This window comes from Silene latifolia, chromosome X (assembly GCF_048544455.1).
Source record: "Silene latifolia isolate original U9 population chromosome X, ASM4854445v1, whole genome shotgun sequence".
Classification (NCBI taxonomy): Eukaryota; Viridiplantae; Streptophyta; class Magnoliopsida; order Caryophyllales; family Caryophyllaceae; genus Silene; species Silene latifolia.
In genome coordinates, this window is record NC_133537.1 from 216,524,345 (window position 1) to 216,668,523 (window position 144,179).

At 39.5% G+C, this 144,179-nt stretch overlaps 3 protein-coding genes across 8 annotated transcripts; 2 read left to right on the forward strand and 1 right to left on the reverse strand.

Moving 5' to 3' along the window:
• The first annotated feature begins 35,983 nt into the window (after positions 1-35,983).
• On the forward strand, positions 35,984-36,916 carry LOC141619316 (uncharacterized). The gene has a single exon (XM_074436342.1). The coding sequence runs from the start codon at positions 35,984-35,986 to the stop codon at positions 36,914-36,916; it is 933 nt and encodes a 310-aa protein (XP_074292443.1).
• Positions 36,917-37,978: 1,062 nt separating this feature from the next.
• Positions 37,979-76,691, reverse strand: LOC141623798 (uncharacterized). 5 transcript variants are annotated; one of them, XM_074439944.1, is made up of 4 exons: positions 76,508-76,691; positions 75,828-75,943; positions 74,073-74,526; positions 37,979-38,285 (listed from the first exon to the last, which is right to left on the reverse strand). In XM_074439944.1, the coding sequence occupies exons 1-3, from the start codon at positions 76,613-76,615 to the stop codon at positions 74,097-74,099; spliced, it is 654 nt and encodes a 217-aa protein (XP_074296045.1). In that variant the 5' UTR covers positions 76,616-76,691; the 3' UTR covers positions 37,979-38,285; positions 74,073-74,096. The 5 variants fall into 5 exon arrangements, with proteins under 5 accessions (XP_074296045.1, XP_074296047.1, XP_074296044.1 ...); XM_074439946.1 differs by having other exon boundaries at positions 37,979-38,288; XM_074439943.1 differs by lacking the exon at positions 37,979-38,285 and adding an exon at positions 58,383-59,025.
• Positions 41,158-47,793, forward strand: LOC141623797 (uncharacterized). 2 transcript variants are annotated; one of them, XM_074439940.1, is made up of 4 exons: positions 41,158-41,291; positions 41,369-42,458; positions 44,462-44,839; positions 47,310-47,793. In XM_074439940.1, coding segments are annotated over exons 2-4 (1,395 nt in total). In that variant the 5' UTR covers positions 41,158-41,291; positions 41,369-41,443; the 3' UTR covers positions 47,312-47,793. The 2 variants fall into 2 exon arrangements, with proteins under 2 accessions (XP_074296041.1, XP_074296042.1); XM_074439941.1 differs by lacking the exon at positions 41,158-41,291 and having other exon boundaries at positions 41,353-42,458.
• Positions 76,692-144,179: the final 67,488 nt, after the last annotated feature.

Consider the following 144,179-nt stretch of genomic DNA (forward strand, 5'->3'; position numbering starts at 1 on the left):
CGCATATACCATAAGATCTAATGGTTTCAAGAGTACTCGATAACTCTTTGCATTCATCATTCCAGAATCTAAGGTTCAATCTTGGGTTACCAATTTGAGTCTTGCATCATCTACATGATATATCATTCTAGTTTGGTTTAGAATATAATCATCTTGATAATGGGTAGCCATACATCAAATCATGGTGTATAGGGTCACAAAAGTGAAACCTCTTTTGTGTCTTAACAAGTTTATATTCTTATTTAGAGTTTATGCACTTAATAGTCACAATTAAGTACAACTCTAAACCCAAAAACTAGATTGAGTACACAATGACTCTTATCTCTCAACATCATTGTTGCTAGTCGTCATATTCTAATCATCCTATGTATCAAATACAATGATGAAAACCACCACCGGTTTCTAATATTTACGAAGTAGTACTAGCAAAATTTATGTCAATCAAATAAACATTTAAAGAAGAAGGTCACATTAGATGTCCCACAACTAACTTGTTGATTCTTCAAAAATTTGGGGTAGTTTCCTTTCTAGCGTCCAACAATTAAGTCAATGGAAACTTTTATCGGTCGGGATTGATAGGTTTAGTATCGTTATTCTCAATAACTTTACTTTTAACATTACCTTGTATCAATTCCATTCTAATTTTACCTTTTTAAAACCTTATCCTTTTCTTAACGGTTTAAGAGAATGCTCCCACTTATTTCAATGAGTCTTTGCTAAGAGAAGCAAAATTGAAATTCATGAAGACTACTCTTCATTCGTTTGTTTAGTCTTAAAACTTTCATTGAAGTGGTTGCGGTATTTTGGTCAATTTTGATTTCAAACAAATCTAGTTACCAAAATGATGTAACGTTTCAAAGTACTTAACTCAATTAAGCATATGAGAAACAATTCATTGTAAGTAGATATGTTAGTCAAGAATCAAAAACCCTTTTGATCACGAATAACTTTTATCTATACTCTTCACAAGAGATCCTAAGCAATGGTTCATATGAGGTTTTAGAAGCAAATTCATATTTGTCTTTAGTTACGATGTTTTAATGGAGATTTGAATCAAAAATCGAAATGATATCGTATATGAATTATGGTAAAGAAATAGAACAATATGATAACGGAATAATGGAAAACTTAACATTTATCGTTTTATTAATACTTGTAAATAACAAGTAAAGCATTTACATAGTGACCTCTACCCAACTATGATAAATAATTCCAAGATCCAAATTCATATTAACTTAGGCATCGGTAAAGCCGAATACAACCCTCATCAATATAACTCGGTCGATTAAATCTTTAATCGATTCTACTTTTAGAACTCTTGGTCGATAAAATTACATTAATATTTATCTTTAGCCCGAAACACATCCGGCAACTGTCGAGAATACTTTCGTTGAGTTCAACCCAAATTTCGAATAAATGTGTCCATGATCCAAATTTACATCAACTTGGGCATCGGTAAAGCCGAATACAACCCTCATTTTTATAAATTCGGTGGGTAGACATTTATCACCCACTTCCCCTACGTAACAAGGTTTGTACCCCGGTAGGGCCGAGTGCACTCCCTCACGAAATAGGTTTTCATGGTTTCTACTTTTTGGTAAGGCTAAGTCTCAATTGTTTATTTAAGCGAGAGGTCATGTCAATTTATTATCTATCACGTTTTAAGTGAACTAAAGCGGTGAACTACGATAATTGTAATTGACACGGTCGATAAACTCGATTTAAAATTAGAGCTGGCCAATAATGACACGACACGAACCCGACACGAAATTAATGGGTTTGGGTTGAGGTTCAATGACCCATTTATATAAGTGGGTCGACACGAACACGACACGATATTTAATTGGGTCGGGTTTGGGTTGAGCTCTCTAAACACGAACCCGACACGAATGACCTGTTTAATAAATTAATCCTAATTTTTTTTATCTTTCATCACATAAATATACTTAAACTTTCCAAATATTGACATGACACGAAAACACGACCCAAACCCGACACGATATTAGTGGGTTAGGGTTGAGGCTTGATGAGCCATTTATGTAAGTGAGTCGACACGAACACGACACGAGATTTAAACGGGTCGGGTTTGGGTTGAAGGGTTAGTGACCCGTTTACATGTGACACGAACACGAACTCGACACGACCCGATCTGTTTGCCAGGTCTATTTAAAATGCATGTTTAGTTATGGCGATTTAGCGATGCATGCAACATATAAATAAAATGCAAAGCATGAAAATAAAATCCTAGTATGGCCTTCCTAAAATAGTAAATCTAATAAACTATTACAAATTCGGAAACCAACTCCTTTGGTCCCTTCAACTTCGGTCTTGGCACGCATTTTAAGGCAACACTTTCTTTGATAGATCGCCTTCTCGAGTGGCACCGTCTTCAAGGTACTCCGGAATAAATAAATTACAAAATGAATTACATAATTTCCTATTATACATTTGTAATTAAAATAAAAATAAATCTATTAAATTACAAAACGGTGATACGAGATCACAATAATTACAACCGAATCGATATTCCCATACATTTCGGGTAATATCAATTAAAACTAAGGCCATACTAAGTAAAATTACATAATTCAAAAATTACATAAAATTAAAATATGACAATCATAATTAAAATGCAGCATTATAATATGTATGAACATACTTAATTTTATGCTAAATCGCCTTTAAAGAGCCAATATCGTATATTAATCGGTTTTTACGGTTTGCGTGATTTAACCTTTTAAAATCACAATAATTACATGAATTCATATTTATGTACAAGTTAATTACCCTAACCATCTTAGGACTCAAAATTAGTCTCCACTAACATTTGACAATAATTAAACTTGATTTCTTAATATTGTTCATAAATGGACCCAAAAATACAAAATTTATGCTATAAACCTCAAATCAAATCATAAAAATTTCAAATAATTTCAAATTTTGAAATTTAAACTCATGAACATTCTGTAAAAATACCATGACACTCATAATGTTCAAAACTTAGGTTAAAAATTTCGAAAATTTATTGAGAAAAACAATGTTGCGGTTTATCGATATTAACAATTATGACCATAAAAATATGAGAAAAATTATATTCATCAAATTTTCACTTTTATATCTGAAATATATGACAAAATTCAACATGTGACGTTTTTCCTTAGTCATGAAGTATGTTTTAGCATTATTACTAATTATAGTCACTATTTATGTGATTTTTCATCAAAAATTCATAAATCATGCATAAAGACTTCATTATAGCCAAATATTTTACACACATCTTGTAAAATTTCATGTGACAACATACTAAATTTACATGACCCGATTCGAAATATAACTCATATTAACCTATTTACCCATTTAAATACGATTTTAACTTGAAAAATCCATATTTCGAGCAAAACAACTCATTTTATCATGAAAAGTTACAGGCCATTAGTAGATAATATATGTGAAAATATATCCAAAAACCACTAAAAAGTTCGAAGTTTAGCTATTTTTCGTCCAAAAATGACATTTTTATCATAAAAATCACATTTTAATGCCAATAATATATAAAATGAACAATAAAAATTCATAAATAAACCAAAATGTCCTAAAAATCACTTAGGACCAGAAACGTTTAACATGCAATATTATTTCATGATTTATCTTCATAAATCCTAAATAACAAGTTTTATATGTTAATTAAATTAACTCGGAAAAACTAACCCGATCTTGCATGCAACAACCATAAAGCTCTGATACCACTTGTTGGAAATCATATTTTAAATATCACATATTTTAGTTTAAAGTTTTAGTCATAAAAACTTAAAGATCTTATGCATGCAAAACTAGAATAAGAGTAGGGAAAATGGTTTCATACCATATGAATATTTCGGCCAAATATGGGCACAAAAGTGGTCTCCTTCCACTACTTGTTCTTGAGGTAATAACACAATGGATGATCCTCCAAGTATTCAAAGTAGAATACCTCCAATAAGTAGCACCAAAGACTATCCCATAATACCCATATAATTATTAACTAGATAATTATATAAGTTACCTTAAAATAATCTAATATGTAAGATTATTACTACACTAGTAATATATATTTTTTATCAGATTTTAAGAACAAATTTTATATATAAACATCTTTATATTTTAGAGAGAAGATGGAACTTATTCTTACTTGAAGAAATAAGTGAGTTATGGAATGAGAATGATAGAGAAAATCTCCTCTATTTTTTTTTTTTTACCTCCCAAAACCGGTGGGAATTGAGGGAGTGTAATATTATTTTTTTTTTGCTTTTTGTCTTCACAAGACAATTTTCCTTTTTGCTTTTTGTCTTCACAAGACAAATTGTGTAAGCCTTTGTCCATAGTCATGTCACTATCAAGCATTTTAGACAAATAAATAATACAAAGACTTATCACACTACCCTCAATATTTCGGTCAAAATGTATAACATGGAGTCCATTTTAACTTTGTCATTTTGTCAATTGTATAACATGTGACATGTGACATGTGACATCTCATATGTCATATGTAATTTAAATGCACATTTAACTAATTAAATGTCATTTTTATAATAGCTAAATCACATTTAACAAATTGACTAGTAATTCTAAATTACTTTTAAAATGGTCATTTTAATATAATTCACAACATCTTGTAATTATAACTAACTTATCATTCTCATCTCGCGTGTTTCGCAAAAACCTATTTATTTTAGTAATATAACTTCTTAAATTACTAAATAAAATCTTATTTAATCATATTTAAATAAGATGTCATTTTCTCACTTGTTCAATTTTAAGGAATTAATTAATCTGTATCGACATACAATTAATTAACCTTTTCAATTAAGGGAATCGTCCTTTAGGTGTGACCTCAAGAGATCAACTGACCACCACCGTCAAACGACAGTAATGTCAAACCCTAGTTAGCCAATCATTACCGATTAATGTTGGTCAGTTGACTATATAATTGAATCATCCCTTACGTATTCTTAAAATGAGATTTAAACATGTGATCATCATGATCGACAATTGTGATCGCATTATTGTTGGGGACACTCCAACAGGATTAACAATGGAGGGTGTTGTAAGGATAACCGTGGTGGCAGGACATATACTGCTTGCTTGGTAAGTGGCATAATTTGTGCATACAACAGTAAACATTCTACAATGTTTTGTGTTGAGATTTGTTTCTGTACAATACATTAATCATGCAAATGAAAATCGTACTGTATTTTTTAGGATGAACACACAAAAGGCTGTAAATGCCCACCTGGATTCAGGGGTGATGGGAATCATTGTGAAGGTATGACTTATCTTGGTTTACTCATTGTTATTAAATGATAGATCAAATCTAGTTTTTATGTTTATTTGAAACTTTCTGACATCAATGTGATATATTGGAATATGCTGTTTATGCAGATGTTGACGAGTGCAACAAAGAAGTAGCCTGTCAATGCCGAGAATGTAATTTTAAAAATTATGCGTCGTCATAAAAGCCTATTAGCTCAATCGGTAGTGCATCGTGCAATGCGCAAAGAATGTGGCTTCAAGTCCCACATAGGCTACTGTTAATCTGCTATTTCAAAGTACAATTTCATTTGCATTTTTGTGCTATTTCAAAGGGTTCCTTCCGCTATTTCTTCATCTTACATGTGTTATTTCTATTATAGTAAACAAGTATGATATTATATTACATAAATTGTGATATTGTAACTAAAACCCAACAGTAGGTGAGCAAGGCTAATGACGAAATTTATAAAAATAATTGTGATATTGTATTGGATATGTTGTGATATTGTGTTGTTAGACATGTGATATTGTAATACTAGAAAAGCAATCAGACTAACGGAGATTATTTGGAAAAAAGTTTGATATTGTATTGAACATTTTCTGATATTGTAATGGAAAACAGTTGATATTGTAACACTAAGAGAATAATCAATGTTCTACCTTGACTGACAAAGACTATTTGAAAAAGTGTGATATTGCATTGTATATCTTGTGATATTGTATTGTAAAACAGTTGATATTGTAATACTGAGATAACATTCATTGTTCTCCCTTGACTGACAAAGACTATTTGAAAAAGTGTGATATTGTATTATATATTTTGTGACATTGTATTGCAAAACGTCTGATATTGTAATACTAAAACAGCAATGATTATTTCCCAAAAAGTGAGATATTGTATTGAATGCTTTGTGGTATTATATTGAATACATTGTGATATTGTAAAGAATACAATGTGTTACTATAATAAATTTTAATTTAAAAATAATACAATAATTTTATACCATTACATGATACTTATAACACTTTACAATTATTAAGTAAGTTGTATAATTTTATTAAAACGCGTATTGACCTTAAAACGAAAACCAGTAACTAAGACAAAAATATACATAATAAATAACTGATGATTTCTTACAAAAGAGGCAATATATAAATATAAATAAATTTAAATTTATACGAAATCAAATGTGATATTGTAATGGATATGTTGTATATTGTATTGATAAAGAATACATATCCAATACAATATCAAATCAATACATATCCAATGCAATATCACACGAGAATTTTTATTCTCTTAGTAGTAGGGGGATTAGTGTGATACTTTTTTAAAAACTTGATAATACAATATCACAAAATATGCAATACAATATCACAATGCTAACAATAGTATTTAAATTATATAATTACATTAGCTCATCTTTGTGGGGTTCGAACCCACGTCTTGTGCAATAGCACATGCTCTCCCTTTTGAGCTAAAAGATGACAAATTAACATTGATACTAAGTGAGAAAATGAAATAGAAAATCCCATGAGAGACAAGAACCCCTTGCACCAAGACTTCCGAGAACCCATGAGAGACAAGTTTGCATATAGATAATTGATAAGGAATTTTTGCTCCAATTCAGTAACTATTTTGTAGATTCGTTTAAAAAACCTTAATTGGATCAAACAAGATATTGTATTATTTTAAAGCCAGTAGGTGGCTTGTTCAACCTTGTATTTATGGTGTTAACGGCGAAAACATCTAATTAGAACGGATTATGTATTTCAAAGAGCAGCAAACATCTAGTTCATGTAAAGCAGTATTACCCAGGATTAGAACCTTCGGCTTGGAGCTCCAGCGCAAATACGGTCCCCAGGCAAATAAATCATATGAGATCCTCACAAATTGAACCTAATTTAGGGAAAAGAGATACAAAGCATGGAAATCAGGATGAGTAGCTGCATTATCTTTTCACGTACAGGCTAAAAAGAACATCTTACGGTATTTACTGAAACCGACAATTCAACAGCACCAAGTATAAGCTCTGATAAGAGATAAGATAGTTTCTGTAAATGCATCTCCTACTCAGGGAAACTACCGACTGTTAATGGGCCAAAATCAGATGGCTCGACTTCAAAACAGGCAACTATAAAGAGAGGAAAGTAACATAAATACTCTCAACACAAATAGGAGAAAACAATAAAGCAAAGACAGCATACCAGACAATAAGGCCAACTGTAAGGCAACCTTATATAAATATGATAAGGTGGATGATCTTCGTCATAGTCAAGAACAGTTATCATCAAATTCCTGATTCCAAAAGGAAGTGTTGTACACAACTAAAGAACCAAGGTTCAGATAAAATTGCGCAAACAAACTACTAAACGATGAAGACTATCGAATAAAGCCAAGTTGGATCAAATATGTGATACTTTAGCAACAATAGCAGTAAATATGTGATATTTTAGCAGCAAATATGCGATATTTATAAGATGTCAAACAATTTAGAACCTGAATCGGATAAATGTATACTACTACTAGCTAACATTAAAGAGTAACAAATGTAAAACAGATGTAAATCACAAGATCTCAAATTGAGTCATTCAAATAACCACTAGTAAAAGGAGGAGTAATTAATCTCTTGGCTTTATACAGAGATAGAGTTTTATAAGCCAACATCTTAATTAATTGAGTGTATTAAGCCTTAAAAGTTAATTAGGGACAAATTCTACAATTGTCCACTAATTTGACATCGAATCATGTCAGGCGTCATAATCGTTTGCAATCAAAACCTTATTAACACACAAACCCTAAAAATCGAAATTGAAAAGGCGAAAAAAGATTGAAGAGAAGAAAACGCACTTGACATGTCGGACTATGAAGAGGATATTGCAACTGCGGCAGACGAGGATCGGATCTTTATAAGTTCGGCTCCGAAGATTAATTATACTACGCAAATCAAATCGGAATAGATCAAATAAAAGCTGAAATAACAAAAAAAAACTAGATGAAAGTGAAAATCTAGACAGAAAATTAAAACAAACACAGTAAGATGAGTACGAATTGGAAATATTTGTACGAAAAAAAAAAAAAAACATGAAAATAAAGCAGAAACTACAAATTAAAAAGAAAATAAGTGTACCTGACATCACGATTATGAACGAAAGAATATGATAATTGATCGGAAATAGAACAATGACAAAGGTAAAGTTGAGATTGAGGTGGAAACCTAGAAATCACGAAGAAAGCGATTGAAATTTGGGGATTGAATAGAAGAAAGACGACGAGAAGAGAGAAGGTAGAGAGAGAAGTGATTTCAGCGAGAATGAATCAAATTTAGTGAGAAATGGAATATATATACTCGGGGTGGAAATGACCATCTTGCCCTAATGAGGCGCGCACAATATTGGCCATTAGATCTCTTAGATCTGACGGCTAGTATTAATCCTAAATCCTCAAATATATGAGCCATACTTACATGATCTCATTCCTATATATATATAGTAATAGGATCAAATGAGTCCTCCTCCTAAGTGTGAGTCCATAAGTCCTCTTGAGGATCATTGGATGAGGGAGATGAAGGGCAAGGATTGAAAGCAAAAAAAAGGAGATTAATCCTAATTAAACACTCTCCCTCTCAACTTTTACTAACCCACATTAATCAAACACTAATCTACTATACATAATTTATTTTTCCACTCAATTCTCTCTCATTCACACAATTCATTTTTCTACTCTCTCAAAAACCCAAATTAATTCAAAACCCAAATTAATTCATCACCAACCCAACCCCACCAACCACCGCCACCTACCCCCACGGCCACCACCACCCACCCCCACATGCCTCCTCTTCCCCCTGCCGCGCTTCCCTCATCGTGCTTCCACCCACACCACAACCGGCCTCCCGAACCACCCACACAAAAACCCTCCCCCACCGGTCACCACCCACGGCAACAACACCCCACAACCGCCCATCACCACAACCCACCACCACAGCCGCACCTCCTCTCCCACCACAACAACCCACCATGACCTCCAACCGCCACCAATACCACTGCCAACCGCGACCAACCTAGACGACCACCACTGACGGTCCTACTCCTCTCTTCCGTCCTTTTTTTTTCTTTCTTCCTTACTTTTGGAGCTTGTGTCCTCCACAAATTAGTGTGATAACATTTGTAAATCTCTTACAGGTTCACAAGGGTATACTTTGTATTTTATCAGTTGATTAACGATTACCTAATAACGGTTGGCTTGCTAGAAACTTTGACGTTATTATCATACTGATGGCGGTGATCAACTGGTCCCTAAAAGTCACACCTAAAGGATGTGTTTGAGAGATGTGATTATGGAAATGTAATCACATTGATGCCTTATATGACTAAAAGGTTAGTCCATGTATTTAACTAAACAGTTAGTCAATGTGTTGATGGGACGATTATTTAATCTAATTAAATAATATTAGCTGAGACGAATTAACTGTCAATTCGTAAATTGAATATAATAAGTTATATTTAATTATTGTATATAATGTTAGCTTAAACGAATTAAGATGTTAATTCGTAATTAAACATAAACGGTTATATTTAATAAGCAAATTATAAATATGCGATATTTATAGTTAATGTATATATTATACGATATTGTCATTATAAATTATTACGAACCGACATTAGTATATCGATTTCAAAGTTGTTGTGTGTAGACTTATTAATACGGAATAAAATAAATGACAATTTATAATAATACACATTATTATACATTTTAGATGACAACTTAAAATAAGGAGATTTTTCTCCTTATTTGTTGTTGGTACCACTCGGTCAAACCGAGTAAAAGGGAAAGAAATATCCCCCTTTTTCTTCTCTTATTTTTCGGTTATTATAAGGGGAGAGGGGATTCATTTCAAAACCTAATTCTCTTTTGACCTAGCATTTTCTCTCATAAAAAAAAACACAAAACCCTAAAAATTAATTAGTGAATTTTGGGGATCTATTCTAGCAAGAACAAAGGCATATCTCATATCATCTTGGGTGCAACGATTAGGCGAATATCATTGCGATATTGTTCTTTGGCCGATTTTGCTAGGACCAAAGGTTGAATCTTAATCCTTTACTATTTTGTTTATGCAATTTCTTTTATGACTAGTTTTCAAATATATAATTTCGTTATAATCCTTATAACGTTAATGGAAGTATACCGATATTTCCTACAAGTGGTATCAGAGCCAAGGCCACGAAATTATTTTATATGAATTTCATAATTGAATTTAAACAAAGAATTTCGAAAAAGAAAAAAAAAATCGGCTTTAAAAATTTTTTTGCCGTGTAAAAATTTTTTTATGCCGTTTGTTTTCTGTTTTTTTCTTTGGTTTTTGATGATTTGTTTCCATTTTGATTTGTTCATATTATTGTTTTAATAGGTTAAGATGATAATATGATAAATTTGTAGATGTTTTGATTTAATTAGGATTAAATTGAAATGTAAATGGGAATTGTCTTTGTTTTATGATGATAATTTGTTTTTGCTATATATAGTTTTTGGCATATATGGTTTCAATTTCTTGATTAGAATCATATTTCATTAATTCATATGTTTATGATTATGCCAATCTTGTTCTAATAGCAAATATAAACGAATTTGTTCATCTAAACTTTTTCTTGTTGTTTTAGGGCATAATGTCGAAATGAAAAAAAAGGGGGGGGGGGGCTGTTTTCAAAATTTTTTCCAGCCGAGTGCATAAGAAAAAAAAAAGTTTCTGTTTTTTGTGTTCCGGTTTTTACAGAAATGCCGAAAAGGAGAAAAAAAAAGGTTTCTGCTTTTATTTTTGCCTTTGCCGTAAGCTGAAGAAAAAAAAGGCTGTTTTTTTCGTTTTTTCTTCCTGCCGAGACCAAAAAGAAAAAAAAAAAAGAGATTTTTTTTGTTTTGTTTTTGGCCTATATTGATTATACATTAAATTAATAATGTATGATTAATTGTTGTGAAGAAGTTCACAATTTTAGATACCTAATTATTTTAAAGAAGTTTAAAATAATGGTGGATTAAATTCATATTACAAGCTTAATGTGAATTAAGATTAAAATTATTGTGAGTAATTGAGGAATTGTCACTTAATTTGATCATTTAAATAGGTGGTTTGGGAAATTAATCTACATAATTAAGGAATTATGTCTTGCATGTTTAATTTTTTCTAGTTGATGCATTTCTTTTGTTGAATGAATCGTTGAATGAATTTATTTACGTATTTTTGTAATCGGTTGTAATTTGTAATACCTAGTGTGGCCTTAGTTAAATTATGTTTTCGTAATGATGGAAACAGAATTTTTAATGTAATTTGAGATCTCGTATCTCCGTTTGGTTTTCTTTATTTATTACGGTTTTGAAATTAGAATGTAAATAGGTTTATTATGTAATTTTAAATTGTAATATTTGAGAAGACTAAAGATGGAGATTGGATTGCTCACTCCCGCTACATGGATCAAGATGGAACATCAAGACAAGCTTCTCGGGTCCAAGGATGGATTCCAAAGTTGTATTTATGTTCATTTTGGTAGATAGGCCACACTAGGACTTTATTTTCTTGTAGGAAATATTGGTATACTTCTATTAACATTATAAGGATTATAACGAAATTATATATATGAAAAATAGTCATAAAAGAAATTGCATAAACAAAATAGCAAAGGATTAAGATTCAACCTTTGGTCCTAGCAAAATCGGCCTAAGAACAATATCGCAATGATATTCGCCTAATCGTTGCACCCAAGATGATATGAGATATGTCTTTGTTCTTGCTAGAATAGATCCCCAAAATTCACTAATTAATTTTTAGGGTTTTGTATTTTTTTTATGAGAGAAAATGCTAGGTCAAAAGAGAATTAGGTTTTGAAATGAATCCCCTCTCCCCTTATAATAACCGAAAAATAAGAGAAGAAAAAGGGGGATATTTCTTTCCCTTTTACTCGGTTTGACCAAGTGGTACCAACAACAAATAAGGAGAAAAATCTCCTTATTTTAAGTTGTCATCTAAAATGTATAATAATGTGTATTATTATAAAGGATTATTTCATAGTAATAATCCAACTTATGCCTCTCCTTCTCATATTAATCCATATTACTCCCTCCTATTCACTATTTTCTTCCCCTTTTCTTTTTGCACAAAAAATAAGAAATTGAATTTGGACCACACAAAACACACTATCCCACATGCTATTAAATTTGGACCACACAAATCCACCCAAAAAAGGAAATAGGGAAGAAAACGTGAATAATCCGTTTAAGGAAATAGGGAAGAAAATGATGAATAGGAGGGAGTATGTTTTAACTCGGAATAATCTGATTTATGAGCACATTGTTCTCATAATACACCGGGTAACCGGCTACCCAATGATCATGTCAAAAAAAAAAATTTAAAAAAAATTAAAAATAAACTCATTGAAATCACTACCTTAAAACATAGCGAACACATCAAAAATCAATAAATACTCTGTACGATTTCTCCTCCAGCAAAATCAACATCTCCAAAACAACCTCCTCTCCCAAGAAATTCAACCAGAAAGATACCATCTTTTCACAACAAAATAGCATTAACCATAACTATTTATGAAGGCATGACAATAACAAAGTACTCCACTACTCACTCCCTTTGTCCCACACAAATGTTCACCTTTTACGTTTTTGGGTTCTGATTTTTCAAACCAAACCCAATTTTTAGGTTTTGGGGTTTTGGTTTTATGAGTTTATTTTATTGGACTTTGCTGGGATCGGTGTAGGGTAATAGGTCGTCAGCGATCAGTGACTCTGCTTAGGGCTGTTCACTCAGTGGTCCGGACCAAAGACCAGACCGGACCGGACCAGACCATTTTGTCCGGACCAGATCGGGCCGAATTTTGTTTGGTCCGGTCCACGGTCCACCTATTTACTCTACTTTGGTCTTCGGTCCGGTCCTGGACCAACCCGAATGGACCGCGGACCGGACCATGGACCGAAGTTATGTAATAAAAGAATTTTTAAATTTGTAATATTATTGATTTTATTTTCTACTTTGTTTACACGTATTATAAGATGTGTAATTATGTAGTTAAATTTCGTAAGAAAATAATGTTGTTTATTTTGATCATTACGAACTTCTCGAGTTCTAGTTTTATATGGTAAAACATGTCAATGACAATAATATTTGGTCCACTTTAGTCCATTTGGTCCGGTCCGGTCCACGTGTTTTTGTGGTCCAGACCGGACCGGACCAATATTAATATGGTCCGATCCTCGGTCCACCTCTTAATCCTTATTTGGTCTTCAGTCCAGAGAGTTTGGTCCAGTCCGGTCCGGTCCCGGACCAATGAACACCGCTGGCATATCCCATAAGTGTTATGGTGGTGGTCTGTGAGGAGACGGTGGTGGCAGTAAAGGTGAATGATGGAGGAAGAAGAAAACTGAAAGAAGGTTATAGATTTAGGAAGAAAATAAAAGAAAGAAGAAGAAGAAGAAATAAAAGAGAGAATAAACAGAAAAGTTGAAGAAATGAAGAAGAAGAAATGAAAATTGAAGAAATGAACAAGAAGAAGAGATGAAAATTGAAGAAAAAAAAAAAAAACAAATTAATAGTGGGACCCACATGGTCACTTGTTTAGAAACCGAGAATAACAGGTAAAAAATGGAGCTGGTCTACTACAAGTTAAATGACGTCATAGACGGGATTATTCTCAGTAAAACATTAAGATAGATTAATATGAGAAGGTGAGGCATAGGATGGATTTTTCCCATGAAATAACCCTATTATAAATTGTCATTTATTTTATTCCGTATTAATAAGTTTACACACAACAGCTTGCAGTCGATATACTAATGCCGGTCAGTAATAATTTATAATGACAATATCGTATAATATATAAATTAACTATAAATATCGCATATTTATAATTTGCTTATTAAATATAACCGTTTATGTTTAATTACGAATTAACATCTTAATTCGTTTAAGCTAACATTATATACAATAATTAAATGTAACTTATTATATTCAATTTACGAATTGACAGTTAATTCGTCTCAGCTAATATTATTTAATTAGATTAAATAATCGTCTCATCAACACATTGACTAACTGTTTAGTCAAATACATGGACTAACCTTTTAGTCCTATAAGGCATCAATGTGATTCCATTTCCATAATCACATCTCTCAAACACATCCTTTAGGTGTGACTTTTAGGGACCAGTTGATCACCGTCATCAATATGATAATAACGTCAAACTTTCTAGCAAGCCAACCGTTATTAGGTAATCGTTAATCAACTGATAAAATACAAAGTATACCCTTGTGAACCTGTAAAAGATTTACAAATGTTATCACACTAATTTGTGGAGGACAAAAGCTCCAACAAACTCCCACTTGTCCTCACAAGTGTATGTGCGATAACCGATTCTCATATCCTAAAATTTACATGATAGTTAGTGCATCATATTTTGTTTTACGTTTTACCGTTCTTATTGCTTTTCATTCACATGATAGTTAGTGCATCATATTCCGCCTAAACCAAACCACCTACTAAAATGCATGAAAATTGACTCATATAGATTGTATGTTAGTTGTCATAGACATACAGATGTCATACAGTTTAAGCCATCACCTTAGTTTATTCATTCACGCATGCTAGATATTAGTTCACTTAAAATGAATTAAAATAAAGTTGATGGGATCTTCCTCTAAAACGGAAATTGAGACTAGTTTTTATAAGGGCAAACAACTATGAATCCCTTCTTCGTCGGTAGGCATAATATGACCCCTTCTACGTTGGGTAAGTAGTTTGTGTTGACTTAGTTTATCTCAACATTATAGTCCGAAGAGTTTCTCGTGATTATGATGGACTAAAGATAGAATTTACAGAAATTTATCGACCAAGAATTCTAACAGTAGAATTAGCCAAAAGGTTGGCTTACCAATTTACAGATAATTGAGTCTTGGGATCATTTATATAATTCTTGAGGGAGGTCAATTGTATAAATGCTTGAGTCTTCGCTTATAACAGTTTTGCATTAAGACTTAAAATCATAACGATGCACATGCTTATTATTTTTATTCTTCTTTTCGCAGTGTAGAATACGATTATTTTGATAATACTGTTACAACAAATGGCTGGAAATAACGAAATCCCAATGCCGAGTGCCACACTTGGAGGCGAGTCCTGGCTTAAAGTTTTTATGGACAACATGAATCAGTTCACACGACTGAAAAATGATGGGTCCAACTTTGCGGATCGGGGCAGCGACACTACGGAATGCTGCCATTGCTGACGGTAAGCTCAAGTATTTAACTGAGCCAATACCGGTAAACCCAGGCCCCAATGCAGGAGTTAACGAGTCACTTGCTTATAGTGACTTCGTCATGGAAGCGGGTGCGATAAAGAACGTACTCATCTTTGCAATGGAAACCAATTTGCAGAGACGCTTCATAGCCCAAGGTGCAAACAAGATTTTCACCACGCTCACTAACGAGTTCTCAAAAGCACCGAGAATCGTTACTTATGAGCATACCTGTCGCTTCTTTGATGCGAAACTCCAAAAGGGCCAACCAGTTAGCCCACACATTCTTAACATGATTGAGAATGTCGAGAAATTGGAGGCACTTGATTGTAAAATCAGTGAGAGCATAGTCATTGACCGTATGCTTCATTCACTTCATGATGGTTTTGCCCTTTTTAGGGCGAACTACTACATGAATGACTTGAAGAAAAGTCCTCATGAGCTACACTCACTTCTCGTACAGACCGAGAAGGATATGAAATTGAGTGGGATCATGAAGCAGGATGTTCTCATGATTTCCAACAAGAATAAAGGTATAGGCAAAGCTCCAGGCGACCTAACTGTAGGTAAGCCAAATTTTAAGAAGCCAGGAAACAGTAAGAGTGGGCCTGGTGAGACTAGTGGCTCACAAGGCAAGGCAAAGAGCAAGGGCGGTGACATTGAGTGCCACCATTGTCATAAGACTGGACATTGGAGGAGGAACTGTCCCATGTACCGTGAGGACATAAAAGCAGGCCGCGTCGTTCCTGTTGGTATGTCATCTTATATTCATATGATTGAGATTAACCATGCAAGTTTCGGAACTTGGGTACTTGATACTGGTTGTGGTTCTCATCTGTGTAATCATTTGCAGGGCCTAAAAAACATCACACCTCTCGGAAAGGGTGATGTAGACATGCGAGTCGGGAATGAGGCTAGAGTTGCTGCAGTCTCGAAGGGAACATACGTAATCCAACTCCCTAGTGGTTTTGAGTTATTTTTATATAACTGTTACTATGTACCCAGTTTGTCTAAGAACATTATTTCTGTTTCCGTACTCGATAAAGATGGTTTTGCATTTTTAATAAAGGATAATAGCTGTATTTTCTCTGTTAATGAAATGATTTATGGCGAAGTAGTTTCCATGAATGGAATTTACATCTTAGATCAAACCACGGAAATATTACACGTGAATAATAAGAAATTAAAGGTTGGTGACAAAGATCAAACCTATCTATGGCATTGTCGAATGGGACACATAAATGAGAAACGTGTAAAGAAACTCGTCGATAATGGGACTATTCCCGCATTCGATTTTTCTACATATGGCACGTGTGAATCATGTCTCATTGGCAAAATGACTCGAATTTCCTTCAAAGGTGTTAGAATGCGCACTAGTGACCTATTAGGACTCATACATACTGATGTTTGTGGACCTATGTCAATTACCGCTAGAGATGGCTATAGATATTTTATCACTTTTACGGACGATTTGAGTAGATACGGATATGTCTACTTAATGAAGCATAAAAGTGAGTCCTTTGAGAAATTCAAGGAATACCAGAACAAGGTTGAGAACCAATTGGGTAGAAAGGTTAAAGCACTCCGTTTAGATCGGGGTGGCGAATATCTTTCAAATGAGTTTGATCAACACCTTAAAGACTGTGGAATCGTTTTACAGTTAACTCCACCTGGAACACCTCAATTAAATGGTGTGTCCGAACGGAGAAATCGAACTTTACTTGATATGGTTCGATCCATGATGAGTCACACGGTAGTACCAAATTCATTATGGGGTTTTGCTCTTTTGTCAGCTGCTCTTATACTTAACCGAAGTCCGACTAAAGCTGTCGACAAGACTCCATATGAAATGTGGAAGGGAACGGTCCCTAACTTGTCCTTTATTCGGGTTTGGGGCTGCAAGGCTTATGTCAAGTGGAGACACGAGGATAAGCTCGGCCCGCGATCGGTCAAGACATACTTTATTGGTTATCCAAAAGGAACGTTTGGTCATTACTTCTATTCGCCTACCGAACATCGAGTTTTTGTTGCGGCTAGTGCGACGTTCTTAGAGAATGAATTGCTCGAGAACAAGACAAGTAATAGAACCTTCGAGCTGTCAGAGATTCAAGAACCAACAACCGAGGAACAGATGGAGGAAGTTGTTCCTCCAACTGATGATACGGTTAATATTCCTGAGGAACCTAGGAGGTCGGGTAGAGTCTCTAATCCTCCGGACAGATACATAGGTATGGTCGAGGAGAGTGACGTTTTGCTCCTAGAGAGTAATGAACCCGCTACCTATAAAGGTGCCATGACCTGTTCCGACTCAAAACTATGGCTCGAAGCCATGCAATCCGAGATGGACTCCATGTATGAGAATGACGTATGGGATCTTGTTGATTTACCTAATAAGGTAAAACCTCTACAGTGCAAATGGCTTTACAAAATAAAGCGTTCTGTAGACGGGCAACCAGATACCTATAAGGCACGACTAGTGGCAAAAGGTTTAACTCAAGTGCACGGATTGCATTATGATGAGATTTTTGCACCTGTAGTTATGTTGTGTTACATTCGGATTATCTTAGCGATTGCCGCTTTTCATGACTATGAAATTTGGCAAATGGATGTGAAAACCGCCTTCTTAAACGGTTATTTGGAGGAGGAGTTCTACATGGTGCAACCCGAAGGTTTCATAGATCCTGAGAATCCTAAGAAAGTGTGCAAGCTTAAGCGTTCCATTTATGGACTTAAGCAAGCTTCTCGGAGTTGGAATCATCGTTTCGACCAGGTGATAAAAGAGTATGGTTTCACTCGATCGGCCGAGGAACCATGCTTATATATCAAGTCGAGTGGGAGCAAGATTGTTTTCTTGATATTGTATGTCGATGACATACTCTTGATTGGGAATGACATTCCTCTCCTATCTTCGGTTAAAGGATGGTCGAAAAACCATTTCCAGATAAAAGATCTGGGTGAGGCACAACGCATATTAGGAATCCGTATCTACCGAGATAGATCACGACGGACGTTATCACTGAGTCAGGAGTCTTATTTGGATAAGATTCTTGAAAGGTTCAGCATGACCAACTCCAAGAAGAGGAACCTTCCAATGACGTCTGGGATGCAGTTGAGCAAGTCTCAGTCACCCACGACGCCTGAAGGGATTGAGCGCATGAGTCGTGTTCCTTATGCATCTGCAATAGGATCAATCATGTATGCCATGATATGCACACGTCCAGACGTGGCATATGCATTGAGTATGACGAGTCGGTACCAAAAGAATCCAGGTGAAACACACTGGATAGCTGTTAAAAACATCCTTAACTACCTACGGAGGACTAAGGATAGGGTATTGACTTATGGAGGCGATACTAAGCTATGCGCAATAGGTTACGCAGATGCTAGCTTCCAAACGGATCGGGATGATTCAAAATCTCAGTCCGGGTTCGTCTTCACTCTTAATGGTGCTGCGGTCAGCTGGAAGAGTTCCAAACAGGATGTTGTAGCAGATTCTACCACTGAATCCGAGTACTATGCCGCTTCGGAAGCAGCAAAGGAAGCTATATGGATGCGTCAATTCTTATAAGGACTTACGGTAGTTCCTAGTTCGAATGACCCGATCACCATCTATTGTGACAATAGAGGTGCCATCTTCCAGGCTAAGGAGCCTAAGTCTAGCAACAAATCTAGACATGTACATCGGAAAGCTCATCTGATCCGTGATTACGTGGACCAAGAAGAGATATTGATTGACAAGATAGCTTCGGATGACAACATTGCGGATCCTCTCAATAAACCGTTGAATTATGATAAGCATGAAGGGCAGTTATTTCCATGGGAATTAAACGTGTTCCTGAGTGTAGTAGTTGATTATGGATTTGATACATTATCTTTTTCATATACTATTTATAACTTCATCGTTTTTATAATATTTTGTTTTTCATGTGGATTGTACTGACAACATTGAACGCCACAAAGTGAACTGAATTACATTATATTTGTTTTGGTCCGTAATCGCCTACATGAGCTGATAACTCTAGCTATTATATTGTGCAGTCGATTAATGGTGGGTTCAACGAGCCATAAGTCAAACGGTTGACTGATCGATCACAGATGCGAGATTATAATGATACCTCGTAGGACAAATTTTTGTGACAACGTAATGGAGTCCTAAATGTTTAAAAACATTCGGTGCCAGGTCGTGGATTGGACGTCCATTGTGTTCCTAGAGTCGATTCTTTTGACTATCGACTTTCTCTTGAGATTAAGACAGTTTTTGGGAACTTTGGTTTCTTTCTCATGGTCTGCCGTAACTGGAGACTAAGTAGATTTTTTCTGGGTCATTTCATACTGTGCTTACATCTGCAGGATTCGAGTTGAAGAAAATATCCAACCTTTATCAGGTTTAGTTATTTCTCAGGGCCACTCGAGGAGTTGTAACTGAAATGCATGGCCATGCTCGAATGATGATTCGTTTATCAGTTAAGTTACTCTCTAGTCGGGGAAACCACTCTTGATATTGATCACTTGTAAAATACGACCTTTGTGAATACGGATTTTGCAAATTGTTTTACATTGAGTGGGAGAAATTTTAGGATATGAGAATCGGTTATCGCACATACACTTGTGAGGACAAGTGCGAGTTTGTTGGAGCTTGTGTCCTCCACAAATTAGTGTGATAACATTTGTAAATCTCTTACAGGTTCACAAGGGTATACTTTGTATTTTATCAGTTGATTAACGATTACCTAATAACGGTTGGCTTGCTAGAAAGTTTATTGTTATTATCATACTGATGGCGGTGATCAACTGGTCCCTAAAAGTCACACCTAAAGGATGTGTTTGAGAGATGTGATTATGGAAATGTAATCACATTGATGCCTTATATGACTAAAAGGTTAGTCCATGTATTTGACTAAACAGTTAGTCAATGTTTTGATGAGACGATTATTTAATCTAATTAAATAATATTAGCTGAGACGAATTAACTGTCAATTCGTAAATTGAATATAATAAGTTATATTTAATTGTTGTATATAATGTTAGCATAAACGAATTAAGATGTTAATTCGTAATTAAACATAAACGGTTATATTTAATAAGCAAATTATAAATATGCGATATTTATAGTTAATGTATATATTATACGATATTGTCATTATAAATTATTACGAGACCGGCATTAGTATATCGATTTGCAAGCTGTTGTGTGTAGACTTATTAATACGGAATAAAATAAATGACAATTTATAATAATACACATTATTATACATTTTAGATGACAACTTAAAATAAGGAGATTTTTCTCCTTATTTGTTGTTGGTACCACTCGGTCAAACCGAGTAAAAGGGAAAGAAATATCCCTTTTTTCTTCTCTTATTTTTCGGTTATTATAAGGGGAGAGGGGATTCATTTCAAAACCTAATTCTCTTTTGACCTAGCATTTTCTCTCATAAAAAAAAAACACAAAACCCTAAAAATTAATTAGTGAATTTTGGGGATCTATTCTAGCAAGAACAAAGGCATATCTCATATCATCTTGGGTGCAACGATTAGGCGAATGTCATTGCGATATTGTTCTTAGGCCGATTTTGCTAGGACCAAAGGTTGAATCTTAATCCTTTACTATTTTGTTTATGCAGTTTCTTTTATGACTAGTTTTCATATATATAATTTCGTTATAATCCTTATAATGTTAATAGAAGTATACCGATATTTCCTACACTTACCAGATCTGGTTCCTCGTTTGTTGTTTTTTTTTTCTTTTTTTCTTCCGTCTGGTCATTGTGTGTGTTTGTTTTATTTATTTTTTTCTTTTTTTTATTTTCTCCTTCTTCCTAGATTTGGGGTGTTTTTACTCTCTTTTTTTATTATTTTTCAGATGGTTTTTTTTTTCAAATTTTCGTTTTTTGTTTTGTGTATTTTTTAATTTCGGTTTTTTGTTGTGTCGGTTTCATATTTTGATTCGGTTTTTTGATATTTCTTTTTTTTAAGTTTCATTTTTTTTAGGGTATTTTATTTTTTCAGATCTACGATCATCTTGTTATAGTTTTTTTTAGATTTTGTATTCAAATCTCGTCTTGTAAAAAATTGTTTTGTTACACTTTTGTGGTCAAATCGTATGGTAAAAAAAAACTTCATGCGTGTCACTTTACTGCCTCCCTCCTTCACGCACCATTTCCCTCCACCAACGCAACCATCCTACCATTTTCGTCTCCACCTTCATTCGCGTTTTTCAGATCTGATTTTTTTTTCCGGATATTATTGGGTCTGTTGGTGTTTCGTTTTTTTTTGTCTTTTTTTGTTAAAATTTCGTGTTTGTTTTTTTGTTTTTCATTTAAAATTTCGTGTTTGTGTTTTTGTTTTTTATTTAAAATTTTAGATCTAGTATTATTTTAGGTATGTTGGTTTTATTTCGGTTTTTTATTATTTTAGGTCTAGTATTGTTGGTTTTTTTTTTGGGTTTTTTTTTATTTTTAATGTTGGTTTTATTATTTTAGGTCTAGTATTGTTGGATCTTGTTTTTTCTAAAAAATTGTACAACCTTCAAATATTAAAGTTTTAGATCTTTAATGTTGTGGGTGTTATATTTTTTTTTCGGATTTGGTATTTAAAATATCGTCTTATTATTATATTCTCTAGTTTTATATTTTACAAATCTCGCCTTGTTAATATCCGTCTTGTTTATATTTGCCAATTTTCGTATTTAAAATTTTGTCTTGGTATTGTGTGAGTTAGGATCTATTAAAATTACACTTTTTCCTGTTAAAATTACACTTTTTCTGTTCAAATTACACATTTTTTCTGTTAAAATTACACTTTTTTCTTTTAAAATTACACTTTTTTCTGTTAAAATTACACTTTAGTTAACTAAAATTACACTTTTGTTGCATAAAATTACACTTTTGTCTGTTACAATTGCACTTTTGTTAGCTAAAATTACACTTTTGTTGCTTAAAATTACACTTTTGTCTGTTACGATTACACTTTTGTTAGCTAAAATTAGACTTATCTCTACTAAGTTTACCCTCTCAATTACTAAAGTTTAACTCTCAATGGACTAAAAATTACATTCTCAATAGACTAAAGTTCCACAATTTGGACAATTTGGACTACCTAATGGATTTATTAGTAATTTACACAATTTGGACTAAAGTTATACAAATTTGGATTAAAATTACACAATTTGGACTAAAATTAAACAATTTTGGACTAAAAATACAAATTTTGGACTAAAAATACACTACTACGACAAAATTTGGACTAAAAATACACTATTTACGACTAAATTTAGACTTAAAAATACAATTTTGGACTGAAAATACACTATTTACGACAAAATTTGGACTAAATATATACTATTTACGACTAAATTCGGAGTAAAAATACATAGTTTGGACTAAATTGACACAATTCATTTATTTTGAGTCATTGAGATTGAGCAATTTCAATCATTGTCCACTAAAGTGTAACTTTAGTAAATTGATAGTGTGTATCTTTTATCATTTTATGAGTGTAATTTTAGTCAAAAAAAGTGTAATTCTAGTCCACAAATATGTAACTTTAGTACATTGATAGTGTGCATCTTTTATCATTTTATGAGTGTAATTTTAGTCCACAAAAGAGTAATTTTACTCCACCAAAGTGTAATTTTAGTCAACAAAAGTGTAATTTTAGTCCACAAATGTGTAACTTTAATACATTGATAGTCTGCATTTTTTTTATCATTTTATGACTTATGAGTGTAATTTTAGTCCACAAAAGAGTAATTTTAATCCAGAAAAGTGTAATTTTAGTCCACGGAAGTGTAATTTTAGTTCATAAAAGTATAATGTTAGACCACAAACGTGTAATTTTAGTCCATAAAAGTGTAATTTTAGTCCACGGAAGTGTAATTTTAGTCCATAAAAGTGTAATTTTAGTCCACAAATACGTAACTTTAATCCTCAAATATGTAATTTCAGTCCATAAAAGTGTAATTTTAGTACACAAAAGTGTAATTTCAGTCCATAAAAGTGTAACTTTAGTTTATTGAGGTTGTAATTTTAGCCCATGACGATGTAACTATAATCATTTTAAGTCATTTTTATATGAAAATTTGAAAAATAACAAATATCAAAAAAAGATCAAAAACATCAAAATTGAAAAAAAAAAACCGCAAATGAAAAACAAAACGGGTCAATGAAAATAATATTTGATCTATTTTAGTAGATCTAAGATCAAAATAAAAGAAACTCACAAATTTGAAACAAGATTGTATAGCAAGATGATATTTGCGGAAAAAAACAACAAAAAAAACATCTAAACATTAATTTTTTTTTTTTAAAAAAAAAAACAAAAAAAAAGAAAGAAAAGAAACGCCGTGGTGGCGGCGGTGGCATTTAGCGGTGGTGGGGATGGCGACGGTGGTGGTGGGGGGTGGGTTGTGGTAGGTGAGTGGTGAATGAGAAATAGATGAGTAAATGATTTATTTGTATTTTTTGGTTTTTTGGGTTTTTTTTCTTGGATTTTTTTATTTTATTTTTTTTGGGTTTTGTATTTTTTGGGGTTTTGAGAGAGAAGAATAGTGAAATGTGTGAGATGAGAGAGAAGTGGGTGAGTGGAAAATATATGTAGTGCATTAGTGTTTAATTATGTTGTTAGTGATTAATTAAAATGGGTAGGAGAGAGAGTGATAAATTAGTGTTAATGGTGTTTTTTGGTTTCAATCTCCACCATCCATATCTATAAATATAATTAAAAGTCTCCTCTAAAATGGTTAATAAACGCCACGCGGACAAATCCACGTAGGACTGAAAAAAGCCACCTGGATTTTGATTGCCCCACGTGTTGTACGCGTCAACTAAATTTGTATTGTTTAATACTTCGTACTATTAAGAAGCTGATGCATTACTACATTTATGTCCCAAATCTCTGTACGGCTTTTCGTCTCCTTGCTAAATGGCTGGCTCTTTGGCTCCCTCTTAAACTTTTCATTTTCCTCCGTAAAATTTAATGTGCTCTTCATATAACGGCTGTGGAAATATCAATTGATCGCTTCCCATGGTTTTCAACATCAGTATAATTTAAACTAACAATCTTGATAACAAATGTAATGTATAGAGTGCCAGCAAGCGACACATTAAGAGCAATGAAACATGTGTGATTGTTTAAAGTCATCCAAATCAATCTTAAACACTAAACGAGCATGGGGACTTCTTAACTTTTTCATTTGTTGACACTTCTACGATGATGGTTGCAATTTCCAAAACTGATTTGAATGTTGATGGTATATTTTTTGTTTTGTACTGTATCTTTTAAATATAGATTCCAATTGTTATCTTTTATTATAAGGTTGTTGTCAGTAGGATGATTTACAGGTTTATATGGTCATGGGATCATCTTTAATTGTCTCGAAGAAATCATTTTCCCTCCTTTGTTCATAAGCAGGTTAATTTTCTACCCTCCCAAAATTTGTTTATTACTGGTGCTTTATATAAGAGGAATTTATTAATTATTCAAGTGAACTAATGTATTTACTAATTTTTTTTTATTTTCCCGAAAAGGTGTAAATCTGAGGTTGAGTTATGTGGAATTACTACAAAGTAAGAAGAACAAGAAAAGAATAATTAGTTATATTCTTCGACGATGGAAATGCGCTAGCGATATGCTCCGTTTATATCCACTGCCATGTATGAGTTCACGACCTCATGATTTCATTGGTTCATGAACTGGTTTGGTTTTAAATTTCCTCAATTTTACAACTTTTATAACTTTTTTTTACAACACATTAATCCCAACTTTATATGCGGGTTTTGAAATTTGATCGATTCAGCTTTTGCAAGAGACATGGTAAAGAGAGCGATTAATACGAACAAACGGTCCTTTGACTCAGGTTCATCATTTCATCTAATGATCTAACCCATGTCCTCATGGTATATACGTGATAGTTTTTTTTTTTTTTTTTTTTTTTTTTTTTTTTTTTTGCAAGAAAAGTTCTCATTTTATTCATCCAGAAGGAAAGCAAAATGAGACGAGTCTTACAAAAGCAGGAAAATAAAGATAACCCAAAAAGAGGATAACTAAGAGATCAGGGATTCTGATTAAGGTGCGTTTAGACATCCAACACAAACTCTCCTTAAGATCCATACTTAAACGTCGTAAATTTTATGCTCCTATTAAATCATTAAACTTTATGCTCCTATTAAATCGTCTTTGCTTCCTTACTTTATGCTCCTATTAAATCGTTACACATTTTTGGATTGAGTTGTCCTTCAAAACAAGGAGATGTTACATTATTAATTTTTGTTACCACTATATCTGCAAACTTCTCTTCCATTACAAATTGAAACCAATAATTTTCTATCTACTAGAAGCGCCTAAGTTTTATGTCTATACTGATCAAAATGTTAGCCTCAGTTGAAGAAATTACAAGTAGGAAATTAGGCTCATTATTACTCAATTAGAAGCACATATAGTTAATTAATCATTTTTCCCATTTATCTTTGTTAAAGTAGTAGAGTTCATTTTTTGATTATTTTGTTAATTTGTAAACAATTGAATAATACATTAACAATTCAAAACTAATCTATATCTTAAATGAAAATTTGTGAACCTATAATTGGATTATGACACATCAATCCAATTTGTTTTTTTCCTTCAAAGGAACGCAGAAAATTCTTTGTTTAATAAATAGAGTGAAAGGGAGTTGGAGGGAGCAAAAATCTCCCTCCAACTACTTATCGCTCATTTCGTTTCTTTCTTCCTCTTTTGTTTGTTAACAACTTACCCACCTTTTGTGCGAAGTCATGTTGTGGAGATGACATGAGGCGGTTTGGAGACGGAAAATTTAAGTAATACTCCCTCCATTTTAACATATTTTTTAAATTTATTTTTTGTGCGTTTCTTAAGAAAAGCATATAAAATAGAGTCGTAGCATGGTCTTATGTGAGGTAGGTATTCTTATATTTATAAAGCACTAAAATAGGGTAGAGTAGTAATTGACTAATTTCAACAAAAAAAGTTGTTTGAAAAGATAAATGTAAAGAATAAGTTGCAACAATCGGAGAAAAGAAAACGTAAAAAACCTATTGACTCGGGGGTGAATATTAACATTTTTGTGTCAGGTGAATATTGACATTTTTGTGTCAGGTTGTGTTTTGGTCTAATGTTTCGAAATAATAGGCCTCTTCTCCGCTTCCAACGATTTTGGCATAGTTGTGTCGTAGACTTTTTAACAACACGATGTCATTGGGCTCTAGACATAGTAGATAATTTAGCCTTTATAGAGCATTAAACGTATAATATTTTCCTTCTTTATTTGTTTCTTAAATTTTTGGATTTGAAGAGGGAGTAGCGTATACTCTCTCTGCCATTGCGAATTGACTATACGCAATAGAAAAAGACAACATCATAGTATTTCAGCATTGCAACAAATGAAAAAGATTAGACAATCCTTTTAGAAACCCGTGAAATTCACGGGTCACAAAACTAGTTGGATGATCCAAAGGCTATGGTGAAGACTTAAGGACTCAAAACATATAAGGGACTTATAAGAACTTTACTCTACATATATATATATATATATATATATATATATATATATATATATATATATATATATATATAAAATTGGGATCCGGTGAGAACTCCTAAATATTTGAGGATTGAGGATTGCAATACAATATCACGGGTTCTTAAATACAATATCACGAAAAATAATTTTTTTTTTTCAGCTTTTTTTTCGTGTGATATTGTTTCAATAACCCGTGATGATATTGTATTGAACAACCTGTGATATTGTAATGAAATCCTCAATCCTCAAAAAGATAGTGTATCCTCACATGATATATATATATATATATATATATATATATATATATATATATATATATATATATATATATATATATATATATATATATATATATATATATATATATATATATATATTAATAGGATCTCGTGCGAACCTATAGTTCGGTGCGAACTTACGAACTCAATAATTTAGCCTTCGATTAAATTTTATCGGCCCCCATTTAACAACATTTTATTACTCCTTCTCCTTCTCCTTATCGCACACTGTCACGCACTACTCCTCCCTCCTCTCACCCATTTTCACTCTCCCCCAAGCAATTGACGCCGCAAGCGGGTATCGGAGCCCGACAACTACCGTCATCCGACGCCGGGCTCTTCTACCTGCGTTTTGTCGGAGTTCGAATGTCTCTCACCCTTCCCCTTTATTACTCCTTTGAAGCTTCCATACTCCAACACCTAGATTATTTAGCCGGAGATAGGTCGCGCATTTCGCCGTCAGTCTAGCCTCACCGACGCAACAATTATCTGGTTTATTTTCCAGATCTCATTTATTTGGCAGATTTAATTCACATTTTCGACTCGTCTCCTTCCTTGTCTCAATTTCCACGCCTGGTGGACGATGTCGGTCTCCATACCGGATGTTGGCACACGAATGACCAGCAAAACTCCCCCGAATCTCTGGCGACAATCTTTAAATCAAAGCATCATTTTATTTGTAGATCCGGCGAAGATTTTAAATTCCCTGAGAAATGCGTTGTTTTGGTGGTCGGTGTGGTGGTTATCTTGGACGTTAATGTGGTTGGGATTTATATTGGTGATTTGGTGGTGATTCATTGCTTGGATAGTGGATTTGGATAGGTGATCGCGGCGCCGAAGCGGATGTTGATGTTGATCACCGCGTGATTCCAGCCGCATTTCCTCGTCATATACCCAGATATGGGTTATAGGTGGGGTGAGTGATGGTGATGTCGCTGGTGTGGGTGTCTGATAGCGGGGTTGGTGATGTCGCTAGTGGGTGTGGTGTTTGTCGATGGTTGTGGTGATAGTATAGCGGTGGTAGGCTGGCGGTGGTGGGCTGGCAGCAGCGGTGGTGTTGGCGGCATTGGAGTTTCTTTGTAGTGGTAGTTGCTGTTGTGGAGGTGGCGGTGGATTGGAGTTGTCCAGGGAGGCTAGTGGTGTGGCGGTGGTAGGGCAGTGGTGGCGGCGGTGGCGGTGGATACGCAAAATACCACCTAGATGCACATAATATCGGCCCGGATACACATGGTATTACTGCGGGATACATGTGTATCTAGTAGTTATATCATGTGTATCCGGAAGTATCTGACTTTTAATGACATTTGTATCTGGGTTTGAAAAGATGTGTATCTAGCTTTAATGTCATGTGTATCCGCCAAAAATATAAAATGTATCCGCAAAAAATATAAAACGTATCCGAGAGTTAGTGTTAAAACTTGTAGCAATTTTCACAAAGTGTATCCGCTAATAATATAAAATGTATCCGCAAATAGTATAAAATGTATCTCGGAGTAGTCTTAAAACTCCCAAAAAAATTAGTGTTAAAAAAAGTGTAAAAGTGCATTTAGAATTTTAGGGTGGAAAAAGTGTATCTACATATGTTATAAAATGTATCTGAATAAGAGGTGTATCTAGTAAAGAAATAAAGTGTATCTAAAAAAAATAAAATAAATAAAAACTGGGTTGAAGCTAGTTCGCACCGTACTTTAGTTCGCACCTTACCTGACCCTATATATATATATATATATATATATATATATATATATATATATATATATATATATATATATATATATATAGAGAGAGAGAGAGAGAGAGAGGGAGGAGTTCTAATGAGTCCAACATGTGCCATTGAGTCCATAAGTCCCTCTAAGGGCCATTGGATGGACTCAATGGATGTTTGAGATGAATTTGATTAAGGCTATTAAAAAGAAAAGGAAAAAAAATGTGGATGGTTGGATTGAGATGTGTGGTTGAGATTGAAAATAACAAAAAAAATTACCACTAATCAAATTTCTATACACTAATTAATTTTTCTTTCTCTCTCTAGCCCCTAATTAATCGGTTTTGAGTTTCAGATTTCAGAAGTGTAAATGTAATGTTGTATGAGTTTTACAAGTGTAAATCTAACATTTTACGAGTGTAAATTTGATTTTTTGTGACGAAAATTTTGAATTTATATAATTTTAACATTTTACAAGTGTAAATTTGATGTTTTACGAGTGTAACTGTAGTATGTTAAGAGTGTAAATTTGATTTTTTGTAACGGAAATTTTGAATTTATATAATTTTAACATTTTACAAGTGTAAATTTGATGTTTTACGAGTGTAAATGTAAAATTTTAAGAGTGTAAATTTGATTTTTTGTGACGGAAATTTTGAATTTATATAATTTTAACATTTTACAAGTGTAAATCTGGTGTTTTACGAGTGTAAATGTAAAATTTTAAGAGTGTAAATTTGATTTTTTGTGACGGAAATTTTGAATTTATATAATTTTAACATTTTTCAAGTGTAAATCTGGTGTTTTACGAGTGTAAATGTAATATTTTAAAAGTGTAAATTTGATTTTTTGTGCAATTTTCTATATTCAAATTTGAATTTATATAATTTTAACATGTTACCAAGTGTAAATGTGATGTTTTACGAGTGTAAATGTAGTATTTTAAGTGTAGATTTGAAGGTCTGCGAGTGTAAATTTGAAGATTTAAGAGTGTAACTTTGGTCCTTTGAGTGTGACTTTGGTCCTTTATAAGTGTAACTTTTGTCCTTTACGAGTAAAACTTTAGTCCGACTACCAAAAAACACCACCACCGTCGTCCTTCACCACCAACTCAGATCCACACAAAATATGAGTGCAAATCTATATAATTTTAACGAGTGTAAATGTACAGATGTACAAGTGTAAATGTAAGGAAATATGAGTGTAAATGTAAAAAATATGAGTGTAAATGTAAAGAAATACGAGTGTAACTGTAAAGAAGTACAAGTGTAAATCTGAAAAATGCGTGTAAATGTAAAGAAATATGAGTGTAAATGTAAAGAATTGTGAGTATAAATCTGAAAATTGCGTGTAAATATAAATAAATATGAGTGTAAATGTAAAGAAATACGAGTGTAAATGTAAAAAAATACGAGTATAAATGTGGACCAATAACAATAATACCAACACCAACAGCAACGAATATTAACAACTAACTTTATTATGAAACTTAGAAAAAAAACAGTTCTTAAAAAGACTAAGTATCTATTCTAAGAATAAAAGTAGATCTAAAACTTTTAAAAAAGCTTTTGGAGTGTATCTATTTTGAAGATTTAATAAGAATAAAATAAAAGTATCTCACAATATAAAAGGACGAGTTTTCTCAAATCTGAAAAAAAAAAAATATAAATAAATAAAAATTCATAGGAAAAATAAGAAATTCACTAAAAAACCCAAGTCAAACGAAATATACACACACAAAACACAAACTGAAGGAAAAAAAAACAGAAAACACAGATCTGAAAAACAGAAAAGGAGGGAGGCGGCGTGAGGGCGGCGTGATGGTGCGTGGTGAGTGGCGACCAAGACCTGAAAAAAAAGAGTGGACATTTGGTGGTGTCAGGTTGTGAGAATGGTGGGTATGGGTGGTCGGTTGGTGGTGGTCGGCTGGTGGTGTGGTGTGTTGTTATCGTTGTGGTGGTGGGGCGTGATAGAAGGTGGTGCGGGATGTGGTGGGTGGTTGTAGGGTTGAGGTCGAGTAGAAGGGGAGGGTGATGCGGGTGGCGCGGGTTGTGGTGGTTTGTGGTGGGTGGTTGTCGGGTTGTGGTGTGCGGCGGAGTAGGTACGTGAGTGCGTGGTGGTCTGGCCGGAAAAGGGCGGCAGCGAGTGCGTGGTGGTCTGGGAGTAGGTACGTGGTGGTGGGTTGGTGTTAGGGTGGGGTTGTCGTGAGTGAGGAGGGAGGTGAGGGTGTGGTGGTGACAGAGGAGGTGTGGCGTGGGTTGTTGCGGCTGGGTTTATGTGCGTGCGTGGTGGTGGTTGGCTGGGTGGTGGTGTCGGTGCGGTTGGTGGGCGTGGGTGGGTGGCGGTGGAGGTGGTCGGTGGGGTCGGGTAGGTGAGGAAGAGGGGGAATTTTTTTTTTTAATTATTTGGTTTTTGAATTTTGTTGGATTTTTGAGAGGAATTGAGTTTTTTTAATTTTTTTGGTTTTTAGAGAGATGAGAGGAATGATAATTGTGTGAGATGAGAGAGAAGTGAGTGAAAAATAAATGATTTATAGTAAAATTAGTGGTTGATTGGGGAAGGTAGTGAGGGAAAGTATTTAATTAGCATTAATTCCCTAATTGTTGCACTAATCCTCCCTTTTTCTCTTTCAATCTCGGCTCTCCATCCTATCTTTTTAAGGGTCCTAAAGAGGACTTATGGACTCAATGGATTTGGGTGGACTCATTAGATCTCATTTCTATATATATATATATATATATATATATATATATATATATATATATATATATATATATATATATATATATATATATATATATATATATATATATATATATATATATATATATATATATATATATATATATATATATATATATATATAAGGTTTTTGATAATCAGTACTACTACCTTTGTACTACACTGTTTTAAAAACTACTACCAAAATAATTTTCGTTTAAAACCTACTACCAGTAAGTTTGATTTTTTTTAAAACATTACCAAATCTCATCCAAACCTAATAAAACACAATCTTAGCCATTTATTTTTGAATTTCTATATTAAGTAGTAAATTTTATCCCTTTAACCAGTTCCTTTGATGAAGTTTAAGCAACTTTTTTTTTACCTTAGATAGCTGAATTAGATGAAGCTAGGTTAACGTGATTTTACCCCTAAAATGATTGGCAAACGGTAGTGTTGGTATTGTTAAAGAGATAAAATTAAAAACTTAAGATGAAAATTCAAAAATAAAAGGCTGAGATTATGTTTTATTGAGGTTTGGATGAGACTTGGTAGTATTTTTTAAAAAAATCAAACTTACAGGTAGTAGTTTTTAAACGAAAATTATTTTGGTGGTAGTTCTTAAAACAGTGTACTACAAAGGTACTCCCTCCAAATGTCTATGTTTGCCCGCCCCATTTCATTTGGGCACAAAAAATTAAGGAAACTAATAAACAATTAAAAAGTAATGGAAACAAAGCAAGTGGGATGTTGTTAAGCTGAAAATTAACAAATTCTTTATGAGAATGGTTAAGTTAATTAGTGATTACAAACTTGGTGGGGGATGTAATAAATCAAGATTTTTTTCTCCTCAAAATACAACATGGTGGGGGATTTAAACACTCATAAATGTTTCCCCCCTTTTTCTCCCACCAAAATACAAAGCCATCAGAAACTTTGGTTTACATCAATATCTACATAAAATTACACAACCAAATCTCTTCACATATTTTCTTCCTTTTTTCCCTCTACCAACTGTTCTTTCCTTTTCATCTCCTCCATAGCTTCCTTCCTCTTCTTCTCTTCCCTTTTTTCCTTGACAGTTTGCCATGGAACTGCACTAGAAAAAACGTTAGTCACACAAGTCATTATATAAACAACCAGAATTTAATCAAAATATAAACTTACTTGTTCTTGTCATAAACAAAATGCGTGGTCCAAACCTTTCAAACGATGATAGACATAGGATAGGGTGTATTCTACTCGAAAATACAGTACATGGCAGGCCAGAGAGAGGAATAATGCAGAAAGTTGCTGAGCAGTTTCATGTAGATAGGAAAACAATATTCGGGATATGGAGCCTTACCCAAAATCAGAGAACAAGTGGTGATGCACTTCATCTAGAATCAAAAATAAAGGGGAAGAAAGGCAGGGCCATAATAGGACTTGTAACACCCCAACTATCCGGCCAAGATAATTGGAGCGTTACCATCTCGGTTTCCCGGGGTAGTGTTTCAAAACTCCAATCAAAGAACATTTTATAAATAAATATAATGTTTAGTGAATTACATAAACGTAAACAAATGAATAAATAAAATACAACTCGTGACATCTATACTCTTCTAGCCAACTAGGCTCGTCTCGTTATATCATCAAGCTCGCCCCGTCTCCCGCGTACTATCCAAACAACCTGACATAACCTGCTCCCCATATGACCAAAGGATATCATATGGATCGACACAGGCCACTCCAAAAGAGATAGGTGACAATTACACAGACACACAAACGTCAGTTTCATCAATTAAATAAAGTGTGACACGACTCGAGTGTGTGGACATACAACATGACTATGATATGAATGAACCACCATCAACAACCATCACCACGGTACCGGGACACGCCCAGACATACCGACAACCACACTGGTACCGGGACATGCCCAGACATACCGATAACCACAAATAGGTACCGGGACACGCCCAGACGTACCGGGTCCGGAAGCCAACCGGATCCCCTACCAGACGTCGTGTCTCAACCACACGAGTCCCTCCGTAACTCAAGCCATTCATGTGCACATCCCTCTTGGAGTGGGAAACTCCAAGAGACGACTTAAGCGCAAGACGGTCTCCCAACCGTCTTACGTCTCCAAAACAAGTAACCAATCATACCACCATGTCCTCCGACATACAAGACAACACAACAAATACGATATACCATATAACATGCCAATTACCGACTCACTCAATGAAGATGAATGATAAAAGACTCATTTTATAAATAAATTCAACAATGAAACTGAGTAGGATAAACCTACCTCATAGCATATCCACATAAGCAAACTGTCACACAAGTTAGGCCCGTCTCGTAAAACCGTCTCACAAAACCCATTTCCTAAAATACGATAATGATACAAATACGTATAAATATACTCGTCTAATCATGCAAATACGTACACAAATACGTATAAATATACTAAAATATTTATATCAATACGTATAAATATACTAATATATTTATACAAATACGTATACGACAAATTAAACTAAATAAACCCATCTTATACACTACCCCAAATCCCGACTCAACTCAACCACACCACCACCACTTTCGCCACCGTGGCCACCACCACCAGCCACGGCCAGCAGCCACCACAGCCAGCAACTACAACAACAACAACACGGCTAAAACAATAACAACAACAACCCGCAACAAGACAAACCCGCAACACCATATACGGTCACCCCATAGGCCACGACCACCACGGTGGTCGACTCCCTCACCACGGTGGTCGACTCCCTCACCACCCCCAGATCCAACAACCACCACGGCAGCCAGCAGCAACACCATCGACAACAACAACAATAACAAGCAACAACAATAATGACAGCAAAACAGGTTGTACACCCCCCCCCCCTTTAGACTCGATTTTCGACCACCACAGCCACCCTACTCGCCACCGAAGACCACCACTATAATCTCCTCACTACCCTCGACACAACCAACCCAAAACCAACCCAAGACAACCCCGAAAGGTGGGTCAAACCCATTTTTGGGCGAACGGTGGTCAAATGACGAGTCAAGATGAGTCGGGGTCAAGGCGGGTGGATGGTATAAATTACATAATATAAAGGCTAGTATAAGACGGACTTACCTTACGATCTCGAGGCGGAGGGCGAAATCTCAATATCTTCCAATCTCTCTCTTTTCTCCCTTTTTCTTTCTATTTTTGTGGTGAAAATGTGATGAGTGAAATGATAAGGATAGGGTAGTATGGGTGGGGTTATATATAAGGGTAGAATGGTAGGTGGGAGTATAATACATGTATAATGTATTATTATTATTATTATTATTATTATTATTATTATTATTATTATTATTATTATTATTATTATTATTATTATTATTATTATTATTATCACTATTATTCCGTCTCAACATAACTCGTATAAATAAAATATTATTATTATTAAATACGGAGTATTACAGAACTTCCAGTAGAGAGAATTTTAGCAATCTCCATGAGTGAAAGAGGGTCATTAATCACTTTTAGTAAAGCAATAAGAGTTTCACCATCTACTGTCCATAAATGGGTTAAAGATGGACTAATCAGTAGGGCAGAGTACAGATCGCATATCCGATCCAAAGTGATAGTTTGGATCGGATATCCATATTAAAAATCATGAAATTAGATATCCAATATCCAAACCAAATGTTTCGGATATCCAATGTTCGGGTATCCAAAATAATCGGATCGGATGCGGATATCCATCGGATATCCATACTTTTGAATTTACTTTAAAATTAAGTTGAAACACGATTATATTTAGTCTTACATGATGATTTTCTTTAGTATTCTTACACCAATGTTCTCGACATAAAATTTAAGTACCACTTAGTTATTTCTCTAATATTTTAAACATTAATTAAGTTGTTGTATCAAAAAAATTTTATTTTCTCGAAATTATACTAGAAAAATATAGTTTCGGATCGGATCGGATATCCAAATGTTTTAATTCTAATATCCATATCCAAACCAAAACCAAAGATTTCGGATCATATATCCAAACCAAAATTAACTTTCGGATCGGATATCCAAAAATTCGGATCGGATATCGGATCAGTTTGGATAATCGGATTTTTTGCTCAGCCCTACTAATCAGGTCTCATACATCAGCATTGAAGCCAATGCTCACTGATGAAAATAAGTACAAGAGGATGTACTTTGGTCTTTCTAAGTTAAGGTATGACAGAATATCTAATTCTTTAAGGTTTAAAGAAATGTCATGTGAAATTCATATGGATGAGAAGTGGTTTTACATTACTCAAGACCAAGCTAAGTTTTTTCTTCTAAGTGAAGAGTTAAATCCATATAGGGCATGCAAATCCAAAAGCCTTACTACAAAGGTCATGTTCATGGCAGCAATTTCTAGACCAATGTATGATAGAAATGGTACCCTTGTATTTGATGGAAAAATTGGAATTTTTCCATTTCCATTCCAAGAGCCAACAAGAAGAAACTCAAAAAATAGGGTGGCAGGGGCTTTAGAGACAAAGTCAATACCATCAATCACTAAACAAGTTGTCAAGAAAATGCTGATTTCTAAGATTATTCCAGCCATTAAAAGCAAGTGGCCAGCATCAGCGTCTAAGAATATAAGTATACAACAAGACAATGCAAAGCCACATATTAAATGCACTGATCATGATTTTCTTAATGCAGCCACAACAGATGGTTTTAACATCAGTTTGAATCAACAAACCCCCAACTCACCTGATTTAAATGTGCTAGACTTAGGGTTTTTCAGGTCAATTCAGTCACTACAACAAAGTAAAAGGGCAAAAACAATTCATCAGTTAGTCCTCAATGTTGTGCAAGCGTGGGACGAAGAGCCTGCTTTATGTTTAGATGATGTGTGGTTAAGTCTACAAGTAGTCATGTTGGAGGTCATGAAAAGTAAGGGATACAATGATTTCAAGTTACCACATCTAGGCAAGCAAGCACAAAGGGCGGCAGGGACTTTGCCAAGAAATTTAGATGCAAACCAGGATATTGTAATGGAATGTCTACAAGATTTAAATGCAGTAGGGAAGGATCAAGGATTAGAAGAAATGAAATGATTGTTTATATTGGAAACATTCTAATCATACAATGCTTACAATATAAACATCACTACGATAGTCAACTTTTGTTGTAATATAGACATGTTATGTATTGTGGTGAACAGTGTTTTTGAAATGTAATGAAAACAGCTCTCAGAGCAATTAACAATCTTATCATTGAGCCTTTACTGAGTATGAAAAAGGTCTCCTAAATCCAAATTACTAGTTCAAGAATTATGTGTAATAATGAAAATGTCATGTGGTGGACTATGAAAGACCTCCTACATAAACAAATCTCAAAATCAGATAACTCATGAATATAACGTGGTGGAATCCTCATCACAGCTCTTATATCATTCACAATGTCATAAATGAACATATATATAGACTGAATAAAACATGTATATGGAGTAAAAGTAAGCTACTCAATAAGTGTTAGACAATCAGTTGTCCTCATTGAGTTCTCATAGCAATCTGCATTATAGTCACTGAACTCTCAAAACACTAAAGCACTAACCAACAAATACAGCATTACAACAAGTTAAATTTAGTCCAATGCTCTCATAGCTAGTGCATTATCATCATTGAGCAATTCATTCCAAGGTCTCCTAAAGCCATGCACATTTAAAGAAATAGTAGAATAATGAATCTGTCATGTACTGGTCTATGAAAGACCTTCTACAACAACAAAAGTCAAAATCACATAATTCATGAACATAACATGGTGGAATCCTCATCACAACTCTTATATTATTCACAATGTCATCACTGAACATATATATGGATTGAATAAAACATGTGTATGGTGTAAAAGTAAGCTACTGCATAAGTGTTAAACAATCAGTTGTCATCATTGAGTTCTCATAGCAATCTGCATTATAGTCACTGAACTCTCAAAACACGAAAGCATTAACCAACAAATACAGCATTAAAACACGTTAAATTCAATCCAATGCTCTCATAGCTAGTGCATTATTATCATTGAGCAATTCAATCCAATGTTCTTGTACCAACTGCATTATCACTGAGATCTCATAACAATATGCAGCAGAAAGACAAACAAATAATCAGAAAATGATATGCAGGAACAACAGCACACAAATACCCTGCATGCAGTTTGATTATAATCTCAAAAACTGAAAAGATAACCAGCATTAAACTGAAGGTAGCCATGAATACCTTTATACTCAGGCATTTCTTTAAATTTAGAACACAATATTCCCAAAATCAAATTGGGCAAACTTATATTCTCATGATTAATGTCATCAGAACCTCCCTCCTCCAGTTTCCCTTCATCGTCTTTCTTAATTTTCTTCAGCAATGGACCGTCCTCCTCTTCTTTGACGATGTCCTTCCCTTTCCTATCATCACATATGTTTCTCATGTTCTCCTTACATGCACGTTCAACAGCAACAACAACAATAAATCATCAAATTAACAATTTACTAAATTCAACAACAAAAAGTTCAATTAAACGACATAGATCTGATAATATAATAGCATTAAACATCATAAAATTCAAACTTTAGTACAATATTTATAAAGAATAAAAGGAGAAGATCAACAAACCTTATTGTTCTTTAATGAATCTTTCTAACAATGAGATTCGTCAAGATCAGGATCGTAAGGGATCCTTACAAAGGGACAAGTAACCAAACACGTCGGATCAACGATATCAAAATCGTCAAACCCATCTTGTGTATCAGGTACAACATACCCATGTAGTGCGGAATAGGGTAACAATAAATCATCTTTGTAGGAATCTCTTGAAGATGACATGAGAAGAAATGGGAAGAAGACGATAAGAACATGATGAACAGGAAAGGAGATCACGTAAAGAGAAGGTGGTGAGGTGAAGATTGTGAAGACGATTTAGGGTTTCTAGTGAGAGAAAGAGAAAGAGATGAAGAGATGAAATAAAAAACGGCAGAAATGAGAGGAGAGCAACTGAAGGATCTAGAGAGATTTTTAGGGTTTTCAAAAATTTGGTGAGGAGATAAAGAAATACGGTTGTTGGATCAATATCAATATTTGGAGGGAGTTTTGGATTGACCCAAAAATATGGAGGGAGTTTTGGGTTGATCCAAAAAAAAAGGAGGGAGTGTTATGTTTTTGGGTGAAAAAATTTAGATTAGGGGAATGGTTTGGGTTGGTTAATGTGGGTTTATTGTGTAAAGGGAAATAGATTAGGCCCATAATTGAGTGGCAAAATTTGTAAATAAAAAAGGGCCATAAGGACTATATGGTCAAAAATATGACTCAATAAGGAAAGTTGAGAAATAGAGCAAACACAAAAACTTTGCCATTAAGAGTAAATGGGGCAAAAATAGACATTTAGAGGGAGTAGTAGTTATCAAAAAATCCTTAAAAAAATTATGAAGGTTAATTAGCAATTATAAACTCCCTTCAATTCTAGATAACCTCCCTTTTTTCATTTTGCACAAAAAATAAGAAAGTGAATTTATATCACACAAAATACACTCTACCGACATGTAATTGAATTTGGACCACACAAATCACACTACCCCATATGCAAATAAAAAATAGGGAAGAAATTGTGAATTGACGAAAAAAGAAATAAGGAAGGTTATTAAGAATTGGAGGGAAGTAAGTTGTTACAAGTCATTTTAACTGAAATAAATGTGGAAACATGCCATTTAAGGACGGCTCAATTTATAACCTATAAATTGGGTCAATTTCATATCAACTCGAGTTTTGTGATCCTAAGACCATCCCCAAGCAGAAGGTCGAGTTAATCGGGTCACCAATATTTTTCCTCATTATCACACCTTAATTATCTTGACCCACTTTCATCCTCCCAAGCAGAAGGTCACGACCTAGGTCACCAACCCAATTATTTTTCACTTTTTAACCAATGAGAGAGTGCCACCTACCGGGTCATCATACTCAGCCAAATGTCACCTTCTCTTTATTTTGACGGTTGTCCTTTTTTTGTTTCCCGCCAATGGGAGTGTGCCACCTAGCGGGTCACCAACAAGGTCACCAACTCAACTCAAGGTCACCAATTGACCCTGAGTAGTTGAAGGTCACCAAAATTAACCCCTTAATTCTAATTTAAGGTGTCATTAAGGTGACCCAACAAGGTCACAACCCAGTCGGTGATCTTGCTTGAGGATGGTCTAAGGACTTTGCATTTTACATCAACTTTAGATATTGAAACACTATTGAGCATTATGCAATATACTCCGTATAATTTAGTACGGAGTATTAATTAAGCACATACAAATATATTGGTCAATATGTAGCTAAAGGTCGTTTAAATAAAAAAAAAAAAAAAAAAACTTTTTGAACTTGAATCTTGCTAAAAATAATTTGAAGCCACTGGTACGATACGAGCCAGGCAATGCCCGGACTTGAACACTAGTTCTCATTATAGACGGGAGATATTTGTCTATAATTATAGACGAGCCAAATATCCACCCACTTTTAGCATAAGACAAGCAACAAATTGTATTGTGGGTCCCAAAAATATCATCACTTTAAGCATATTTGACCCGTCTTTCACTTTAGACGGATAAATCCGTATATAGTGAGACTAAAAAAAAAAGTGAATTACTCGGTTACTCCCTCCAATCCGCTATTTTGTTCTCCTTTGATGTGGACACAAAGATTAAGGATGAGAGTATTATATATTGATAAAGGACATATGTGAGGTTGAGTGATAGGAGGGATGAATGAATAATTAGGAGTTAAATAATGAATTGTGGGTCACAAACATTAAAGTAAGAAAGTAGTAAGAAATAAAGGTGTTGTTTGGCCTAGTTTATGTGAAATAACTTTTACTTTTTAGAATGAGTTTTTTCATAAACTACTTTTTGAAAAAGTTGTGGTTGTTTGGCCTAACTTTTGTAAAAGTAGTTTCTTAACAAATTGATGTGTTTGGCCTACTACTGTTTTTTAGTTTTTTTTCCATAATCCTAAGAGTTTTTGGGAGAAGTAGAAGTAGAAGCATCAAATTGGTGCTTCTGTTTCTAGTAGCTTTTTATTAACTTCTGACTTTTCAAAAGTAGTTTTTTATCTCCCTAAATTATAGTGTTTGACCCAACTTCTAGTTTTACAATTAGAAAAACACTTAGAAAGCTTGGCCAAACACCCCCAAAATAAGAGTAAAAGAGTTGGGTGTGGTTTGGTGATAGGAGAGAGGGATAAATAAAATAAGAATAAAAGTTTACCAAAAATAAAAAGGGGAAAAAACCCGAATAATCTATTTTAGGAAATAGTGAAGAATATAGAGAATTGGAGGGTGTATATTTGATGGATTATATGAGGCCGGTGGTAGGTTGTATGCTTGGGTTCTCCCTCTGGCCTCTGGTGTAGGGAGTATTATTTAGTGCGGCTGTATCATTCAGCTCAATATGGCGCCATCTGAGTGGTATGTTATTTCCATAATTGAAATGATTGCTCAATATGTTAGGGTTGTATATTATTATTAATCTTCATTTAATCTAGGATTTGCTGCTGCTGCTGCTGCTGCTGCTGCTGCCTGTCTTTGATCATAGTTGATTCCTAGTTACTATCTGCTTCATGGCAGCCGATGATGGCGGTTTGCCAACCTTGGCCCGTGTAAAGCTTGTCGATCTTCTTGTTAAAGAAGGTCTTCCTTCTGATTCTTACAAACTATCCGTATCTACTCTCTGCCACTCCCTATCTCAATACTCCGCTGCCATTCTTCAATTTCCTGATGGTGACGGAGCTCTTTTACGATCCGCTCTCGATTCCGCCCGTCTTTATTTTCACCATAGGCCCGATCAACATCTCATTCATGCCAATCATGACTCACAAGAATGGTGTAGAACTTCTGGTTATCATTCAGATCCTCAATTATGCCAAGAAACTTATGATTATCGTCCCGGGTTAACCCCAACAGACCCGGCTACTGGAATTCACTTGTCTCCTGCTGCCCTTGTTGATATTTTTCCATTGTTTGGAAAAGCATCCAGAGATATTTTAGATGCTATTAGCTTCAACTGGAGCTTACGTAGCTCTCCTTTCACCGACATTCTTGATAATGTACCCCTAAGACCTACTGAAATTTCCTCTTCAGTTTTATCAGTTTGCTGTCATGGAGCTCAACATCATAACTTGACAACCCAAGAGGATATCTTTTCTCACCAACAACACCCTTCAGATAAAAGCTTAATATCGATTGTTAAGTCGGATAAACCAGGATTGCATATAAGAGACTTCCAAGGTCACTGGATTCTGGTCGATGGAGATCTTGGCCCCCAAGAAGCAGTTATATATCCCGGGCTCGCATTGTACCAGGCAACTGCGGGCCGCATTAACCCTGCCCTTCATCGAATTGAAATAACCAATCCTCACAGTAACTTGTATGGGCGATGCTCTCTTACGTTCAAGCTCATGCCCAAATCTATGACTACTCTCAACTCTTCAGAGATGAGAGCTGCTGGTCATGGAGTTGATGCACAGTTCCAGCTTCCAGTACCAGTGGATGACTTTATGCAAAGACCGCATCCTGCCAGTAGTCTCTTAAATCAACAAGGTCTTCCGAGTTTTAATTTCCCAACTCCTCAGGATGGTAAATATTCCAACTTATGTTTACTTCTATAATGCTATTACTGAGAAAAATATCTACACAGAATTTGTATTTACTTGTGCTATCCTGCTGTTATATATATTGGTTGAAATTAGTTGCAATCCATCTCATAGAGAACCTGCCTACTCTAGATATCTCCGTTTTTAAGACAAATTAGTTTGTGCTTAGTGCAAACCAGTGAATTAAATAGAGCTTGCTAAGTCTCCTCTAAAACGGCCTCTTCGCGAGCAAACTTAATAAAATACTAATTAGAAAGATGCTCATTTTCTCTAATGCTAATTTCTACCACATATATAAATACTAATTAGTTCTCATGAATAATGTATTCTGCCAATGCCTGAAAATAAATTTCAAGATCACACTTAAATTCATAGTTGCTAGAGTTTAGACACACTAAGGGTTTATAGGGTATATTAAATGAGAATGCAGTGCGTCTTAACAGATATAACATTGCCCATGTTTACTTCTCTTTTCTTGGCAGTGGATTATCATCATGTAGCTTTTCGGTGACCGCATTAAAAAATATCCTCTAGAGAAGCTGTAATTCTATCTTTCAAAAGAAATACTCCCTCCTATTTAATAGATTCTTTAGTTCCTTTTTTTGGCATGTTGAATAGATTCTTTACATATTCCTTTTTTGGCTAATCTGCTTAACATAATGCATGCACGGTACCCACTTGCATGTGATTTCCTAAAAACCAGACCAAAAGCAAAAGAACCTATTGAAAAGGATGAAGTATCATTTATATGCCTGGCCAGATGCTATGTTACTCGGACTCGTTTAAAAGTATCCGACACGGGTACGTGTCCAAGTATCGGACTCGGCTATTTTTTTTGAAAAATATGCATATTTTGGTCTAAAATGAGGTGTCCAAGTGTCACACCAATGTCCGAGTGTCGAGGGTCGGACACGGGTACGCGAGGAAATTAGAAGAGTCGGAGTAACATAGGCCAGATGTATACGTATTTTTAGTCTGTGATCCCAAGAAGAACGTGCAAATGATGTTAGAACACTAAATGTTGGCCTCTTGGTTCAATACATGAATTCCTAATGCCTAGAATGTAACTCTGATGATTTTATGCTTTCTAGGAATTGTCGATAAGTTTTGGTTGAACTAATGTCACATGGTTCCAGTGTGCAAACAAAGTTCTCCGTCCTTTGGGGAACTCTACTTTCTAGGTGTTTGTGATTCACTGTGAGCTTGTTTGGAAAGGGAATTGGAGATAAAGGGCGGGGAGGGAGAGGGAAATGGAGGAGGAGGGAATTGAGGGGATTCATTTTGCCTCCTTCAAACCTAAAGCACAATCACTCCACCATAGGAATGATTGGGAGTGAAAACTCTTCTGCTTCATTTCCTGTTCCTCCCCTTCCTCTCCATCCTTCTTGTCTCCCCTTTTCCTCTATTTTGTATCCATAACACACCTTATATATATGTCGAATCAAATCACTAATTCCGTAGTGCAAATGAATAAATAAGAAACTCTTCATATTTTAATTGGAATCCAGAATACAATTTCCCTATTTATTCATGTTGCTTAAGAGAGAGAATACCCACATTCATAAGATGAATATGGTAGAGATACATGTGCTAGGGTATGGCTATAGAAAATACCTCTTATACGTGAGATTGTGTTTTTTTTTTGGTTTGCCTTATTTCATGTGAAACTAAGAAGTTGCAGAAGGCATTACTGTAATCTTCTACTCTCGGAAGATATGTGTTTGCTTAAGTAAACTTCGTTCAAAGATTTCAGCTACGGGTCCATCATAATCTCTATTGTGTTTGCTTTTTCCTTATTAATGTACTCCTGTTTTCATCAATTTCATTTAACTTTCGTTGTGATGAAAAAGTCAAATGGAGCTAAATGAGTGCATTGAGATAGTAGTATTTTGGTGTTATTTTTATTTAACTCCCCTGAAGTAAGCTAGCACTCTTAGTAAGCAGTTCATAACAGCAGGTTCTTGGATCGATGACATGCTGGTACAGGGTCAATGAAATCATCATTCCGGAAAAGGAAAAACAGTTCAAAATGCAAACCTCTGCCACCTTCCAAGAGATTGCGGCTTGAGGCACAAAGAGTTCTTAAAGAGAGAGTTCAGGACATTGCAGATAAGAAGGGTATCAAACTGAGGTTTTGCAGTTTGAAGGAATGCGAAAATCACATTCATTTACTCGACAGTCCTTGCGCGAATATAAGAATGGAGATTGGATGGCCACCGGGAGTCCCCTTTGTTCATCCCCATGATTTGCCTAACAAGGCAAAGATTGGTTTTCTTGAAGCGTATGAACCTGGCTGGACAATTACGCACGACATGGAATTGAGTCTCATAGATGCTGGACAGTCAGCTCAACACTCTGGTCACTGTAAGTGTATATCCTGACTGTGATGACTTTACTGTGAGTATTGTATCTCATGCTTCCATCCATATCCCATGTCTGTGGCAGATTTTATATTACTCCGTACCTAGTTGCCATCGGGTAAAGTAAAATAGCGAGGTTTTGTGAGCTGTCCGTTAATTAGACCTGACAACCGATTAGGCCGGGTCTTATTCATGTCTGTATCGCCTGTAAACGGGCCATGAGTTATTCGACCAGAAGCCTATATATATTTACACAATTAAGTCATGTATTATAAGAACATTTGCATATAAGTGGGTCATCAGTTACTCAACCCAAACCCAAACCCAACCTAGTTACATAATAAATATGTCACGTGGCATCTATACGTGGGGAACGGAATGTTAACACCAAGCTCAAATATGAGTTGTCTCCAAAGATTCATAATGTTATTTTTAAAGTGGTGAAGAATCCCCAAAATAGGTGGTCTTGTACTTGGTATGTTGAAGATGATTATACAGCTGACCTAAAAAAGGGGGTGGTTGTGGGTTCTCATGTGTGCAGAAGCTCAAACTTGCAAGTTGCAAGAGTATGCAGTTTTTTGGATAACCATATGAAATACTTGCCATATATTTGGGTGAAGGAGATAATGAGATGACACCTGTGGTGACCAATCCACTGTATTCTTATAGTGGGTGCCTAGGGAGGCTTGTCTAAGCAGACGCTTGTTTCTGTTACTTGGATCTGTCATGCCTAGTAAGGGTTCAGGAGGCTGATGAACATTTTCAAATCCTTATAGAGAATTAGTACGAGGTTATTTCATCAAATTGATAACCAAATGAGATTGCCTCATATTTACTCTGGGGAAAAAGAATTCAAAGAAAGAGCTAAAAATCATAAAATTATCTCTTGGGAAAGGCTGTCACTACGGTTTAATTTTGTCTGTGACTCTTTATCTTTTGCTTCGTCGTCTTCTGATTGAGTTTTCATCATTGTCTTCTCGTGGTATATTGTTCGTTATTTAGCAAAAAAGAGAAGGAAAATGGTCCATATGATACACTAATGGACAATCCATAAAACTGGTCTTTCTGACTTGCTCCTATTTAGTCGTTTGTTGACAAAAAGTTTGTTGCTGCACTCTTCACTGTAGACTAACTCTGCCACAGATTACACTTCCATAGATTTTGTCATTTATTTTTAATTGAACCAAATAAATATGCACTCGGCGCGTCTCTAGTTAATCGATGAATGTGACTAAGATGGGATAGTATATGTCACCAAGGAAAGTCTTTTATTAGGATTGTAAGAACTTAAATATTTTATCTTTTAGTGAACTCTTGACTGGTTGGGGCAGTTGACTACTGAGATGGATTTTGATGGGGGGAACCTTTTTAAAAGTAGTTGGCACCTGAATAATCATGTGTGTTGCAGTGTTGCTTAATTTGGTGCTCCGCGTATGATTAGAATTTGTTAGGCTTTAGATTCTGTGGACTAGGGTAAAAAATTTTCCATTTAACACCATTCCTGAACCTCTTGTTATGAAAATGTGAATCCTTTTTTTTTTTTGTAAAATAACATTGAAAAGTAAAATATTTGGCAAACTTATTTAGTAAAATAGGTCTGTGACACCGTGTTTACAAGAGAGACACCACTTGAAGTGGCGTGTTTAGACTTAACAAACACAAGATTCACAAAGAAAAAGAAAACAAATCTTCAACAGAGTTTTCTTCTTGAACCACGCCATGTGGAATGGTGTGTCAGTGCGTCTCTTCTAAACCTGATTTTGCTAAATAAGATTTTGCCAATCTCATTTTGTTTATTATTTTATTTTCCAACATTGTTTCAGAGACTGCAACCCTCCTTTGACCTAAACATACATATGTGCGGAGTAGAATTTAACTAAGCTGAAACATTGTGGATAGAGCTTAACAGGCCTTGATTTGAGCCTGACTACACTCAAATGTCGGAAATGTAGATAAACGTATCATTACCTGATATGTTCTTTACAAACCAGCTCTTCTGTAGTGCATATTAGGAACAACCTGGATAGCATTTTAGGATCGTTTGATTGTTTCTGCATTGTTCCTGTGCTTTTTATTTTCTAATCTTTCATTTCTGATTGTTTTTCTGAGCATGTAATTCGGGGAAAAAATCTAGAGAGAGAAAGTAGACAGAAGCTTAATAAAATTCTTCTGTTGCTTTTAATTATGTAAGAATGGAGGTGTGTAAATTACATTAATTAAAATGAGGTTTCTCCTAATGCTTTAGCCAGCGAATGACTGATAGTCAAGTAACTAACAGACTACGGAATTCAGTTTATTTTTTTTTTTTTTTTTTTTTGGTATAAACTACGGAACTCAGTTTATGAGCAATGCTATATAGTAAGATGTACTGGGGGCTACATGTACCATTTGTAAATTTAAGCTATTATCAATTAGTTTATCCACAATTAGAATTCTATTGTTAATATATGGTTGTTCATGTTTCTGTTGCACAGGATCTTACCATATGACCGACCTATCTGGCCATATTACCTGCTCTACTTTGGTAAATATTACCAGCTCTTTATCCGTGGTAATGTAGAACTTAAATTGTAACTCTATTACAAGCTGTGGGAAAAGGTTTTGATCATTCCTGTAGCATATAAAAGGATTTTCAGATGGTGGTTGACTGCTTGGTCCTACGCTTGCACCATTTCTGCCGGTTACAACGTGGTTTTAGTTATGCAGTCTGAATTGGAGATCCGAGATGGTTCATTAATGCTGCTGCTTTGTTCCGGATACAGTTCTGAAGGCGGATGGAGCATTTTGTTTGGTCTTCATGTTATACTCCGTACTAGTTTTAAACCCGTGCAAAAAATGCACGGTTCGTAATAATAGATATCACGACAATATAAATAAGTTTATAATTAGAGTTTCGACTTACATATATACATTGATACATATCATTAAAGTGTTAATAACACCAAATTTTCAGATCTACTACATTGGTTATGTTCACTCTCATCAAACTGATTTTTTTTTTTTTTTTTTTGAGGTGAAAACCCGTAGGCCTCATTATAATAACGATAAATCGAAGGTTACAGCACTATCGGCTCTCGGTGGTAATAGTTCATCCCACACTGATTTACCAACACTACCTTGACGAAAATGAGCTAAAACATGAGCAACACTATTGTTTATACGACTAGTATGTGACCAAATAACGGAAATAAAAGTAGAACTTAAAGATAAAATGTCCTCAATAATAAGAGAGAAAATGCTCCGTCCTTGATCCTTCCTTCGAAGCGCTTCGATGACTTGCAAGTAATCACTCTCTACCACAACTCGATGAAGACCGCGTCGTTTTACCTCTTCCAGTCCATCAAGGATCGCCATTGCCTCCGCTACAGGCACCTCCCATCTCACCTCGCGGACCTGTGACACACCCCACATAACTTGTCCATTCCCGTCTCGACAAACTATACCCGTCCCCACTCCCTCCCCTTCCTTCACTCCCGCATCCACATTGATTTTGACAAACTCTCCCGGAGGTGGTATCCAGCCGCCATGTCCACTATCATCCTCGACCCCTCTACCTCGCACCCTGCCCCTACTATTGCTCCATACCGTGACCAGGCTCTCCCCCACCCCTCCGTGCAAGACATCTTCAGCTCTCTTCACTATCACCCGCGGGTCCACCACCACACCGTCAAACTCCACCTTATTCCGGTGTTCCCACATGGCCCAGCAACCAACCATGTTGTAGTCCTGAGCATCCATCCCACTCCAAAGCGCCTCAACCCACTCCTTTATCCCGAGGCATGCTCTCCCCACCTCCCCGTCAACCCCCAAACCAGCCCAGACAAAACCCGCCACCCCGCAATCCCTAAAAAGATGAAGACTCGACTCAGAACAAGAATGACAAAAAGAGCAAAGAGAGTACTCACCTCCAACTCGAGCGGCGATGTTCGCTTTCGTAGCTAATGCTTCCCGACATAGTTGCCAGAAGAAAAGTTTCACGCGGGGCCAGACCGGAGTTCTCCAGAGCTTGTTCCAAAGCGCCTTTTCCCGCTCCCAATTCGACCCCTCTGCTGCTTCATACGCCTCGCCCAAGAGCATTTTATAGGCCGACCTCACCGAATAAAAACCATCCTTCTCTAAACCCCAGTACCACACATCTTCCGGACGGTTAGGACTAAGACGGATATTCATAATTCAGTCACATTCAAAAGGGAGAAAGAGCTCTGCAACTCGTTGTCTATCCCACCCTTCGCCATTCGGACCCAACAGCTCCGCCACCATCATATTTTCCCTCCCCGAACCACTTGGTGAAATAATCCTACCCGACTGTGTTCCCGGAATCCAAGCATGGCCCCAAATTTTCGTGCTCTGTCCATTACCAATTCGTCGTCGCAACCCTCGCGCCAAAACACTCCTTGCCTCCATTATGCCTCGCCATGTAAAGCTTGGATTGTTACCCATGACTGCCGATAAGAAATCACCCGCAGGGAAGTACTTTGCACGCATTAACCGAACCCAAAGGCTGTCCGTATTGACCACCAATCGCCATGCTTGCTTGCCAAGGAGCGCGAGATTGAAATCATTAAAATCGCGGAACCCAAGACCACCCATACATTTAGGGCGCCCCATAGCTTTCCAGGAAACCCATGACAAACCCCTCTTTCCCTCCTTATGACCCCACCAAAAGCGGGACACCAACGAGCTAATTTCATTGCAAAAGTTTACGGGAATTTTGAACACACTCATCACATAGGTAGGGAGTGAATTGGCAACTGCCTTTATAAGAACCTCCTTACCCGCCCTCGACAATAATTTCCCGCGCCAACCTTGTAGCCTTTTGCAAAGTTTATCTCGAATGATATCCGTCAAAACTTTTTTCGACCTCCCTATGACCGTTGGTAGACCAAGATACCGGGCTTGTTCCGCCACCACCGTGACCCCGGGGCAGCCCGCCACCTCCACCTTTCTCGCCTCAGTTACTCCCTTGCTAAACGACACTGTCGTTTTATCCAAGCTCACCAGCTGCCCAGAAGCATTTTCATATTCCCGAAGAATATTATTCACCACGGCTGCCTCCTCAGGTGTCGCTTTGGCAAAAAATATGCTATCATCAGCAAAGAGGAGATGGGATATGGTGGGTGCATCATTAGCAATCCGGATGCCATGGAGAGCATTCCGTTCCGTAGCCCTTCGCAGCATATTAGACAAGGCTTCCGCGCAAAGAATGAATAGGTAAGGAGAGAGTGGGTCACCTTGTCTCAAACCCCACGATGGTTGAAATTCCGTCGATGGAACTCCATTTATAAGCACGGAAAACGAAACTGAAGAGACACAAGCCATCACTCTCTGAACCCACTGACCATCGAACCCCATCCTCAGTAAGACCCGCCGTAGAAAGCTCCATTCTACCCTGTCATAAGCTTTTGCCATATCCAGCTTTATCGCCATGTATCCATCCCTTTGCTTAGCATTCTTCATGTAGTGGAATAGTTCAAAGGCAATAAGGATATTATCAGAAATTAGTCTTCCCGGAGTAAAGGCACTCTGATTCTCAGAGACAATTTTATCAAGGAACAGTTTCAGCCGGTTCGCAAGAACCTTGGATACAAGTTTATATACGACATTGCATAAGCTGATCGGCCTAAAGTCTCGAATTTTATCCGGCGCTTTCTTCTTCGGAACTAAAACGATATTAGTCTTATTTATTTCAGCCGGAGACCGCTCACCCCTCAAAACACTGAGGACCGTGTCCACCACACTCGGACCCACAACATGCCAGTAGGTTTGAAAGAACAGTCCGTTCATCCCGTCCGGACCCGGAGCTTTTAGCGGGTGCATTTGATTTAGCGCATCCATAACCTCATCCGGACTATAATCAGCCCGCAAGATCGCATTCATTTGATCAGTTACCCGTCCTTCGAGCCCTTGCAGCACTGCCTCAAAATTAGTAGGATTCGACGAAGTAAACAGCTGCATAAAATAATCATTCGCTACTATAGCAACCGCTTCATTCCCAGCCCGTTCCACGCCGTTGTCATCAATGAGGCTCCCGATGAAATTTTTCCTCCTCCTCTCACCCGCTTTATTATGAAAAAATTTCGTGTTACGATCCCCGTCTTTCAACCACAAGGCTCTAGATCTCTGTCTCCAGTACTGTTCCTCTTGCTTACTCAAATTCGCAATTTCCGCAACGATTCTCTTCCTCTTTTTAACCTCGGCCTCAGTTCTGTCCCCTGCGTTTAAGCGTACCAGCAACTTACGTTTTTGTTCAATGCTCCACTTAATCTTCCCTATGCTCACCTTCTTCCACCCCTGCAACTCACGGGCACACTCACGCAAGGTAGAAACCAGCTCACCCCCGCCTTTTTCGACCCCTCTAATCACCGCTTCCTCACATCCCTCTTCCCCTATCCAGATTTTTCAAACCTAAATCTCTTTTTCGGGCCCTCCATACTGCTTCTTGAGTCAAGGACAAGCTTAATCGGGGCATGATCAGACCATTCTCTATCGAGATGTATCAGCTTCGCATAAGGGAATAAGTCTAGCCATGAGTCCGTACACATCGCCCGGTCCAGCATACTCTGTCTATTATCATCACCCGCTTGTCCATTATCGAAGGTGAACTGATAGCCCTCCCAACGAATATCACGGAGCCCACAATCATCCACCGCAGCGTGAAAATTATTCATCTGCCATTGTGCTCTGCTGCCACCCTTCATCTCAGTCGAATAAAGAATCTCATTAAAATCCCCCAAGCAAACCCACGGGAGCACCGACTGGGTCTTCAAGACACGTAACAATTCCCACGATAAGTGGCGATCAGAGACCGCCGGCCACCCATAGAACCCGGTAACCCTCCACTCCCTTCCCCCTTCCTTTATAATAAAATCCATATAATGTACCGAAGCGGACAAAAATGTGCAGTCCACTTCTTTCCGCCACAAAAACGCGAGACCCCCCGACCTTCCCATACTGTCAACTTCCAACCCATAATACCCATCAAGCTTTTCCTTCACCCTCCTCATCTCACGACCACAAAGTTTCGTCTCGCAAAGAAAAATTATGGCCGGGGCTTCCCTTTGCACCAAAGTACAAAGGGCACGGACCGTGTCGGGGTTGCCCAATCCCCGACAGTTAAGACTTAAAAGATTCATGGGGCCTGGCGGGGTTGAGTGCCCTCAACCTCCGCCTCAGGTATTAAGACGCCCCCGCCTAAAGAAATCTTAGCTCTCTTCGTCCCCATCTCCTCCGCTTCTTCCTCTCTGCCACGCATCCCCTCAACCACAACAAACCTCCCCTTAACGCCTTCCTCAGTCCCCTGACCTTCCCGAATAAATCTCCTCCAGCCCCTGCCCACCCCTTCACAACCACGCACATACTGCCCCTCCCCTACAGTTTCCACAACTACTGTTTCGCCCATAGCTCCACCCCTCCCTTCCTCAACCCGTCTGTTCCCCCTGTCCTCCACCAAATGTACGTCAAGATTCTGATATCCCATATGCACGCTGCTCCCCCCACCGCCCTCATTCACCTCCCCTGATTTTTGACCCTTCTCCGTTAAGACTGTCCCCGTTTTCTTCCTCTTAAGATCAAGAGCCACAACATGGAGCTTCTCAATCATTTTAGTAATCTCATCATCATTGTCACCTCCCTTTTCAGCTGCAAAGACTGCGCTCAAATCACGTCTCGCTTTCCCAGGCCCGTCATGGGCCGTTTTTGTAATCTTCCACGGCGATGCTCTCAGCCAGTCACCAAAAATAAGATCATCTTCTTCGTATGGCCCATGTTCACAGTCCTTTTCCCCATGACCAATTATCCCGCACCCATAGCAATAGAGAGGGAGCCTCTCGTATTTAACATCAAAATAGACAATTTTCCCATTTTTCATTTGGATTGGGATGTGAGCTTTCAAAGGTTGTCTAATGTCAAATAAAACACGCACCCTTATGGCCCTCTGCAAATCCGTATTTGGACCAACATCGACATCAATAAAATTCCCTAGCATGGCACCTATTCTTTGAGCATTAGACAAACTGGATCGACCCGAAAGGGGGAGATCATAGACTCGTGTCCACATGGGAAAACAATGGAGAGGAACATCGGAAAGTCTACCCGAATCATTAGGCTCATTAAAACACCAGACGTACCTATCAAAGTGCCACGGCTGCCCTTCAAGAACCTTTGCCTTATCACGTTCAGAGTCAAAACGAAACACGAATGTCTTCTCCTTCGCATCAATAACATTGCCCATCATAGCTTTCGAGGGATTCCAAAGTTTAATCATAGTGTCGATAGCCGCCTTTACATTCACTGCCCTAGATGCCGCCTCATCAGCCGCACCCTCCTCCCAGACAAACGTCTCAGCACCCTCGCCACCACCTTCATCGACATGCTCTTTCCCACTCCGGACCAAACCCCGCGTAGAACTCATCTCCAGGAAACCTGCACAAGAAAAACAAAAAGCACACAAAAAACGAACGAGAAAGCCAATCTCACGATCAAAAATCGTGAGAGGAGCCTCGAGCACGGAGGAGAAAACCCTAGGAAAGATAGACAGAAACCCTAGGGAGAAGCCCTAGACGTTTTTCATAAAATTATGAATTATATTCAAACTGATTTTTTTGTATTAACTATAGAAAGAAAGATTCTACTCGAATTTTGTGACTTTTGTATAAATAATTTTGTATAAAATACAAAAAATGGCCCAATTAAATTACTTGAGGTAGTTAGTTAATTGACTCAAATTAAGAAAAAATAAGTCCATTGGAGTAGTTCTTACTCCACAAATACGCCTAATAAAATTTACAAACCATATCAACGGGTCCATATGGCCATATCCAACAATATGAGCTCATAAGTAGACTTATTTCATCAACATAGCACCAATAAACTCTAAACATCCCAGGTTTTCTCAAACTACTATCACCTGTCGCGAAAAAAATTCCCTGTAATCTTTATTATCAACTCACCCTTACTAAACCTAATTAACCCATCTCACCTCACTCATTTTTACTCTTGCGTCTCTCATGTTCACCCTCTCATCCTCATTCCACTGTAAATTTTCCCTCGTATCCAAAAATTAATCCATCATCTACAAATTTATACTGCATGCAAATTTAATGGATTGACTTCAATATAGAAGTTATTTAAAGAAAATAAATAATTATAAGAACTTCATGTAAGCTAAGTTTAATTAAGTTTATATTTGGGGTCTTTTATTTGCTTGGATTTATTTAAAAGTTGTTTTTTTTTCAAATTTAAATTATCTCATAGCAATTTTTTTGATATTTTTTCGATTTTAAATAATCTCATATCAATTTTTTTTTCCGAAAATTTTCAGATTTATTATATTGGTTACGTTACTCACATCAAACTGTTTTTTTTATAAACTACAAAAATTACAAATAATACTCGTTTTTCGATTTTAAATTATCTCATATAAATTGTTATCCGAAAAATATAAATCTTTTTTTGAGAAAAATGATGTTTTAACCCGAAAAAAGAATCTTTTGAATAAACTGATGTTACCCGAAAAAAAAAAATCTTCATCCAAGGTATAAGTCAAGAGGATGATTTTTTGAAGTTTTGTTAATTTCTTGTAATTGTAATTTTTTAATTTATAATATTGTATAATGTATAATTTGTAGTTGTATAATGTATATTTTGGTGTGAATGTGATAAGAGATGCAAGTAAATTGGAGGAAATAGGAGAGAGAGAAATTAATTAGCACAAATAATGGTGGGGCTAAATTTTTTTCTCATTCCCTAAATTCAAGGAATCAATCAGGAGAGTCTAAAAAACTCAACTTTTATACTATTTAGATTAGATTTTTAGGTATGACAACGGGAGTTGTAGTTTAAAATGAGATTTAAATATAGGAGCAAACATAGATTTACAATTACCCATTTGAAAGTCCTAACCACATGAATTTACAATGCCTTAGCATTCAGACGTTCTGTTGCTGAACAAACACATCAAGTCTAAATAATTATAGTTGTCACTAACGAAAATGTAACAAAAGTGAAGCAGAAATTGAAACTTTCGTGGTGCAATTTGAAGCCTTAAAAATCAATTACCCATTTGAAAGTAACCAGTTATATGACTCATACATAGGTACAGTAGTGACTATCTAAAATGCAGCGTTATTAATCATGTTAAACAAGAAAGTATCGGTAATTGAAGGTCTCCAACTAGAGTAGGCAATGGGCCGTGCTGGGCCGGCCCGCGTGCCGGCCCATCATGCCTTCCCCAAAAATTGGCCCGGCCCAGGCACGGATATTGGGCTCCTCGGGCCGTGCCGTGCCAGGCCCACTGATCCAAACCTACGCCGCGGCCCGCTCAAGGCACGGCCATTTTCGTGCTCGGGCCGTGCCTGGCCCATGGGCTTTTCGTGCCTTGTCTGTGGGTCGGCCCATGTGCTTTAATATTTTTTTTTTTTTTAAAAAAAATGTTATATAATTGATATATTTTTAGTACTTTTTGTTTAATAAATGATGATTAATGGTTTAAATATATATTTTATTAAATATTAGTCTACTTTTAGTTTAATAAATGATGATTAATGGCTTAAATATATATTGTTAAATGTTACTGTACTTTTTATTTAATAAATAATAATAAACGGGCCATTTTTCGTGCCGGGCCGTGCCAAGCCCGTCGTGCCTGGTGCGTCTTAGGGCTTCACCGTGCTCGGCCGTGCGTGCCTAGGCACGGATTTTTGATGAAAATCGCGTCGGAGCCCGTCCAAAGCCCATTCGTGCCGTGCCCGTGCTTCCTCGATTTTCTCGTCGGGCCGGGCCGTGCCGTGCTGTGGGTCGTGCCTGATCGTGCCGCCCACCGGCCCGCGGCCCTTTATGCCAACTCTATCTGCAACTGATGAACAATAATGAGAGACTAATACATAATATTACCTTAAATGTACTAATTGAAGAAATCAATGTTGTACGGTGTTTAAATTTCCAAAACCAGGACTCCTTCTCTCTAAAAACGTCCCCTTTCTCTCTAAACCCAAAAACAAAACAACCCTAATTTCTTTTGAGCCGCCGCCACCCCTACCACACACATCCTCACCTGCTCCCCCTATTCTATCGCCGGAGATGGGTTCCTCCTCTAACCTGTCTCCGGCGATACGTCGCCTCTGAGGTCGGTCTTTGGCTTGCTTTCACTCCCCTTTGGTCGGATCGTGGTTCCGCTTCGATCGTCCGGCGGCTGTTTGGGTTTGTTGTCTTTGCTCTGAGGTCATTCCGTTCCTCCGTTCTCCTGTCCTGTCATTGAAGGACTTGCTGGCCAATCAAGGGTGTTCCCCTCTCCCTCTCCCGTTCCCTTCCCTGGTTTGTTGCCGTTCCTGTTATGGGTCGTTGAAAAGCGTTTTTGTTTTTTGTGTCCTTTTCGTTTGCGGTGGCGGGTTTTGGATTGTTTCGGAGTTTCCCCCTTCCCCTCGCCCCTCTCCCCTCCGATCATCCATTGTCCTGTTTCATCTTGTCGGGCTGGGGTGTTTTGTTTGTGTCCTTTTCGTTTGTGGTGGCGGGTTTTGGATTGTTTCGGAGTTTCCCCCTTCCCCTCGCCCCTCTCCCCTCCGATCATCCATTGTCCTGTTTCATCTTGTCGGGCTGGGGTGTTTTGTCTAGGGTTGGTTTTGTAGCAGGTAGCCGATGGTCCTGGGGGAGTTTGTTGTGGAATTTGGAGTCTCAGTTTGTCGGGGCTGTTGGTTGAAGGGTAGTCCGTGACGGTAGTGGTTGGCGTGTGGGTCCGTTTGTTGGTTGGAGTGATGTCGTTGCAGCCGGGACTTTTGTCCGTCAGAGGTGGGTGGTCATAGGGTGGAGTCGGGGTCTTTTGGTTGTGTCGTTGGTTGGTCGGTTGCGGTGGTTTCATCTCTGACTTATGTGTTTTTTCCTCGTTTTATGTCTTTTGTTTATTCAAATAATAATTTCTCGTTGGTTTGGGGTGTCTTGTCCCCTTATCCTCGGGTCATTTAGGATGAAGGTAACTTTGCATCGGGTATGTGTTGGGTCCAACTCACTGCGGTTTTCTGAGTTGGTGTTGGTAAGGGGATTGTTCAAATGGTTCCCCTCCTTGTTATCTACCTTTTTACTCAAGTTTCTGGGCTGTGAGTCTCTGGTCAACGGGGGTTATGTTCCAAAGTGTAGGAGTTTGCTCTCCTCTGGAGATAGATTTTTGTGGTCTGTCTTCCTCCTTTTCTTTCTACGTCCTTGGGGCGTAAGTGCACTTTGTTCTTTCTCGTTGGGTCAAGGGGCTATTTGGTGTCTGAATGAGGTGTTTCACAACCATGGAGATGAATCTCCAAGACGCTTCCTAGGGTCTTGTTGCAGGTATTTCTCTGAAGTTGTATCTATTAAGACGAGTAACAATGAGTTGGTGGAGGTTCGTTGGTTTTCTGAGGAAGATTATCACAGCCAAAGAGATGAATCTCCGAGACCCTTCCTTGGGTATTGTTGCAGGTATTTCTCCGAAGCTACATCAATCAAGACAAACAAAGATGGGTGTTTTCCTTTGGTCAGCGCGGCTCGTCCACTAGCGATTGGGGTAGATTATGACTTTGAAGAGCGTGTTCAGACTTTCGTCGTACGCCATCAACACTATGTTGTTAACCGATGTAACTTGTACCTTATTTCAGTTTATGTTATTAGTAGTACCCTAGTGTTTTATGTTGTAGTCTATAGGTATGGTTTAGTGAGCCGTACCACTATAATGTAAAACTCTTTCTTCACAAAAAAAAAAAAAAAAAAAAAAAAAAATTCCAAAACCAAATTGATACGGAAAACATGTTAAACTGCTAAAATGTGATTTTAGAAAAAGAAAGTGGATTATGACCTCAAAAAAAAGTTGTGCTAGTTACTAGAATCCATTTTTGAAATAATGTTGTAAAATAAAGAATTTGTCGTTTTGGGTTGGAGTTAAAATTATTTGTTGAAATGGTGTCCACGTAGGATTGGGAAACACCGAAGCTAAAATGCGGGTCTAACACGCCATTGACAATGACGTGTTTGGTGTAACTCTAAAAAAAAAAAAAAATAATAATAATAATAATAATAATTTGACGTAAACACGCCATTGGAATTGGCGTGTTCGTTGAGGAAGACACGCCATTATGAATGGCGTATTTGTGCAACAGTGAAAAAACACAACAAGTTCACTTGTCCCAATAATGGCGTCTTTATTGAAGTAAATACTATTTTTTTCAAAGCAAAACTAACTATCTCCTCAAACCAATACCCCATAATTTGCTAGCAAATCCTAAACGATTCCATTCATTCCAACTACAATCATCATCCTTAAAAAACCTCTTAGTTCTCTCTCTATTCTCTAAATCATCATCCCCAGATATCCCAACCTCCAGCTCTTTAGAACCATCCACACGGTTGCCGCCTCGATGATTTCGCCACCGCAAATCGTCAATCGCACCATCACTGGCATAACCGGTGCCTATTTCTTCTTCTGTACCGATTCCCCAACAGTAGCCCTAATTTCCCTGCCAAGTCGCCAGTGATAGGAGTGGCGGCATCGGAGAGACGAGTCACGACCCATCGGGGAATAGCAAGGACGTGTGTTGAGGTCATCCCATATTCTATTTAATCGTGGTAGAATAGGAATTAATAAATAATTGGTTGTTCATTAGAGATTTAGAGTATACAGTACACTCCAAATGGCGGAAACATGAGATGGTAAAGACACGCCATCTCCAACGGCGTGTTTAACTTTTTTTTTTTTTTTTAAATACGCCATTATCAGTGGCGTGTATGAGTTAGAAGACCCGCCATTGCCAATGGTGTGTTTCAGGTTTAAAAAATCTAATCCTACGTGGACACCATTTTGACAAATATTTTCAAAACCGACCCAAAACGATAAATATTTTATTTTTGACCATTATTTTAAAAATGGACTCTAGTTACTAGTACAGCTAGGGCAACCGTAGGTTTTATTGTAACGACCGACTGATGGTTTTTAAACTGCATTCTTCAGTCGCCGCCAGGGCATTAGTCTTTTACCTAACCCATGATGCATACTTTTGCCTTATCCTCTTGTACATGGTCTCATCAACACCACACTCCGTGTCTTCTATGCGCTTCACATCTCCAGACTCAACTCTCACAAGTTCATTTAATGATCGGAAAGCCATCCTTAGACAACGCTGAACCATCGAAGAAGGAAAACATCCGAGTTTGAAGCCGCATTACCATTAAAAAAAAAAACTGCAAGTGGAAAATTACTATGCTTAATCATCTGTGGTTAGTTGTCTGAAACCGACACGGATTAACACTGGGCTAGACTCTGAAATCAGTCGCACATTTATTGTGGCATATTATTCCATGAAATCACCATGCTTCTAAACTGTAAAACAACAAACCACCAAGTTTCTTATGCGAAGGTTTAACAATATAATGAAACTAATATGGTAGTCATCTGACTATGAAGTAAAAAGGGGTATCTGCGTGATGTGATTTTCCAAGAACGTTAATGTCATCTAACACAAGTACAGCGAGATAATTTCTGTGAAGAATGCCATGCCAATTGACGGGGGAAAAATAATGGCGGAAGTAAACTACAGCTACAGCATACAAATTGAGGTGCAAGTATATATCTATGTAACAATAGTCACACCCATGTACCTGTTGGAGTATTTGTCTCCACAATAGTGCATTATAATATTATTAAATCTCATTAAGGAATATGCATGGGATATTCATTAGTAATACTTGTCAGCTAATCGACGTATATCGGTAACGGTTGGCCGACTAGGGTTTGACGTTACTATCGTGAGACGGCGGTGTTCAGCTGATCCCTTTCAGTCACACCTAAAGGAACGAGCCCCAACACGAAAGCTAATTAATTGTATGAAATACAGTTTAATTAGTCCCTTGATAAATTGACTAAAAAGTTAGTCGATCAAATTGAATTAGAGAGATATCGAGTTGTGAACTCGAGGCGCGGATATTGTTATTTAATTATGCGATAATTGAATAATAAATTATTTGAGACGGAAATTAATGATTAAACGGTTAATTGTTAAATTAGTACTAATTGACTAATGTGATTAGTATTGGTATGTAAAATATATGTGTAGCTGTTTTACGGAGTGTTTTTTTTTTATGAAGGAAAATGCCTAGCGGCATTACTCAATTAATAAACGATCAAAAGCAACAGCAGTGTTAATAGAAGGTGGAAGACCATCCTCCCATACAACCTTTCCTACGACACGTGGTACACAATGAGCTAAACCATGTGCAATACAGTTATTGACTCGACTAACATAAGACCAAATAACAGACTCGAAGTTTGAACTAAAAGTAACAATATCATCTAAAAGTTGGTGAAACATGCTTCGACCCAGCTACTTGTCTCGGATAGCTTCTATTACCGGTAAACAATCACTATTTCCACCTTTCGGATTCCTCGCGCAGCTGCTTCTTCAAGCCCATCCATAATTGCGGTAGCTTCAGCAAAAGGAACCTCCCAGCACTCGTCCCGTCCTATCGACACACCCCACATCACATAGCCATTAATGTCGCGGCATACAACCCCCGTACCGACCCCTTCACCCTCCTTCACTCTCGCATCCACATTGATTTTGACAAAACCCTCACGCGCCGGTCTCCACCCCGTTTCCTCCTCCCTTCGAGCTCCCTCCCGTTCACGTCTCCCCTCTTCAGGCCTCGTCCTCTCAATCCCAGCACCCTCGTAAATGACATCAGTCGCCCGTCTTACCACACCCTCCGGAGCCACATCCGCATTATCGAAAACTACCTTATTGCGATGTTCCCATATTGCCCAACACCCTACCATTAACTTAGCCCCTTCCTCCATACACATATTCTTCCAACACCCCTCCACCCATTCCTTAATGTCCTCTCCCCTCCCTTCCGTCATTTCGCCCAACCCCAAACCATCCCAGACCCATTTTGCCACCCCACAATCCCAAAATAAATGAAGACTCAACTCAAGATTAGAATGACAAAAAGGACAAAGAAAGTACTCACCTCCAACTCGGGCAGCGATGTTAGCTCTTGTGGCGAGCGCTTCACTACACAGTTGCCAGAAGAAGAGCTTTACACGGGGCCAAACCGAAAGTTTCCAAAGCCGATTCCAGAGCCATCTCCCTCTAGCCCAGTCCGAACCTCCCGCCATATCTCCCAGATCCCCCACCAACATCTTATACGCACTCCTCACCGTGTACAAACCATCTTTCTCAAGACCCCAAAACCATATGTCAGGTGGTTTATTCGGGCTAATCCGAATATCAAGGACTCGCTGAACATCGATAGGAAGTAGAAGTTGGTTCAATTTATCCCCATCCCACACAGCTACAGTCGGCATCATCAGCTCAGCTACATACATGCTCTCCAACCCTTGTGGACACGGTGAAATGATCCGCCTCGATTGCGTATTAGGAAGCCACGACTGCACCCACACCCTCGTCGCAGTGCCATCACCAATTCGTCTCCTTAGGCCGCGCTCCATCACTTCTCTCGCTTCCAAAATCCCTCTCCAAGTGTAGCTAGGATTATAGCCAATCCCAGCCATCATAAAGTCGTCATTAGGAAAGTACCTGGCCTGCCTTCATTAACCGAGCCCACAAGATGGTCGGATTTGTTATCAATCTCCAAACCTGCTTGCCTAAAAGAGGGAGGTTAAATTGTCTGAAATCCCGAAACCCCATTCCTCCATCTCCTTTTGGCCGAGCCATTTTCCGCCAAGACACCCAATGAATTCCTCTCTTGCTCTCGTCGTGTCCCCACCAGAAGCGTGCTACAATTGCTCTTAGCTCATCACAGAAATTTGCCGGAATTTTAAACACACTCATCACATAGGTAGGGAGTGAATTTGCCACAACCTTTATAAGAACCTCCTTACCAGCCCTCAACAAAATTTTCCTGCGCCATCCCTGTAATCTTTTGCTAAGCTTGTCTCTAATGATATCGGTAATCACCTTCTTGGACCGTCCTACCACCGTCGGGAGCCCGAGATAACGGGCATGTTCCACAACTTCCTCTACTCCCAGTCTAGCCGTCACAGCATCGCGTTGGCCTTGAGTGACCCCCCCGCTAAACACCACAGACGTCTTTTCTAGGCTCACCAATTGTCCAGAAGCCGCTTCGTATTTTTTTAGTATATCATTCACAACATCAGCTTCTTGTATCGTTGCCCGGACAAAGAAAATGCTATCATCGACAAAAAGAAGATGTGAGATAGCCGGTGCTGTGGCCGAAACCCGAATACCATGTATCGTCTGATTTTCGACAGCCCTGCGTAACATATTGGACAACGCCTCCGCGCAAAGGAGAAATAAATACATGGACAACGGATCACCCTGTCGTAATCCCCTTGATGGCCGAAATTCAGACGAAGGAGACTCGTTAATAAGGACAGAGAAGGTCATAGTAGTAACACAAGCCATAACACGCTCAACCCAACCCGTATCAAACCTCATAGTCATCAGCACTTGTCTCAGAAAAACCCACTCCACTCTATCATAAGCCTTCGCCATATCAAGTTTAAGTGCCATGTATCCGTCTGACTGTCTGTTATTCTTCATAAAATGGAACATCTCAAAAGCAGTTAGAATATTATCCGTCATCAGTCGACCCGGAGTGAAAGCGCTCTGGTTTTCCGAAACAATTTCCCCAAGAAACAGCTTCAGCCGGTTTGCCAGTACTTTCGACACCAATTTATAGGCCACATTACACAAACTAATGGGTCGAAAATCCCTTATTTTATCTGGCACCTTCTTCTTCGGTATAAGAACAATATTGGTCGTGTTGAGGCAATCCGGGCTCGCATTCCCACGCAAGATATCCAACACCGAAGTAATCACCTACGGCCCAATTTCGTGCCAATAAGTTTGAAAGAAAAGACCGTTCATACCATCAGGACCCGGGGCTTTAAGGAGATGCATCTGATTAAGGGCCTCCACGACCTCCTCCTCGCGAAATTCCATGGGCAGCATTCGGTTCATTCTCTCCGTGACCCGTCCTTCCAACCCTACCAGCACGTCGTTCAAATTTGTTGGCTCAGCTGTCTGAAAAAGTCCTTCGAAGTAATCCACAACCACCAGTGCTACCTCTTTGTTCCCTCTACATTCTCGTCCATCCATTATCATCAATAAGAAGTGGAATAAAATTCTTGCTTCTTCTCTCCCCTGCTTTGGAATGGAAAAAATTTGTATTTCGGTCCCCATCTTTCAGCCATAGCGCTCTAGAACGTTGCCGCCAATATTGCTCTTCTTGCTTGTATAAACCTGCAATCTCCGCAATTAATTTCCTCCTTTTTTGAACTGCAGCATCCGTCCTATCTCCTTCATTTAGACGAGTTAATTGTCTACGTTTCGTTTTCAGAGCCCGATTGATCTTGCCAATACTAATTTTCTTCCAAGCCTGAAGCTCTTTAGCACATGCTTGAATCATAGAGACCAAGTTCCCCCTCCCCTTCTCCACACCACGACACACGGCCTCCTCACACCCCTCCTCACCGACCCAAACTTGCTCAAATCGGAACCTACTTCTCGTTTTCCCTCCTATCTCACGTCTATCGAAGATCAGCTTCAGCGGAGCGTGGTCCGACTATTCCCTGTCAAGATGGTAATTTTTTGCATACGGGAACATATCTAACCACGCCTCAGAGCACATAGCGCGGTCAATCATACTCTGCCTATTATTATCTCCAGCATGACCATTGTCATAGGTAAACGCGTAACCTTCCCACGCCACGTCTTTTAGTCCAAAATAATCCACAGCTGCTTGAAAATTATTCATCTGCCATTGTGCCCGACTTCCACCTTTCATCTCTGTAGAGTACGGAATTTCATTAAAATCACCTATACAGATCCATGGTAGCGAAGATTGTCCGTGTAGTAGCCGAAGTAAATCCCATGAAAGATGTTTGTCTGACACAGTTGGCCATCCATAGAAGCCCGTCACTCTCCACTCCTCCCCCTCACGAACACGAAAGTCCATGTGGTGCATAGATGCCGACACAAAAGAGCAGTCGATTTCTTTTTTCCACATGAAAGCAAGACCTCCCGACCTCCCAACACTATCCACTTCGATCCCATAATACCCATCAAGCTTCTCCCTAACCCTCCTCATTTCACGACCACAAAGTTTCGTCTCGCTAAGAAAAATCATGGTCGGGGCTTCCCTACGCACGAGAGTGCGTAAGGCATTAACCGTGTCGGGGTTGCCCAAGCCCCGACAGTTAAGACTTATGAGATTCATTGGGTCTGGCGGGGTTGAGTTCCCTCAACCTCCGCCTCAGGTATCACGACGCCCCCGTCAAACATAATTTTTAGTCGCTTTTCCCCAACTGAATCAGCCTCCTCCACCCTGCCCCGCTTCCCTCCACTGACCACAACAGCCGCATTGCCACTGCTCTCTCCACCACCCACCCGTGCTTGCTTCTTCCATTCACGTTTCTTGCCCCCAATTCCCCCTTTACCCTTTACTACTTCCCCCACCCTCCACACCCCTCTGCCGAGCTGCCAGCTCACTCCCGTATGACCCCCCGACTACCCGCATCCAATTCCATTGCTTCCTCTCCCACCTCACTTTGTATGTCATTCAGCACACCCTCCCCTATCACAGTCCCCGACTCTTCTTCTGTTCCTCCCATCCTACCCCCATCCTTCACTTGTACCACATCCTCGGAATTAATAACCTCCACCGCATGCTCTATCACCTCCCTGCTCCCAGCCTGTTCGTTAGTCTTTGAATTGGCTGTTCCATTTTTTATTTTCAAATTCAAGGCAATAGCTTGAAGCCGTTCAATCATCAGGGATATATCGTTCTCGACTTCCCGCTTCTTTTCGTCTTCAAAAGCAGAATTCAAATTCCTCCTTGCTTTTCCGGAACCTTCATTTGAGGTCTTAGTAATCTTCCAAGGAGAAGCTCGTAGCCACTCCCCAAAAGGTAGCTCATCCTCCTCATAAGGGCCGTGCTCAGAGTCTTTCTCCCCATGCCCCATCACCCCACATCCGTAACAAAATATGGGTAATCTTTCGTATTTCACATCAAACTGAACCACACGATTGTCTTTCATAGTAATAGGTATAGTAGCTTGCAATGGCTGTCGAATGTCACGGATAATACGGACTCTTATTGCCCTATTAAGCTCACAGTTCGAACCATTATCGACCTCCAGAAACGTACCAAGACTTGCCCCAATTCGCCGTAGGTTAGTTTCACTGGATCTCCCCGAGATAGGAAGGTCATAGAGTCTCGACCAAATAGGGAAATGATAGAGAGGAACATCAGTAACCTTACCTGACTCGTTGGGTTCGTTGAAACACCATACAAACTTCTCAAAATGCCATGGTTGGCCTTCCAAAACCCTCGCCTTATCACGTTCTCAATCGAAACGGAATACAAATGTCTTCTCTTTCGCATCCACCACATTACCCGTGATTGATTTAACCGGATTCCATAATCGCACCATAGTATCGATGGCCGCTTTCACGTTAATCGGCCTCGAAGCCCACAACTTCCCGACAAGCATAAACTTTCCACGCGATGCATCAGGTTCCTCCTCCCAAATGAAGCCACCCCGATCATCCCTAGACCCCTCGGCATCACTGTTCATCGGCCTCTTTCCCTTTCGGTTCAAATCCCGTGTGCTACTCATCAGCTGTACCTGCATAAAGAAACAAACGACACAAAAAAAAACAAAGCCAAGCCCTATCTCACGATCGAAATCGTGAGAAAAGCCCCGAGCGAAGAGGAAAACCCTAAGAGCGATTAGACAGAAACCCTAGGAACCCTAGACGTATAGTTTTACGAAGTGTTTTAGACGAATGTAATTGGGAAGCATTTAAACATAAATCGATGTTTAAATAAAATTTACACGTATTTGTGCGACAAATATAGAACCAAAATGGACCCGTAAATAGGTCATTTTTGAACCGTGTAAGTGCATGTGGTAGTGTGTGTCGCTTTAAACACTATCATTTCTATTACACATTTTACTTCCCCATAATTATTTTTGTTTTAACCCATACACATGATGATTGGGTGTAATTAAATAAGAAGAAAACACTCCCTCACTAGCTTATATGAACCGACCAAGCCTCTCCTACACAACATTGGTGTTGTTCATTTTTCCTTCACTTGTTTTTCATGTGGAAAAATATTGTTCTTCTCTCTAAAAAATCAAAAGAAAATTATTAAGTGTTAATAATTCAAAACAAAATTACTAAGAGTGTTAGTAATAGATTTGTATATTTTTTTCAAGGGTAATCTTACTTAATATCTAGTTAATATTTGTAAGATTGTTGGGTAAGTTCTTGGGTGCATCATGTAAAGAGGCTTTCTCTTTGGGAGCTTGATTTGGAGGATCTTGCCAATATGAATAGCTCAAGAACAACTAAGATGGTGATCTGAGTTGTTATTACCATACTCAATGTAATGAAATTGTTTTTCCTCTTCTTTTATATTTTTAATGCTCATATATTACATGCATAATGCATAGATCCAAAGATTTCTAATATAAAGAAATTTTGATAACCTAATTAGAGAAGTCTAATTTGGGGTTATGGTCTTTCAAGTGGTATCAGAGTCATGACTTGTATTATGCATGTTAATTTTAAGCATTTTAATCTTATTATGAGATAATTTTAAAATCATAAATAGTGCTAAAATGAAGATTTTTGCACGAAAATTTTTACATGAATACCTTCTGATCTCAAATGGTTTGTGGTAAAATTTGGTGACTTGTGGAGTTATTTTGCTATTTTTTATGATTTTTGTAGAAAACCGAGTCAAAAATGCCGTATTTTGGTTAAGAGTTAACTAAAAATAGTTAAAGGTTGATTCGGGTCTTGAAATTTTAATATTGTTTCATATATATTTTCTACAGATTGTATGTAAAATTTCGAAGGTTGGTTTGGAATTTTACATGTTTATTGATTTTTATGAGATAAAATTCGATAAAAGTGAATTATTTTAATCATAAATTTGAAACGAATGTTTCTGCCCTAAATTACTGTATATTCAAAAATATGTTTTAAAAGTTAAAAGTGAATTTAAAATGTAATTTCACCCTGTTTTGATGTGTATTGGCATTAATGGTTAAAAACCAATAAATATCGATCTTTTTCTTCATAATATTTATCCGAAATTTTTGGACAATATTTTTTACCTTTTGGTGTTTCCGGGAGTGTTTCAGAATACTCACAATTTTTAGTTTCAATTTTTGATAATATTTTCAATTATTTTGGATTTATTACTTAAAAGATATGATTTTACCGATAAAATTAGCAAATAACATCAAATCAAACTAATTATTCATCATCAAATTAGTAAGGACTAATTTTTGAGGTCCAAAACAATTTGGACAATTAGTTTGAGCTTAAATGAGATTTAAGTGTTGATTATTGATTTTTAACGGTAAAAATCAATAAATTCCGCAAAACCGAGCAATTTTAAAAGATAATGCTAAAGGGGCGATTTAGGCATGAAAGTTACAGCATTTTATTTATAATTTTATTGTTGAATGAATGAATGTCGTTTATTTAATTATTTATGCAAATTATTGTACCTAGTATGGCCTAATTTATTTTAATCGTTACTACCCGAAATGTATGGGAATAACGATTCGTTTGTAATTTTTATTGCGATCTCGTATCGCCGGTTTGTAATTAATAATGGTTTTATTTTTTAATTAGATCAAATGTATAATAGGTTTTGCTATGTATTCATTTGTATCTATTTTTTTTAATTTTAATTTCCGGCGTTTCCTCGAGACGGAGCATTTTTGGAAGAGGTTCCAAACCCCGCAAGATGGTGCTTGCTTGGATGATGATCCAATGAAGATGCTAGGGACCAAGGAGTTGCTTTCCGAATATGTAATTATCTAGTTAATTTGATTAGCTAGGAGGCCATACTAAGATTTGTCGATTTATTCGTTTTTGCTTGTTTGCTTTATTTTTATGCTAGTTTATCATGCCGAAATCGCCACACATGCATTTTTATGGTTTCATGTTTTTATTTTTCTATTGTCGATTAAAGTTATCGAAGATTTACCTAGTTAGTTCAATTAAAGGAGAATGATAACTACTCCCTCCATTCAACTCCACTTTACATGTTTGCTTTATCACGTTTGCCAACGCGACTTTTACGCGGTAAATATCTTTAGCTACGTATTTGTAAAAATTATAAAAGTTAGATATTTTTAAAGTACTCTTAAAAACGAATCAAATAAGATCTCACATGAATATATTTTAACTTATGTATCGAAAGAAAACTGAAGTTGAATGTCCGCTTGTGAATAGTGTGCAAAAGAGAAACCTGCAAAGTGGAGTTGAATGGAGGGAGTAATTGACAAGATCTCTCACATTCTTTTATTTAAAATTGAGATTAGCCTTACCAATTATTAACACCTATGAATCCCTTGTTCATTAGAGCCACGCTCGCCCAAGCGGGTTGTTCTCTTTTTACCTCGGGTAAGTAGGGTGATAAGGGTTATCACGCGCCAAAATTGGTTGGACTCAACGGGGTATAAGACGGTCTTGTATTCCGGGGCTAGTAGATGGGTTTGTTGAAATCCGTCGACCAAGAGTTCTAAAGGTAGAATTAATCAAGCGTTGACTTACCGAATTTAGATAATTATGGGATGTTTCGCCCAAGCGATGCCTATTTTTGTCTAAAGACGGATCTTGGAATCATTTATATAATTTAGTGAGAGGTCATTATATAAATGGACTTGTTAAAAATGTTTATCAAGTTTTTATAAACATTGAATGTTGATTTTTCCCTATTTTTCGTTCATTTTCATTAATGTATTTACTATGACATCGCGCATTTCATCCCCCTTTCATCCTCTATTTATTATTATATTCGTTTCGTTCTTTCATAGAAAGCGGTTTCTTTGAAGGAATTTGGTAGCAATGATTGGAAATATGATTTACCAATTCACCTACATAAGCTTACAACGATTTTTGCGATTATTTTACAACTTAACGTCCATACATATTAAAAAAGGGTTTCATGTTGCAAACTCTTATTACGAGTTTAAATGGGAGTCACATTTTATCAAGAGTGTCTTGATTTCGAAAGTGATACCTCCGTCATGAAGATGACATATTAGTTTTAATTACTCAAGAGTAATTCAAAAGTTTGCGAAAAGAGTTTTCAAAAAAACATAGAATACTCCAATATGATAGAGTCAAATGGCTCATTTCGAGAAAGGCCAAATCGATTGTTTATGCGCTAAAGAGTTTAGGCATATGATGACAATTGAACGGTTAGGTAGTCCAATTTCACAAGAAGTTGAGATTTTGCCACATGTTGCACTCGCTTTATAGTAATTTACTCTTACTAAATGTATAAAATATCACGAATGACATGAAGAGAGGTCTTCATGAGATTCATTTTTTGCTTCTTGAAGCAAAGAGAAATGTGAAAGTGAATGGGAGTTAAGAAGAAGCAACCTTAGATGTATGCAATAGGACAAAGTTGAAAGAGACATCTACTCAATGGATAGGCTAGTTCCACTATCTTGGTATGAGATACCAAGTACGGGTCATTTCTTTGTAAAGGAGTTTACATAAATTGATAAAACGTAAGACGTCTAGCATAAGACATTTTTGTATCGAAATGATGCTAGAGTAGCAACAATTTCGATAGGGACAAATGTACCTAAATTTGGTTTTAAAATAATGTAATCATCTATGTTTAAACATAGAAGGCATCACTCATGTGATTTAAAACAAAAGGTTGTACCTACTCCTATGATAACTTCGTGGTTGGTTTAGACCACTCAAGTTAGAGGTATTTTACGTTCTTCACGAAAACTAAATATTATACTATCTTGTAGATTTTAAAGTCTTTAATCCGGTGAGCACAATTGATCAAGCCTAAATTCGTTTAATATAAACAATAAGCACATCGAACAACCATTTGATTGAGAATCTTATGGTGTGTGCATAAGTTATGTTTTCTTTTGCAGAAAAGAAACACAAATAATGAGGTGATTCACCATATACATACGGATGTGTAAGGCCAACAATAGGTTATATATACTTCGTTATTTTTACCGTAATGTTAAGTAGATATGAAAACTTCGTATCTATTTAATAAGACATAAAAGTGATTTTTGAAACGTGGAATATTTTCAAAATGAAGTAGTAAACCAAAAGCACGACAAGATCAAAATGTTGATCGGAAATTTCAAAGTAATGACTTTGAAGGTCAAATGGGTAATATCAAGTAATGACCTTGATGATCACTAAGAAGATTGTGAACGAGTTCACATATAACTTCTCCTAGGGACACCAGAGTATGGTGTAGCCAAGAATATAAACAGAACTTTATGAGATATAATTTGCGGTTTTTCGTAATTTTGTAAGCTAATTTCTCACTAAAATTTAAAACCCGACTATAATAGCCTAAATGACTCCATATGAGATATGGATAGGGAGGGTCCCTAACTTGTCATTTTTATACATTTGGGATCATAAATGTTTATGTTCAGGACCAATTTATGTATTTATGAGGGTTATCCAAACTTGAACCACATGGTTTTTACTTCTACGAAACGAGAACAAAGAGTTTGTGGCTCGTAATGCTGTCTTTCTAGAAAGATTTTTATTTTCTGAAAGACAGAGTGAGAGAAATTTTGAATTTACGGAAATCCAAGACCCACAAACTGAGTACAATGCAAGAAGACGTTCTTTATTGAGGCTCAGTGTTTATAAGGAGATAATTTTGCGATAATATTGCGTTACTTTTCGAAAGTGACGAATCTTCAACCCTCATCAAAGGCTTTTCTATAGTATGAACTCTATGTGATGGCGTGACACCATGTAATTCAAATTGGTCTTCTTGCACAAGATGTCATAAGGAAGGAAACATGAGATGTTTTCGAGACTTGATTTGGGGCGAAAACTTTGCACCAAATTAGGTTACCTTGATCTTGTCATTAAGGTTACATAAGATGTTTCAATTTTGAGTTAGTTACAGAGAGTTTGTGACAACCCAAATGCCTTTATCAATTCGTATGTTCTTAGCAATATAGTCTCTCACAAGGATGAGATTCGGCAAAAGGATATCGAAACTTTCTCCTTGAATGAAACTCATGAAGGGAGAAGTTTTGTTGATCTTGTCAATGCTAAGAAACCTAGCATGCTTGAAAGATCCTTTTGTGATCTTGGAACCTTGGTTTCAATCATGTCGTTAATCAGAATGGTATTACTCGAGTTGTCGAGGTACCATGATGATACATGTAGTTTAGTGGGAGCTAAGGTGAGTTTCTTAGTCTAAATATGTGTTTGACATATTAGTGACTAGAAATATTCTCGGGTGAATACTTGAGAGTAGCATGGCGCATCTTAAATATCCGGATCTAATGAAATAGATCTCCATGAATATTAGCATTTTAGTTAAGAGACTTATGTGATAAGATTCTTGACTCGTTCAAGTTGTTGAACACAAAATATTATCTCTTATGCTTCCGCTGCAGGATCTATTATATATGCTAAAAGCTGCTCTCGCCGAAACTTATCATATTGAGAATATGAGAAGTCATTACCAATCATTTCCTAGTGAGTGTCACTAGATAATTATCAAGAGCATCCTTGAGTACTTGAGAAGCACTGAGGATTCACTCTTGTAGTTTGGATGAATTTATGAATTTCGTGTAAAAGAGTTACACGATAACATTCCTATGCTTATAAGGAGTTATGGGCCTAGATAAGGAATTGTTAGCATATAAAAGTGTTATGTGCATAAAGAAAATATAATATGTATAAGGAGTTATACATATATGTGTAAGAAGATATACATGAGAGACGTCATATGAAGGATTTGTATAAGAGTTATACGTATAAATCACGAACGAAATCTAAGTACATTAGAGACAGTAGATATCCGGAGTTTAATGGAACTAGAGTAGTTCTGTTAGCCGAATATCGTCTCCCGAGAGACTGTGAAAACAGTGGGAGTGTTTGACTGGCTTTAGAACCAGAGTCTAAAACTTGTTTAGACATGTACTCAGAAAGGTCCTATGTGATAAAAAAGATTACATAGAACAAAGAAAAATAGCAATGGAAATTATAGGGATGCAACTGTTGCTAATCCTCTAACCAAAGCCGATGGCATAAGGTAGACATAATGGTCATGTCATCTCAATGTGATTGAGGAGCATACCTTAATTGCAGAAGATCGTTATGTGAATATTGGATAGAGTAGTAATATTTACATAAGTGATGATCGCATTCATTGTTTGAGCTTCATTAAGAACTCAATTATTCAGTTGAAAACATTGAATACCTTGTTTATCCGAATTGGTTGTGGAGACAATGTTGAACCCCAATTCAAGTGAATAGGATGAACATTGTATTGGCCCTAGTCACTTAATGAGGTGACGTCTCGGAGTGACTAGATTGTAAGACGACTGATGGTAGGTTCAGCACCATAAGGTCATAGAGATGACTAGTCGTTTACATTGGGATACTTTGGCGGGCAGTGACATTTATAGAGTCCCTTAGATCTATTACAGACGCCTGGTCGTGGCAAGGACTTCTATGATATTCCTATGAGTCGATTCTTTAAACTGGAGACTATTATCTGAGCTAGTGCAGTTTCCGAGTGACTTTGGTTTTTGTCCTAGGTCTTGCCGTGAAAGGAGGCCAAAGGGCATCTAGTCATGGTGATCTAGAAAAGGATAGATAGGGCATGCAGGAATTGTCCACCCACGTTGGGTTTAAACATCTCTAGGCCACTCGAGGAGTTGTGACTGGGAAATGCGTGGCCACGCTCGGAAATAATCTATGGTAGATCTTTCCGGTCTTGCAGTCACACTCCCGATCGAGAAAACCACTCACGATATGTTCATGTGCAAGTGCAACCTGAAAGACACCTTGCATTGAGTGAGAGATTGTTGTTAAAACGGACAAGAGAATCGGTAACACACCCTTGTAGAGTACAAGCAGGTTATTGTTGGGATACGGTGTTATCCACAATTGTGTGTTATAATCATTGCACAACTTGCCTCGGACAAGTGGGAGATTGTTGGAGTATTTGTCCTCCACAATAGTGTATGATAATATTATTAAATCTCATTAAGGAATATGCATGGGATATTCATTGGCAATACATGTCATCTAATCAACGTATATCGACAACGGTTGGCCGACTAGGGTTTGACGTTACTGTCGTGAGACGACGGTGTTCAGCTAATCCCTTTCACTCACACCTAAAGGAACGAGCCCCAACACGAAAGCTAATTAATTGTATGAAATACAGTTTAATTAGTCCCTTGATAAATTGACTAAAATGTTAGTCGATTAAATTGATTTAGAGAGATATCGAGTTGTGAACTCGAGGCACGGAAATTATTATTTAATTATGCTATAATTGAATAATAAATTATTTGAGACGAAAATTAATGATTAAACGGTTAATTGTTAAATTAGTATTAATTGACTAATGTGATTAGTATTGGTACGTAAAATATATGTGTAGCTGTACACGTATATTTACGGAGTGTTTTAGACGAATTTAATTGGGAAGCATTTAAACATAAATCGATGTTTAAATAAAATTTACACGTATTTGTGCGACAAATATAAGAACCAAAATGGACCCGTAAATAGGTCATTTTTGGACCTTGTAAGTGCATGTGGTAGTGGATGTGTTGCTTTAAACACCATCATTTCTCTTACACATTTTACTTCCCCATAATTATTTTTGTTCTAACTCATACACATGATGATTGGGTGTAATTAAATAAGAAGAAAACACTCCCCCATTAGCTTATATAAACCGTCCAAGCCTCTCCTACACAACATTGGTGTTGTTTATTTTTCCTTCACTTGTTTTTCATGTGGAAAAATATTGTTCTTCTCTCTAAAAAATCAAAAGAAAATTATTAAGTGTTAATAATTCAAAACAAAATTACTAAGAGTGTTAGTAATAGATTTGTATACTTTTTCAAGGGTAATCTTACTTAATATCTAGTTAATATTTGAGATTATTGGGTAAGTTCTTGGGTGCATCATGTAAGGAGGCTTTCTCTTTGGGAGCTTGATTTGGAGGATCTTGCCAATATGAATAGCTCAAGAACAACTAAGATGGTGATCTTAGTTGTGCCCATATTACCATACTCATTGTAAGGAAATTGTTTTTCCTCTTCTTTTATATTTTTAATGCTCATATATTACCTGCATAATGCATAGAACTAAAGATTTCTAATATAAAGAAATTTTGATAACCTAATTAGAGAGGTCTAATTTGGGGTTATGGTCTTTCAGTACCTTGGGTCCTGCATAACAAGCAACTCAGCCGAAACCTGGTGGAATATCAGGATCCTCATCATTGCCATTAGAAGCTCGTTTGCGCTTTCCATGCAACAAAAACCCGGGCGGAGGACTGGAACCGTCTTCGGGGTCCAATGAACCATTGGACAAACAAAATTCTCTTCCTCGTTCTACAGTATTTCCATTATTCGTAGGATCAACTCCTGGTTTATCGGTTCGTGAAATATCATGGTTTCTATGATTTTGCAGGGAGAAACCTGGGGGTCCTTTACACTCTCCATCAAGAACCTTCTCACAACCATTAAACTGAGGCCCCTTTGGAGATTCACCCTCTTGTTTAAGTAGTCTGTCATAAACTGACTGTACTGTTTCTGTTATTTCTATTTTGATGGTTTCTTCGGAACGGATGATCTTCCATAGACCATCTGAAATTTCGAGCATCACACTTTCACTGTATGAATCAAATGACCATATGTTAGAAATTAGTCAAACCAGGAAACAAATGGTACAGTGAACAATCTATAATTGCAGATCTCTGGATGACAGAAATGCAAATGGCAAAAAATGCATAAGCACAACAATAACAAGCAGGAAATGCATACCCATTTTTCAGTGATTACAATAATCATCATCATATTGCCAAAAAAAAAAGCCAAAGTAGAAAAAGAGATAAGCATGTTCCAGCTCTTTATTCCAGCCATATCTTAACGCCTTTCCCCTTAAGAAAAGGACAAACCTACTACAAAAGGATACCCGGAGAAGTTTACCCACTCGAGATGCAGTTCATAGCTTTAGTTTGTACAGTAGAAAGCTCGAAAAACAGATTAAACTGACAGACTAAGTGTAAAGAGTGTCGACTCCAAGCATACGACAAACTTAGTAGGACCATAAACAAATGTGCATTGACAATCCCTAACCGCTTCCCGCATGCCACTTCTTTGCTTTCCTCTTTAACAATCGACTTTAGCTTTTAATCTTTTTCTTAACGAATCAAACCACGCCCTTTTTAAATCTAAATTCTTGAAGTATTCTACTTCAAGGAATGGCATGGGGTAGAGCCTGAATGTGCTTTTAACAAGTTCTGGTGGAGGTGACAAGGTGGCCGTCATCTTATAGCTTATTGACTGTTGGCTGCAGTCATGCTTCAGTCCTATTTTTTCCTCGAGGCGTCCGTTTTTGACAGTTAGAGAGCTAATATACATAAGTGGACTATACCTAACAAATTTGGAGGATATCAACACATGGTATTGTACACAGGAAGGCTTCCAAACCACGAAAATATTTCAAGAATATGCACCATATGTTACAATTTCAACACATGGGAGCCAAATAAAGTTCGAAAGGGGTCAGATAATAGGTCACATTGCTAACACTTTAGCAGAGATTCTATGATACCAAACTCAGAAAGTCGAGACAATCACATACAAGAGCCACCTACCATCAGTAACAGACGAAGTTGAGAACAATATTTCAAAATCAAAGCCACGATTAATTTGCATTTACATCCTATCAAGACTTCACCACACATTCAAACTCAAAGGTTGTGGCCCATGTCGAAAGAAGTTGACTTCAAAGTAGAGGAAGTCCAAAAGGAAATTCTATGCACATGTTTATTTACTTTTGTCATCTCCCATTTTTTTTTTTTTTGGTTAATGGGGGTGGGGTTTAGCAAGATTTCAAGGTCTAAGGCGGATTAACTGCATGCCTAGCTGTCGCAGTTATGACAAAAAAGAGCACAGAATAAGAAAAGACCTAATCTCATCATGAATGGCATCACAAAGTTGCCTAGGAGTCATATTTTCAGCAGCAGCATGATTAAGTGCTGCAGAATCCTTAACTGCTGAAATGATGTTGTTACGTAAATCCTCCTGCAGAAACCAACAAATCCCAATAATACATTGTTAAGCAACAGATAAAAACATATGCCAACATCATGTATTTAAAGATTCTGACTGAATAAACTTGTTAAAGTTGTATCCTAGAATAAAATGTGTTTGTCTACTTGCAATTGCCAATTGTGCTACATGCCTACACCCCTATGCATTACAAGTAATTTGACGGAGAAACAAGTAATGAAAGTTTGAAGCTGTTAATTCACAATTTTCATTCAAAGTGATTTGGAAACGGCCTCTTGGCGTTTCATACCACAGGTTATGTATTCTCTAACCCTTTCATACCGAATAATGTCACATAAATTTCATGGGGTTGAAGAACCCATGTCAATTTTAACCTTGTTGTTATCATTGAACTTATCATGTATGACTAATTGCACTAATTTGACAACAACAGCTATGACTAATTGCAACATACATACATACATACATACATACAGCACTCATTATAAACATGAATCTTGAACCAATTGTTTCATCTAACTTGAAAAGTTGAAAGAGAAAGATGATGAAAAAAAAAAAAACAAAAGAGAATGATACATTTTGTTTAAGGATGCGGACGATGTTGAGACGAATGCGATCGAAATCTCCATCATCTTTCAGCTTTCTTATCACCTCTTCTTCGCTAATCTTCTCTCTTTCCACCATTTCTTTTAGGTTTCCTCTCACTCTTGTTTTTAGTTATTTGCAAATTTTGGAAAAATTACTCTTTCACATACGGGAAGTGATGACCCCATAATTTTGTACAATTGTGAAATTAACCCCCGCAACTTTCAATTGAAGTGATAAGTGAAATTAAACTTTTTTATCAAAATCTCACGAGAAATTCAATTTATCATATCACAAAAGTAAAAATGGTTATTATATTCTTAGTAGTAAAATTCGGTGTGTTTTTTTGGAAAAAAAAAATCAAAAAATTCCCATGGTACCCCTGAATTTTGTCTGATTTCCCATGGTACCTTTTTTTTAAGAATATGTCCATGGTACCCTTGAGGTTTTATTTTTGTGCCCATGGTACCTCTTAATGTAACGACCGTTAAATAGAAGTTAAATTTTGATGACGTGGCAATAATTAATAAATTAATAATTAATAATAAATTTGAAATAAAAATAAAAATTTGAACATTTTTCATGGTACCCCTATGTTTTATACATTTTTCCCTAAATATCCCTAAGGTGTAAAAATTTTCCTACGGTACCCTTAAATCATTAATATAAACTTTTAATAATTTAGAATGTTCAATAGAACAAGCCTGTTTTCAAGCTTCATATCTCAAGTTTTACTAACTAATTTTTTTCATGATATTTACGTGACTATCAAGCTTGAGATAATACCCAAACACGAGTTTCTGAATCACGTTCGTAGCTGCTCTACAACTCCAAATATATGCATTATTAGTTTAGTAGGCAAAATGAATTTCTGCATTTCCCTTTCACCTATCAGCAAAGAAACAAGTATATGTGATTCAAATTAAAAATGAAAGATAACTCAAATAGCTTTCATTTGGTGCATGGTGGGAAAAATTGGTTCACTCGAGCAAAGAGATATGTAGCCTCAATGTTGCTGCTACATGGCTAAATGTTGAACGTTTCACACATGACCTGCTACAACTCAAACTTTAATATGTAGAGTTCTTATTGGAGGTGAAAAGTTAACATGTGAATCTTTAAAATGGTATAGGCTGGGCATGTTAATTTCAAGAGATGAGTGAGCTAGTTACGATAGTTTCAAGTGAAGACTAATGCACGATTGCTATTGTAAATATTTGACTAAGGTGTTTGCGCATCAAATTTATTATTGGCTTTCTTCTGGCCTTCACTCACTCTCAAATAATGTCATGAGGTAGCTGAATGATTTCATGAGGTCTATATATGTGAAGAGTAACGTAAATAAAAATTGATCTTAGGGAAGACATGAACATTAAAACCATATATTAATGACTCACGGGTACAGTGGGAAAATTTTACGCCTTAGGGATATCTGGGGAAAAATCTATAAAACATAGGGGTACCACGGAAAATGTTCAAATTTTTATTTTTATTTCAAATTTATTATTAATTATTAATTTATTAACTATTGTCACGTCATCAAAATTTAACTTCTAGTTAACGGTAGTTACATTAAGGGGTACCATGGGCACAAAAATAAAACCTCAGGGGTACCATGGGCATATTCTTAAAAGCAGGAGTACCATGGGAAATCTGACAAAATTCAGGGGTACCATGGGAAATTTCCGAAAAAAAATTAACAATTTTATGTATAAAATTTTTTTAATTGTTGAAAAATAGAAATATTTGAATATTTTTTTTACCCTTTAATTATATTTATTATAATTTTTGTCATGAAAATCTTTTATTCCAACTTCTAATTTTAAGACAACTACCTAACAAAATATTTTGCAATTGAAATTTTTTTACAAAAATTTGGAAAATCTGTACTTTGTATAACAAAAATTTGAAAAATCTGTACATTATATAAAAATAATAAATTGGGTTTGATTTTTGTAAAATATTTTTAATTTTATTTTATCTAATTTACGCTAATTTTTTTATTAACTTTTTTGAACTTTTATTTCGTATTTTTCATAAGAACATAACCATTTTTATTTTTGTGATATGATAAATTGAATTTCTCGTGAGATTGTGATAAAGGGGTTTAATTTCACTTATATGTAAGTTATGGGGCCTAATCACTCCAATTGAAAGTTATGGGGGTTAATTTTCACAATTATACAAAGTTATGGGGGTTAATTTCACTTTGTCATTAAATTTCTATCTAATACCCTTCTAACTTCAAACCTAATCAAATTAACTCTTACTTCTACCTTTCTACTAAACTTAGGTCCTGTTCTTTTGGACTTAAAGTCACTAAATTTAAGTTTACTTCAGATCCTATAAGTTCGATTCGATTCGAGATCGATCCTATAAGTTCGATTCGATCCTATAAGTTCGATTCGATTCGATTCTATAAGTTCGATTCGATTCGATCCTATAAGTTCAGTTCAATTCAGATTCTATAAGTTAAATTCATTTCAGATCCTATAAGTTCATTTCAGATCCTATAAATTCAGATCCTATAAATTCAGTTTAGAAAAGTTATATACATAGTATTATTTTTAAAAACCGACGCAAAAACATTTGACATTATTAATTATTCGATACATATATACATTATTATTTTTAAAACAAAATTATCACTATTCTCATTATTTTTTATCGTAATGTAACTGTTAAATCTTGTGATATTCATACATGAGATTGGAGATTTGATCAACAATCACTAGTAGAAAAACCCCCTACAATGGCGGTTATAAATGACCTTTTGTGGCGGTTGTTGGAGATTTAGGGTCCGTCGTTTATCGCGGCGTCGTATAAACTTTACGGCGGTTGTAGGCGGTTGTACAACCGCCGCTATAGCTCTCCTATAGTGGCTGTTGTTGTAAAAACCGCCATTATAGACTTACCAAAAACGACGGTTGTTACCAATGAACCGCCACTATAACTCATCTACAGTGGCGGTTGTCTTTTGAGAACCGCCACCATAGGTATTTCAATAAGAACTTTGTACCGCAACCTACCACTACGTGTTCTCTATAACGTCGGTTGTTGTTAAAGAACCGCCACTAAAGGTAATTATGACGTCGGTTGTTAGTAAAGAACCGCCACGAAAGGTGAACTAATAGTGGCGTTTCATACTTAAGAACCGCCACCATAGATAGATATTTTTTTAAAAAAAAATATTTACTACTAAAATTACGGCGTCGATGTCCTATAGCTTTGACAAGCCAAAAAGCGAAATAAACAAACAATACATACAAAAGAATGACAACCAATGAACTTGCATATCATGCGACAGGACAATAATGTCGATATTCAAAATTATACATCCAAGTGTATAAATAATCACATACACGTCTTAGTTAATAAACTAATCAGTATTTTTGCTTGAACAACACTCCCTTCCTTAAACGTCTTCTCGAGATTAGGAAATATTAAAAACCTGTAACCAAAGGTACTTATTCAGATCAACCAACAACAACAAAAAAAGAAATTTCGTATCATGGTATCAAGCAACAATATGGAACTGAGAAAATTCATACCGTCACATATGCATGAGTGGCATCAATAGTGAAATTTGGACAGTATGGGATTAAAAGAAAAAGGCTCGTGACTTTATCATATATGTATCATGTCTTTACTAGCTGCATATCAGATATAAAACTCTATCAAACAACGTGTAAACTTACATTAATCACAAAATAAAACACACTACTTTAGGCATGCATAAGAAGATTCAGCAGTCGGCAATAATCAAATCTATTCTAAAATAAACCAATGAAAATGATTCCACCAGCAGGACTCAGATGTAAAGAAATCTCTGCCTTTTGCAACAAAGCACTTTCAATATGAAGTCAAATATCTTGAACAATTAACTAAATCCTACACAAACAAAGTAATTAACAATAATAAGCTATTCTCAAGAACTCAAATTAAGCATATTCCATTTTAACACAAACTAACAACAGTACCAACTTAAACTATAAACAATTAACTTAATCCTACACAAACAAATAGAACAAATCTTAAGAAGAGTAGTAGTCTCATGGTTCATGCAGTCCAACATCAATCTCATTATTTCCAGCAACACAAAAAATTCTTAACCATACTTCAATAGTTGATAAAGTCTATCATAAGAATTACCACACCAGATAAATGCCTAGATGTTCAAAAATATATTAAACAAAAGGGAAGAAAGAAAAGAATGAACGTTTGCAGTGGGGCATAAGTTCCTGTACAGTTTCCCACACAAGATTACTCCATAAACCTTGGTTTCTTTTCATTTATAAAAGAGAGGTGATATAGTTTTAATACGGAATACTAAGAACAGTACTTGATTAGGGATAACCTTTAGATTAGATTGAGAACGAATGACAACTCCGGTAAGCTTCGATTAAAATCGGACATCAATTACAATCAATTAACTGAACAAAACACACCTAAAATTTGGGTTTAATAGAGAAATTATGCATAAATCTATCAGTTAGCTGCGGAAATTTATTTAGTCACTCGGTTCACTTGTATTCACTATATTTCCTTTTGAGAGAGGCAAAAATTAGAATGACAAACAAAAAGGAGAAGGTAGTCTTACTATTTTCCCATCTAAAAAGTACTTAGTAGATTATATATACCTCAAACCTAAAAGTGTCGACAACCTTAACAGCCTGCTGGTCAACAAAATCATCCTCACCACCCTCAGCGGATCGATTGGCACCCATGTCGACCTCAAGAGCACCTTGGACGAACCACTAAACAAAACACATAAGTAAAAGCTTGTTATGTATTACATCAAATCGATAGCTGCAGGACGTTCAATTTACTAAGCTTATGAGACAGTTACCTTTCCTTCTACCTCCCAAAGAACTCCCTCAAAAAGCTCCTTATAGGTGAAGGAGTCGGACAAAAGTTCATCAGCTAAAGAAGACAAAAAAAATACAAACCCATATTATAATCAAATACAAAAGACATTATGAAAAATTTAAAAATAAAAAGGAAACGAAACAAATGGGTTGGTCACAATTTTAAATTCAGAAGCATCTTTTGGCATTCATTATAAACAAAACTAAAGATCTAAATCTAACCCAAAATCAATATCAGATCAGCACCAAACCAACAACATTAAATATCTTACATCAGAATAACCAGAAAGCTTCAAAATTAATTTCTTTCGCCAAATACGAAAGACGGCTAAGTCCAACAATAGAGACTACAGAGTAGTATAGTCTACATGACAAGGGAAAGTTTCCAACAAATAGATCAAATGCGCAAAAAAAGCCGATCCCGTATAGCAATTAATCAGTTACAAATCGATACCTTAAACAAATTCAACAATAGAGACTACAGACTAGTTAAGTTTCTTTTCATTCCATGGTACCCTACAACAACCATGTTCCGGTGATTGTTCTGAGTATGCAGCATAACAAGTGACCATAAATAATCATTCTATATAGAGAATGAAAAATCAAAAAGGCCTGCTGGCAATTTCAAAGATAAGCAAGATGATGTGTCAATCAGAGTAACTTGAAGAAAACAACCAATTACAAGTTTCGCATGCTGCAATTTTGATAGGAATAGAGTTCACGAATGACAACACTTGTAATTTACAAAATTCAATCAAAAAAACAAAACATTAACAACATACAATAATATGGATCGGATAAGAGACAACACCTGCAAATTACAAAATTCAATCGAAAAACAACTAAAAAGATGATGACAGGAAGTAAGGGTTAGTGTCGAGCAACTCTACCACCAAATTTACATCGTCTAAACAATCAAATTAGATTAAAAATAAATTAATTAGGGTTTCGAGTATAGGGATGATGAATTAGGGTTTCAATTAGATTAAAACGAGATGATTAATTTAGGGCTTTGAATTATATCAGCGGTGTGTTTGGGAGCAGCGGCAGCCATGGTCAGAGAGTTAAATGGAAGCAGCAATGATAGGGATGATGAGAGCGCACGTCGTCAGGCAAAATCGATTAAACCCAAAATCATAAAATCGATTAAATAAAGTATGTGACTAACCTCGTGACAAGGAGTTTACAGCGACGTACTGGTGTTGACGGCGGCGTACTGGTGATTGAGTGGTGGTGAGTTCAGTGTGCAGCGTGAAGAAGAGTAATGGTGTATTGGTGTTCGGTGAGTTCAGCGGGGAAGTTGAATGAAAATGGCCTGGTGATCAATTATTAAGAAATTGTTGAGGGTTTTAGATTTATTTTTTTTGAGTGGCTATTAAAGGCGGTTCTCGTTAAAACCGTCACAAAAAGATATGATGGCGGTTCTTTTATTAAAAAGTATTGTCAAGTATTACACCTTTACCGTCGTTATTAACGTCGGTTGTTAATATAACCGTCACAATTGACTTATGGTGGCGTTTCCTATATAAAACCGCCATAAATAGCTACTGCTATTACGTCGGTTCTTAATTTAAACCGCCACAATAGACCTCCTACAACATAAAAAAATGCGCTCCCGCCAATTTTTTGGACTTTTTACGGCGTTTCTATTAGAACCGCCACGATAAAGGCGTCACGATAGGGGTTTTTTCTACTAGTGAATCAGCTAAAGAAAGAATAACAGAATTTGATAGAAAGAACTTGAGAGAACTAATTGTGTAAAGTGTATTAAAATTAATTTAGGAAATTACAAGAGTTAGGTATATATAGTTAGTTAGAGAATGGACAGCTAATGACAGGCTAGTGTACACGTCAGCGGTCCATGTGTAACAAACACAACTAGCACAACTAACACAATTTCTATACAACCATCTCATACCCCCCTTTCAAGTTGGAACTTAAGTGACCAACTGAAAACCTAGCTTGGAGGAAAAGAAATAATGCTATTGAGCACCAAGAGGCTTCGTCATAACATCTGCAAGTTGAAGACCAGTTCTCACATATTGTGGTTGCAAGAAACCCTCCTACAACTTGTTTCTAACAAAATGGCAATCCACGTTCAGGTGCTTCGTCCTCTCATGAAAGACGGGATTTGCAGCAATATGGGCAGCCGCTTTATTATCACAATACAAAGGAATTGGTAATGGTGGCTTAATCTGAAAATCTTGAAGTAAAGCTGCCAACCATACAAGCTCACTAGAAACATAAGACATGCTGTGATATTCAGCTTCAGCAGAGCTCTTGCTCACGGTTTTCTGTTTCTTGGTTTTCCAAGATATGAGGGATGAACCTAGAAAAACACAATACCACTTAGGGATCAACATGTGAAGGCACATGTACCCCAATCCGCATCACTATAAGCCTTGAGATGGAGATCATTAAGGGCAGGATAAAATAAACCCATGTTGATTGTACCCTTCAAGTATTTTACAACATGTAGTGCGGCTTGCCAGTGTGGTATTCTTGGGGCACTCAAAAACTAACTAAGGTGTTGTACAGAGTAAGAAATATCAGGCCGTGTAAGGTTTAAATACAATAACCTTCCAACCAATCGTCTGTATCTCTCAGGATTATGTAGCAAGTCTCCACTTTCAGTGGACAGCTTCAAGTTTCTTTGCATTGGAAAATTCACTGAGTTGCATTCTTCCATTCCCAAATCTGTAAGGATATCGACTACATATTTGCGATGGTTCAGCATAATCCCTGATTGACTCCGTCCTACTTCCAAACCAAGGAAGTATCTCATTAATCTCAAATCCTTGATGGTAAATTCAGCATCTAAACTTCTTTTGATATGAATAATGCCTTGTGAATCACTCCCAGTCAATAATATGTCGTCAACATACACAAGAGCAAATAGCCAGCTATCCCCTTTCTGCCTAAAAAATAGTGAGTAATCTTCCTTTGATTGAGTGAGTCCTTGACCTTGAAGATGTTTAGTGAGGGCCAAATTCCATTGGCGAGAGGCTTGTTTCAAGCCATAAATTGATTTCTTCAATCTGCAAACCAGTCCTTTTCCTACCTTATCATAGCCTGCAGAAGGTGTCATGTATACTTCTTCATCAAGAATACCATGTAAGAAAGCATTATTTACATCCATTTGATATAGAGGCTAATCACGAGCTGCTGCAATAGCTAGAATAGTTCTAACAGTAGTAAATTTTGCAACCGGTGAAAATGTATGCTTATAGTCTTTATCTTTTACTTGGTTAAAGCCCTTGACAACAAGTCTTGCCTTATATCGTTCAATGGTCCCATCAGCTTTATGTTTGATTTTGTACACCCATTTGGAACCTATGACCTTGTGGCCAGAAGGAAGAGGCACAAGATCCCAAGTTTGATTACTTTCAAGGGCAGTAATCTCTTTATTCATAGCCTCTATCCAATGGGGATGAGCCTTGGCTTGATTGTATGTAGCAGGTTCACTAACTTAAAGAACATTAGCCAGGGACGCAACATATTGTGCATCAAAGCCTGATAAGTTGTTCAAAACTTTAGCATGGAAAGAAGTTGAAGTTGAGGAACCATATGTATCTGTGCTCTGTTGTACAGGCAACTTTTGAGTGCAGACAAAATCTTTCAGTCTAGAAGATAGAAACCATTGTCTAGCAGATTTCTTGACTAATGGAGCAGACTGTTGTGTGAGTTATGCATTCTCATTCTCAATATCCTCAGGACTCAAATAACAATGGACGGTATTGAAATTTTCATGTATGATATTATCTGGGGAAGGAATGATGTGAGATATCGAATGAGAAGAATTTGGATTTACTGCTTCTATATCCATATTATGAGGATTATTTGAAAAAATTGTAGTATTTGTACTATTATCTGATATAGATGTGGAAACTGTATTGTGTGTATTATTATTTGAATTATTATCTATATTTGTGTAAAGAGGGTGATCAAAAAATATAGAAGAAGCAACAGGATTAATGATAGATGGAGGATTAGAGGACTTCTTAATATTCCCATCATCTACTGCATAAGGAAAAATAGTTTCCCTAAACACGTCTCTATTCACAAAAACTGTGTGAATGCAAATCATATAACTTGTATCCTTTCTCACCATGAGGATATCCTATAAAAACGCACTTCCTTGCCCTGTGTCCAAACTTATCCCTATGGGTAATAGGCATGGTAGCATAGGAGAAGTGACACGGCTATCGCAACCCTATCAAAGATAAAACCTAACGGTCTCAACTAAAATGTAGCAGAGGCAGTCGAGTATCGAATCCACAGGGAGGTAATGTAATTATAGCTGTCTATTTCTAATCCTATGGTAACAATTGGGGGTTTGTTTGAAATTGGTTCTAAACTACGAAGTTTGAAAGGAAGAGAAATAAAAGGAAGAGCAGTAAAAGCAATAAAAACGGTTGAAACTATCAAGAAGAGAGGGACATGTCGGGAATTCGGTTCACTATGGTAGTCCTGTGACTCAGCTGTAAATGATTCAGACGAACTAATGTGAGACGGATGTTAAAAGGTCCTTTCGGTCCACTTTCTATCCTAAAATACCACTAACTTAACTTTCGTCCTCATTAGGGTAGTCTCATCATTTTACGAGCCTATTTAGTCCAATCTTTCGATCCAGGATTAATTTTAGCCGATTAATGGGTGACATAGAAGCGTGCACTCAACTAGGTCGGAATTACAGATTAAATTGCTATAGTGACAGAGTCTCGTAATTAATTCATCTAATTCATTCACTACATCGTCACATTTCTACCGCAGATCCCCTAATCCCAACATGAAAGAGTTTAGCTACTCATATTCTTAATTAAACTAACAGCAATTAAGGTTCCAACAGAAAACATAATGAATAAACAATAAATTGCAATGATGGAAATTAGGGCAGAAGTAATAATAACACAAACAAGAAATTTAAGCAAACAAAAGATTATTATTAATAAGGGAAGAGAAGGAATTACAATCAATGCGAATCCGGCGTAAAGAACAACTGAATCCGAGCAATAATAACCCCAAAGCAAAGTAACGGTGAAGAGGAATAAAAGTTACGTAGTAAAGTTCTACTGTGAAAGCTAGAGTAAAAGGTAGATAAAAAGATGTCTATTAACCTAATTAACATAGGTTTAAATAGAAAAAGTAACTAAGGCTTGCGAAATAAAACATCACACGACCGATTAAAAGCCCATAATGATTTAAACCAGATCGATCGAGTGGATTAAAACCACTTGATCGACCAACTCTCCAAAGAAAAGTTACTCGATCGACCAAGAAGTCACTCGATCGAGTAGATGGTCCTTGTGCAGCTTAGTGATCGAGTGAAATGTTACTCGATCGACCATCAAGGCATATGAAAACCACTCGATCGAGTAACAGAGGGTGTGAAAACCACTCGATCGAGTGACTAGACTTCATTTCAGCTCACGTCTGCGTCTAAGTGCCTCGTAATGCGTGCCACGGCGCTTCCAAATGCAGTACCTCACTCTGGGACAATCCCGTCTCCTCTAAATGCATGCAAAAAGGACGAAAAGGAGTATGGTTCCACTACTTTCGCGATCATTCCTACAAAAAGGACAAAATACACCAAAGTAGCCAATTCGGGCAAAATACCATAAAAACAAGATAGAAATGCATAGAAATACGTCTTTGAAATAGGCCAAAAAGACTATACATTAGGCACGTATCAAATCTCCCCAAACCAAACCTTTACTCGCCCTCGAGTAAACTCAAAACTAAACTAATGGAACGGAAATGATAACTCAGAGCTAGCTTAACTTGTCTACTTGAACCAATTTAATGAGACAAAAATCAACGATTAAAGCCAAGCGATCAATACGCAAACGAATTATAAGTTTCGAAATAAAGGCGACCTATCGACCTTGCAAGACCAACAAAATCGGACTCTCACGTGGTCACTCTTCTCTCATGAAGCAAAGGGCAAATGTAGTATGTAAAAGAGAGGAGAAAAGACAGTCACTCACCTAACTGCGACCTACATAACATGCATGCAACAAAAATGAAAGACAATTCAAGTACTAATGCACAAATTCCAACCGATAATGTCCGTCACAGCCGAGGGTTTGCAAATAATATGGGAATAGTGAGGTTCAGGTGAGAAAAGGCAAAACAAGTTATGGAATTGTGGAGGTAAAAGCGTCAAGCTAGTTCCTAACAGGACCATAGTGAAACCATCCGGATCTCAACTGACTGAAAACTAAGTACAAGTGCCCTTCATTTGGCACAAAACTCACTAGACTCAAAGCACAATCTCCTCAAAAAATATGGGATAGAACGGAGGAGTCAGACGGTCACAAACTTCCCTTTTAAAAACACCGTCAAAACAACTAATCCGAAACAAACAATCCTTTTCGATTGTACGTCTTCGAACATCTTCTCAACTCTGACAAGAGGGCACAACTGTTTTCACATTCTTCTTTTCCTTTTTTCTTTTTCTTACGTTTCACCCCCTTTTTTTTTTTTTTTTTTTTTTTTTTTTTTTTTTTTTTCTGTTTTTCATTTTTTTTTCTTTTTCTTTCTTTCACGTTTTCTTTCTCTTTTTTTTTCTTTTTCAATACTTTTTTTTCTTTCCTCCTTCCTTAATACAAACACCAACTCCAAACAAGAATTACGGACCAAACTGCAATGGGAAACATACCACAAAAGAACATACTAACTAGCTTGACTGGGCAGGCTTAGTTTGGAATGTAGCTAATGGGTCAGAAAGGCAAGTTTTGGCTAATGTGGAGCTAAATGGGTGAAAGATATAAAGAAAGGGGAATTTGCAAGACCCTCCCTGCATGTGACACCAACCACAAACCCGAATATGTGCATTTGACAAGAAATTGAATGTCATAAATGTGCAAATGAGATGAACATGCTATGCAAGGAGTACTACTCTCAAAATTCCTAATGAACTGGTCATGAATGGCACCAGTTATGACTCTAAAAACTCAGAATTTTTAAGTAGTTTGCCAATTTATAGGTCAAGTCTAAACAGTCAGCTTATATTTGAACAGAAATTCGTAGATTATGCGTATAACAAAGCTAAAAACTATCAATAAGGTGCAAGGCTCAAGTAAATTGACAAGTTATAGTGCAATTTCATCACGGAAATCTACCGTTCCGACTCAACTTATATGCAAAAATAAACGTGAAATTTTTTGAATTTTTGAAATTTTTCTAATTTTTTTGGATTTTTTGATGGAAAATAAAGAACAATGCAAGCTAAAAAGTAAACGTGAATGCAAAACAAATGCAGATGCAAACTCAAAAGGATGCAATACCCTCCCCAAACCAAAACGGACAACGCCCTCGTTGTCCTCCAGCATACACCAGCAGAAATATGGGGGAACGGGAATATACAACCAACAAAATAAAAATAAAGGAGACAAAATAAAAAGAAAAAGAGGTACATACAAAAAAAACGAACTTCCCCAAACCAGCCAGAAAACTGGAGAAGTGAGTAGACCAGTAGCTACTCGTCGTCGTCGTCGTCGTCACCATCTCCATCTCCCTCCCCCCGGTACAACGGGTCTCTCTCCTCCTCTCTCCTCGCCCGCTCCTCAGCGCGAGCTCTCTCCACCGCCACCTCTCGGGTCCTCGCTCTCCTCCTCGTCCTCGACACCGGTACCCCTCACCGGGAACCTAGGAAGAAGGAAGGGTGTGGCCAACCCTCGGGGATCGGTGCATGTCTCCTCAAGTGGTACTCGTACAGAGGGTGTAGGGTCAAAGCTAAGTCCCTCTCCATACGAGCCCGACGCTCTGCAAGCTCAATCAACAGATCAGAACTGCGCCCCCTTGTCCCGGACCGCGGCGCTACAAAGGGAGGAGGTAGTCTAAAGGTAGCCGAAAAGACCGCTCGATCGAGTCCGAGTCCGTCGGTGGGAGGTGGGGGCGAGTAGGAGTAGTAGTAATGCTGGGGGAGTAGGGGTCGGATCGGGAGTAGCCGTAGAAGGCCGGGTACTCCCTGCGGTGTAGACCCTCCAAGCCGGTCTCAACGCGCCGCTTTTTAGCGGCGGGCTCATCGGGAGATGGACGAGGCGGAAGGTGAAGTAAGGGCAAGGCAGCGGACGGTGGCCCTTTGGCACGATAGGTAAGGGCTCGGGACGGGGAGACCGTCGCGCAAGGTAAGTCAACAGACATGGAGCCGTCAATCTTCCAAGTCCGTAGTGATGGGGTAAGCCAATGCCGAGCAAGCATGGCGGGCGGACTCGGTGACCTCTCTCCCGGGAGGTACTGCAAGTCACGAGGCCAAGGGGAGAAAAGGCGATGGGCAAGAATGGTGGCTATGCCACCGCAAGCAATGGTTCCGTCTCCTTCTTCCCCAGTCGTGGAGGTCTTGGGCGGTGAGGTAGGCAATGTTGAAGGTAAAAGGACCCTCACGATCGACATTCGGGTAACCGCCCAGGATGGAGAGCTCGCGGTTCGTGATGTTATTCGGCTCCTTTCGGCCGAAAATAGAGCTCCCCATGAGTCTGAGAAAATAACGGACGGGGGGATGGTGGACCTGGTGGAGCTTTCACTCCTGAAAGTGGGTCTGGGCCAAGCACCGCCAAACCTGTTTGTAAACCTTCCTCGAGTCTGACGTCACACCCGAGGAGGTAAGGTCTAGCAACCTACCAAACTCAGCCAAGGGAATCTGAAAGGTCCGGTTAAATAACCGGAAAGAGACTGACGAGCAGTCGGGGTCAGTAGCGTATGCCCTTGAGGAGAAGGTAAAAGAGCTGAGAAACTCGAGACTCAGCTCTAAGAAGGTGTGGCCCCTCATGGTAATGAGGCCAGGCATCCCCGTGACCCGTAATAAATCACACACTGACTCGTAAAGGCCAAGTTTCTCTAATGCCAATTTGTCTAAAAATCGGGAAGGCATATGTTCACACTTCAGCAGGTTATAAAATTTATCGCGATGTAAAGCATTGACGAATAATACCTACGGGTAGTCCGGGTGAGAGTCCAGGGAAGTGTCCCCTCGGACAAGAATCGTCTCGATAGTAGGCGGGTCGGCACCGGTGAAGAAGCGAGAAGCGGGGCAAAAAGCGCAGCGGGAAGGGCTAGCCGTGGTGGAGGTGGAAGTAATCGGAGCTGGTGTAGCCTTGACTAGTCGACGACCCCGCCTCCGTCTCGGAACGCAGCGCGCCCGCTCTCGGACCGTGTAAGGAACTAAAGCGACTACGAAGGCGGTGAAATTTGAGGCCGCCGGTGAGTGTGCCACGGTGTAGAAGTGGTGGCGAAGTGGTGGCCGGAGTAGTCCGAACCGAGCTCCCAACCGAGCTAGCTGGAGCGTAAACCGTCCCGATGTGTCAAACAAGGAAGACTGGGCTGCGGTGGTGACTAAAGCGGAGCTAGTGGCAACAGCAGGGGCCACGGACTCGCTCAAAGACGGCCGGAGAAGTCTTGGTGGAGGGTAAAATCGGACTCCATCCCGCAACATGGTAAAGGGCATGATGAGAAAAACGGCTGCAAACCGTGGCTAAAACAACACGTTAACCAACATGTGACAGCACGTAAAGGCCCAATCAGTCGAGAAATTCGACTTCAGCAGATAAAATCCAACAATTCCTCTGAAATTTCGAAATAGCAGTACGTGAATGGTGATAATGTGACAACGTAATGACTGCTAATGGAGGCTAAAACAGCGTGAAAACCGCAAATGGAAGCATGTAAGACTCCTAGCAGTCGAAAATTCCGACTCACAGTACAAGATTTCCCATCAATTTACAGCAAGTAATGGCGATAGGGGACGGAAAATGCAGTTAACAACAACAGCAAGTAAGAAAGGACTGAGGTTAAACAAAACAAGGCAGCATAAAGACCGTCTGACAGTCGAAAAAAATTCGACTTAGGAGCCCTAATCGCGGAAATCTCGCGCAAATTTCGAATTAAGCAAGCAACAACGGCAAGGAATTGGGATAAGATCATCAAGCAGCTAATTAAGGGCATATAAAAGCAATTAAGTCGAAAAATTCGACTGAACATGGATTTTCGAAACCCTAAATTACTTCTACCTCATAAAATTCGAAATAATCGAAATTAGAATGCAAGAGGAATGAAGAAACACTTACTTGATGATAGACGACCTACAAATGCAAATAATCCTCAAGAATTAAGCAAGAACAAACGATTTTTTCAGTCGAAAAACCGCAACCCTAAATCCCTTTTTAAAACCGCGAAAATGGACACAAATAGGGATGAAATTAAGGGGCTTTTGAAGATTAAAATGCAAGCAATGAAATGTAGGTGACGGATTTGGTGATTTGGGCAAGAAAATGGGGATTTGGGGAAGAAATCAATCGCACAAAAAGGGAGTGTTAGTCGAAATTTAGGGATGAAATGGAATAGAAAAGGAAATAAAGAGTTTAAGTTAGAAAACTCCCGTGTCCTGTTCATTTTCACTCGATCGAGTGGTTTTAAACTACTCGATCGAGGGGTTTTGATGGTCCATCTGTTGGTCAAGTAAAAAGATGCTCGATCGACCAATCCTCCTTTTTGCTTCACTCGGTCGAGTAGATAAACTACTCGATCGATCATATTTCCACTCGATCGAGTACAAAAAGTACTCGATCGAGGACTTTTCTTTCGTAGGCTCTAGAATTTTCGTCTTTTCTTCCTTGAATTGCGTGAGACTTCCCCAAACCTGCATAAAAACACATCCAAGAGTTTCCCAAAATACCAAATACGCAAAAACACAGTCTATAGTCTTACGTCTATGCTAAAAATTGTCTAAAACTAATTGTCCTAATTAAAACGCAATAAAACAAAGTCAAAAGAAATTCAAAAATTGTCTATTACAAGGTGTTACACGGGGCATTTCCCCGTTTAATTCCCATCAAATTTCAGAGCCCCTTCGTGGGCTTCACGAGGACGTCACCTCGGAACGCTGACTGTCCTCTTCATCTTCCATGAGCTTGAATTATCCTTTGAAACAGTAGGAGGAATGTAATTCCAATCTATGTAGGTTCGAACTTGCTTCGTTCTTGCTCCTCTGTCATCTTCTTTGGCATCCTTTCTTCCAATTTGATTGATAATGGCTACACCATGTCCCTTGACAGCCCCATCCTTGCTTTCATATGTACCTGCAGTAAGGAAAACAGACGAACTTTCCTCCTTTTTGCTCTCAATCTGAGGCGGAGGGTTAACAATAGCGGCACAATTCTCCAAATTTTCATTTGGAGTGTCAATAATAGGAACAATAGAAGAGAGAGCATTGCAAGGTGGGCTTGCATGGAGCTCTCCGAACTTGGACCGATGAAAAATCAGCTCCTCATCCCCTACCTGAAAGGTCAAAGTCTTCCCCCCGACGTCTATTACTGCACGGGCGGTGGACAAAAATGGTCTCCCTAAAATGATAGGGGTGTGTGCATCTTCTGGGATGTCTAAGACAACAAAATAAACGGAATAAAGAACTTCCCGATCCGAACAGTACGTATTCTACTATACCTAATGGCCGTGATAGACTACGGTCGGCCATCCGGACAGATCATGTTGGTGCAACTCGGCTTTGTCAAACCAAGTCTCTTAGCCGGAGACAAAGGTAAGACACTTACGCTAGCGCCTAAATCGCATAGCGCATTATCAATCAATTGCATACCGATATGACACGGAATCGAAAAACTACCCGGTCGATTGCTTAGGGGTAACTTATTTTGAAATAGGGTGACCCACCTCGATCAAAGCTACGGTCTCACTGTCATTAATAGTCCTCTTACGTGCTAAAATTTCTTTCATAAACTTTAAATAAGAGGGTACCTTAGTCGAAGACCAAAGAACGGAACGGCACGGAGACTTCCAAGCTCTTCAAAAGTTCGACAAATTTGCCAAACTGTTGATTAACTTTGGTATTCTGCAGCCGCCTCGGGAAGGGAACCGTGATTGGTATCTCGAGTCCCTTATTTCTCTGTTCCAAAGTGTCTTCCGGAGCAAGTTCAGTATCCTTTGGACGCTTCTTACCTCTCGAACGAGGTCTTTCCGGTGATTTCTCGCTTAAACGAGCACTAGCAGGCTCTCGAATAAGCTTCCCGTCATCAATACCGCTCGATCGACCAAGTTCCTTACTCGACGATCAGTTTCTTCTTCATTGTTAGTCGATCGAGTAACATTTCCACTCGATCGACTAACTGCACTTTCCTGTTCACTCGATCGAGCAGGAAAACCGCTCGATCGACCTATTTCTTCACCATTTCCACTCGATCGATGGCCAGTTTTCAGTCGATCGAGTAGTTCCTTTGTCGTGAGCTCTTTTTTCTCGACAGTACACTGTTCATCACCAGTAATGGCTTCCCTAGGGTCTGATTTTTGCACTTCTGGTCCCTCATAAGAAAGACCGCTTCTCAATTCTATCAGATTTACCGTCTCATGTGGATTCTTCTCATTTTGAGTCGGTAATTGACCCGGCTTTCTCGAGGATTGATTTGCAGCAAGTTGGGCAACTTGAGTCTCAAGTGCCTTAAATGACGCGTCCTTTTGTTGATTTTGTTGATCGTTTAGCTGCAAGTGCTTTGTGATGGTCTGCAACATGGACTTAAGCTCACCTATTTCACTCACCCCACTAGAAGATGATGCACCTTGGTTAGGAGGGTTGAAAGAAGGAGGCTTCTGATAGCCCTGTTGATTCTTGTGTGGAGGAATATATGGCTGATGCGGAGGGGCAGTGGGATTGAGTACATTCTGACTACTCCACCTCAAATTGGGGTGGACATTCGGCTCGTAGTAACTGTTGTTCTGCCTGTAGTGTTGGAAGGCAGCGCAAGACTCATAGGAGTTGGGACAATGATCTGAGAAATGTCCCTCTCCCCCACATCTTCTACAGACGAAAGGACCGTCTGTCATAGCATTAACCTGGTACATTCCCCCCTTGGAGGCTCCTCCTATCTCATACTTGTCAAACCTTGCAGTAAGAGCTTCAAGTGCAGCGACAGAAGAAGATTCAGCAGCTCTTCTTTGATTTCCTCTCGAGTTCCCATATTCAGCCTTATGGATGGCCAAATCATCTATGATCTTCCACCCCTTAGTTGCTCCCAAGTTTTCAAAGAAATCGGCCATTGGGTCGACATCCAAAATAGCCCTCTGATCGTCATACAGACCATTATAGAAATGATTGCACAAGCTCCATTTTTCGAAACCATGGTGCGGTATGGTCCTTGTTTGAAGCTCGTTATCTGAGCTCTAATGGCAATAGTCCTCGATGCAGAAAAGTACTTCTTATAGAACGCTAAAGCCAGCGAATTCCAGTCAGTTATACCGTGAGCAGCTCGGTCCAAATCCCTATACCATTCCCTCGAAGCATCGCGGAGTGAGAAGATGAACATGGTTTCTTTTATCTGATCCCATTGTCACGCCAAAGGTGGGGGTATGGAGCAAGAATAGTCAATAAAAGTCTCCATGTGCTTCGCTGCATCCTCGTTTGCAGCCCCACCGAACTGATTCTTCTCAACCATATTAAGGTAGGAAGGTTTCGGCTCGAATTTCCTGGCTTCCCCTGGTAGCTCGAACCCCTTGTAAAGATCCTCAACTGTGGGTTCAGAATGACTGGCAATGGTCGCTTCTTCGGCCATTTCGGGAAAGTCCGGAAAAATAACGTTTCAAGCGATGAATTGGAAACTGGAGAAGACGGTGGATTGTCCTCGAACAGTTCGTTCTCGTAATAGTTGGAATGAGAACTAGACTCTTCCTCTAATTGTTGATCTTGAAACAATCTCCTCTTTACGCGCAAAGATCTCTCAATCTCTGGATCGAATGGTAGTAGTTCACCACCTTGTGACCTGCGCATAAGAAGAAACTACGAACAGAATATAAGAATAGTCTAAGGAACGAGTGTTCCTTAAACTGAGAAGGATTAAAAATGAAACAACTAATAAATTGAACAATTGCCTCCCCGGCAACGGCGCCAAAATTTGACACGGCTATCGCAACCCTATCAAAGATAAAACCTAACGGTCTCAACTAAAATGTAGCAGAGGCAGTCGAGTATCGAATCCACAGGGAGGTAATGTAATTATAGCTGTCTATTTCTAATCCTATGGTAACAATTGGGGGTTTGTTTGAAATTGGTTCTAAACTACGAAGTTTGAAAGGAAGAGAAATAAAAGGAAGAGCAGTAAAAGCAATAAAAACGGTTGAAACTATCAAGAAGAGAGGGACATGTCGGGAATTCGGTTCACTATGGTAGTCCTGTGACTCAGCTGTAAATGATTCAGACGAACTAATGTGAGACGGATGTTAAAAGGTCCTTTCGGTCCACTTTCTATCCTAAAATACCACTAACTTAACTTTCGTCCTCATTAGGGTAGTCTCATCACATTTACACAGGCCTATTTAGTCCAATCTTTCGATCCAGGATTAATTTTAGCCAGATTAATGGGTGACATAGAAGCGTGCACTCAACTAGGTCGGGAATTACAGTTAAATTGCTATAGTGACAGAGTCTCGTAATTAATTCATCTAATTCATTCACTACATCGTCACATTTCTACCGCAGATCCCCTAATCCCAACATGAAAGAGTTTAGCTACTCATATTCTTAATTAAACTAACAGCAATTAAGGTTCCAGCAGAAAACATAATGAATAAACAATAAATTGCAATGATGGAAATTAGGGCAGAAGTAATAATAACACAAACAAGAAATTTAAGCAAACAAAAGATTATTATTAATAAGGGAAGAGAAGGAATTACAATCAATGCGAATCCGGCGTAAAGAACAACTGAATCCGAGCAATAATAACCCCAAAGCAAAGTAACGGTGAAGAGGAATAAAAGTTACGTAGTAAAGTTCTACTGTGAAAGCTAGAGTAAAAGGTAGATAAAAAGATGTCTATTAACCTAATTAACATAGGTTTAAATAGAAAAAGTAACTAAGGCTTGCGAAATAAAACATCACACGGACTGATTAAAAGCCCATAATGACGAAACCAGTCGATCGAGTGGATTAAAACCACTTGATCGACCAACTCTCCAGCAAAAGTTACTCGATCGACCAAGAAGTCACTCGATCGAGTAGATGGTCCTTGTGCAGCTTAGTGATCGAGTGAAATGTTACTCGATCGACCATCAAGGCATATGAAAACCACTCGATCGAGTAACAGAGGGTGTGAAAACCACTCGATCGAGTGACTAGACTTCATTTCAGCTCACGTCTGCGTCTAAGTGCCTCGTAATGCGTGCCACGGCGCTTCCAAATGCAGTACCTCACTCTGGGACAATCCCGTCTCCTCTAAATGCATGCAAAAAGGACGAAAAGAAGTATGGTTCCACTACTTTCGCGATCATTCCTACAAAAAGGACAAAATACACCAAAGTAGCCAATTCGGGGCAAAATACCATAAAAACAGTATAGAAATGCATAGAAATACGTGCTGAAATAGGCCAAAAAGACTATACATTAGGCACGTATCAAGAAGCATCCAAATACTCTAAGATCATCATGTTTTGGTTTAGTCTTGAATAAAACTTCAAATGGGGATTTCCAACCAAGTATAACAGTTGGCATCTTTTTTATTAGATGTGTTGCAGTAAGTATACACTCTCCCCAAAATTTGAGAGGTATATTAGCATGTATCTTTAAGGGCCTGGCAGTATCAAGCAAATGTCGATGCTTGCGTTCTACCCGTCCATTTTGTTGCGGTCTCTCAACCACACTTTTCTGATGTAATATACCCAGTTCAGCAAATATGTCATCACACATGCACTATTCAAACTCAGTGCCATGATCTGTCCTTATCACTTTAATAGAAACTTCAAACTGGGTTTGAACCATTTTTAAAAAACTTCGAATAAGACCTGGTACTTGCTGCTTATTTTGCAACAGATATGTCCAAGTACATCTGGAGCAATCATCAAGGATTGTTAAAAAATATGTAGAACTATTAAAACTTGGTGTCTTATATGGTCCCCATTAATCCATATGCACCAAATCAAAACCATTAAGAGAAATAGAATTGCTTCTTACAAATAGAAGCTTATGATGCTTAGAAAGAACACAAGTCTCACACATAAAATCTTTTGAGCTAGTCACAACAAAATCATGAGTACATCTCAACTTATCTATAGAAGTGATGTGACCATTATTTGAGCATATTTAGTCCCCGAATTAGCCTCGTTCCTATGCTTTTTAGTGCATATTTGGGTCATTTACTATCTTTAGTTCTTTGTTTTGCATATTCTTTGAGGTTTTGTTTCCTTGGTAGGAGAGGAGTGCAAACCTTGCATTTTCATGGCAAAATAGAGCTAAATTGATCGAATCTAATGACCAAGCATCAAAGAGAAGATAAGACTAGAAGGCCTTTTGTACATATTATAGTAGATGGGCAATGATGAAGAAATCCTTTGTGGACATGGCCCACCTGCGAGCCCACTTCGATCCGTGGACGTACAACGGTCTTTTGAAAGCCACGCTCGGCGGCGTTAAAAATGCTTTCGACCGGATCGTTTTAGATCGGTCGATTTCGTCTCGGTAAGGGTCTCGAAACGATTAGAGATGTTTGGAGTCGCCACCAAGCATTTGTGGGATGCCTGGAACCCGTTCGAAATCTACTTTATACCTCGGTCAAATCGAAGCACAAAGCAGCGTTTGACATAGGTACTAAAGATAAGGAAATAGTCCCTCTTTAGCATCCTATCTCTAGAATGACTCTCGTACGCCCTGGATAAGGTCGTCCACTATCCAAAGTTTCTGAGTAAGAGGTGAAGGTACGTATTGGGAAGCCCTTTAATCAGACACCCAATCCCGCCCGCCTTAGCGGCCTCTACTGATCGATCTTGGTTGGTTGAATGCAAAAGTTGATAAAACGGTTTAAATGCATGAATGCGCATCCAATAATTTAAACCTAACATGTGAGAGCTTTCTAAGTCGGTTGATTTAATCCAAGTATCAAGTTTAAGATGTCGAGTTGGATTAATGATTGATTTGCATGCAAGACGGAAATTAAACATCCATTTACCGTATTAGGTTTAGGGTGCATAATATGATCCATTTGTCTTAGTAAGGCATTTTGCAAATATGATTTTGAATAGTCATCTGATCCGTCCTATATCCGGGCTAACCGGAGTCGGGATCGTCCTAGACTAATGCTGGAAGGGAACAGACCCTATATCAGGTGGCTATATGAGGCGCGAGCCAGCTGGCGATACAAAGGGCCTCCCTCTGGTTTTGAAAATGAGAAATGGAGGGCCTGTTTAGGCGCGGGTTAGCCCACGGTTTATGTACCGTGTTATGACCTTTTAGAAAACGTTATAAAACGCGTTGAAAATGGGTGTTTGAACCCAGTTTGATTTGAAGGGGTCGTTTAGACCGCATTTGTTGATTTGAAGAACTAGACTCGAATAATCATAATTATTTGGATAATATTCGGTGTCGGGTTCGATTTGACAAACTTGACATGAATAGTTTTGAAAGTAATTATGGACTAATTGTTTTAAGTCCATTTGAATGTTATTAGTCGATACTCATCATCGTACCCGGGTTAAAATCCGGCATGGTATGTAGAACCAAGGATGACTTTGTGTTGGGGACTAATATGTTTGTTTGAAAAATGTAAAGAAATGAAATAAAAGGTTTTAAAATACCTTTTAGATGTCATTAACCAAATATTATCATCGAAACACGGATTTAACCGTCATGGTATGAGGAACCAAGGGTGAAAAATGTTTTATGGTTAAAACAAATAACATAAAATAAAAAGGGTTCGAAAGTATTTGGAATGGTAAAAACCGATTACAAATATGAAAATGAATTAAAGGGAAATGACGAGAACAAACACGGTTGATCTCTGGTCTGAACACCCCATTTAGGCGCGGGTAAGTTGGCGACCTAAGGGGCTTCTGTCTCAGACCAAAAATTAGTTTTGGCTCGTTTATTCCATGTTTTGGTTCATGTTATGCACGTTTTAGCATGTTATAGTCATGAAACAAATGAAAACATAATAAAAGAGGATTTTTACACCCTCATACTTACATGTTTGGTTATGGCGAGTGACCGACGTAAGTGTAACAACTCGTTTGATCGGAAAAAACTCGGTTTAAAACCGTTTTGGTAAGTAAAAATAGTGTTTTGATGTTAGTGATGGTGTAGTGGTCGAAGTGGTCGGTCAAGTAATTTAATGCACGATGATGGTACCAAACAATGTGTAAGGCTTGTATTTACGATCGGTAGGTCGTAAATACGCGTCGGGTTATGACTTAAGAAGTCGAGTCGAGAATTTTAAGGGAGAAGAGAGGGGGCGGACACTCGCGTAAGTCTCAAATGGGTGGCATTTGAGGGGTATTTATAGGAGAATGAGTGGTTGTGTGAGTTTTGAGCGACGTGGCCACCTTGGTTGCTCAAAGAGGCGCGAGCCACGTCGCGGTTCTTCGAGTTGTGTTGTCACTTTCACAACAAACGCAATCATGATTTGTTCTATCCTAGGTTTTGTAGTCACATGTTTGGTACTTGACCAACATGAATCCGGGAAAACTTAAGGTAGAAGGTTTGAAATGTTTTGTTTTTGGTGGTTGACTCGGTTTGACTCGTTGTTGGAGTCGGGATTTGAATTTTTGAGTCGGTTTTTGGTCCGGTGTCAGTTTTGACTCTAGTTAGTGTCATTGCGACCCCGTCGTCGTGCATTAAACACTCCAAGTATTTTTGAAATGTTTTGAAATATTTTATTTTCGAAATCGTTTTAAGTTTTCCGACGTAAAGTTGTACAAAAACTGTCGATCAAATGCCGCGATTCCAAAGCATGTTGTAGTCCGATAATCATCGGGTGTTTGTTGGAGTCTCAACAGATACTGGGTATCTACAGAGCCCCCACTTTGACTGAGGCTTGGACAAGACGAAAGTTAAAGTAGACCCCCAGGTCAATCGAAGATTACAACCTGGATACCCAATCGACGTCGAGGCGGCTCGAAAGGATTCGGGCCAAGGACCTGCCGTCGGGAAGGGCGACGCCAAGGCGACTCGAGGGTACGAGCTAAGGACCTATCGTCGGGAACAGTTTAGAGTCTGTCGACTGTCTGTGCGGATCGTTTAAAGTCCATTAGACTGCGTACAAAGGCTCGCCAGCCATAGGAAGGAGTCATACCTGAGGCATCTTCGGATATGTCCTTGCACGTTTGCGGATAAAGGCTCGCCAACCATGATAAGGAAATGTACCCGAGGCATCTTCGGGATGTGTCCTTGAAAGGTTGCGGACAAAGGCTCGCCAGCCATGGTAAGGAAATATACCCGAGGCATCTTCGGGATGTGTCCTTGAAAGGTTGCGGACAAAGGCTCGCCAGCCATGGTAAGGAAATGTACCCGAGGCATCTTTGGGATGTGTCCTTGAAAGGTTGCGGACAAAGGCTCGCCAGCCATGGTAAGGAAATGTACCCGAGGCATCTTCGGGATGTGTCCTTGAAAGGTTGCGGACAAAGGCTCGCCAGCCATGGTAAGGAAATGTACCTGAGGCATCTTCGGGATGTGTCCTTGAAAGGTTGCGGACAAAGGCTCGCCAGCCATTATAAGGAAATGTACCCGAGACATCTTCGGGATCTATCCTTGAAAGGTTGCGGACAAAGGCTCGCCAGCCATGAGGCGGTCGATTAATGGACCGTGAGAATAGCCGCGTCAAAAGGGCTTGTTTGAAGGCAGCGAACTCGCGATGTCGCTTTGGAAATAGTGACTTTGAATTTTTACTATCACTGTTTTTGAAATGAGCGGGTTCCACGAGGAAGCCCCCTGCTGGTACTTAAAGGAATAGTGAATTGAGAATCTTCACCGTTCGTCGTTCTTTTTTGAATTTGGAGTGGCGGTTTCGATCGGCGTTCGTTTGAATTTTGAAGGGAAATAGCAAATTTTAAGTCTGCTATTACGTTTGAAGTGACGGTTTATGTGCCGTCGTTGACATTTGATGGAAATAGTGAATTTGGAATCTTCACTATTAATTGAAATGACGGTTTATGTGCCGCCGTTGACATTTGAAAGAAATAGTGAATTTGGAATCTTCACTATTAATTGAAATGACGGTTTATGTGCCGCCGTTGACATGTGTGGTGAGAATAGCGGAATTCAATTTCCAGTTATTATTTTGAAAATGACGGTTTTAATTGTCGTCGCTTGAAATTTGAAGAAATAGCGGATTTTGAATTTTCGCTATTATTTTTGAAATTGAAGGAAAATAGTGAATTTGATTTCACCATTATTTTTGAAATTGGCGGTTTTGATCGCCGTTTGTTTGAAATTTTCGAAAATAGCGAATTTAAATTTTCACTATTTGTTTTTGTTTTTGAGAAAATGACGACCTTTAATATCGTCAATGAAAATCCGAATTTTGTTATGTGGAAATTGGGCCAAAGCCCAAAATTCGCTGAAAGAGTAAGGGAGGCCCGATTGAGGCGCGAGCCACCTGGCGAACCAAAGGGGCTTCCCTTTTTTTCTGTAAAAGACGCGAGTTCAGGCTGCATCCCGTTCATCGTCTCGTCTTCTTCATTTTTCGACAAAGCAAGCCAAGATCGCCATTGTTGGACCTTCTAGCTCGCTTGAATTCGTGCCATCATCAACAATGTCATCTCAAGGTATGTATTTCCTCTTGAAACCATTTAAATTTGTTGATCTTTAGCTTGATTGAATTAGGGCGGAATTTTACCCAAGAAAAATCGAATTGGGCGTTTTTGATTGAGCCCATTTCGAGTGAAATTGATGCTTGCATTAGGTTAGAAACCTGTTTAGGAGTATAAGGGTGCTTTTAGTTTGCATTTTGGTTCCCATTCCCGCTCCCTATGCTCGAAAAACGTGAGTGAGGTGAGACACCGTCTCATTTTGCAATGCCAAGTTTATTTGCTTGGGTAGTGGGTCCCACTAGGTTGCATTGTGGTTGGGAAAACTCATATTCGCCATTATGGACCTTCGTTGGGTATTGTGGGCAAAATTAGATTTTTGCCTTTTGTGACGGTCTTATGTCTGACAAAATAAGCGTCTGTTTGGGCTTGAATTGAGCCAGTTTGCCTTGAAATGGACCTTATTGGCAATTTAGGTCACCTTGAGGCGTGATAAAATCACGTCTGCCTTTTGTGGTCGTTCTTGAATTTTTGACCGGTTTGGGCTCAAATTAGCGTATGAATTGCCTTTTTGAACCGTAGAAAAATACCCCATTGTGTCGGGAATGTATTTTGGGTTGTTGGCGGACCTTGTAGGGGTCTCGAAATGTCGTTTTTGTGGTTTTGACTCGTCTTTTGCTTGAAAAGATGGGCGAGTCGTTCGGTTTTTGTTTTTTTAAATTGTTTTGTTTGGTTGGATTTTGGGCGGGATTGCCCTTGTTTTGTATTGCAGGTTGTGTTTTTTGGATCTATCCATTTCATGCCGTCGTAATGCCGAAATTTCGACTGACGTTTTTTGTTTGTAGGAGAGTGTTCGGGACAGGCTGGGCCCCTGGCAGCGACTTTTGAGGAGTTGTTCTGGACGGGCCCGGTTAGCACTCCGGCTAGCACGCCCGCCATGGTTGTGGAGGACGTTACCGAGGAGGAGAGACCTCCTGAGCAGGCTGTTGGGGCCGCGGAGGCCGTCGAGGAGCGTGAGGTGCCCGTTGTTGGGGCTATCACACGGGAGAGCTCGGACGGCTCGAGGCCGGTACCCTCCGGGGAGGATTTCTACGAGGCCGCGCCGTCCTCGGGCGACCAGACGGTCGTTGCGAACGTCGCAGGTCGTTGAGATGGGCCCCGCCCACCACGTTGAGTCCCGCGCCATAAGAGGCGGAGAGCGGAGACAGATTGAGGACGACGTCGGCGTTGCGAGTTGGAGAGCCGACGGCTCTGACCCGCGGGGGGTTGCTTTACGGGCGGCGCCTGCCTGGGCCGAGGGTTTTGACGGTAGCCAGTTGTTACTTCGACTGGACAGACACCTCTCCTACCGTGCTCACGAGGGCTTGGTGAGTCGTGTTCCTCGATTGAATTTTGTCACCTTTGAAGTGTCGGGCCTGGATAGGCATTCTGACGTTGTTTGTTTTTGATTTCAGGAGATTGGCACCATGAGGACTTTCTCGGGCTTCTCTACCTGCTTGGGTTTCTACGACGTTCTCCGAGCCGGGACGAGGGCGTTGATAGAGAGGTCGGCTTTTGGGCCGCTGGTGGCAGCCTGGCGGGATATTCACAGGTCTTCGATTAGGGCGAACCTGTGTCTGATCCGCGCCATGTTGGATCGGTACTGGGATACGACGTCGTCGTTCCACATGGAGTTTGGGGAGGTCGGCGTGACTTTAGAGGACTTTGCTATGGTATCCGGCCTTCCCTGTGGCGAGTTGCCCATTGAGTTTACCGAGGCGCCGGAGAGAGTGTCCTCTCCTGCGGTTACTGCTTTGATCGGTATTGCTTTGCCGGAGCCTTCCGACGTCACTCCGTACTTGATCGCGAGTTCGTACGTGAAGGACCACTTCACTGGGTGGGTGGCAGGTGTTACTCCGGCGCCGTTGGAGAGTCTGGAGGTAGAGGTTGAGGCCGACACGAAGGAGGCGCGGCTGTGGTTGTGGTACTTCTTGGGTGCCACGTACTTTGGCGACAAGGGTGAGCGCTTGTCGACAAAAGTGCTTCCTCCCCTTACCGACCTTGACACTTTGGGTTGGTTTGACTGGGTTACGCCGGCTCTGGCGAGTTTCACCCGGTATTTGCACGCGGCGGTGCGTCCGGAGACAGTGGGAGAGGGTAGTGCTCCTGCTTTGGTTGGTCCCGGCCTCATCTTTGAGGTACGAGTATTTTTGTGGTAGTTTTTTTTGAGTTTGATTTTGATTTTGATTTTGGCAATTTTCGAGAAATTGGCTGATTTGTGTTTGCTGTGTTTGATTACAGGCTTGGTTGTATGCTTACTTCACTCCTCTGCGTCCGGGGACCACAGACGGTGTTCCCTCGACTTACCCTGCTGTGAGGGGTTGGACGGTGGCTCGGAAGAAGTCGATAAAGTCGACTTACGAGGACTGTAGGCGTCGCGTGAACAAGCTTCGGGTTGCTGATGTAAGTTCTTGCTCTCTTCCCCTTCTTCTTTATATAAATAGATAGAGATAGGATGATTAGGTAGCTCATGAAGCCCCCAGTTAGCTGAGTAGCTTTGTTTTGAATGCAGTTTGTTGGGTGGCCTTGGGAGCACTACACGGGTGTACCGGCTGCCATCAGGGAGCGTTTGCGGCCTCGTAGCTCCCTGCGTTTGTACTTGGAGACGGCGATTGAGCCGGTTTGGTACTTGGGCGAGCGCTTAGTTCGTCAGTGCTTCACCGAGACTTTCGTCGTGCCGGTTGACCCGCCCATGGTGTTGTTCCAGGAGCCGACCCCAGATGAGGTTGAGGAGCACCTTCACGGTCAGGGAGGTGAGGAGCTGTTGCTGCGGGACACTGACTACGACATCTTCCGGTTGTCGAGGCTTGCTTGGTACCCGATCGAGGTATGTTTTCCTCTGTTTTTTGTTTTCATTGCCTCTCTTGATAGGAGGGTTTGTCATCTTTGATGTGGATCCAAATGGTAGGGAGTCGACCTGCTGATGAGGACTTAGCCCCCAGCTTTCCCGATGGAGACCACTTTTTAGAGGCCTGGCGGCGAGGAGCTTCAGTTGCGCTTACCGGAGCCCGCGGCGGCCGAGGTGACCGATGCTGGCATGTAGTGGAGGTTGACCGTTCTGAGGGTGAGTTCCTGACTTGAACATTTTCCTCCATTACACTTTGCCTTACATTGTATTGAAGGACATTTTTGATTTGTAGGTGACGACTGTTAGTCACCAGGACTTGTGGCGGATGGCTAACCGCTGGAGGGCGCTTGCTAGTGACCTGGCTGCGAGGGAGGCTCGGCTTTCTCAGGTACTTTTGTGTGCTGCTTTTGTGTATTTTGTGTTGTATTTCATGTTTCTAGATCTTGAGGATCTGTTATTGTGTTTTGTAGGGTACTGCGGATCCGGCGGAGCTTGCTCGGGTCCGTGCTGAGTTGGAGGCAGCCAGGTCGACGATCGAGGGCCAGGAGCTGGGGATCATTGTGGACGTGGGCCCACCTGCGTATGTCCAGCCGATCTGTGGACAACGGCAGCGGTCTTTTTGAAAGCCACGCTCGGCGGCGTAAAGGTGCTTTCGACCGGATCGTTTTAGATCGGTCGGTTTCGTCTCGGTAAGGATCTCGAAACGATTAGAGATGTTCGGAGTCGCCACCAAGCATTTGTGGGATGCCTGGAACCCGTTCGAATTCCACTTTATACCTCGGTCAAATCGAAGCACAAAGCAGCATTTTGACATAGGTACTAAAGATAAGAAAATCGTCCCTCTTTAGCATCCTATCTCTAGAATGACTCTCGTACGCCCTGGATAAGGTCGTCCACTATCCAAAGTTTCTGAGTAAGAGGTGAAGGTACGTATTGGGAAGCCCTTTAATCAGACACCCAATCCCGCCCGCGTTTAGCGGCCTCTACTGATCGATCTTGGTTGGTTGAATGCAAAAGTTGATAAAACGGTTTAAATGCATGAATGCGCATCCAATGATTTAAACGTAACATGTGAGCTTTCTAAGTCGGTTGATTTAATCCAAGTATCAATTATAAGATGTCGAGTTGGATTAATGATTGATTTGCATGCAAGACGGAAATTAAACATCCATTTACCGTATTAGGTTTAGGGTGCATAACATGATCCATTTGTCTTAGTAAGGAATTTTGCAAATGTGGTTCGAATAGTCATCTGATCCGTTCTATATCTGGGTTAACCGGAGTTAGGATCGTCCTGGACTAATGCTGGAAAGGAACAGGCCCTGTACCAGACGGCTATAAGAGGCGCGAGCCAGCCGGCGGTGTAAGGGGCCTTCCTTTGGTTTTGAAAATGAGAAAGAAATGGCCTGCTTGAGGCGCGGGTTAGTCAACGGCTGTATGCCGTGTTCTAGTTGTTTAGAAAACGTTATAACACGTGTTGAAAATGGGTATTTGGACCCGGTTTGATTTTGAAAGGGTCGTTTAGACCGTATTTGTTGATTTGAAGAACTAGACTCGAATAATCATCATTGTTTGATAATATTCGGTGTCGGGTTCGGTTTGACAAGCTTGACATGAATAGTTTTGAAGATGATTATGGACTAATTGTTTTAAGTCCATTTTGAATGTAATTAGTCGTTACTCATCATCGCTCCCGGGTTAAAATCCGGCATGGTATATGGAACCAAGGATGATTTCGTGTTGGTGACTAATATGCATGTTTTGCAAATGTAAAGAAATGAAATAAAAGGTTTTAAAATACCTCTTAAATGTCATTAACCAAATATTATCACCGAAGCACGGATTTTAACCGTCATGGTATGAAGAACCAAGGGTGAAAAATGCTTTATGGTTAAAACATGTAAAATGAAACAAAAAAGTTTCGAAAATACTTGAAATGGTAAAAACCGATTACAAATATGAAAAATGGATTAAGGGAAATGACGAGAACAAACACGGTTGATCTCTGGTCTGAACACCCCATTTAGGCGCGAGCCAGTAGGCGATCTAAGGGGCTTCTGTCTCAGACCAAAAATCAGTTTTGGCTCGTTTATTCCATGTTTTGGTTCATGTTATGCGTGTTTTAGCATGTTAAAGTCAAGAAACAAATGAAAACATAATAAAAGAGGATTTTTACACCCTCATCCTTACATGTTTGGTTGTGGTGAGTGACCGACGTAAGTGTAACAACTTGTTTGATCGGAAAAAACTCGGTTTAAAACCGTTTTGGTAAGTAAAAGAGTGTTTTAAATGTTTAGTGATGGTGTAGTGGTCAAAGTGGTCGGACAAGTAGTTTAATGCACGACGACGGTACCAAACAATGTGTAAGGCTCGTGTTTACGATTGGTAGGTCGTAAACACGCGTCGGATTGTGACTTTAGAAGTCGAGTCGAGAATTTTAAGGGAGAAAAGAGGGGGCGGACACTCGCGTAACTCTCAAATGGGTGGCATTTTAGGGGTATTTATAGGAGAATGAGTGGTTGTGTGAGTTTTGAGCGACGTGGCCACACAGGGTCAATCAAAGAGGCGCGAGCCAAGTCGCGCACTTCGAGTTGTGTTGTCACTATCACAACAAACGCAATCATGATTTGTTCTATCCTAGGTTTTGTAGTCACATGTTTGGTACTTGACCATTCATGAATCCGGGAAAACTTAGTATAGAAGGCTTGAAGATATTTTGTTTTTGTGGTTGACTCGGTTTGACTCGTTGTTGGAGTCGGGATTTTGAATTCTCGAGTCGGTTTTTTGGCTTGGTGTCGGTTTTGACTCTAGTTAGTGTCATCGCGACCCCGTTGTTGTGCATTAAACACTCCAGGTATTTTTGAAATGTTTTAAAATGTTTTGTTTTCGAAATCGTTTCAAGTTTTCCGACGTAAAGTTGTACACAAACTGTCGATCAAACGCTGCGATCCCAAAACATGTTGTAGTCTGATAATCATCGGGTGTTTGTTGGAGTCTCCGCAGATACTAGGTATCTACAGAGCCCCCACTTTGACTGAGGCTTGGACAGGGCGAAAGTCAAAGTAGAGTCTCCAGGTCAATCGAAGATTACAACCTGAAGACCCAAGCGACGTCGAGGCGGCTCGAAAGGATTCGGGCCAAGGACCTGCCGTCGGGAATGGCGACGCCAAGGCGACTCGAGGGTACGAGTCAAGGACCTGTCGTCGGGAACAGTTTAGAGTCTGTCTACTGTCCGTGCGGGTCGTTTAAAGTCCGTTAGACTACGTGCAAAGGCTCGCCAGCCATAGGAAGGAGTCATACCTAAGGCATCTTCGGATATGTCCTTGCATGTTTGCGGATAAATGCTCGCCAGCTGCGGTGCGTATGTGAGGAGGGCTCGCCAGCCGCGGTGCGTTGTAAGGCTCGCCAGCCGCGGTGCGTATGTGAGGAGGGCTCGCCAGCCGCGGTGCGTTGTAAGGCTCGCCAGCCATGGCAAGGAAATGTACCCGAGGCATCTTCGGGATGTGTCCTTGAAAAGGTAAGGAAATGTACCCGAGGCATCTTCGGGATGTGTCCTTGAAAGGTAAGGAAATGTACCCGAGGCATCTTCGGGATGTATCCTTGATGTGTTGCGGACAAAGGCTCGCCAGCCGCGGTGCGTTGTAAGGCTCGCCAGCCAAATGTGACGGTCGGTTAATGGACCATAGGAATAGCCGCGTCGAATGGGCTTGTTTTGAAAGTAGAGAACTTGTGATGTCGCTGGGGAAATAGCGAGTATGGATTCTCACTATCACTGCTTTTGGAATGAGCGGGTTCCGCGAGGAAGCCCCCTGCTGGCATTTCAAGGAATAGTGAATTTGGAATTTTCACCATTCGGTTTGAATTTGTAGTGGCGGTTTTGATCGCCGTTTGTCTTAATTCTGAAAGGAAATAGCAAATTTCAAATCTGCTATTATATTTGAAGTGACGGTTTATGTGCCGCCGTTGACATTTGAAAGAAATAGTGAATTTGGAATCTTCACTATTGATTGAAGTGACGGTTTATGTGCCGCCGTTGACATTTGAAAGAAATAGTGAATTTGGAATCTTCACTATTAATTGAAGTGACGGTTTATGTCTTTGTTTGCTTGAAAGAAATAGTGAATTTGGAATCTTCACTATTATTTTGAAATTGGCGGTTTTGATCGCCGTTTGCTTGAAAATAGCGAGTTTTGAATTTTCACTATTATTTTGAAATTGGCGGTTTTGATCGCCGTTTGCTTGAAAATAGCGAGTTTTGAATTTTCACTATTTGTTTTTGTTGGTTTTCAAGGAAATGACAATATTTGATATCGTCAATGAAAATTTTGAAGTTTTGTTGTGGGAAATTGGGCCAAAGCCTAAAGTTCGCTAAAAAAGAAAGGGGAGGCCTGGTTTAGGCGCGAGCCATCTGGCGATACAAGCCGGCTTCCTTATTTTTGTTAAAAAGACGCGAGGTTGAGTTGCGGATGAACATTCATTTTCAACCTCGAAAATTCGCCCAAAATCGCCATTGACGGTCCTTCAAGCTTGCTTTCATCCGTGCCATTGTCAACAAATGTCATCTCAAGGTAAGTACTCCCTCTTGAATCCTTTCAAATTTGCTGATTGTTAGCTAGATTGAATTAGGGCGGATTTTGCCCTAAAAATCGAATTGGGCATTTTTGTTTGAGCCAGTTTCGAGTGAAATTGATGTTTGCATTAGGTTAGAAACTTGTTTAGGAGTATAGGGGTGCTTTTAGTTTGCATTTTGGTCCCCGTTCCCGCTCCCTATGCTCGAAAAACGTGAATGAGGCGAGAAACCGTCTCATTTCATAATGCCAAGTTTATTTTCTTAGGTAGTGGGCCCCACTAGGTTGCATTGTAGTCGGGAAAACCCGTATTTGCCATTTAAGGACCTTCATTGGATGTTTGTGGGCAAAATTGAATTTTTGCCTTTTGCGACGGTCTTACGTCTGACAAAATAAGCGCTTGTTTGGGCTTGAATTGAGTCAGTCTGCCTTGAAATGGACCTTATTGGTATTTTAGGTCACCTTGAGGCGTGATAAAATCACGTTTGCCTTTTTGCGGTTGTTTTCGAATTTTCGACCGGCTCGGGCTCAAATTAGCGTATGAATTGCCTTTTTGAACCGTAGAAAAATCCCCATTGTGTCGGGAATGTATTTTGGGTTGTTGGCAGACCTTGTACGGGTCTTGAAATGTCGTTTTTGTAGTTTTGACTCGTCTTTTGCTTGAAAAGAGGGGCGAGTCGTTTTTGTGTTGTTGTTTTTTTGTGAATGGTTCGGGGCGGGATTGCCCCTTGTTTTTTGTATTGCAGGTTGTTTTTTGTTGTTTTTGGGTTCGTCCATTTTATGCCGTCGTAATGCCGAAATTTCAGCTGACGTTTTTTGTTTGCAGGAGAGTGTTCGGAGCAGGCCGGGTTCATGGCTGCGACTTTCGAGGAGTTGTTCGGGCCGGCCCCGGCTGGTACTCCGGTTAGCACGCCCGCCGTGGTTGTGGAGGACGTCACTGAGGGTGAGTTCCTGTTTTGAACATTTTCTCCATTTATACTTTGCGTTACATTGTTTTGAAGGACATTTTTGTTTTGTAGGTGACGACTGTTAGTCACCAGAACTTGTGGCGGATGGCTAACCGCTGGAGGGCGCTAGCTAGTGACCTGGCTACGAGTGAGGCTCGGCTTTCTCAGGTACGTTTTGTGTGTTGTTTTTGTATATTCGGTGTTGTATTTCACGTTTTTAGATCTTGAGGATCATTATTGTGTTTGACAGTAAGGGCACGGATCCGTGAGCTTGCTCGGTCCGTCTTGAGTGGAGGTAGCCGGGTCGATGATCGAAGCCCAGGGGTTGGGGATTACCCGTCGAGACCAGGAGTTGAGGCGTCACGAGGACGAGCTGCAGGGTCGAGACGCGGAGATTGCCTCTCTGAAGGCTCAGTTGGCTGCATCGGAGGAGCTTCACGTTGAGATGGAGCGTGAGACGCTGGAGAGTTCCCCGGAGAGGGAGTCTGAGCTGGTGGTGGTGTCTGCGTTGGCGGCGACTCCTAGCGAGACGAGGACTGGTCCGACGGGAGACGTCGAGTAGTTGTTGTAGCTTTTCCGTGTCTTGGACTCTTGTCTGTCCATATTTACATTTTGCGTGAGGCGGTTTGTATATATGTGTTTTTGGATTGTGGTTTGTTTTGTGATTTTGGCTTTTTGTGTTGTGTTTCGGAGGAGCGTTGTTGGCTGTTGACTCTCCTTTTGTTTTGCACCAGTTCCTGCATCGTTAGTGTAGAAAAACAGGCAACAGATAGCATGTAAACACGTAAAAGCAATTGATTGAAAATCACGTAAAGCATTTGTTTGAAAAGTCAAAATTAACCAAGATGACTTGAAGTTAAAATTTGAAATTTTGAAACGAATTTTTGAAAATTCCGTAACAAAATCGTCACGTTTGGAATTCAAAAAGAATTGATTTGAAAATTTGAGCAATTAACTCGTGTCGTGAATTAAATTGCATCGAAATAATTGAAATTGACTCGAAATAATAATAAAACTCAAACCGTCAGGAAAGAATTTTTAGAAAAGGATTTTTGCGAGTACATTTGGCTTTTGAGGTCAAGACTCGAATTTGTGAGTACTTGAATTTTGGAGGAAAATTGATGTCGTGTTATCAATTTTCGATTTTGATTTTTGTTTTGCGAAAAAGCGAAAAATTTTCGGAATTTCGACTGACATGGAAACGATCTGTCGCGGATCGGGGCGACTAGCCCTTCCCCCCTTAAAAAAAGAAAGAAAAATCCGTATGTTTAAAGCTGCGTCATGGAAACCGTGTCGGATTTCGTAAAACGCGAAAACAAGGAAATGTGAGTGTGAAGAAACACAAAATTTCCCGGATCATCCCGAAGAGGCGCGAGGTTCCTGGCGGGAGGTTTGAGGTGTCAGGAGAAAACACATGTTGAAAGAGACAAGTCAACAAATGAGAATCCTGGGAAGCCTCAAAGAGGCGCGAGCGTCTTGGCGATGGAAGCCGCTCTCCTCTTTTTTACGAAAATGCGCTGATCAGTTTGTATAAATAGAGACGTTTGCGCTTCATTGTTTCAGCATCCGAAACACAAAAACATCTCTACAAAACCTCCTCTTCTTCCACAAAAATATTTCATGGATGCTTTGGAGAATGCATTGCGACAATGGTGCCGGGATTTGTCGCCTCCCGAGAAGTTTCAACTCGATTGCATGGGAGTTGGTCAATTGTTGGTGCTTCGTCAAGTCAAGGTGCAACCTTCATTTCTTGAAGCATGTTCTCGGTTTTGGGATTCGAAACATCATGTTTTCGTTTTCTCGAAGGGCGAGATTTGTCCTCTTGCCGAAGAAGTTGGAGTCATTGGTGGGTGGCCGGGTTGTACTCCGGTGCTTCTTCCGACTCGGTTGTGCTACAAGGAGAAATTCCGCTCCATGTTGGGCTTATCAACAAGCCAAGTCAACTTTCTTCTTGCTCCACATGGTGTGGATATGTTGGCTCTTATTAACATCTTCTCGAATCGGTTAGATGCTAATGTCTCGGAGGTTGCTTGGAGAAGGGCTCTTGCATTTTGCCTTGTCCATGTGTACCTCTTTGTTGATGTCTTGAAGAAGGAGGTGCCGAAATGCCATGGTAGCATGACCCTTATCCATGTGATTGAGCAAATGGAGCATGGTAGAGATCCATCATGGTTGGTGCTTGGAGAGATTATCCAAGCTTTGGATAAGGAAAGCTCTTGTGGAGAAGCTCCCTCTTTTGGATCGCCAAGGATCCTCCAAGTGTGGCTATTTTAGAGGCTAAGGTGTGTAGAGCCTCCGGTTAATCCTTCTTCTTACTCCTTTCGTCACCTTACCATGAGGAAGAAGTTGTATCCGGATAGTTTTGCTTCCACCGAGGCCTATTGGGCCGCAAGATTCGCGGAGGAGGGTGGTCCTCATATCCGTTGGGTGGTGCCGTGGTGGCACTTGAGGTCCTTCACGGGGTTGCCCGCTTTGGGTGCTAGTCCTCGTTCTTTTATGGTGGTGGGTTTGAAGGTTGTTTCCTTCATTTATCCCGAGAGGCTCATGAGGCAAATGGGGCGTCAACAAAAGGTGCCCGCTCAAGATACTCTTGTCCAAGAGAATGTTTTTCGGAACTCTGAGCTTGTGGAATTCTTTGAAAGGTGGTGGGCCGCTCGGCCGCTTTGGGAGGTGCCAAACCCCGCTGCCACAACATGGGTGACTCCCGCTTATGTCAAGTGGTCACGTGCTCCGTCCTTGGAAGAGAGATCCAAATTCCGTAAGGACGAGGTTGTCGACTTGAAGTACCGAGAGGTTGGCAAGGCCAACCGTGCCTTCTTTGAAGGGTATGTTGATGGAGCTACTCCCGATGTGATGAGACCACCGAAGAGGAGGAGTTCTTGTCCCAAGAGTATGGTGGGCCGTGCATTGGCTCGGCTTGGGTCAAATATGGGGTCTTGTGCTAGACCGGAGGCCGTCGCCGTCTTAGATCCGTTTAGGATCCGTCCCGAGGAGGAAGTCCATGCTAGGCGGGCCAACAAGAAGAACAAGGGGAAGATGTACCCCGAGGGAAAAGGCAAGGGTAGAATGGAAGAGTGAAGACCCCCATTACCCACTTTATTATTATGTTGTATTATTGTTGTGAGTTTGTATTATGTTGTACTAGCTAGTTATTGTGTGTTTTGTGCTAGTTTTACTATGTGAGGTGTGTTAGTGGACACCTTAGCTTTGACAAGTTGTAGACTTGTCGAGCTTTATTTGTTGTTTGAAAATGTAATCCCTCCCATTATTAATTAAATAAGAGGATTGCCCGTGTCGAAAATTGTGAACGCTTGTTTCTTCCATCCATTTTGCAAAGGCAATTCGATTTGAATCGTCCTAAACAATTGCACTTGGGAAAGTGTTAGATGGGGATGTTTTGCATGTGGGGATGGTTGTATCCTTCTTGTGTAAGAAAGGACTGCCTACGTATCCACCTGAAGAGGCGAAATCAAACCATGATCGTAGTTCGAAATGTTTTGTGAATTTGAATTGGGTTTTGTGGTTGTATCCCCCAAGCATAAGAGGGACTGCCTACGTATTCACCTGAAGAGGTGAAATCAAACCATGCTCGTAGTTAAGGGGTTTGGTTTTTGTAGTGCAAATGGACGTTGCCTTTGACGGATCAAAGGACATTTGAAACAGGCAAGGTGCCTCAGCTTAGACTCGATAAAACATGCAATTTCAAATCAGAACATATTGAGGAACTTGACTTGAAAAGGGTTGAGGTTGGTGCTAGTTGTAAAACTAGGCTAGGCTGTTTGTTGATAGGGTTCAAGGGTAGTATTTCTTGAGTTGGTCTAGGTTGGTCGGGTTTGTAAAGTCCTCCCCATCTAGGTCACTCAGTCTCACTGCGCCCCCCGACAGTATTTTCTTGACCAGGTACGGCCCGGCCCAGTTGGGTTTGAATTCTCCCCTCGGATCGACGGGTAATGGTTCCCGGACTGACTTGAAAACCAAGTCGCCCTCCCGGATGTTTCGGGGTTTGACCTTCTTGTTGAATGCCCGTTGTATACGTCGTTGGTATAGCTGGACGTTGTGCAGGGCGTTGAGTCGCCGTTCATCTAGAAGAGTGAGCTGTTCGTACCTTCGACGGGTCCATTCCGCCTCAGGGACTTGACTCTCCAATAGAATGCGTAGAGATGGGACCTCTAACTCCACCGGTTGAACCGCCTCCTCCCGTCGGTGTTCGAATGGAGGTTCGGTATCCCTAGAGTGCGAATGGGAGTTTGCTCGGCCAATCGCGGTAGTTGTCTTGCATTTTCTTGATAATGGTAACAAGAGTTTTGTTCGCTGCCTCCACCGCTCCGTTGGTTTGGGGACGGTAGGGGGATGATCGATGTCGTTTGATCTTGTACTTGTCCAGCAAAGCTTGAGTTTCCGCCCGGAAGTGAGAGCCTTGATCGCTGATGATTTCATGGGGTACCCCATATCGGCAGATGATGTTGTTTCGAATGAACTTGGCCACTTGTTTGGCGGTCAAGACTGCATATGACTGTGCTTCCACCCATTTGGTAAAGTAGTCGATGGCGACGAGGACGAAGCAATGCCCCTTGGTGCCTACCGGGTTGACTTTCCCGATGATGTCGATGCCCCAGGTTGAGAAAGGCCAGGGTGATGTCATGGTGTATAAAAGGGATGGTGGTATATGTTGTATGTTGGCGAAGATTTGGCAATTGTGGCAATGTTTGATGTAGTTACGGCAATCGGCTTCCATGGTTGTCCAGTAGTAACCTAGCCGCATGATTTTCCGTGTAAGCATCATTGCACTCATGTGAGGGCCACATTCTCCGTCGTGAACTTCTCCCATGACTTTCTTGGCTTTGTGATGGTCAACGCAAAGGAGGAGAATTCCTTGGGGTGTTCTTTTGTAGAGTTGATTTTGGTTTATCACGAATTGTGATGCAAGTAAACAGATGGCTCTTTGTCCTCTTTGATCAGAGTTGGGAGGGAATTCGTTTTTGGTTTTGTAATTGAGGATGGCTTGGTACCAAGGTTCATCATGGCTTTCCTCGTCGTCGATAATGGCACAAATGTGAGCTGGCTCGCTCCGTCTCTCGACACATAGGGGCATCGACGCCATGTCGTCAGGTATGTTGACGAGCGCGGCAAGTTTTGCCAAGGCATCAGCAAATTGATTTTCCTCTCGCGGCAAGTGGAAGTAGTCGATTTGGTCGAAGAACTCGGCCTCTTGACTGATCTTTGCTTGGTAGGGAGCTGAGCTGTCAGATTGGATTTTCCATGATCCAGATACCTGATTGATGATGAGTGAGGAATCGCCATGGACCCTCAGTCTCTTGATGCCAAGTGTGATGGCTGCTTGTAGGCCGATGAGACATGCTTCATATTCAGCGGCATTGTTGGTGACGGCGAAGTCTAGCTTGACCGAGATCGGAACGTGTTCTCCTTCCGGTGATATTAGAAGGATTCCTACCCCGAAACCTCTCAGATTAGATGCACCATCAAAGTATAGGTCCCATGCGTCGGAGTCGGCACAAAGGATGTCTTCGTCAGGAAGTGACCATGTGTCGGTCGTTGGATCCTCGTTGACGGGATTTTACGCTAGGAAATCGGCGATCTCTCTTCCTTGATAACCTTGAGGGGTACAAACTTGAGATCAAATTCGGACGCATGAGTGTCCACCTAGACGACCTTCCCGTGTAGTACGGGTTTTTCGAAGATGTATTTGACTGGGTCCATCTTGGAGTAGATGTGGACCGAGTAGCTGAGCATGTAATGCCGCAACTTCTTTGTTGACCATACTAGGGCAAGGCATGTCTTTTCCAGTTGGGTATACCTCGTCTCGTACTCAATGAACTTTTTGCTGATGTAGTAGATGGCTCGCTCCTCGTTGCCAACTGTTTGTGCTAGCATCGCTCCCATGGCTGTGTTGGTTACAGTCAGGTATAGGGACAGAGGAATTCCCGGTTGAGGTGGCATGAGGACAGGAGGTTTGGATAGGATTTCCTTTATCCTGTCGAATGCCTTCTGACAGTCGTCGTCCCAATTGGTGTGATCGGAGGCGCGAAGCTTCTTGAATATCGGTTCACAAATCATAGTGAGCTTGGCGATGAACCGGCTGATGTACTGGACCTGACCGAGAAATCCCCGAATCTCCTTCTCGTTCTTAGGCCGAGGCATTTGTTGAAGGGCTTTGATTTTGGTTGGATCAATCTCAATGCCTCTTTTGCTGACGACATGTCCCAAGAGTTTTCCGGAGGTGACCCCGAATGCACACTTCTGAGGATTTAGTCTCATGTTATATTTCCGCAGACGAGCGAAGAATTTCCGGAGGGCATTGATGTGGCCGTCCCGTTCTTTTGATTTGACGATCATGTCATCGACATATACCTCTACTTCCTTGTGCATCATGTCGTGTAGGAGAGTGGTAGCGGTTCTTTAATAGGTTGCTCCGGCGTTGATGAGGCCGAAAGGCATGACCGTGTAGCAATATGTCCCCCACTGTGTAGTGAACACTGTTTTGTGCATGTGTTCCTCAGCCATTTTAATCTGGTTGTACCCGGCATACCCGTCCATGAATGATAGGAGAGCATGCTCGGCGGTGTTGTCCACCAGAATGTCAACATGCGGCAAAGGGAAGTCGTCTTTTGGACTTGCCTTGTTCGAGATCCCCTCGAAGTCGACGCAAACCCGAATTAAAATCCGTCTTTCTTTGGTACCGGCACAATGTTGGCCACCCAATCCGAGTATTCAGACACTTTGATGAACCCAGCCTTGAACTGTTTGTCCACCTATTCTTTGATTTTTAAGGCCCACTCAGGACGCATCCGCGTAGCTTCTGTTTCACAGGTTTAGCCCCGGGTTTGATGGGTATCCGGTGCTCTGCGATTTCTCTGTCAATCCCAGGCATATCTCTGTAAGACCAGGCGAACACGTCCTTGGATTCGTGGAGGAGGTCAATGAACTGTTGTCTTTCCGAGGGGTCCAGAGTTGTCCCTATCCTAAGTTCTTGAGGTGTATTGTCGGTTCCTACGTTAATAGGCTCGGTTTCCTCAATGATGGGGGTTCTGGTTTCCCGTTTGTCAAGTTCTTTGGCTAAGTGAGGTGGGTAGTCACTCAAGTCAAATTCCTCATAATCATTCAGAATTGCATTGCAGTTAAAATGAGACGAGTCATAAGCAAACTTAGCGTTCATTAAGTTGACACGAGCGAAAAGCTTGGAAAGGACATACATCTCGTGGTCAGTCATAGGCGACACGACAGAGGAAGTGGCCCCTGGAACAGGCTCCAGGTTGTCACCTTTCATTGGAGTGGGGGTGACCTTAGTAGACTCGGCCTGCGAATCGGCCACGACTTTGTGATAAAACAGGTGGGAAGGGGACCTTGACGGGACTTCCGGAGTGTTAGGAGCTATAACGACTCGACTCCGACTCGGACTCGGACTCGAGATCCTTCAAAGACTTTTCCTTCTTGAACATAGGGCCTTCTCCAGTTGTGATTTTGAGAATGCGGCCTTGGCGATCGGTCCACTTGATGGTTTTCCTCCAGCCCTGGGTGGCTTTCTCCGGGTCAGTATCGGAGATCAAGGCAGTTGGATCAAACTGATTGTCTTTCAGGGCGATGTTGATGATGTCCTCATAGTCGAGGCGTTTGATGTTATCTTCCCCAAAGAGTAGTGTGACAGATTGTCCGTCGAGGCATGGTGACGGTTTGGACTCTGTTGATGCACCTTCGATGTTGTCGGGAATAAAGTAGCAGTCCTGGAAGACTTCCACTCCCGGGTATCTAGCCTTGTCCACAGAGTCATAGATAGGCTCCGGAAAGCCGTGGTAAAGTTCGGGCTCTCCCTCGGGGACAAAGTATCCGTTGAGAGTCAGGTGGTAGGGACGGAGGATGACTCCGTGCTTCTTGCGTTTTCGGATTAGGAGGTTCATCTCCTAGATGTCTTCATTGGTAGGTTCGTATCCCAGCCCAAAGGGAATGTTGGGGACCTTAGCCTGTTTCAGGGGAGGCAATGGGTCCTTTAGCGGATTGAGCGGCAAACCCGGGAAATAACCCTGGTGCATCATGATACGGTTGATCGTGAGGCTGGCGAACGGGTCATATTCAGAGGCTGTTAGCTCATCGGTTATGGCGTTCACGGCTTGGAAACCCCACATTTCATTGTCGTCCTCCTCAATGGCTTGGGAGGCTACCCCTCTTCTCATGACTGCTTTGATTGGGGAAGCAGGGATCGTGATCGTTTTCTCGTTGAAGGGGACCCGGATCTTTTGGTGAAGCGTAGATGTGACTGCCTTGACGGCGTGAATCTAGTGACGTCCCAGGAGCATGTTGAAGGATGCGTCGATGTCGACCACTTGGAAACTGGTTTGTCTTTCTAGTGGCCCAGTTGCGACGACTATAGTGATAAGCCCAGCGACCTTGCGACGAGTGCCGTCGTAGGCGCGTACTCCTTGATTCGTTGGGATTAAATCAGATTCCTTGATACCTAGCCTGTGGGCAGTTTTGAGAGGAATGACATTCACGGCGGAACCGTCATTCACAAGGACCATTGGTATGTTCTTCTGGAGGCATTGCACAGTGATGTACAGGGCCAGGTTATGGTTGGCTCCGAACAGGGGGATATCCTCGTCGGAGAAGACGATCGGATTGCTCAGATCAGGGGCGTCTCTTGTCATGTGTGCCACTATTTCTTCTGGGGAAGAGGTGGAGGGCACGGTTAATTTTCCCAAGGCCTGTAGCAAGGCTTGTCGATGCTCAAAAGACGTTGCGATCAGCTGCCAGATAGAGATCTCGGCTTTTGCTTTCTGGAGCTGTTTCAGGATCGAGTTCTCGGGAGCCTTTGGTTGAGTGTCCACCTCTGGGACGATTTGGTCATTCGTTGTTGGAACGACCGCTGGGTTGCTCGGATTCTGATAGGGACGTCCGGACTGGGTGAGATGTCCGATTTCCTTTGTCCGCTTCTCCTTTCCTGGGACGACGTAGACATCCTCAACATCATCCCGCCATATGCCGTTAATTTCAGGGTCTCGAGGATACCTTGGAGGGGTATTCCTCGGTGGGTAGTTCTTATGGGGAATATTTTTGTGAGGGCGATTTTTGTGAGGGTAATTATTTTGAGGGTAGTTATTTTGAGAGTAATTCTCATGAAGGTGGTTATTTTGAAGGTGGTTTTCATGGGGTCTATGCCAGAATGGTCGCGGGAGCAATCCATCCTGGGGTGGGTAGTTTTGAATGCTTGGGGAATTCTCCCGCGGACGTGGTGCCGGGGGATTGAAGATGAGTCGACGGTAGGCGTCGTCGAGTCGGGTGATTCTTTCTGAAAGGTTGGCAATGGCCTCCTCGACTTGCTGAAACATAGTGAGCATAGTGGCAGCACTGAACACGAACACTCCGTGTGAAGGGTCCTTTTCCAGAGCATTTATCTCATCGTCAATTGGCAAGATGAGATGAGAGCCGTCTAGGGTCGGCTCATCATCAGAGATGGCGTGAATTCCCAGAGGATTCGTCTTGTTGTTTGGCTTAGTTGGTGGGAGTATAGGCAAGTCTCCCTTCTCAATCATGTCTTGAATGAGGTGCTTGAGTTTGAAGCAATTTTCGGTATCATGCCCTTTCCCTCGATGATACTGGCAGTAGGCGTTGGGATTCCAAAATCGGGATTTCTTGGCGTCGGCCGGGTCCGGGGTGGGCCCGATCGGTTGTAGCTTCCCTTGGTCCATGAGCCTTTTCAAGGCACTTGCATAAGTTGACCCTATGTTGGTGAACACTCTCTGGGGGTGTTCAATTTTCTTGGTAGATGGTTCGACGAGGTTGACCTCATCAATCTTGTTTGTCTGACCGTAAGGGCGAGATCCGGTTGAGGTGGATCCTTGATAACCCCTGCCTGTGGTCTTTGCTAAGACACCCTTTCGGAGGTCGTCCTCAATGCGTGTCCCCAGAATCTGCAGATCTTGAAAAGTTTTGATATTCGATACCTCGGCGAGTTGGCATAAACCGGCGGAGGTTGTTGACAATTTTTCCACCGAGTTGATTCATTCGGCTTACTAACCAACTGAGTACTCACCCTCCTCCAACGGGTTAGGAACTCGGTGAATCCTTCCTTGTCGTTTTGGGTTAACACCTCGAGAGTACGGGTGTTGGCCTGGATCTCGACATTGTCGGCATCTTTGTTTGGCAAACTCAACTGCGATTTCGTCCCAGGTGGTAAGGTTTTTCGGGTCTAAGGAGTAGTACCATTGGCGAGGTATTGGCTCCAAAGAGAGGGGAAGATCCTGGTAAAAAGTTCTGTTTGACCCCCTTAATGGCCATGCGATCTTTGAAAGCACGGATGTGGTTGAGTGGGTCCTCCACTCCCTTGAATTTAGGCACATCGATCGGGGTGAAGTTGTCGTAACCTGGTCCCCAACAGTTCGAACCTTCGGTTATTTTCAAGGTGGATGTTGTTACCCCGGGCTAGGAGTTGCTCTTCCAAAAGTTTCAGCCTCTTCTCAGTCTCAGTCAGAGGTGGGGTATTATGTTCCCCAATTTCCTTGTTCTCAAGGCGTCGATCGGTCTCGACGCGATCAAGGGTGACCTTAAGAGCGGTAAGTAGGATGGCTAGGCGATCGGTTGTGACATCTCTCGTTGTTATCATTGTTGTTGTTGGACGAAGCTGAAGACGGGGCCATGGCTCTGAGGCAGAAAAACGGCTCACATTACAACTCAATCCGACACGGTTCCAAGACTGAACGCAGACAACACAGAGGACGAGACCAAGATCGACTCAACAAGATGGGGTGACCGTGTGTGGTCCCTCGGTGCTGACTCGATTTATGACGTGACGTTGTTTGACCGAACCTTTGACACGGGTCCAACATGACGGCGTGACGTCATTGGAGGGTCTCGTGGCGAGATGACTCATAAGTAAAGACCCATAAGTACGTTTGCTTTGACTCGATAGCCACGAGGCGGAATTAGAATGGTGGACTGAAGTTTTCGAAAATAGAAATTTTCAAAAAGATTCATTTGTCGCTTTAAAGGGCGGCTTCCGAAGATAGAAATCTCCGCAAGTCGATCAGTTGAAAAGGGTTATCTTAAGTTTATTTGCAAAAGACGGTTTGAGTTTGAGTCGGCTCGGAAAACGGTGTGTTGCTTCCCAAGACGGTTTTGAAATTCAAAATTGTATGTTTTGAAATTCAAAATTTTCGAGTTTGACATGTTTGAAGAGGTCTTAGGGACGATGCATGGTCCTCGGGATCCCGAAAGTGTCTCGAGAAAAAGGGCGTGTGCTTTTCTCGGGTTTTGAAAGAGCCATTGTCGGCGCGAAACGGGTCAAAATCCGTGTCTAGACGCGGCGATTATGACGGCGTAAAAAGGTGATTTGAAATGGTTATATAAAACCGAGTTTGAAAATCGTCATTACGACGGCCTAGAAAGGCGTGTTGGAATGGTTATACAAAACCGAGTTTGTAAATCATCATTACGACGGCCTAGAAAGGCATGTTGAATTGGTTATACAAAACCGGGTTTGAAAATCGTCATTACGATGGCCTAGAAGGGCGTGTTGAAATGGTTATACAAAACCGGGTTTTGAAAATCGTCATTACGACGGCCTAGAAGGGCGTGCAACGGTCGGCGAAAGACCGAGGTTTGAAATGGCCATTATAACGGCGCAAAAAGGTGTTTTGAAAGTTTGCAAAATGACACGGAAGGACTTATGATCAAGTAGCACATAAGCACTCACAGTTTCATTATATTATGCATCATGATGACACGGGTTTTGGCTTAAAAGGGTGGGTTACACACCAAGCAATCAAACCCCGATTTGCGAGAGGGATACCAATCCAAACAAAATGTGTAAGGAGGGTGCCCTAGCCTCGTGCTCGAAAGTGATGAAAGCTCTTTGACGAAACAGAAATGTGTAACGTCAATGGCATGCTTGACTCAATCGGGATTCGAACCGCGGGGATGAGAAAACTCACGCCGACGAGACGAACCAATTGGTCGATAAAGGTTAGGTTGTGGGCCCGGACAAGGAACCCGACCGTGACCGTGATATCAATTAATGCATTCCAACCAAGACCTCGTTCGAGTCTCACCATCTAGGGAGCACAAAGACGTAAGTGTCCTAGTTATCCCCAGCGGAGTCGCCAATCTGTGGACGTGGGCCCACCTGCGTATGTCCAGCCGATCTGTGGACAACGGCAGCGGTCTTTTTGAAAGCCACGCTCGGCGGCGTAAAGGTGCTTTCGACCGGATCGTTTTAGATCGGTCGGTTTCGTCTCGGTAAGGGTCTCGAAACGATTAGAGATGTTCGGAGTCGCCACCAAGCATTTGTGGGATGCCTGGAACCCGTTCAAATTCCACTTTATACCTCGGTCAAATCGAAGCACAAAGCAGTGTTTTGACATAGGTACTAAAGATAAGGAAATCGTCCCTCTTTAGCATCCTATCTCTAGAATGACTCTCGTACGCCCTGGATAAGGTCGTCCACTATCCAAAGTTTCTGAGTAAGAGGTGAAGGTACGTATTGGGAAGCCCTTTAATCAGACACTTAATCCCGCCCGCGTTTAGCGGCCTCTACAGATCGATCTTGGTTGGTTGAATGCAAAAGTTGATAAAACGGTTTAAATGCATGAATGCGCATCCAATGATTTAAACCTAACATGTGAGCTTTCTAAGTCGGTTGATTTAATCCAAGTATCTAGTATAAGATGTCGAGTTGGATTAATGATTGATTTGCATGCAAGACAGAAATTAAACATCCATTTACCGTATTAGGTTTAGGGTGCATAACATGATCCATTTGTCTTAGTAAGGCATTTTGCAAATGTGGTTCGAATAGTCATCTGATCCGTCCTATATCCGGGTTAACCAGAGTTAGGATCGTCCTGGACTAATGCTGGAAGGGAACAAGCCCTGTACCAGACGGCTATAAGAGGCGCGAGCCAGCCGGCGGTGTAAGGGGCCTCCCTCTGGTTTTGAAAATGAGAAAAAAATGGCCTGCTTGAGGCGCGGGTTAGCCAACGGCTGTATGCCGTGTTCTAGTTGTTTAGAAAACATTATAAAACGTGTTGAAAATGGGTATTTGGACCCGGTTTGATTTTGAAAGGGTCGTTTAGACCGTATTTGTTGATTTCAAGAACTAGACTCGAATAATCATCATTGTTTGATAATATTCGGTGTCGGGTTCGGTTTAACAAGCCTGACATGAATAGTTTTGAAGATGATTATGGACTAATTGTTTTAAGTCCATTTTGAATGTAATTAGTCGTTACTCATCATCGCTCCCGGGTTAAAATCCGGCATGGTATATGGAACCAAGGATGATTTCGTGTTGGTGACTAATATGCATGTTTTGCAAATGTAAAGAAATGAAATAAAAGGTTTAAAAATACCTCTTAAATGTCATTAACCAAATATTATCACCGAAGCACGGATTTTAACCGTCATGGTATGAAGAACCAAGGGTGAAAAATGCTTTATGGTTAAAACATGTAAAATGAAACAAAAAGGTTTCGAAAATACTTGAAATGGTAAAAACCGATTACAAATATGAAAAATGGATTAAGGGAAATGACGAGACCAAACACGGTTGATCTCTGGTCTGAACACCCCATTTAGGCGCGAGCCAGTAGGCGACCTAAGGGGCTTCTGTCTCAGACCAAAAATCAGTTTTGGCTCGTTTATTCCATGTTTTGGTTCATGTTATGCGTGTTTTAGCATGTTAAAGTCATGAAACAAATGAAAACATAATAAAAGAGGATTTTTACACCCTCATCCTTACATGTTTGGTTGTGGCGAGTGACCGACGTAAGTGTAACAACTTGTTTGATCGGAAAAAACTCGGTTTAAAACCGTTTTGGTAAGTAAAAGAGTGTTTTAAATGTTTAGTGATGGTGTAGTGGTCAAAGTGGTCGGACAAGTAGTTTAATGCACGATGACGGTACCAAACAATGTGTAAGGCTCGTGTTTACGATCGGTAGGTCGTAAACACGCGTCGGATTATGACTTTAGAAGTCGAGTCGAGAATTTGAAGGGAGAAAAGAGGGGGCGGACACTCGCGTAACTCTCAATTGGGTGGCATTTGAGGGGTATTTAGAGGAGAATGAGTGGTTGTGTGAGTTTTGAGCGACGTGGCCACCTGGGCTGGTCAAAGAGGCGCGAGCCAAATCGCGGCACTTCGAGTTGTGTTGTCACTATCACAACAAACGCAATCATGATTTGTTCTATCCTAGGTTTTGTAGTCACATGTTTGGTACTTGACCATTCATGAATCCGGGAAAACTTAGTATAGAAGTCTTGAAGATATTTTGTTTTTGTGGTTGACTCGGTTTGACTCGTTGTTGGAGTCGGGATTTTGAATTCTCGAGTCGGTTTTTTGGCTTGGTGTCGGTTTTGACTCTAGTTAGTGTCATCGCGACCCCGTCGTTGTGCATTAAACACTCCAGGTATTTTTGAAATGTTTTGAAATCGAAATCGTTTTAAGTTTTCCGACGTAAAGTTGTACACAAACTGTCGATCAAACGCTGCGATCCCAAATCATGTTGTAGTCCGATAATCATCGGGTGTTTGTTGGAGTCTCCGCAGATACTGGGTATCTACAATCATCCGTCGGGACCAGGACTTGAGGCGTCGTGAGGACGAGCGGCGAAGCCGAGACGCGGAGATTGCCTCTCTCAAGGCTCAGTTGGCTGCGGCGGAAGAGCTTCGCGTCGTGATGGAGCAGGAAACGCTGAAGAGTTCTCCGGAGAGGGAGTCTGAGCAGGTGGTGGTGTCTGCGTTGGCGGCGACTCCTAGTGAGACCAGGACTGGTCCGACGGGAGACGTTGAGTAATTGTTGTAGTTTGTCCGTGTCTTGGACTCTTGTCTGTACATATTTACATTTTGCGTGAGGCGGTTTGTATATATGTGTTTTTGGATTGTGGTTCATTTTGTGATTTTTTGCTTTTTTGTGTTGTGTTTCGGAGGAGCGCTGTCGGCTGTCGATTCTCCTTTTGCTTCGCACTAGGTCCTGCATCGTTAGCGTAGAAAACAGGCGACAGATAGCACATATGCATAAACACAAACACGTAAAAGCATTTGATTGAAAACAAAATTAACCAAGATGACTTGAAGTTAAAATTGAGTTTTGAAATGAATTTTGAAAATTCCGTGACAAATCGTCACGTTCGGAATTTAAAAGGAATTGATTTGAAAATTTGAGCAATTAACTCGTGTCGTGAATTAAATTGCGTCGAAATTATTGAAATTGACTCGAAAAATTCAAACTCAAACCGTCAGGAAAGAATTTTAGAAAATGATTTTTGCGAGTATATTTGATTTTTGATTTTTGAGGTCAAAACTCGAATTTGTGAGTGCTTGAATTTTGATGAAAATTGATGTCGTGTTATCAATTCTCGATTTTGATTTTTGATGGAAAATTGCGAAAAATTTTGCGAAAAATTTTCGGAATTTCGGCTGACATGGAAACGATCCGTCTCGGATCGGGGCGACTAGCCCTTCCCCCCTTAAAAAAAGAAAGAAAGAAAAATCCGTATGTTTAAAGCTGCGTCATGGAAACCGTGTCGAATTTCGTAAAACGCGAAAACAAGGAAATGTGAGGGTGAGGAAACACAAAATGTCCTTGGATCATCCCGAAGAGGCGTGAGCTTCCTGGCGGGAGGTTTGAGGTGCCAGGAGAAAGCACAAGTTGAAAGAGAGAAGTCAACAACGGGAATCCTGGGGAAGGCCTAAAGAGGCACGAGCAGCCTGGCGATGGAAGCCGGCTCTCCCCTTTTTCTGAAAAACGCGCTGATCATTTTGTATAAATAGGGACGTTTGCGCTTCATTGTTTCATCATCCGAAACACAAAAACATCTCTACAAAATCTCTTCTTCTTCCACAAAAATATTTCATGGATGCTTTTGAGAACGCATTGCGACAATGGTGCCGGGATTTGTCGCCTCCCGAAAAGTATCAACTCGTTTGCATGGGAGTTGGTCAATCGTTGGTGCTTCGTCAAGTCAAGGTGCAACCTTCATTTCTTAAAGCATGTTCTCGGTTTTGGGATTCGAAACACCATGTTTTCGTTTTCCCGAAAGGTGAGCTTTGTCCTCTTGCCGAAGAAGTTGGAGCCATTAGTGGGTGGCCGAGTTTTGTTCCGGTGCTTCCTTCGACTCGGTTGTGCTACAAGGAGAAATTCCGTTCTATGTTGGGCTTATCAACAAGCCAAATCAACTTTCTTCTTGCTCCACATGGTGTGGATATGTTGGCTCTTATCAACATCTTTTCAAACCAATTGGATGTTAATGTCTCGGAGGTGGCTAGAAGAAGGGCTCTTGCATTTTGCCTTGTCCATGTGTACCTCTTTGTTGATGTCTTGAGGAAGGAGGGGCCAAGATGCCATGGTAGCATGACCCTTATTCATGTGATTGAGCAAATGGAGCATGGTAGAGATCCATCATGGTTGGTGCTTGGGGAGATCATCCAAGCTTTGGACAAGGAAGGCTCTTGTGGAGAAGCTCCCTCTTTCGGATCCCCAAGGATCCTCCAAGTGTGGATATTGGAGAGGCTAGGGTATTTAGAGCCTCCGGTTGATTCTTCTTCTTATTCCTTCCGTCACCTTACCATGAGGAAGAAGTTGTACCCGGATAGTTTCGCTTCCACCGAGGCTTATTGGGTCGCCAGATTGGCGGAGGAGGGTGGTCCTCATATCCGTTGGGTGGTGCCGTGGTGGCACTTGAGGTCTTTCACGGGGTTGCCCGCTTCGGGTGCTAGTCCTCGTTCTTTGATGGTGGTGGGTTTGAAGGTTGTTTTTTTCATTTATCCCGAAAGGCTCATGAGGCAAATGGGGCGTCAACAAAAGGTGCCTGCCCAAGATACTCTTGTCTAAGAGAATATTTTCCGGAACTCCGAGCTTGTGGAGGTCTTCGAAAGGTGGTGGGCCACTCGGCCGCTTTGGGAGGTGCCAAACCCCGTTGCCACGACATGGGTGACTCCCGCTTATGTCAAGTGGTCACGTGCTCCGTCCTTGGAAGAGAGATCCAAATTCCGTAAGGACGAGGTTGTCGACTTGAAGTATCAAGAGGTTGGCAAGGCCAACCGTGCCTTATTTGAGAAGTATGTTGATGGAGCTACCCCCGATGTGATGAGACCACCGAAGAGGAGGAGTTCCGGCCCCAAGAATATGGTGGGCCGTGCATTGGCTCGTCATGGATCGAATATGGGGTCTTTTGCTAGACCGGAGGCCGTCGCCGTCTTAGATCCGTTGAGGATCCGTTCTGAGGAGGAAATCCATGCTAGGCGGGCCAACAAGAAGAACAAGGGGAAGATGTACCCCGAAGGAAAAGGCAAGGGTAGAATGGAAGAGTGAAGACCTCCATTACCCGTTTTATTATTTTGTTGTATTATTGTTGTGAGTTTTTATTATGTTGTACTAGCTAGTTATTTTTGTGTTTTGTGCTAATTTTATTATGTGAGGTGTTTTAGTTGACACCTTAGCTTTGACAAGTTGTAGACTCGTCGAGCTTTATTTGTTGAAATTGTAATCCCTCCCATTATTAATTAAATAAGAGGATTGCTTGTGTCGAAAATTGTGAACGCTTGTTTCTTCCATCCATTTGGTGAAGGCAGTTCAATTTGAATCGTCCTAAACATTTGCACTTGGGAAAGTGGAGTTTTGTGGGAAGAGAAAAAGGCTCATTTTTGTATTTTTATGGGGAAGGGAATGGTTTTCCCTTTTCTCCTTTTTTGATGGGGATGTTTTTTGTACGTGGGGATTTTTTGTATGGGGATGGTTGTTTTTGATTGCGGGGATGGTTGTATCTTTCTTGTGTAAGAAAGGACTGCCTACGTATTCACCTAGAGAGATGAAATCAAACCATGATCGTAGTTCGAAATGTTTTGTAGATTTTGATTGGGTTTTGTGGTTGTATCCCTCAGGCACAAGAGAGACTACCTACGTATCCACCTAAAGAGGTGAAATCAAACCATGCTCGTAGTTCAGGGGGTTTTTGTTTTAGTGCAAATGGATGTTGCCTTTGACAGATCAAAGGACATTTGAAACGGGTAAGGTGCCGCAGCTTAGACTCGATAAAACATGCGATTTCAACTCAGAACACATTGAGGAACTTGACTTGAAAAGGGTTGAGGTCGTTGCTAGTTGTAAAACTAGGCTAGGTCGTTGGTTGCTATGGTTCAAGGGTAGTATTTCTTGAGCTGGTCTAGGTTGGTTGGGTTTGTAAAATCCTCCCCATCTAGGTCACTCAGTCTCACTGCGCCCCCCGAAAGTATTTTCTTGACCAGGTATGGCCCGACCTAGTTGGGTTTGAATTTCCCCCTTGGATCGACGGGTAATGGTGCTCGAACTGACTTGAGGACCAAGTCGCCCTCCTGGATGTTTATGGGTTTGACCTTCTTGTAGAATGCCCGTTGTATACGTCATTGGTATAGTTGGACGTTGTGCAAGGTGTTGAGTCGCCATTCGTCTAGAAGGGTGAGTTGTTCGTACCTTCGACAGGTCCATTCCGCTTCAGGGACTTGACTCTCCAGTAGAATGCGTAGAGAAGGGACCTCTAACTCTACCGGTTGAACCGCCTCCATACCATATGCTAGGTAGAAGGGTGTGGTGCCTGTCGGTGTTCGAATGGAGGTTCGGTATCCCCAGAGTGCGAATGGGAGTTTGCTCGGCCAATAGCGGTAGTTGTCTTCGATTTTCTTGATAATGGTGACAAGAGTTTTGTTCGCTGCCTCCACTGCTCCATTGGTTTGGGGACGGTAGGGGGATGATCGATGTCGTTTGATCTTGTATTTGTCCAGCAAAGCTTGAGTTTCCGCCCGGAAGTGAGAGCCTTGATCGCTGATGATTTCATGGGGTACCCCATATCGGCAGATGATATTGTTTTGAATGAACTTGGCCACTTGTTTGGCGGTCAAGACTGCATATGACTGTGCTTCCACCCATTTGGTGAAGTAGTCGATGGCGACGAGGACGAAGCAATGCCCCTTGGTGCCTATCGGGTTGACTTTCCCGATGATGTCGATGCCCTAGGTTGAGAAAGGCCAGGGTGATGTCATGGTGTAAAAAAGGGATGGTGGTATGTGTTGTATGTTGGCGAAGATTTGGCAATTGTGGCAATGTTTGACGTAGTTACGGCAATCGGCTTCCATGGTGGTCCAATAGTAACCTAACCGCGTGATTTTCCGTGTAAGCATCATTGCGCTCATGTGAGGGCCACATTCTCCGTCGTGAACCTCCCCCATGACTTTTTTGGCTTTGTGATGGTCGATGCAAAGGAGGAGAATTCTTTGGGGTGTTCTTTTGTATAGTTGGTTTTGGTTTATCACGAATTGTGATGCAAGCAAACGGATGGCTCTTTGTCCTCTTTGATCAGAGTTGGGAGGGAATTTGTTTTGGTTTTGTAATTGTGGATGGCTTGGTACCAAGGTTTATCATGGCTTTCCTCGTCGTTGATAATGGCACAAATGTGGGCTGGCTCGCTCCTTCTCTCGACACATAGGGGTATTGATGTCATATTGTCAGGTATGTTGACGAGCGCGGCAAGTTTTGCCAGGGCATCAAAAAATTGATTTTCCTCTCATGGCAGATGGAAGTAGTCGACTTGGTCGAAGAATTTGGCCTCTTGATTGATCTTTGCTCGGTAGGGAGCTAAGCTGTCAGATCGGATTTTCCATGATCCGGACACCTGATTGATGATGAGTAAGGAATCGTCATGGACCCTCAGTCTCTTGTTGCCAAGTGTGATGGCTGCTTGTAGGCCGATGAGGCATGCTTCATATTCAGCGGCATTGTTGGTGACGGCAAAGTCTATTTTGACCGAGATCGGAACATGTTCTCCCTCCGGTGATATTAGAAGGATCCCTACCCCGAAGCCTCTCAGATTAGATGCACCATCGAAGTATAGGTCCCATGCGTCGAAGTCGGCACAAAGGATGTCTTCGTCAGGAAGTGACCACGTGTCGGTCGTTGGATCCTCGTTGATGGGATTTTCTGCTAGGAAATCGGCAACTGCTCTTCCCTTGATAACCTTGAGGGGTACAAACTTGAGATCAAACTCGAACATCATGAATGTCCACCTAGACAGCCTTCCGTTTAGTACGAGTTTTTCGAAGATGTATTTGACCGGGTCCATCTTGGAGTAGATGTGGACCATGTAGCTGAGCATGTAATGCCGCAGCTTCTTAGTTGACCATACTAGGGCAAGGCATGTCTTTTCCAGTTGGGTATACCTCGTCTCGTACTCAATGAACTTTTTGCTGATGTAGTAGATGTGTCGTTCTTCGTTGCCAACTGTTTGTGCTAACATTGCTCCCATGGCTGTGTTGGTAACAGACAGGCATAGGGATAGAGGAATCCCTGGTTGAGGTGGCATGAGGACAGGAGGTTTGGATAGGATTTCCTTTATCCTGTCGAAGACCTTCTGACAGTCGTCGTCCCAATCGGTGTGATCGGAGGCACGAAGCTTTTTGAATATTGGTTCACAAATCATAGTGAGCTTGGCAATGAAGCGGCTGATGTATTGGACCTGACCGAGAAATCCCCGAATCTTCTTCTCATTCCTAGGCTGAGGCATTTGTTGAAGGGCTTTGATTTTGGTTGGATCAATCTCAATGCCTCTTTTGCTAACGACATGTCCCAAGAGTTTTCCGTAGGTAACCCCGAATGCACACTTCTGAGGATTTAGTCTCATGTTGTATTTCCGTAGACGAGCGAAGAATTTCCGGAGGGCACTGATGTGGCCGTCCCGTTCTTTTGATTTGACAATCATGTCATTGACATATACCTCTACCTTCTTGTGCATCATATCATGTAGGAGAGTGGTAGCGGTTCTTTGATAGGTAGCCCCGGCGTTGATGAGGCCGAAGGGCATGACCGTGTAGCAATATATACCCCCCTGTGTAGTGAATGCTGTCTTGTGCATGTCTTCCTCAGCCATCTTAATCTGGTTGTACCCAGCATACCCGTCCATGAATGATAAGAGAGCATGCTCGGCAGTATTGTCCACCAGAATGTCAACATGTGGCAAAGGGAAGCCGTCCTTAGGACTCGCCTTGTTCAGATCCCTGAAGTCGACGCAAACCCTAATTTTTCCGTCTTTCTTTGGTACGGGCACAATATTGGCCACCCAGTCAGAGTATTCAGACACTTTGATGAAGCCAGCCTTGAACTGTTTATCCACTTCTTCCTTGATTTTCAGGGCCCATTCAGGGCGCATCCGGCGTAACTTCTGCTTCATAGGTTTAGCCCCGGGTTTAATGGGTATCCGGTGCTCTGCAATTTCTCTGTCAATCCTAGGCATGTATCTGTAAGACTAGGCGAACACGTCCTTGTATTCGTGGAGGAGGTCAATGAACTATTGTCTTTCCGAGGGGTCCAGGGTTGTCCCTATCCTAAGTTCTTGAGGTGTGTTATCGATTCCTACGTTAATAGGCTCGGTCTCCTCAATGATGGGGGTTCTGGTTTCCCGTTTGTCAAGTTCTTTGGCTAGGTGAGGTGGGTAGTCACTCAAGTCAAATTCCCCATAGTCATTCAGAATTGCATTGCAGTTAAAATGAGACGAGTCATAAGCAAACTTAGCGTTCATTAAGTTGACACGAGCGAAAAGCTCGGAGAGGACAGACATTTCGTGGTCAGTCAGAGGCGACACAACAGAGGAGGTAGCCCCTGGAACAGGCTCCAGGTTGTCACCTTTCATGGGAGTGGGGGTGACCCTAGTAGAGTCAGCCTCTGAATCAGCCACGACTTTGTGATAAAACAGTGGGAAGGGGACCTTGACTGGGACATTATGAGTGTTAGGAGCTATGACGAACTCTGACTGCGACTTAGACTCGGACTCTTCCTCACTTCCCTCCTTGAACATAGGGCCTTCTCTAGTTGTGATCTTGAGAATCTGGCCTCGGCGATCGGTCCACTTGACGGTCTTCCTCCAACCTTGGGTAACTTTCTCCGGGTCAGTGTCGGAGATCAAGGCGGTGGGATCAAATTGGTTGTCCTTCAGGGCGATGTTGATAATGTCCTCATAGTCGAGGTGCTTGATGTTATCTTCTCCAAAGAGGAGAGTGACAGCTTATCCGTCGAGGCATGGTGACGGCTTAGACTCAGTTGATGCAGTTTCGGCGTTGTCGGGGATAAAGTAGCAGTCCTAGGCGCGTACGTCCCAGGTGCATATTGAAGGAGGCGTCGATGTCGGCCACCTGAAAACTGGTTTGTCTTTCCAGTGGTCCGGTCGTGACAGCCAGAGTGATAAGCCCCGCGACCTTGCGACGAGTGCCGTCGTAGACGCGTACTCCTTGATTTGTTGGGACCAAATCAGCTTCCCTAATACCCAGCTTGTGAGCAGTCTTTAGGGGAATGACATTCACCGCGGTTCCGTCATCCACAAGGACTATGGGTACATTTTTCTCGAGGCATTGTACGGTGATATACAGGGCCAGGTTACGATTGGCTCCGTGATGGGTGATGTCGTCGGGTCACATCCAATCAAACACATTTATAATACTCAACAAACAACATGTTAGCGTTAAGTCGAGGTCGATCCATGGGACGGTGGTTACTCATATTATTCAATCTAATTATGGTTGTGCTTGGGGTTGTCACAATTATAATGGGTTGATGATTCTAATCTAATAAAAGCAATAAACAAGTAACAAAAGGAAAGATGTAAACAATTGATTAAAAATGCTAGGATATCATGGGTTCATAAGGGATTCATGGGAGTTGATCATACAAACATGTTTCCTACTAGATGCAAGCAATTATTGTTATGATGGATCGAGTTGGTTTATATCTTACAATCCTAGGAAGGTTTGGGTCCCGGAGCCGAATCGATTAGATTGTACAACACCTACAAGTCGACTTAATCCTCCCTATCCAACTATATGCATGGTCTAATGAGACTGGAGTTGGTTTATGTCTTACAAGTCTCATTGAAAAGATAAGTGATGGTTGTAAATGCAAGGATTCATAGGCTTAGCATTTCATCAAATATAACATGTGCATAAGTTGAAATCACAACAAGCAAGCAAATTAATTATGGAAGCATATTAGATTAAGCATGAATCATTCCCCATGTTTATTTCCCCTAATTACCCATTAATCCTAGCTAAGTAACTACTCACTCATGATCAAGTTTAACATGTTAATAAGGTTGTCAATCATACTAACAAAGCCAAACATGATGAAAAAGTAAGAAAGATTAACAATAATTAAAACAATGATTGAGAAAATTATACCTATGGAGATTCCAAAATAATAATGCAAAGAATAATAGAAGAACTTGATGATTGATGGAAGGTTGTCAATCTCCCAATAAACCCAATAATCTTCTAATTACCCAATAATAAACTTGAATTACTCAATAATAAACTTGAGCAATGATTAAAGGAAAGATTAATGTGTAATTTGTGGAAAGATTGAAGAGTAATCTATTTTAATCTACTCCTAATCTAATCTAAAGAAGGATTGAATTAACCTAATGAAAACTTGATGGTTTGATTATTACAAATGGGGTATATATAGTAAGGATTTATTAGGTTAACTAAGGCTAAATTAGTAATTACACTTTTTAGATTGGAGCAGGGAGACGCCGGTATCTTTTGAAGGAAGGGCGTCTTTCACGGAGCTTGAAGAACACGAAAATTGCTGTAAAGGAATCCGGGCGGATTGGTGTCGGGACGGGCGGATTGTAGCGAGGGAAGACGGGGCGGATTTGGAGCAAGACGCTCGGACAAAAAGAGAGGGGAAGACGGGCGGATTTGGAGGAATATGGGCGTCTTCTTGAGAAGACGGGCGTCTTACGCACAAGACGCGCGGATTCCCGAACAGCTTCTTTGTTTGACCTCGGATTGTAAAACGGACGTCATTTTCTCATCCGGACTCCTATTGGAGTGATTCAAAAGCCTAGATCACTTGTTTTTCAACGCCGTTCCATCTAGCATATTTTCAGAGCCAAAGGAGCAACCCTTCGTTCGGGTTTCGAGCGACTTCTTCTTGTAATGCCTTCCCTCTCGTCATTCTTACTTTTAACCCTTTGATCCTTCTATATACACTTTATTCCTACGCCTTTGGTCATCATTATTGCCTCCTCTTCATACTAGTCCATCTAATATCATCAATAAGCTTCCAAATATGCACGAAAGACGGGAATTTCCGCCTTATTATCTCCTTTTCTACAAAACATATGAAATGCGATAGAAAAGCAAATAGGAAGGTTTTGACGGATAAAATGGCCATGAAATGTTATAATAGTATGCAAAATAGGCTCAATTAGGGGACTAAATATGTGCAAATAATGTTCACATCAAATATCCCCAAACCGAACCTTTACTCGTCCCGAGTAAAGAGGTGACAAAAACTAGACCTTTATTTAAACTAGCCTACTAATATAGCCGATATGAGACAATTAGCGGGTCTCACTCCGCCCCTTCAACTCACAACAAGACAACCATGAGGTAGGATGCCTTCTTGCAAGGCAAGGTGGGGCTTGCCAAAATGGCGATACATCCAAACATTAAAGCACACAAAACAAGTAATGGATGCATCTACAAAAGAATAGTCACTTTCCTCATCTAAGTGGCGGAAATTATCTACAAGGGAAGCAATTCAAGGGTACACACTCCTTCATAGATGCAATTTCTTCAAACTACTAAGTCTAGAAGGATACCAATAAATCACCTCCAAGTTGTGTTAAGCTAGGGTACCTTTGTCCTCAATCGTTAAATGCTTTTGTCAAGAATAGACTCCCTATGGTGTTAGAAACACTGGAGGATCGCGGAATTCCCCCTCTTGCCTAGGCAAGAAGAAGGTCGTCCCCTCTCTACCATGCACAAAAATGGATACGATGGATAAAGGGATCGATAGAATTTGAGTTTCATTTTGGGAGTTTTCTTTTGTTGTTGTTTTTCCCCCCAATTTCTTGTGGCATATAACATTTGAGAACACTTTCTTTTGCTATTTCTTTTTGATTTTTGGCAATTCAACACTTGACAACTTTCAACTTTTCTTTGCATTTCTTTTGAACATTTTCAAAGTCACCCCATATGTAGTGAGGGTGGCTTATATTTGAAGCATAGGAGTTTTATTTTTGCTCCTCTTTTCATTTGATGCATTTTTGCAAACTTTCTTTCACTTTTCATTTCATTGAACTCAAATTGATTTCTTTTTGTGCCCATTCCCTTTGATGACAAAAATGTGGTAAAACATGGATGATGGATGCATGGTTTCAAGGGTCACCTTGGAATAAACGGTAGCCAAGGAGTTATCACACCACAAGGTACTCTTAACTAGGCCTTAATCCATGGGTCAAAGGTTACTAGCATGACACATCCTAGGGTGTTTTACAAGTATTCTAACAAGCAAAGTCTTAAGAAGAAAAAGCATCTACTAGGGCCTATATACACTTGTCAAGCTTCCCAAGTAGACGGTTTCGCAAAATTTTTCTAACATGCAATTACATGCCATGATGCAACTAACATATAAACATCCTAATGCATATGATTCTACCAACTAATATGCCAAATAAACTAAATGCAATCCTAAATTCACATTGTTTTTACCGCATCAATCAAAATAAAGCCACATAGTCATTAACATAAAGAGGAAAAAGGAGATTGGAAAGATCATACCATGCGGTCTTCAATATCCTCATGCCTCGGATGTGGCGTAGTCAATCAATGTGAACAAGGATGAACAAACACAATATATACAATAATATATACATGACTACACTACAAAGGAAATGAACTTGTTTTTGGATTTTTAAAATTTTCAAATTTTTATGGGTTTTGTTTTTATGAAATTAAAAGACATATTTTTGGGATTTTTCAAAAATTTTCAATTTTTATCATTTTTGGAATATAAATTCCCATCTCCCACTTTATTTTGGACATTGTCCTCAATGTACATGTAGGAGTAGGAAAAAAAGGAAATACATTTTTTTTTTTTTTTGAAACAAAGTGCAAATGCAATGATATGATATGAATGAATGCATGCTCTAACTAAATGCAATTCTATATGACAAATATAACAAATGAATGCAAACTAAACTATATTATATGATGCATGCTAAATGCTTAAGTCACTTATGATCAAACCTCCCCAAACCGATTTAAACACTATCTCTAGTGTAGAAAAGAATAGGATTGGTCATTAGTGATTATGCATGAATTCTAGTCTATATGCAACTAACTACATGAATCATGCGAGATATAATACAATGCAAACTACACTAAATTCATATATACATATTAATGGTTATTAAGGAACTCCATCAAACCAAGGATTATCTTTAAACAATTTCATGGAAGATTATAACTAGCACTCAAAGCACGTAGAAGTCGGTCAAATTCTTGGGAGTGGGACATGAATAGGCATGCATAGCAACACAAGATTATGCAATTTAAGAATGCCCAAGTAAAAGACCGAACAAGCATGTCAAGAATATTATGACAAAAATCATAAGAGAAATGATGGATGGAAGGAACATGAAATGGGTAGTTGGTTGGCAATTCTCTCAACTCATCCTCCAAATAGTCAAAATCACCACATTCAATGCAAGTACTCTCATTATCATCCAAGGTGATTTTAAGGGTGTCTATTTGGGGTTCCCAAATATCCTCATCATATTCCTCATCCCAACAAGGTCCATTATCAAAGGGGTTGTCGTAACAAGGCTAACCAAGTTCAACACAATTGTCTCCCTCAAATATGTCATCCTCAAAGGGTGAGTTTTCTCTCAAGCTCTCATCCATATCATTCTCACTTTGCCCATTAACATCAAATTCCATGGAGGTTGATTTCATTGAAACACAAGAAGAGTAGGATGACGGCATCCAAGCATTAGTTTCATAATCAAGAATATACTCCTCCTCATCATCACTCTCCTCATCTAACACTCCATCTTCCCAAGGTGGGGTAATTTTGTGGACAAAGTGGGTTGGCTCAAGGTTATAGGAAGGTTTCTCATCCTCACAAATCTCATTTTCATCATAGTTTTCCTCAATGAATTTTTGAAATGTGGCTTTTATCACTTCCATACCTTCCTTGGCACTCTCAAAGATGTCATGTATAATTTGCTTAAGACAGTGAATGGTCATGAACTCAACAAATTCCCAAAATTCCTCACAACTCATCTCACATATCCTACCACCACTCAAGTGAAATGCCAAGTTGCGGGTTTCAAGGTTCATGCCATTATAAACAACACAACATGCTTCATAATTTGAAATAGTAAAACCATGATGCCAAGCATGAGTCATATAATCTTCAAATCTTGCAACATATTTATCAAATGACTCATTTTCATATTGCCAAAAATTGAATGTAGACATGTTGAGCATGTGAAATAGAACAAGTACAATAAAACTCAAGAAAAAGAAGCACAACTAAAACTAGACAAAAGAACAATTCAAATAAACAACACCGTCCCCGGCAACGGCGCCATTTTGATGGGTGATGTCGTCGGGTCACATCCAATCAAACACATTTATAATACTCAACAAACAACTAGTTAGCGGTAAGTCGAGGTCGATCCATGGGACGGTGGTTACTCAAATTATTCAATCTAATTATGGTTGTGCTTGAGGTTGTCACAATTATAATGGGTTGATGATTCTAATCTAATAAAAGCAATAAACAAGTAACAAAAGGAAAGATGTAAACAATTGATTAAAAATGCTAGGATATCATGGGTTCATAAGGGATTCATGGGAGTTGATCACACAAACATGTTTCCTACTAGATGCAAGCAATTATTGTTATGATGGACCGAGTTGGTTTATATCTTACAATCCTAAGAAGGTTTGGGTCCCGGAGCCGAATCGATTAGATTGTACAACACCTACAAGTCGACTTAATCCTCCCTATCCAACTATATGCATGGTCTAATGAGACTCGAGTTGGTTTATGTCTTACAAGTCTCATTGAAAAGATAAGTGATGGTTGTAAATGCAAGGATTCATAGGCTTAGCATTTAATCAAACATAACATGTGCATAAGTTGAAATCACAACAAGCAAGCAAATTAATTATGGAAGCATATTAGATTAAGCATGAATCATTCCCCATGTTTATTTCCCCTAATTACCCATTAATCCTAGCTAAGTAACTACGCACTCATGATCAAGTTTAACATGTTAATAAGGTTGTCAATCATACTAACAAAGCCAAACATGATGAACAAGTAAGAAAGATTAACAATAATTAAAACAATGATTGAGAGAATTATACCTATGGAGATTCCAAAATAATAATGCAAAGAATAATAGAAGAACTTGATGATTGATGGAAGGTTGTCAATCTCCCAATAAACGCAATAATCTTCTAATTACCCAATAATAAACTTGAATTACTCAATAATAAACTTGAACAATGATTAAAGGAAAGATTAATGTGTAATTTGTGGAAATATTGAAGAGTAATCTATTTTAATCTACTCCTAATCTAATCTAAAGAAGGATTGAATTAACCTAATGAAAACTTGATGGTTTGATTATTACAAATGGGGTATATATAGTAAGGATTCATTAGGTTAACTAAGGCTAAATTAGTAATTACACTTTTTAGATTGGAGCAGGGAGACGCCGGTATCTTTTGAAGGAAGGGCGTCTTTCACGAGCTTGAAGAACACGAAAATTGTCAGAAAGGAATCCGGGCGGATTGGTATCGGGACGGGCGGATTGTAGCAGGGGAAGACGGGCGGATTTGGAGCAAGACGCTCGGACAAAAAGAGAGGGGAAGACGGGCGGATTTGGAGGAATATGGGCGTCTTCTTGAGAAGACGGGCGTCTTCTGCCTAAGACGCGCGGATTCCCGAACAGCTTCTTTGTTTGACCTCGGATTGTAAAACGGACGTCATTTTCTCATCCGGACTCCTATTGGAGTGATTCAAAAGCCTAGAGCACTTGTTTTTTCAACGCCGTTCCATCTAGAATATTTTCAGAGCCAAAGGGGCGACCCTTGGTTCGGGTTTCGAGCGATTTCTTCTTGTAATGCCTTCTCTCTCGTCATTCTTACTTTTAACCCTTTGATCCTTCTATATACACTTTATTCCTACGCCTTTGGTCATCATTATTGCCTCCTCTTCATACTAGTCCATCTAATATAATCAATAAGCTTCCAAATATGCACGAAAGACGGGAATTTCCGCCTTATTATCTCCTTTTCTACAAAACATATGAAATGCGATAGAAAAGCAAATAGGAAGGTTTTGACGGATAAAATGGCCATGAAATGTTATAATAGTATGCAAAATAGGCTCAATTAGGGGACTAAATATGCGCAAATAATGTTCACATCAAATATCCCCAAACCGAACCTTTACTCGTCCCGAGTAAAGAGGTGACAAAAACTAGACCTTTATTTAAACTAGCCTACTAATATAGCCGATATGAGACAATTAGCGGGTCTCACTCCGCCCCTTCAACTCACAACAAGACAACCATGAGGTAAGATGCCTTCTTGCAAGGCAAGGTGGGGCTTGTCAAAATGGCGATACATCCAAACATTAAAGCACACAAAACAAGTAATGGATGCATCTACAAAAGAATAGCCACTTTCCTCATCTAAGTGGCGGAAATTATCTACAAGGGAAGCAATTCAAGGGTACACACTCCTTCATAGATGCAATTTCTTCAAACTACTAAGCCTAGAAGGATACCAATAAATCACCTCCAAGTTGTGTTAAGCTAGGGTACCTTTGTCCTCAATCGTTAAATGCTTTTGTCAAGAATAGACTCCCTATGGTGTTAGAAACACTAGAGGATCGCGGAATTCCCCCTCTTGCCTAGACAAGAAGAAGGTCGTCCCCTCTCTACCATGCACAAAAATGGATACGATGGATAAAGGGATCGATAGAATTTGAGTTTCATTTTGGGAGTTTTCTTTTGTTGTTGTTTTTCCCCCCAATTTCTTGTGGCATATAACATTTGAGAACACTTTCTTTTGCCATTTCTTTTTGATTTTTGGCAATTCAACACTTGACAACTTTCAACTTTTCTTTGCATTTCTTTTGAACATTTTCAAAGTCACCCCATATGTAGTGAGGGTGGCTTATATTTGAAGCATAAGAGTTTTATTTTTGCTCCTCTTTTCATTTGATGCATTTTTGCAAACTTTCTTTCACTTTTCATTTTATTGAACTCAAATTGATTTCTTTTTGTGCCCATTCCCTTTGATGACAAAAATGTGGTAGAACATGGATGATGGATGCATGGTTTCAAGGGTCACCTTGGAATAAACGGTAGCCAAGGAGTTATCACACCACAAGGTACTCTTAACTAGGCCTTAATCCATGGGTCAAAGGATACTAGCATGACATATCCTAGGGTGTTTTACAAGTATTCTAACAAGCAAAGTCTTAAGAAGAAAAAGCATCTACTAGGGCCTATATACACTTGTCAAGCTTCCCAAGTAGATGGTTTCGCAAAATTTTTCTAACATGCAACTACATGCCATGATGCAACTAACATATAAACATCCTAATGCATATGATTCTACCAACTAATATGCCAAATAAACTAAATGCAATCCTAAATTCACATTGTTTTTACCGCATCAATCAAAATAAAGCCACATAGTCATTAACATAAAGAGGAAAAAGGAGATTGGAAAGATCATACCATGCGGTCTTCAATATCCTCATGTCTCGGATGTGGCGTAGTCAATCAATGTGAACAAGGATGAACAAACACAATATATGCAATAATATATACATGACTACACTACAAAGGAAATGAACTTGTTTTTGGATTTTTAAATTTTTCAAATTTTTATGGGTTTTGTTTTTATGAAATTAAAAGACATATTTTTGGGATTTTTCAAAATTTTTCAATTTTTATCATTTTTGGAATATAAATTCCCATCTCCCACTTTATTTTGGACATTGTCCTCAATGTACATGTAGGAGTAGGAAAAAAAGGAAATACATTTTTTTTTTTTTGAAACAAAGTGCAAATGCAATGATATGATATGAATGAATGCATGCTCTAACTAAATGCAATTCTATATGACAAATATAACAAATGAATGCAAACTAAACTATATTATATGATGCATGCTAAATGCTTAAGTCACTTATGATCAAACCTCCCCAAACCGATTTAAACACTATCTCTAGTGTAGAAAAGAATAGGATTGGTCATTAGTGATTATGCATGAATTCTAGTCTATATGCAACTAACTACATGAATCATGCGAGATATAATACAATGCAAACTACACTAAATGCATATATACAAATTAATGGTTATTAAGGAACTCCATCAAACCAAGGATTATCTTTAAACAATTTCATGGAAGATTATAACTAGCACTCAAAGCACATAGAAGTCGGTCAAATTCTTGGGAGTGGGACATGAATAGGCATGCATAGCAACACAAGATTATGCAATTTAAGAATGCCCAAGTAAAAGACCGAACAAGCATGTCAAGAATATTATGACAAAAATCATAAGAGAAATGATGGATGGAAGGAACATGAAATGGGTAGTTGGTTGGCAATTCTCTCAACTCATCCTCCAAATAGTCAAAATCACCACATTCAATGCAAGTACTCTCATTATCATCCAAGATGATTTTAAGGGTGTCTATTTGGGGTTCCCAAATATCCTCATCATATTCCTCATCCCAACAAGGTCCATTATCAAAGGGGTTGTCGTAACAAGGCTCACCAAGTTCAACACAATTGTCTCCCTCAAATATGTCATCCTCAAAGGGTGAGTTTTCTCTCAATCTCTCATCCATATCATTCTCACTTTGCCCATTAACATCAAATTTCATGGAGGTTGATTTCATTGAAACACAAGAAGAGTAGGATGACGGCATCCAAGCATTAGTTTCATAATCAAGAATATACTCCTCCTCATCATCACTCTCCTCATCTAGCACTCCATCTTCCCAAGGTGGGGTAATTTTGTGGACAAAGTGGGTTGGCTCAAGGTTATAGGAAGGTTTCTCATCCTCACAAATCTCATTTTCATCATAGTTTTCCTCAATGAATTTTTGAAATGTGGCTTTTATCACTTCCATACCTTCCTTGGCACTCTCAAAGATGTCATGTATAATTTGCTTAAGACAGTGAATGGTCATGAACTCAACAAATTCCCAAAATTCCTCACAACTCATCTCACATATCCTACCACCACTCAAGTGAAATGCCAAGTTGCGGGTTTCAAGGTTCATGCTATTATAAACAACACAACATGCTTCATAATTTGAAATAGTAAAACCATGATGCCAAGCATGAGTCATATAATCTTCAAATCTTGCAACATATTTATCAAATGACTCATTTTCATATTGCCAAAAATTGAATGTAGACATGTTGAGCATGTGAAATAGAACAAGTACAATAAAACTCAAGAAAAAGAAGCACAACTAAAACTAGACAAAAGAACAATTCAAATAAACAACATCGTCCCCGGCAACGGCGCCATTTTGATGGGTGATGTCGTCGGGTCACATCCAATCAAACACATTTATAATACTCAACAAACAACTAGTTAGCGGTAAGTCGAGGTCGATCCATGGGACGGTGGTTACTCAAATTATTCAATCTAATTATGGTTGTGCTTGAGGTTGTCATAATTATAATGGGTTGATGATTCTAATCTAATAAAAGCAATAAACAAGTAACAAAAGGAAAGATGTAAACAATTGATTAAAAACGCTAGGATATCATGGGTTCATAAGGGATTCATGGGAGTTGATCACACAAACATGTTTCCTACTAGATGCAAGCAATTATTGTTATGATGGATCGGGTTGGTTTATATCTTACAATCCTAAGAAGGTTTGGGTCCCAGAGCCGAATCGATTAGATTATACAACACCTACAAGTCGACTTAATCCTCCCTATCCAACTATATGCATGGTCTAATGAGACTCGAGTTGGTTTATGTCTTACAAGTCTCATTGAAAAGATAAGTGATGGTTGTAAATGCAAGGATTCATAGGCTTAGCATTTAATCAAACATAACATGTGCATAAGTTGAAATCACAACAAGCAAGCAAATTAATTATGGAAGCATATTAGATTAAGCATGAATCATTCCCCATGTTTATTTCCCCTAATTACCCATTAATCCTAGCTAAGTAACTACTCACTCATGATCAAGTTTAACATGTTAATAAGGTTGTCAATCATACTAACAAAGCCAAACATGATGAACAAGTAAGAAAGATTAACAATAATTAAAACAATGATTGAGAGAATTATACCTATGGAGATTCCAAAATAATAATGCAAAGAATAAAGAAGAACTTGATGATTGATGGAAGGTTGTCAATCTCCCAATAAACCCAATAATCTTCTAATTACCCAATAATAAACTTGAATTACTCAATAATAAACTTGAACAATGATTAAAGGAAAGATTAATGTGTAATTTGTGGAAATATTGAAGAGTAATCTATTTTAATCTACTCCTAATCTAATCTAAAGAAGGATTGAATTAACCTAATGAAAACTTGATGGTTTGATTATTACAAATGGGGTATATATAGTAAGGATTCATTAGGTTAACTAAGGCTAAATTAGTAATTACACTTTTTAGATTGGAGCAGGGAGACGCCGGTACCTTTTGAAGGAAGGGCGTCTTTCACGGAGCTTGAAGAACACGAAAATTGCTGTAAAGGAATCCGGGCGGATTGGTATCGGGACGGGCGGATTGTAGCAGGGGAAGACGGGCGGATTTGGAGCAAGACGCTCGGACAAAAAGAGAGGGGAAGACGGGCGGATTTGGAGGAATATGGGCGTCTTCTTGAGAAGACGGGCGTCTTACGCCTAAGACGCGGGATTCCCGAAACGACTTCTTTGTTTGACCTCGAATTGTAAAACGGACGTCATTTTCTCATCCGGGCTCCTATTGGAGTGATTCAAAAGCCTAGATCACTTGTTTTTTCAACGCCGTTCCATCTAGCATATTTTCA

Bases quoted from the DNA above. Each gene is read 5' to 3' on its own strand.
- LOC141619316 (XM_074436342.1), top strand. From the start codon at position 35,984: ATGCTCACTGATGAAAATAAGTACAAGAGGATGTACTTTGGTCTTTCT.
- LOC141623797 (XM_074439940.1), top strand. From the start codon at position 41,444: ATGGCAGCCGATGATGGCGGTTTGCCAACCTTGGCCCGTGTAAAGCTT. The intron at 42,459-44,461 runs GTAAATATTCCA...ATGCTGGTACAG, and splicing joins TTTCCCAACTCCTCAGGATG to GGTCAATGAAATCATCATTC.
- LOC141623798 (XM_074439944.1), bottom strand. From the start codon at position 76,615: ATGGTGGAAAGAGAGAAGATTAGCGAAGAAGAGGTGATAAGAAAGCTG. The intron at 75,944-76,507 runs GTATCATTCTCT...TGGTTTCTGCAG, and splicing joins TCCGCATCCTTAAACAAAAT to GAGGATTTACGTAACAACAT. The intron at 74,527-75,827 runs GTCTTTTCTTAT...TGATTCATACAG, and splicing joins GCCATTCATGATGAGATTAG to TGAAAGTGTGATGCTCGAAA.